At 41.0% G+C, this 121,896-nt stretch overlaps 6 protein-coding genes across 10 annotated transcripts; 4 read left to right on the forward strand and 2 right to left on the reverse strand.

Annotated features, from left to right (window-relative positions):
- The first annotated feature begins 4,366 nt into the window (after positions 1-4,366).
- LOC120725419 (sodium/bile acid cotransporter-like) lies at positions 4,367-5,540 on the forward strand. Its single transcript, XM_040018321.1, has 2 exons — positions 4,367-4,566; positions 4,652-5,540. Exons 1-2 carry the CDS (start codon positions 4,556-4,558, stop codon positions 4,890-4,892), a joined length of 252 nt encoding a protein of 83 aa, XP_039874255.1. The 5' UTR covers positions 4,367-4,555; the 3' UTR covers positions 4,893-5,540.
- Positions 5,541-17,869: 12,329 nt separating this feature from the next.
- Positions 17,870-34,291, forward strand: LOC120725409 (sodium/bile acid cotransporter-like). 2 transcript variants are annotated; one of them, XM_040018307.1, is made up of 8 exons: positions 17,870-18,074; positions 20,303-20,527; positions 27,053-27,139; positions 28,317-28,429; positions 28,902-29,106; positions 31,738-31,916; positions 32,163-32,246; positions 33,792-34,291. In XM_040018307.1, exons 2-7 carry the CDS (start codon positions 20,339-20,341, stop codon positions 32,212-32,214), a joined length of 825 nt encoding a protein of 274 aa, XP_039874241.1. In that variant the 5' UTR covers positions 17,870-18,074; positions 20,303-20,338; the 3' UTR covers positions 32,215-32,246; positions 33,792-34,291. The 2 variants fall into 2 exon arrangements, with proteins under 2 accessions (XP_039874241.1, XP_039874240.1); XM_040018306.1 differs by having other exon boundaries at positions 17,883-18,074; positions 32,047-32,246; positions 33,792-34,286.
- A 23,976-nt stretch (positions 34,292-58,267) lies between these two features.
- srsf5b (serine and arginine rich splicing factor 5b) lies at positions 58,268-64,726 on the reverse strand. Of its 2 annotated transcripts, XM_040018317.1 has the most exons (9): positions 64,590-64,718; positions 64,447-64,511; positions 64,232-64,378; positions 62,525-62,595; positions 62,324-62,440; positions 61,896-61,968; positions 60,514-60,587; positions 60,316-60,423; positions 58,268-59,680 (listed from the first exon to the last, which is right to left on the reverse strand). In XM_040018317.1, the coding sequence occupies exons 3-9, from the start codon at positions 64,355-64,357 to the stop codon at positions 59,365-59,367; spliced, it is 885 nt and encodes a 294-aa protein (XP_039874251.1). In that variant the 5' UTR covers positions 64,358-64,378; positions 64,447-64,511; positions 64,590-64,718; the 3' UTR covers positions 58,268-59,364. The 2 variants fall into 2 exon arrangements, with proteins under 2 accessions (XP_039874251.1, XP_039874250.1); XM_040018316.1 differs by lacking the exon at positions 64,447-64,511 and having other exon boundaries at positions 64,590-64,726.
- Positions 64,727-67,068: 2,342 nt separating this feature from the next.
- susd6 (sushi domain containing 6) lies at positions 67,069-98,395 on the reverse strand. Its single transcript, XM_040018304.1, has 7 exons — positions 98,141-98,395; positions 91,452-91,637; positions 72,117-72,314; positions 71,418-71,612; positions 71,150-71,288; positions 69,933-70,408; positions 67,069-69,469 (listed from the first exon to the last, which is right to left on the reverse strand). Exons 2-7 carry the CDS (start codon positions 91,594-91,596, stop codon positions 69,444-69,446), a joined length of 1,179 nt encoding a protein of 392 aa, XP_039874238.1. The 5' UTR covers positions 91,597-91,637; positions 98,141-98,395; the 3' UTR covers positions 67,069-69,443.
- Positions 97,392-105,441, forward strand: LOC120725406 (acyl-coenzyme A thioesterase 1-like). Of its 3 annotated transcripts, none has more exons than XM_040018302.1 (4): positions 97,392-97,789; positions 102,614-103,129; positions 103,208-103,410; positions 104,255-105,441. In XM_040018302.1, the coding sequence occupies exons 2-4, from the start codon at positions 102,673-102,675 to the stop codon at positions 104,840-104,842; spliced, it is 1,248 nt and encodes a 415-aa protein (XP_039874236.1). In that variant the 5' UTR covers positions 97,392-97,789; positions 102,614-102,672; the 3' UTR covers positions 104,843-105,441. The 3 variants fall into 3 exon arrangements, with proteins under 3 accessions (XP_039874236.1, XP_039874235.1, XP_039874237.1); XM_040018301.1 differs by lacking the exon at positions 97,392-97,789 and adding an exon at positions 101,452-101,558; XM_040018303.1 differs by lacking the exon at positions 97,392-97,789 and adding an exon at positions 101,521-101,580.
- Positions 105,442-105,920: 479 nt separating this feature from the next.
- Positions 105,921-121,683, forward strand: gpr176 (G protein-coupled receptor 176). The gene is made up of 3 exons (XM_040018298.1): positions 105,921-107,450; positions 114,128-114,380; positions 118,453-121,683. The coding sequence occupies exons 1-3, from the start codon at positions 107,219-107,221 to the stop codon at positions 119,690-119,692; spliced, it is 1,725 nt and encodes a 574-aa protein (XP_039874232.1). The 5' UTR covers positions 105,921-107,218; the 3' UTR covers positions 119,693-121,683.
- The last annotated feature ends 213 nt before the right edge of the window (positions 121,684-121,896 follow it).

A 121,896-nucleotide genomic window follows, 5' to 3' on the forward strand; every position in this document is an offset into this window, starting at 1 on the left:
TGCATTTATTTCAGCAATTTATTGGCTTCTTTAGGTTCTATTACTTAAATACAGCTTAACAAACTGCATCTGAAAATTATCTTACCACAGCTCAGAATCTGTATCATAAGGATACCTCAATAAGACAGAGTGTGAACTTCCTGCTAGAGAAGTTTTCTTCACAAAGTTTAAGGACGGACTTAATCTGAGCACAGAATGTAAACAAACAAAGATGCTGGTATTCTGCTTAACTCTTACTCTGCTCTCTGTTCTTCTTCTCCACTTGTGTTTTTTCCCCCTCTTGTTTCTTCTGATTTGAAGGCACCATGAACAACACAGCAAACCTGACCTCTCATCAAGATTTGTGGCGCAATGTGACGATTGGAAACACCACCTGGGTTTACCGACCTTCTGTGAACTCGGCTCTTAATGATGCCATTTCAGCAGTGATTATAATCATAATCATCATCACCATGGTTTCACTTGGATGCACCATGGAGGTGTCTAAGATCAAGGTGACCAAGATCAGCAGTGAATTCAAATGTATATGTGGTTTTTGTATATGCAAAAAAGCATTGTGACAAAGCTTGAAAAAATTACACGTAAGCAGGATTTTCGAGGATGTCCTTATGCCTGACAACACATTCCAGTTCCTGCAAGGAATTGCTGGCCATGTTTAGATAAAAAGGATAAAATAAGTAAATATGGTTAATGTGAAATTCTCACCACATGTCGGCAGCAAACCATGCAATCCATTCATGAGAAATGACACAGGGATAAAAGTTGTAAAGACATAAACATGAAGAAAAGGAGGTGCTAAAAGCTGTGGAAAGTCATGACGCCAGCTGAAATCAGTAAATAGAAAGCAATCCTGCCGCTTAACGCAAACTAATTTCCGCAGTTTCAGTCCCAACTGAGCCTATAAAAAGGTGTCTCATTACCAAGGTGTCACACAAGAAACATCAGATGAAGGGTAAAACCAACAAGATTTCTCAAGATCTTCGCAGCCTTGTTGTTGCAAAACATAGTGATGGCATTAGTTACAGATAAATGTCTAAACTAGCGAAGGTTCCAGTGTTGCACTGTAGGGGCCATAATTTGGAAGTGGAAAGAATATAATTTCACCATAAAATGGACATGACCAGGTGCTACCAGACAGACGAGAGAAAAGAAACATCAGAAGAGTTCAAGTCCAAGAGTCAAGGACAGAAAGACCTGGAATCAGCAGGTACGATTGTTTCAAAGAAAACAATAAGTAATGCATTAAAACGCCATAGTCTGTAAGCATGCTCATGAAGCAAGACTCCATTGCTGAAGAGAAAGCATTTTGAAACATGTTCAATGTTTGCTGAACAAAATTTAGACACATCTGTGAAATACCGGGGGAATATAATTTGGTCAGACCAAAACAGAACTCTTTGGATGCCGTAATGCACACCATGTTTGGAGGTCAAAAGGCACTGCACATTACCCTAAAATCACCATACCGACAGTGAAGTTTGAAGGTGGGAACATCATGGAGTGGGGGTATTTTTCAGCATATGGCATTGGCATGCTTCATATAATTGAAGGAAGGATGAATGGAAAAATGTACCGGGACATTCTTGATGAAAATCTGCTGTCATCTACCAGGATGATGACGATAAAACAAGGGTGGACGTCCCAAACACAGATCCAAGGAAACTCTGTTAGTTATGGATATGCCTGGTTTAAATTTCTTTGTGTGGATTGGATGGGTTGTTAGTGACATCTGCCTTTGAAATGATGTCAGTACCACCTTTAGAAATATATTCACTTAGCAAATTGGTAAAGTGATCAATACTTATTCAATACTGCCTTTGAAATGGCAAGGTGTCACCTGAGTGAGCCGGAATAGGTGGCAAGAGTGAGGCAAGACTATACTTCTCTGCTCCGACTGCTGCCCCATGACCTGAACCTGGATAAGCATCAGGAAATGGAAGGAAGGAAGGAAGGAAGGACTGATTATTTTTACTCAAACTGGAATAAAATCTTCAAATATTTACAGATACAGGATTTCGGAATAATACTTATTGCTATGAATACAGAAAACTGAAAGTTTACCTTTTTGAATTGAAATGAACTTTTTAACGTTTTGAAGTGTGTTTATATATCCAGTGATATTATTTCTGATCAGTTTTCTACCTTCTTCTGTTTCCAGTATCACCTCATGAAACCTAAGGGGGTGGCTATTGCAGTTGTGTCCCAGTATGTGATCATGCCTCTTACAGCCTTTTTCTTGGCTAAGGTTGGTATTACGTTGAATAAGATTAGAAATAATACTTCATATGAAGTTAGTTCCCCACAAAATTTTTGAAGAGATTCATAATAAAAATGAGAAAACTATATAAACTGACTTAACCAGAAAGAAGATTAATATTAAAACAAATCAATTTAAAAAAAAAAAAGAAAAAAAAAAGCATTTTCTTTTTCCATGCTGTCGCCATACTTCACAAGAGCTCTCATTTTGGGTAATAAAGATCTTTATGATATAAAGGGGCCTGATTATTCATGATTTTTTTAATGTGAGGAAAATCATTTTAAATTCAATTCTGAATTTAACAGGGAACCAATGAAGACAAGCTAATATGAGGGAAATCTGATTTCTCTTTCCAGTGTCATTTAGTACTCTCGTTCTTCACCCTATAATACTAGGGGTGCAACGATACACAAAATTCACGGTTCGGTTCGGTTCGATACTTTGGTGTCACGGTTCGATATTTTTTCGATACAAAAAAAATGTTCATGCCTTTTTAATTTGTCATTTATTAAAATTATAAATATATATTTTAACTCAAAAGTACAGTTTTTAAATTTAACCCTAACCCTTGTGCGTGTTTTTTTATTTTGACAGCGAATGCGCACCTGCGGACCACTTATGTGCAGCCCTGGTTATTTAGCTCGTCATATTGCAGCCACAGAAATTATTTTGTCCATGAAACCATAAAGCTGCACTTTCTTTTTGCCTTATAGTCTGATTTGTCATAACTTCTCCGTTTTGTGGTAAGCTTTTCTTTGGCTGTCACTTCTTCACCCTGACCTGTCTTATTTGGCTCAGCAGAACTAAAATATATATGCTGCTGCTTTTACACACGCACTCACATAAGCTCAGCGATTCTCTGCGCGATCAACCTCTCACATGTTTAAGCTTGCTGCGGGAGATTTCACTTGTCATGTTTGCATAGTAAGCTAACGATTAATAAGACGATGTCAGAGGAATTGGTGCGCAAATTATCATCACTCACAGATCAGTGCTGTCGCTCTCTATACACAGTTCGCACGATTGCAAAGTGAAAGCAAAAAAACAAGCGCAAAAAAACAAGCGCAAATTCAAACGCGATTTCAATATGTCACATATTGACAGTGGCTCACTGATGCCAATGACATAATTACCCAGCTACATTTCTGAAAGAATGCAAAAGCATTGACATATATTTTTCCTACAATAGCCCGACGGGCAGGGAAGAGATAGATTTTGGTAGCCCGACTGAAAAAAATCGCTAGCCCCAGGACGTCGGGCTAGCGATATTGCAAGCCCTGTATCTTATTGAGGAATCACTCATCTTTGGAAAAGAGAGTTTATTACAGAGAAATGTCTCTTTCCAAAATAAAAGCTATACTATCCGCTTCTTCTGGGCTATATTCTCAGCAGCATAAGGAGAATCATGTGCTAACAGCTGTCTAAATGACTCGGCTAAAGTTAGTAGCATGCTTGTTGTTTTTGTCTTTGCACTAGGATGATGTCGGCGTAAATGTGCAGTCATATTCGTTGTGTTCCCACTAGTGCTTTCAGGTTAATCTCGTTGAAATGACCTTAACACCACAACACGGCAAATCTCCGTTAACGAGCTACCGCCGATCGCCCCGTGCATGGGGCTAGACGGCCAACACGTTAACGAGCTAACTGCGCTAACACACTAGTTCCCACCCATATAATTGAGCATTGCATGGCACATCCAACATACTGTTTTACTTTAGTCCATGACTCGCTTACCTTCAGGGTCATACGTCACATGAAAACCAAAATAATTCCAAACACCAGATCTGAATGAGGGTGGGGGAGGGTGGGGGAGGTGCCCTGCGCTCTTCCTTCTGACTATGCTGTCTGTGTGGAGCGCTCAGTGGATCTGCGCTCGACAGTGCAGCCTAGGCGGAGTAGTCGAACGCAGATTCACTGAGCGCTCCACACAGACAGCATTGTCAGAAGGAAAGTTGATAAAATAAATTACAAATGTTGTATTGTTCGATACATATGCGTACCGAACCGAAAGCACTGTATCGAACGGTTCAATATCGATACGAATATCGTTGCACCCCTATATAATACATAGTGGCCCAGTATAATTGAATTTGTGTTGCTGTACCAGAATATAACTGACACCAGATCAGCACCTGTATCACTGTTAAACCTTGTTACTGGCACCCTGTAAGAGGTTATTGCGATTTTGTGTTACAGGGGTTCCAGTTGAGTGATATAACAGCTGTGGTTGTTCTGGTCTGTGGCTGCTGTCCTGGAGGAACTAACTCCAACACATTGACTCTGGCACTAAAGGGGGACATGAACCTCAGGTACACATGGGAAGTTATATTCTTGTAATACATTTATATTAAAAATGTAATTTGAGGTGATCATAACCCTTGTCTTTCCCTTCAGCATCGTGATGACTTCCTGCTCCACGTTGTTGGCTATGGGTATGATGCCTCTCCTGCTCTACATCTACTGCCAGGGTTTCCCCAGCGTGCGGAACGCTGTCCCGTATGTTCAAATCATCTTATCGTTGGTCTTGACCCTTGTCCCGTGTGGCATCGGCATCCTCATCAACACCTACAGACCGCAGTATTCAAAGAGGGTCACAAAGGTTTGTGAAGAGAATGAAGGTCAGACAGATCACTAGAACTGATTAACAGTGTTGATTAATCAGTTGGTGCAGGGATGGCAAATAATGACTTTAATAACTGATATTTGTTATATTGTTTAACAAAAGACAACAGACAACAGAAAACCTGTGGATTCTGTCATCTTAAATGTTAGGATTTACTGATTTTTTTTCACTTGACAGACAGAGAAATTGAATAACTCTAGACATCAATCTATGAACTGATACAATTCCCGAGACTTGATAATTTGTAAGGCTTTGGACACTTTGGACACACATCAGATCTCCAAAGAAAAAAGCATGCTGAATATCTATAATAATGTTAAATGGGTAATGTGTTAGGAATGAAGAAATTCCATCTGATGGAAACGAGAATCATTAACCTATAGAGGTGAATTCAAAGACACCCGAAAATCAAAGAAAAAAAAAATATAAAAGGTTAGTGCATTTTGCTGAAATTTCATTGTAGCTTGTAGCTTGTCTAAGGATCTCATCCAGATACCTAATGGTAGTCAGAGTGCTGTTGCCTAGCCTGTAGAGGTCTCTGCATTCCTTTGATAAGCCCCCGCTAACCATCACTGACCCACCTGCTCTCATCTGTGAAAAGCACAGGGTGGACCTGCCAATTCTGGCATTCCATGGCAAATGCCAAATGAGGCTCCACAGCGTCAGGGAATGAGCAGAGGTGTCACGGTCCGCCAGTGGCCCACCGGGCAAATGCCCGGTATGCCCGATGGCGATTTTTTTGTTTTTATGGATTTTTTTTTTTTTTTTTTAGGAAGGGTATATATAATGAAAGGTGTTGGATTGGCCAATTGGCCACCTCTTTTCTGCAAAGTTTTCAGCCTTTTCACCTCTCGTCAGCACAATTCTCAGCAGCTTCTGCTCATTTCAGCAGAATTGTCAGTCACTCCACCTGTTCTTTGTGAGAATGACTTTGACTCAGTGAGATGAGTAGCCGCCTTGAGACCAGGAGGGCCAGGTTCAAATCCTGCTCAGGGCAACTTTTATTTTTCACCACTCTTCAGCAAAAATTTCTACGTCTTTACCCCTTTCAGTAGAATTTTTTGCTTTTCACCACTTTTCAGCAAAAAATTTCTGCTTCTTCACCTGTTTTCAGCAGAATTTTCAGGTTCTTCACCGCCTTACAACTTTTTGCAACTTTTCAACTTTTTCAGCTTTGTTACGGCCCTAGCAGGGCCTCCTCCTGAAGGTGCCTGTGTGGGCGTGTCCCACCACCTCTTCTGCCTGAGGTGCCACCTTTCCCTTTTACACAGCTGACTCACGTCAGTAATCAAGGAGATTTAAGCCCAGGGAAAGGTGAGCTCTGGGCCAGAGTGCCATTTGTGTGGTTAAAGCTAGTGAGCTGTGTTTTTGTGGTTTTCAGCTAGTGAGCTGCACTCTTTTTGACTTACTTTGTGCTTTATTGACTAACATTTGAGTTTTGTTTGTTTTCTTAAATGGTGATAGCGGCTTGTCCATCTCTTTTAGTTGAACTACTTTAATAAAACTCTTTAATTTAACCCTCATGCCTTCTTGTCTCCTTTTTCTGACCTGGACACTTCTTGTTACTTCCCCCTCAACGCCTAGACCCCTCAGGGGAACGTAACAAGCTGTTTTCAGCAGACATCTTCAGCGTTAAGGCATCCACACAGCATTTTCGCAGGAAATGCAAATTGTGTGGATGCCCTCATAGGGCATCCACACTATTCAAATTCAAATTCAAATATTGAGTTCCTGTTTCTCTTTCGGCATCCACACTATTGAGATCCTGTTTCTCTTTATTCTTTATTCTAATTTATTGTGTGGATGCCGAAAGGCATCCACATAGTTTTTAAAGTTTGAATGTTTGAATGTTACCATTCAAACTTTAAAATGTTCTCAAATGATTGGGCTATTCCTGTATGATTCAGCTTTTTCAGATCTTCTACCGTTTTAATCTTATCGCTCTTTAAGTTTTCACTTGCAAAATTGTGATTTTTCACAAAATACATGCGTTGTTATGGTTGCTATGCAATTAACTCAGAATGGACAGTGAAACTTTCACAGCAAAATTGTCAGTCTCTCCACCTCTTCTTTGTGAGAATGACTTTGGCTAAGTGAGATGAATAGCCAGCTTGAGACCAGAAGGGCCAGGTTCGAATCCTGCTCAGGGCAATGTTTTTTTTTCACCACTTTTCAGTAAAAATTTCTCCATCTTTACCCCTTTCTGTAGAATTTTTTGCTCTTCACCACTTTTCAGCAAAAAAATTCTGCTTCTTCACCTGTTTTCAGCAGAACTTTCAGTTTCTTCACCGCCATACAACTTTTTGCAACTTTTCAACTTTTTCAGCTTTTTTCAGCAGACATCTTCAGCGTTAAGGCATCCACACAGCATTTTCGCAGGAAATGCAAATTTTTTCTAGTTGCATATGAGAGCATGAGGGTGGGAATGGATGTTTGTATCTGTGTGTGCCTGTATGTCTGTGTCTATATGTCAGGTTGGGTATCAGAAGCCACCTCTCTGGGGACATCTCAGGCCCTCTAAGGTATGGAGGCCTATCTCCCCCCACCACTTCCCCTGCCAGTGGCAGACGCCCTAAGACATTGGTGCGTTGGTGGTTCTTTGTGTCCGGGGATGGGCGCCCAGGTACACACCGGCTCACTCCTTGGTGGCTGCTTATCGGGGCCTAGAGCCTGGGGCTTGCTTGGGCCACTTTGGGGGTGGGGTGCTCTCGGCCTCTCGGCCTGGGGCTCGGTCACTCTGGCGCAGCTGGCTGCCGGCGGAGCTCACGGGCACGTCACTGCAACCCCCCGGCTTCTGCTCCGCGGCTGCTGAGTGACCCCTCATCTGGGACTCTCCTCAGCTCTTTCTGGGATAGTGCCGCAGCTGCCCCTCTGTTGGTCTTCCTTGGTCTCTTGTGTTCTGGGGGCCTCTGGATGTCTGGACTTTTGATCTCCTCCATACCTGCTTCATGCCCTGGTGGACGGGGCTGTGGCTCCCCACACCCTTTAGCAGATCATTACATGAGGGAACCTTTTAAAAACAAGCGCGTCCATGCTCACAGGTGTACAGGGAGTGCAGAATTATTAGGCAAGTTGTATTTTTGAGGAATAATTTTATTATTGAACAACAACCAAGTTCTCAATGAACCCAAAAAACTCATTAATATTAAAGCTGAATGTTTTTGGAAGTAGTTTTTAGTTTGTTTTTAGTTTTAGCTATTTTAGGGGGATATCTGTGTGTGCAGGTGACTATTACTGTGCATAATCATTAGGCAACTTAACAAAAAACAAATATATACCCATTTCAATTATTTATTTTTACCAGTGAAACCAATATAACATCTCCACATTCACAAATATACATTTCTGACATTCAAAAGAAAAACAAAAACAAATCAGCGACCAATATAGCCACCTTTCTTTGCAATGACACTCAAAAGCCTGCCATCCATGGATTCTGTCAGTGTTTAGATCTGTTCACCATCAACATTGCGTGCAGCAGCAACCACAGCCTCCCAGACACTGTTCAGAGAGGTGTACTGTTTTCCCTCCTTGTAAATCTCACATTTGATGATGGACCACAGGTTCTCAATGGGGTTCAGATCAGGTGAACAAGGAGGCCATGTCATTAGTTTTTCTTCTTTTATACCCTTTCTTGCCAGCCACGCTGTGGAGTACTTGGACGCGTGTGATGGAGCATTGTCCTGCATGAAAATCATGTTTTTCTTGAAGGATGCAGACTTCTTCCTGTACCACTGCTTGAAGAAGGTGTCTTCCAGAAACTGGCAGTAGGACTGGGAGTTGAGCTTGACTCCATCCTCAACCCGAAAAGGCCCCACAAGCTCATCTTTGATGATACCAGCCCAAACCAGTACTCCACCTCCACCTTGCTGGCGTCTGAGTCGGACTGGAGCTCTCTGCCCTTTACCAATCCAGCCACGGGCCCATCCATCTGGCCCATCAAGACTCACTCTCATTTCATCAGTCCATAAAACCTTAGAAAGATCAGTCTTGAGATATTTCTTGGCCCAGTCTTGACGTTTCAGCTTGTGTGTCTTGTTCAGTGGTGGTCGTCTTTCAGCCTTTCTTAGCTTGGCCATGTCTCTGAGTATTGCACACCTTGTGCTTTTGGGCACTCCAGTGATGTTGCAGCTCTGAAATATGGCCAAACTGGTGGCAAGTGGCATCTTGGCAGCTGCACGCTTGACTTTTCTCAGTTCATGGGCAGTTATTTTGCACCTTGGTTTTTCCACACGCTTCTTGCGACCCTGTTGACTATTTTGAATGAAACGCTTGATTGTTCGATGATCACGCTTCAGAAGCTTTGCAATTTTGAGACTGTTGCATCCCTCTGCAAGATATCTCACTATTTTTGACTTTTCTGAGCCTGTCAAGTCCTTCTTTTGACCCATTTTGCCAAAGGAAAGGACGTTGCCTAATAATTATGCACACCTGATATAGGGTGTTGATGTCATTAGACCACACCCCTTGTCATTACAGAGATGCACATCACCTAATATGCTTAATTGGTAGTAGGCTTTCGAGCCTATAGGCAAGGCAAGGCAAGGCAAATTTATTTGTATAGCACAATTCAACAACAAGGTGATTCAAAGTGCTTTACAGAGACATTAGAAACAAAAACAAATAAAAAGCATGATTTAAAATTGATTAAAACAAGCAAACAAACAAACTAACTAAACACACACATTTCACACCTGTTCGCGCGATCTGCACCCTTATCGTAAGGGGAGCTACCAGTCCTTCTGTGGACGAGCTACTTTCTATTTTAAATTCCCTGAATTTAAAATACTCTCTAGACCCAGTCTAGACCCAGTTGGGGAGCTACCCAGAGCTCTAATCCCACACCTGTTCGCGCGATCTGAACCCTTATCGTAAGGGGAGCTACCAGTCCTTCTGTGGATGAGCTACTTTCTATTTTAAATTCCCTGAATTTAAAATACTCTCTAGACCCAGTCTAGACCCAGCTGGGGAGCTACCCAGAGCTCTAAACCCACTTAACAAACAAACAAACATACAAACAAAACAGTATATAAAATCAAAACAGATAAAATCAGAACAGTAGATAAAATCAGTAGTTAATGTAAGTTTTGAAATTTAAGCTTAACAAACAAACAAAACAGTATATAAAATCAAAACAGATAAAATCAGAAATAGATAAGATCAGTAGTTAGTGTAAGTTTTGAAATTTAAGCTTAAAAGTGTGGATTTGGTGCTTTATTCAAATGCAGCTGAGAATAGGTGAGTCTTCAACCTGGATTTAAATAAACTGAGTGTTTCAGCTGATCTGAGGCTTTCTGGGAGTTTGTTCCAGATATAAGGAGCATAAAAGCTGAATGCAGCTTCTCCGTGTCTGGTTCTGACTCTGGGAACTGATAAAAGACCGGATCCAGATGACCTGAGGGATCTGGAAGGTTCATACTGGGTCAGGAGGTCACTGATGTATTTTGGTCCTAAACCATTCAGAGCTTTATAGGCCAGCATCAGAACTTTAAAGTCTATCCTCTGACGGACAGGCAGCCAGTGTAAAGACCTCAGAGCTGGACTGATGTGGTCCACTTTTTTGGTCTTAGTGAGGACTCGAGCAGCAGAGTTCTGAATGAGCTGTAGTTGTCTGACTGATTTTTTAGGTAGACCTGTAAAGATGCTGTTACAGTAATCAAGCCTACTAAAAATGAATGCATGGACTAGTTTTTCCAGGTCCTGTTGAGACATCAGATCTTTTATCCTTGAAATATTCTTGAGGTGATAGTAAGCTGATTTTGTTATTGTCTTAATGTGTTTTTCTAAGTTTAGGTCTGCATCCATCACTACACCCAAATTTCTCGCCTGGTTTGTGGTTTTTAGATGTATAGATTGAAGTTCTCTGGTGACCTGTAATCGTTTTTCTTTGGTGCCAAAGACTATTACTTCAGTTTTGTTTTTGTTTAGTTGGAGAAAATTGTGGCACAACCAGTCATTAATTTCCTCAATGCATTTACCAAGAGCCTGTACAGGGCCTCGGTCTCCTGGTGACATTGTGATATATATTTGTGTGTCATCTGCATAGCTGTGGTAGTTTATTTTGTTGTTCTTTATAATCTGTGCCAGTGGGAGCATGTAAATGTTAAACAGAGGTGGTCCCAAGATGGAACCTTGGGGAACTCCACGTGTGATACTTGTCTGCTCGGATGTGAAGTTACCTATTGATACAAAGTATTTCCTGTTTTCTAAGTATGTTTTGAACCAGTTTAGTACAGTTCCTGAAAGACCTGCCCAGTTCTCCAGTCGTTTGAGTAATATGTTGTGGTCAACTGTATCAAATGCTGCACTGAGATCCAGTAAAACTAGGACTGACATTTTTCCACTGTCTGTGTTCAGACATATGTCATTAAACACTTTTGTCAGAGCGGTTTCAGTGCTGTGGTTCTGTCTAAAACCTGACTGGAAGGCATCGTAGCAGTTATTCTGTTTTAAGAAGTAATTGAGCTGTTGAGAAACTGCTTTTTCAATGATCTTACTTAAAAATGGAAGATTTGAGATCGGCCTGTAGTTTTTCATTTGTGTCTTGTCAAGATTGTCCTTTTTCAGTATAGGTTTGATTACAGCAGTTTTTAGTGGTTCTGGAAACACACCTGACATTAAGGAAAAGTTGACGATCTGTAACAGGTCTGACTCTAAAGTCTTTGAGACCTTTTTGAAAAAACTTGTTGGCAGGACATCTAAACAGCAAGAGGAGGAGTTCAGTTGACCTAAGATGTCCTCCAGGTCTTTGCTGTTAATCGGGTGAAACTGTTTGATGGTGTTTAAACAGTTTTTCGGTGGACACAGTACATATCCTGGATCTGCTGTTGATGTACCAACTGCTTGTCTAATCTTTTGGATTTTGCCTGTGAAGAATTTGGCAAAGTCATTGCAGGCCATGGTTGAATGAAGTTCAGCTGCCACTGGCACAGGAGGGTTTGTTAGCCTGTCAACTGTAGAAAATAAGACCCGAGCATTATGGCTGTTTTTAGTGATGATGTCAGAGAAGTAGGACCTTCTTGCACTCCTCAGTTGTAAATTATAATTGTGAAGTTTCTCTTTATAGATGTCATAATGAACCTGGAGGTTTGTTTTTCTCCATCTGCGCTCAGCTTTCCTACACTCTCTTTTTTCATTTTTCACTAGTATGGAGTTTCTCCATGGAGACTTTTTCCTTCCAGAGATAACCTTCACCTTAATGGGGGCAATAGTATCCATTACATTTAACATTTTTGCATTAAAGCTATTGACGAGCTCATTGACTGAACCTTTGGACAGGTCAGGTGTTAATGGGAAGACCTGGTTAAAGATCTCACTACTGTCTTCAGTTATACACCGTTTTGTGATCACTGCTGTTGATATATTTGTGTGGGCTGAGATTTTACTTTCAAAGAAAACACAGTAATGATCAGATAAGCCCACATCAGATGCAGTAATGTTTGAAATGCTCAGGCTCTTGGAGATCAGTAGGTCGAGAGTGTGTCCTCTATTATGTGTGGCCTCTGTTACATGCTGAGTCAGCCCAAAGTTGCCCAGAGTGTTACTCAGGTCTTTAGTCCCTTTGTCTTGAGGGTTGTCCACATGGATGTTAAAATCCCCAACAATAATTACACAGTTGAAATCAACACAGATCACAGACAGCAGTTCACTGAGGTCATTAAAAAAGTCTGTGCAGTATTTGGGAGGCCTGTAAACATTAAGAAACACAACTTTGGATGGGGCCTTCAGCTGTAAAGCCACATATTCAAAAGACTGAAAACTTCCAGGAGATAGCTGCTTACATTGAAATGATTCATTAAATAAGACAGCAACCCCTCCTCCTCTCCTGCTCACCCTGGCCTCACTGATAAAACTGTAGTTAGGAGGGGTCGTCTCGATGAGAACAGCTCCACTGTTACTTTGGTCCAACCAAGTTTCAGTTAAAAACATAAAATCAAGGCTGTGCTCAGTGATTAAATCATTAATTAAAAATGTTTTCCCAGCTAAAGATCTAACGTTTAATAAAGCCAACTTAAGTGTTTTAGAGGCATTACTTGTCCCCTCGTGTTTGGGAGCAGTCTGTGGCACACAAGGTATGTTTACTATATTTAAAGATCTTTTAGAGTGCAGCTCTCTGTGTTTTGACCAGGCTGCATGTCTCCTTCTGTCACCTAAAAGTACAGAGATTTTAAAACCTTCTAGTAAACAGGGTCCCAGCTTCTCCTGGGAAAAGTCACCACTGCCATAATCCTCGCAGCCCGGACCCTCCACACATCACACATCAGACTGCGGAGACAAAGCATGAAGGTGGTAAGGAGGAACTAAGGGGGGCGAGGCTGGGCAATGTGACTTCGATTGCTCTGTTGAGGGTGGGGCTCGGTGGCGAACCTTTGGCTGCTTTGGTGGGGGGTTTATGGGGGACAAAGAGGGATTGGGCTGGGGGGTAGATCTGAGCCCAGCATTGACCCGCTCCATCATCTCTTCAGTGAATTTCAGGTGTGGGGAGGAGGGAGAAAGGGAGGGGGAGGAGGGTGATGGGGGTGATGGCCTGTCAGGGGTTTGGGGGACTGGGGAAGATCCTGGTCCTGGTCGTTGGTGTTGTTGAGAGAGTTGGAGGCAAATAGGGACCCCTCTTCTTGCCTCTTCTTGCCTCAGATGTCTCTCCTTTCTGAGGCTCTTCCCGGGTGGGGGCAGATGGAGCTCCTCCTCAAGGTTTCTGCTGGGCTTTGTCTGTTCTTGGAGTACTGTTTGTTCCTCTTTATGAGATAACTCCTCGTTTATCTCAGCCTTGGCACCAAGCACAGATGGATGACGTATGGAATAAAACAAGTTGGAGGTGAACAGTTTCACCCCTGACTTGTTAAAATTAAATCCATTTGCTTTAAACAGATGCCTGCGTTCCCAAAAAATATTAAAGTTGTTGATAAAATGCACTGAGTGGTCAGCACATGCTGATATAAGCCATTTATTCAGTGTAAACAGCCTGCTGAATCTCTCGTCTCCTCCTCTGACCGGCGGTACAGGCCCACTGATGAATACAGCTGCATTCAGAGAGTTTACAGTGTTTAAACTCCAAGCTGTAAACACTATACAGCTTGGAGTAAGACAACATGCATGAAGAGGATGCTGTGGACAAAATACTCATTTGCCTAATAATTCTGCACTCCCTGTATACACTCTTTCTCACAGTAATCTCTGTGAGCAACACAAGGTAGTGAATAACACACCCATGGTAAATTCACAGACAAAGAAAATTTTAAACTAAAAAGGTTAAATTTGCAGAGTGCACATAGTCATATGACCCAAGTTTCCTCCTGTGGTCTCCTTCTGGTCCTGCAACAGAGACACACACAGAGATACATCCACGCCTTTGTCAGGTGGGGGTTAACTTCACACAATGGTGTTAAGTCAGTCAGTCTTGTCAGCTTCCCCATTTATTTTAAAATTCTCACTCATTCACTCAGTGATTCTTTCTTTTGCTGATTGTGGAAATTATCGTCGCATTCGTTTCCACGCTCAGCAAAATGATGTCATTTCAAAAAGAAAAACAATTTAGACTGGATTTCCTCGTTGAATCCTTTTGGACAGGAACTTGTTTCCTAATTGTCCCAAATAAGTGACTTTCTCCTGAGCCCATTTTAATTTTGGAGAAGCTCACTTTGCAACAGTATAGCGCTTCTGTTCTAATCGTGCAGATCTGCTCAAACAGAGATCATCAAACAAAACTTTCAGTGCACCATGAAAGTAACAAAATAAAAGGAAAGAAAGAAAATAAAGGAAAGCAAAGGAAAGAAAGCCCTTGTTTAAGTCATGACACGTGTTCTTCATGCCAGGGGGATAAATCGTAACCACCCAATTGGCAGGCTCAACTTAGTAACAAAAGACAAATCAACAGCCAGTTTAATCTCAAACATTCATCCAATCAGCCATACACACAACATACAGCATAACCCTGTTGTCTTAGCACATAATAAGTTTCTTCTCATGTAACTAAATGTGTGCCATGTTAAAACTTCTTCACACATCAGAAACTCACAATCAACTCACTCAGCTCACTCATTTAAGACCCCTCATCAGCATTCTGTTTTCTCCTCTATGATGCAACCATCTGTCCTCCTATAATATTCAGTCCACTAGTCTATGTATCACTTTCATCTTACTAGTGACTTGGACAAGATGACAAACAGAATCTCATGCTTAAGATGCTGTCTGGTCTTCATGAGTATCATTTATTGTGTATGTGCATGTAAGGGTTAGTATAGTTAATGCATTTCCTGTATGTTTTTGTGTTCCTCTCTCATCACACTTTCATTATTCTCATCACTGCTTAAACAACACACATCTCTCTCTCTGTTTTTTTTTTTAACTGTCTTTTTCTCCAAAACAGAAAGTAGCATTACAGCTGTTTCAGACTGAGAAACACCAAACACTCTTCATGCTATCATTCATCCACACATCTATTTTATTTCTTTTTGTCCACTGGGCAGGTGATCTGCAGAATCATGTCTGCCCCAGCTGGATACCTTTTCACACACACCGTGACGTCAGACACACTCACACTCACTTCCGCTTAGCTCACAATTTCACTTCATTCGTCAACGATCCACACACCACGTGCTGCCCAATAAAAACTTTGCAGTGTATTCCATCCTCTTTCAAGGCAGACTTACACAGTTTATTCTCCATTACAAGGCAACAATCAGCCACACTCACGCAGACCATGTCTGGCCCGCACACACACAACATAGGCCTATCGCTTGCGTCTACACGCACAGCTAGCGCTCTCTGTTGAAAACTCTCAAACGCCCCATATGGCGGAGAATTCAACCATCGGACACTCTCTAACGCCCCAAATGGCGTGGATTCCGGACTCGCTTCACGGCGGAGTCACCGAACCTAGGTTGTCTCTACGCCCCACACGGCGGAGAAGCCTGCGTCTCTCTCACGCGGCTAGCGCGCTCCCGTACCTGCGTTCAACGCAGGGTCACGTAGCCGCTCTCTAAGGCCTTCTGTACTTACTGTTCGTGTTATTTTCGTTCATGGGAAGAGTCTCTGGATCCCGTCAATCGTCATCCATCCCAAGGGGAGTTCAGGCACAAACTTCACGGCCTGGTAACAAAGCAAAGTGAAACACCAGGGCTTTACGTCAATCATCCCAGACGTTGTGGTGGCGTCCTCTCCCTCTCCTCGGTGGATGCGATGTGTTAGGTTCTGGCTCCGAAGGACCAAATAAATGTTGGGTCTATGTTTCCACAAGCCCCGCTAATTCTAGAGACTTATTCATCATGAAGAAAACAAGACAGTCGATCGATCAATCACTTGCGCAAGGGAGGCCTGTGTCCACCACGAAAATGACCTCGACGACGACCTCCCTTGCTGCCCTTTTTATTGATACACAGTTCACACAATAAACATCAGAACAAAGCCACGCCCACATGGTTCTAAGACAAGGCATTGTATGTATTTGTGTGAACTTCTGTAAGAGTGTGTGTGTTTTATGTGAGAATGTGTGTGTGTGACCTCCTGACCAAAGGGTCGTAAACGCAGGAAGCTTACATCAAAAGAAGCAGATCTTCCAGATAGGATGTATCTGCAATAAAACATTACAGCCCCCCCATCCAGAACCTCGAGAATCTGGGTGGAAGGACAGTGAAATCCCTTTCATCAGAGTTGGCAAGCATAGAAATGACAACATTTAACAATTCACTCTAACAGATAGGTTGGACCACGAAGGATACACCTGACCCATCCTTCAAATGTCGGGAAAAGGAGGATGCATTTGTCGCTGCATTTGGAGGAGTCTTTGAATTTGGACAGCCTTCGTTGCATCGCTGTGATGTTTGCCTTTAAACGCGGCCTTCAAAGCATGCTGCCCCTGAATTTGGACACAGTCAGAATCAGAAGAAAGTGCGTTGCTAGGACTAATTGGAGGCAAATTTAATTTCAAAAGACTACCTCCCAGCCCATTGTTCCTTCAGTCACTTTCAGTCATTATGCAAATGTACTGTTTATAAGATTGGGGAAACCTGCAGTCAGCTGAGACTGAAGAAGTAGAAACGTTTCTCCCACTGAAAATGCTACATCCAGATGAACAGAATAAACTTTTGGGGATAGGGTGAGAAGTTCAGCCATCAGGGAGGGGCTCAGTGTAGAGCCGCTGCTCCTCTGGATCAAAAGGAACCAGTTGAGGTGGTTTGGGCATCTGCCTCCTGGGCGCGTCCTGGGTGACATGTTCCGGGCATGTCCCACCGGGAGGAGGAACCCGGGGCAGACCCAGGTCACACGGGAGAGATTATGTCTCTCGACTGGCCTAGGAACGCCTTGGTGTTCCACCGTACAAGCTGAAGGAGTTGCCTGGAGAGAGGGAGGTTTGGGCTTCCCTGCGGCTGCTGCCCCCGCAACCCGACCCCAGATAAGTGGAGGATGGATGGATGGGATGGACCAGCAACATACAAGATATTTGTCACAATTTTTTTATAAAAAAAAAAAGAAGAAAAAAAAAGCTGATATATATGTAAATATAACATTTTGCAGAGGAGGTCACAATTTATTAAAAAAAAAACACAGTAAATAGTGGTGACAAAAATTGGACTTGAGGGCTTGATTTACTCCTTGAATCATACATTTAATTTATCTCTGTCTGTAGTCAAAAGTTACAGGAAAACCTTCAATTGCCCGATTTGTTATTGAAAAAGACAAAATTTTTAAAAAAGAATAGACAAGAATAGGAGGTTTGGGGGTAAGCACAGGGATTCGAACACAATCAATGACAGGCCGCTCTGGTCTTTCGGGAGCTTTCAATATATCGTGATTTCCACTCATGACTTCACATATAATATCCAAGCACAGCACACACACAAACCACTCCAGCTGTACAGATACCAAACACAATGTGTAGATTACTTGTGGTCGGAACACCATATATGTTCTGAGATGAATAAATTATTTCTAAATTGATGATGCATTATTTGAAAACTAAAATAAAGTGTCTTGTAGTGCTATAGTATTATAATATTCTATTTTATTTTAGTTTTATTTGGAGGAGGATGGTCTCCTCTGTAGGTGCTGAAGTCAGCTGTGCACTAGATGGCACCTCTGGACAACCAGAGGCCTCCATGTGTCATTTGAATCATATGAAACAAGCGTCAACACAAAAGGAGTTTATTTTATGACAAAGAGACGAGAGCAGAGCAAGGGAAGAATCTGACCTAAAAGGTAAACCAAGCATTGAATACACCTGTAAACATATCTGTCAACTGTTTATTTCTTGAAAATCATCTTGAGGATGTTTCTCATTTTTTCCTTTTTTCTGCTTTCTGCAGAATAGCTATTAGGTTTAGGTGTGCAATTCTCACCTGCAGCAAACTCCAGAAGTCAGTCTTGACTTTTTTATGAAGCATTGGTGGGCTGTAGTTTTGTTTTGTTTTTTTCATGCAGCAGAGTAGAAAACACAAATGTGCAATCTTGTGAAAGCAATTTGTGTGCACACAGCATGTGGATAAAGGAGTGTGAAGTTTGAAACAATTAAATGCTGCGTGTTGTTTCTCAGTAATGCACAGATTAACCAGATTTAAGTAGCTTCCAGTGAGGAATATGCATTGTTTAGTTAATTACTTAGTTAGTTAAACATGTTGTACCCAAGTGTTAAAAGTCAAGAAAAGATTCAGTGTATGTGCACAGTATGTATGTATGTTAGAAATGGAGAAGAAAGTGAACTTTTAAATCGCTTGAATTAAATTCCTGCAGGACATGTTCTGTTTCTAGCTTAAATTAACTCTGCGTCATTCCTAAAATTACTTTTACTGAAACATCAGCTTGTTCCGCATGATCATTTTGACTTCTTTTCTTGAACATTTTCACACAGCCAACCTTACATAATCTATCATGTCTTCACATTGGGAAGCAAAATCTGAGTTTACAGCACCATATATGTCTTGAAAGACGTTCCAAAAGAACTTGGAGGCATTTCAAATTTTGACAGTTTGCAGCACATGTAACTGTGATTTTCAAAGCTGGCAAAGTTCTTGTAGTGCAATTTATTTTAAGTGGTGTCTAAATTCTGGGTAGTCTCAAGGATAGGAGACAAACTATACTGTAAGTAATTTTAAGTATTGCATAATGTCTTGTTAGTTTTGTGGAAAATCCCTCCATCTTACAGTTGTTGTTTCAACTTGTAAATGCGTTATCATTTCCGAGATGTGGGCTGTATAATGGAGCAGAGTAACATTGCTGGTTTCTTACAGGAAAGGAGACCCTCCTTTGTGAACAGTGATTGTAAAATACAAACAAACAAATTAAATTAGACTTGGCTCCATCATTATAAGGTCATAAGCCTGCAAATTTTGTTGGTATTAAGTTTTTCTTAAACTTTGGTAAGGGAAAACAGTCCTCGATCTCATCCACATCAGTGTAGTGAGTATTAAATACAGATGTAAAAAAAATGATGTAAAAGGTCAAATTATGCATTTCATAATATCACCAACACCTTGGAAAATACAACATATTTTCAGAGTAAGATAGGAAAATATTGTTTGTTTTTCTGCAAAATTACCATGAAATTAGAGAATACTTCAAATTACTTATGCACGACTTAAGTTTACTTACAGTATTATTATTTCCTTGTTCATGTAAAAACATAAACCCTTTATTCTGGTCTGCCTACGTTTAAGTATTTAAGTGCAATTACATTATAATTTTAAATGTAACACATTGGAATTTCATTTAATTACAGGAATTTCCCCCTTAGTTGTGAGCCGTATTACAAAGTGCTTTCCTTACAACCTCCAGTTATCAACCTTGTTTATTAACACAGGCTCTCTGCTTCAGTCAACACAGGTCCCGAGGAAAGGGTAGAAGACCAATGCTGAGATATGTTTTAAGTATTCCACAGTGTAGTGTTACAGTTGTTGTTTCATTCCCAAAGTGTCAGCTGTTAAACTTTAAACTCGATCAATTTGAGCACAAAGTTCTTAGAGGGCATTCAGGTGTGACACTCTTACAGAGAGCGCACAGAGATTTTAAAGTGGCTTTATTTCTTTTATTATTGGACAAATTAAAGTGAAATCATTCTCTGTATTGAATAGTCTTTACTACAGTGCTGTAACATATGACAGCTTTGACAGAACATTAAACCAAGCATAACAACCAAAAGTACATATACATGAATTTTCTGCATTTATTTCAGCAATTTATTGGCTTCTTTAGGTTCTATTACTTAAATACAGCTTAACAAACTGCATCTGAAAATTATCTTACCACAGCTCAGAATCTGTATCATAAGGATACCTCAATAAGACAGAGTGTGAACTTCCTGCTAGAGAAGTTTTCTTCACAAAGTTTAAGGACAAAACAGAATGTAAACAAACAAAGATGCTGGTATTCTGTTTAACTCTTACTCTGCTCTCTTTCCTTCTTCATCTCCACTTTTGTTTTTTCACTCACAGCTCAGAACCTCATGTTTGTTCTGATTTGAAGGCACCATGAACAACACAGCAAACCTGGCACCTCATCAAGATTTGTGGCGCAATGTGACGGTTGCAAACACCACCTCATTTTACCGTCCTGCTGTGGACCCAGTGATTGCCAATGTCATTACAGTGATGTTTACAATCATAATCATCATCACCATGGTTTCACTTGGATGCACCATGGAGGTGTCTAAGATCAAGGTGACCAATATCAGCAGTGAATGCGAATGTATATGTGGTTTGTGTATATGCAAAAAAGCATTGTGACAAAGCTTGAAAAAATTACACGTAAGCAGGATTTTCGATGATGTCCTTATGCCTGACAACACATTCCAGTTCCTGCAAGGAATTGCTGAGCATGTTGAAATATAATGGATAAAATACGTAATGAACATTACCATTTTTTCTAAGTAAATATGGTTGATGTGAAATTCTCACCAGATGTTGGTAGCAAACCATTTGATCCATTCATGAGAAATGATGCAGGGAAAAAAGTAGCCAACTGAAATCAGTAAATAGAAAGCAATCCTGCCTCATAATGCAAATCTATTTCACCTGGTTTAGTCCCAAATGATAGCCTATAAAAAGGTGTCGCATTACCACACAAGAAACATCAGATGAAGGGTAAAACCAACAAGATTTCTCAAGACCTTCTCAGCCTTATTGTTGCAAATCATAGTGATGGCATTAGTTACAGATAAATGTCTAAACTAGTGAAGGTTGCAGTGTAGCACTGTTGGGGCCATAATTTGGAAGTGGAAAGAACATAATTTCACCATAAACCGCACGTTTCAAAGAAAACAAGTAAAAACACTCAACTGCCATGGTTTGTATGCACACCATACATACCTCAGCACGCAAGACTCCATTACTGAAGAGAAAGCATGTTAAAGCATGTTTAAAGTTTGCTAAACAGCATTTAGACATGCATGTGAAATATTGGGGGAATGTAGTCTGGTCAGGTGAGACCAAAACCATGTTTGAAGGTCAAAAGGCACTGCACATTACCCCAAAATCAGCATACCGACAGTGAGGTTTGAAGGTGGGAACATCATGGAGTGAGATTGTTTTTCAGTATATGATACTAGCAATCTTTGTATAATTGAAGATGAATGGACAAATGTACCGAGACATTCTTGATAACAATCTGCTGCCATCTACCAGGATGATGAACGATGAAGGGTGGACGTTTCAGCAAGACAGTGATCCTAAACACAGATCGAAGGAAACTGAGTTTCTTTCTCTGAAGTTAGACTGGCCCAACAAGTCACCTGGTTTGAATCCAACTGAAAATCTGTGGTAAGAGCTGAAGCTCAGAGTTCATAGAACCTTCAGGATTTGAAGACCATTTATGTGGAAGAATGGCCAAAATCACACCTGACCAAGCCACACGACTAGTTTCTCCGTACAGAAGCTGTCATCACCAACAAAGACTTCTGTACGAAATATTAATAATTTTTCCCTGTGTCATTTCTCATTACTATACATAACTTAATTAATGGACATCTATGGTTTGATTTCTTTGCATGTGTGGATTGGATGGGTTGTTAGCATCTGATGAGAATTTCATGTCAGTAGCACCTTTAGAAATATATTTACTTAGAAATGCTTATTTTACCTGTTGTAGATAATTTCTCCAGTGATTTCCAGGTGGGCATGCCTAGAAAACCTACAAAGGGAGGCATACTAATCACAAATCCAGTGTCTCAAAATACTAGACCATCACCTAAGAGCAGTCAGCAAATTATTTACAACTTCTGGAACAGTTCTTGATTTATACACTCTGCTTGGGTCTTCCATTAATTAGTGCATCGTGGCACTCCTGAGGTGCTATGATGATTTGATAATGGACCTTAGCTCACCTGTAATTTTGCTTTGTTTTTTTTTTTTTCTCTTCCTCTTGACGATACCCCATAGATTCTATGTAGGATTCACCCAAGAGAGTTGGATGACCAGCCAAGCAAAGTAGCCTAATAAAATGGTCATCATAAAAATTAAATTCAAATTCAAATTCAAATTTTATTTGTCACGTACACAGTCATACACAGTACGATATGTAGTGAAATGCTTGGACAACTGCTCGTGACCTAAAGAAAACAAAAAAGGAAAAGGCTATGAATAAGATAGGAAATAAATATGAAAAATTAAAAAGGGTAAATTTAACTAGGAAGGAATAAAATATAAATTAAGGTTAAAAATGAAATAACTGTACAACACAAATTAGAATGAAGGGTAAATTTAACTGGGAGAATAAGATAAAATATATAAATTAAAGTTGAAAATAAAATAACTGTACAACAAAATACACAATATAGAACTATATAAGAATGTATGAACAAATATAAATAAATATATACACAATAACAGCAGCGTGATTTAAGTAATGAAGTGAAAACAATGTCCAGAATGTCCAGTGTGTGTGTAAGAACTGTATGTGTGGGTCAGTACTGTGTGGTGGTGTGATTGAGAGACCGTATCGCCTGCGGGAAGAAGCTCCTCCTCAGTCTCTCTGTGTTGGTCTTCAGGGAGCGGAATAGCTTTCCTGACCTCAACAGAGAGAACAGTCTATTGTTGGGATGGCTGAGGTCCTTCACGATCTTCCTGGCCTTGGTCCAGCACCACCTGCTGTAGATTGAGTGCAGGTCAGGGAGCTCGGAGCGGATGGTGCGCTCAGCTGACCGCACAACCCTCTGTAGAGCTCGTCTGTCCTGCATGGTGCTGTTCCCGAACCAGGTTAAGATGTTTCCCGTCAGGATGCTCTCTATGGTGCAGGAGTAAAAGTTCCTGAGCACCTTGGAGGGCAGTTGGAAGTCTCTCAAGCGTCTGAGGTGGTAGAGACGCTGACGGGCCTTTTTCACCACGGTGTTGATGTGACAGGACCATGACAGGTCCTGCGTGATGTGAACTCCGAGGTATTTGAAGCTGTCCACTCTCTCCACTGGGCACTCGTTGATGACAGGGGTCTGGTAGTTCCTCTCCTGCTTAGTGCTGAAGTCCACTATCAACTCCTTTGTCTTACTGACGTTTAGAAGGAGGTTGTTCCTCTGGCACCAGTTCTCCAGATTCCTAATCTCCTTCAGGTAGGCCGTCTCGTTGTTATCAGAGATCAGGCCCACCACGACGGTGTCGTCAGCAAACTTGATGATGGTGGTGGAGCTGGTAGTGGCCACACAGTCATATGTGTACAAAGAGTACAGCAGGGGGCTCAGAACACACCCCTGGGGGGCTCCAGTGCTGAGAGTGGTGGAGGCTGAGACATGTCCGCCCATCCTTACTGCCTGTGGTCTGCCAGTTAGGAAGTTGGAGATCCACTGACACATAGATGGGCTGAGTCCCAGATGCTCCAGCTTGGTGGTGAGTGTGGAGGGAATTATGGTGTTAAATGCAGAGCTGTAGTCTATGAAGAGCATTTTAACATAATTTCCCCTTCTAGTGTCCAAGTGAGTGAGTGATGTGTGGAGGAGATGAGAGATGGCATCGTCTGTGGAACGATTTGGACGGTAAGCGAACTGTAGTGGGTCCAGTGTGTCTGGTAGTGAAGAAATGATGAAGTCTCTGACCAGGCGTTCAAAGCACTTCATCACTACTGAGGTGAGGGCTACAGGGCGATAGTCATTGAGAGAAGCAGGGTGGGGTTTCTTCGGGACAGGAACAATGATGGACTCTTTGAAGCATGTGGGGATCACCGACTGAGATAAAGAGATGTTGAATATCTCAGTGAACACAGGAGCTAGCTGGTATGCGCAGTCTCTTAGGATACGACCTGGGATGCCGTCTGGGCCTGCTGCTTTCCTGGTGTTCACTCTCTTGAAGGCTCTCCTTACTTCATGCTCGGAGATGACGAGCACGTTTCCGGTGCTGGCAGTATCTTCCTGTCTGCAGCCGTTAGTGCCGCTAACACTAGCATCGTTGGAGTCCTTAGCTGCAGCCTCGAAGCGAGCATAGAAAGTGTTCAGCTCGTCTGCCAGAGTCACGGCCGCGTTCGTCATACCGGTTGTTGGTGCTTTATAGTCCGTTATTGTCCTTAGTCCCCGCCACAGGCTCCTAGAGTCACTCTGTTGGAGTTGTGACTCTAGTTTCCTCCCGTAGCGCTGCTTCGCCTCTTTCACCACCCTCCGCACGTTATATGACGCGGCTTTGTACGGGTCCATGTCCCCCGTCATGAGTCCCGTGTTGTAGGCAGCGGTGCGGGATCTCAGAGCGTCGCGGATGGTTTTATCCACCCACGGCTTCTGGTTGGGAAACGTTGTGATAGTCTTTGTCTCCACGGTATCATCCGCTAGTTTCCCGATGAATCCCACAACCGCTTCCGTAAACACGTTGACATCATCATCGGAGCTGTTTCTGAACATGCCCCAGTCTGCGTCATCGAGTGCGTCCTGTAACGCGGCCACCGATTGATCCGTCCAGCGCGCGACCTTCCTCTGAACCGGAACTTCCTGTTTCAGCCTTTGTTTGTATTTTGGGATGAGGAAGATGGCGGCGTGATCAGATTTGCCAAAAGGAGGGCGGGATTGTGCCTTGTAGCCGTCCTTGACCGTAGTGTAGCAGTGGTCCAGTGTCCTTTCACCTCTGGTGGGGCAGAAGATGTGTTGATAAAAGTTCGGCGCTGCGCGTTTGAGGTTGGCGCTATTAAAGTCCCCCGTCACAATAAGCGCAGCGTCCCGGTGTTGTGTCTGGTGCTGTGTGAGTGCCTCATGCAGCTCGCATAAGGCGGTGACCGTGTCCGCTTGTGGTGGAATATAAACGGCACTTACAATGACCGATGTAAATTCCCAAGGTAGATAAAAAGGACGACACATGATGGACAGTAGTTCCAGATTTGGTGTGCAGGAGCGTGTGAGAGGAACAACGTTCGCACTGTTGCACCAGTTGTTGTTCACCATTAAACACACGCCGCCTCCCCTTGACTTCCCCGAGTCCTGTGTCCTGTCCATGCGGTGAACCGAGAAGAACTCGGCCGGCTGGATGGCGTGGTCCGGCACCGCTGGGTTCAGCCATGTCTCGGTGAAGCAGAGGAGATTGCAGTCCCGAATGTCTCTCTGGAACTTTACCCTGGCCCTGAGGTCGTCAAGCTTGTTCTCCAGTGACTGGACGTTGGCGAGCAGGATGCTAGGCAGAGGTGTGCGGTGTGCACGAGCTCTCAGCCTGTTCCTGACGCCAGCTCGCTTCCCTCTAGGCCGCCGCCGCTTCCCTTTGTTCTCCCTCAAGATCTCACTCGGCCAGCTCGGATCCGGAGTTAAAAACTTCGAATTGTGAGTACATTGTATACCAATAGAAACAAGAGTGTCACTGTCATACCTAATGTACCCAATGGTGGTGATTTTGCCGATTTAGAAACGCTGAAAACTAACTTAAAAAACAAAGACAAAGAAAAATTATCAGTTTTATTTCTGTGTGCAGGTAATAAGTCCTGTTAGAAAAAGAACTCTACATCTCCATAAAGATTGTCAACAGATGGAAGCTCAAAGTCCTCTAAAGTCTCCTGGTAGTCAGCTGAATTTGGATTTTCAATTCAATTTTATTTTATAGTGCCAAATCACAACAACTGTTGCATCAGGGCACTTTATATTGTAAAGTAAAGACCATAAAGTTATACCGTTTACAATTGATAAAGTCGATTTGATTCTGTTTTTGTTCAGACAAACCCTGTATCAAGTATACCCTTATACGCAATACAGGGGTCCACTCTACCCTACCCAGGACAGGGTTACTGGGGTCGTACCCTGGAGGTAATCCTCTCACAGCTCCGAAGTTATTCCTTTAATTGGTAAGGTGCTGAATACCATCCACACCTGTTTGCCTTTGTTGCTGTCTAGGTGTTCTTCGGTCTTTCTCTTGTAGTCTAACTTGGCCTCACGGATACCTCTCTCCAGGTTGGCACATTCTGTGCTAAGCATAAAAGTGAAGCTGTCAATTTACTAGTTAATCTTTGTTTAACCCTCACCCATGGTCACAAGCTATGGGTAATGACTCAAAAAGAATGAGGTCAAGAATACAAATGGGTGACTGAGTTTTCCTTTGGCGACAGGGTAAGGTGCTCAGCCGATCAAAAGGGACTTGGAGTAGCAGCGCTGGTCCCACACATCGAAAGGAGCTAGCTGTGATGTTTTGGGTATCTGACAAGGATGCCTCATGGATGCTTTCTAGGTGAGGTATTTAGGGCATGTTTGTTTTGGGATGAGGGTCTGTGGCAGACCCAGGACTCAGTGGAGAGATTATATCTCTCAGCTGCCTTTGTAATGGCTCAGTGTCCCCCAAATGAGCTGGAAGAGGTGGCCAGGGTGAGGCTAGACTATGCTTCTTTGCTCCGACTGCTGCCCCATGACCTGAACCTGGATAAGCAGCAGAAAAGAAGTGGATGGTTGGATGGAACAAAGAATTCATGGTTTGAGTAATTTACTCAAACTGGAATAAAATATAGAAATATTTTGAGATACTGGATTTCTGAACATTATCTATTGTAATAAATACAGAATATATGAAAGTTTACCTTTTTCAATTAAAATGCACTTTTTTATAGTAATCTTAGTTTTTAAAAAATATATATATTTCATTTGGCCTTTTTCTGCTTTATTAGATAGACTCAGTGAAGAAAGGACAAGAAAGTGGGGGCAGAGAGAGAAGGGGAAGACATGCCGCCGTGTTCATGTTAATATAAACAAAGTGGCATGATACATTTTTGGTAAATTTATGATCAATTTTGCTAACTTCTTCTGTTTACAGAATTACATCATGAAACCTAAGGGGTTGGCTATTGCAGCTATGGCCCAGTATGGGATCATGCCTCTTACAGCCTTTTGCTTAGTTAAGGTTGGTATTTATGTAAAGTTAAATAAGATTACTAACATGCAGTATAAATGATACACATTTGTCTTTACAAAGTTACAAATTTACAAATACAGACAGTGATTTATGATTTGTGTTCCCCACAAAAATCTTTTTACAGGGATTCATACTAAAAAATGTGAAAATTACACTGAGTTAACCAAAAAGAAGAACCAAAAACAGATTTTTTATGTGAGGAAAATGAGTGGAACAGACTCAGGTGCAGACCAGATGAATTTAGAATAAAAGTCACAAGTTTATTAACAATCACACCAAGTGAAACTATTTACAGTGCATGGGACTGAGATTTCGAGGGATCCAGGGATGGAAGGGAAACGGGTCCAAAAAACACAGGCCGCAAGTCCGCCCCTGACTCTCCAGTTTCACAATCCTCTTCAGGACTCACACTCACTTTCACTCCACAACTCACTGCCAGACTCAGGGGAACAGATCAGGAAACAGGGATGGGTCCAGGGATTTATATACAAGTAAATGTAGTTAGAACAGACTAGAACTTCACATGGGAAACAGAGGATAACGGAGCTGTACTGACAAGTGTTACTCAACTCAGCTCAGGCAAACTGGCAATCAGGCAGATTCATGGCAGGTGGGCACATGAGAGGAGACGGTATGGTTTCCAGGAGGTCCAGAGGGAGGAAAATCCAAGCGAGCCATGACAGTCAGGAAGGCAAGGCAAGTGGTGAGTGTGAACCCCATGGTTTGTAGACTGACTGATGTAGTAGAACCGAACAGGACAAGAGCTGAAGAGTCACACGGCAGGAGATGAATCTGATAGGACTGAGAACAGTAAGGCAACGTTAAACCTGGGACAGACGAGCATGAACTTGATCACAAGGAGTCAGAGTTACCACAACAGTAGCTGGACAAACTGGTGGAGGCCTCATGCTGATTGCCGATGAAACGAGGAGCAGGTGAGGTGCTGGAAACTCCACCCCAGAGGATGGAAATCTGGAACTCTTCTAACAAAGAGGAACACCTCCCAGACACTCCCAAGGCACATGACAAAAGTTGCCCAGTATAATTGAATTTGTGTTGATGTACCAGTATATAATTGACACCAGACATTGTGTTTTAGACTATTAGACATTGTTACTATTATTTACAGCATCCTGCAAGAGGTTATTGGGATTTTGTGTTACAGGGGTTCCAGTTGAGTGATATAACAGGTGTGGTTGTTCTGGTATGTGGCTGCTGTCCTGGAGGAATTTTCTCCAACTCCATGGCTCTGGCTATACAGGGGGACATGAACCTCAGGTACACATGGGAAGTTATGTAGTTGTAATACATTTATAATGACCAAAAAGAAGCTAAAAATGTAATTTGAAGTGATTAATGCTCAGGCAGAAAACTTTACAACAGTTATACCAGTCGATTGTGTTTGCAAACTTTCTCACACTTTGTCTGCCTGTCGAGTTTTCAAATATAACACCAAGACAAGCACAATTCAGATAGTTCAGTTAGATTTTGGCATATCTCTATCTGATGTCCAGCACGTCAGTGGAATATTCCAGGAAGCAGGAATATCTCTAGTAAATTGTTTGAACATCAGGTTGACAGGGACATTTAGCGTTGTGCAGTTATGAGAAGGGTTAATGGGGTCAGTAAAATACGAGGAATATGGAAATCATGAAGTCCGTGAGAATCAGATGTCATTTTTAATTCAGAAAGGCTAGTTTCCATAGCTCAGAGTAAAGCAACGTATTTATCTCACCCTTGTCTTCTCCAGCATTGTGATGACTTCCTGCTCTACAGTGTTGGCTCTGGGTATGATGCCTCTCCTGCTCTACATCTACTGCCAGGGTTTCCCCAGCGTGCAGAACGCTGTCCCTTATGGTGAAATTATGTTATCGTTGGTCTTGATCCTTGTCCCGTGTAGCATCGGCATCGTCATCAAGACCTACAGGCCACAGTACTCGAAGAAGTTCACGAAGGTTTGTGCATACTGACAGGAGACTGAAGGTCAGACAGATCACTAAAACTGATTAACAGTGTTGATTAGTCAGTTGTACAGGAATGGCAAATAAAGACTTCAATGACTCTCATTTTAGATATTTGTTAAACAAAAAAAACAAAAAAACAAAATGGAAAACCTGTAGATTACATCATCCTACAAATTCTAGAATTTGCTGATTTGTTTTCTTAACTTGACACACAGAGAAACTGAATAACTTTGTCTTCAGACAAGTCTAAACATCTTTCTCTAAACTCAAATAATTCCTAATGATGCCTAATGGCAGTCAGAGAGCTGTTGCCTAGCCTGTAGAGTTCTGTGCGTCACTTTGATATGCTTCCGCAGACCATCACTGACCCACCACTATACTAAACAGTATTACAGGCAGCATACTGTTTGCCATGGCTTCTCCAGACCCTCCACAGTGTCAGGGACAGGGTCCACTAGAGGACGACTGGCCCTCAGGCCACCCTTATGAAAGAGACATTTACAGAATTTTTTAGGGCTCTGACAGTGCTCATCCTGTTCCTTTTTGCACAAAGGAGTTACCTGTCCTGTTGATGGGTTAAGAACCTTCTAAGGTCCTGTCCAGCTCTCCTTGACAGGGCCTATTAACTGGCTGCATACCACAGGCCTCCAAACACTTGACCCAGCTGTCTTATCAAGTTATGGGCCACTGTCGAACCTTCCTTTTCTTTCAAAACTTCTTGAAAGAGTAGTTGTAAAACAGCTATTTTCTTATCTGCAGAAAAAAATTGTTTATTTGAAGAGTTCAGTCAGGTTTCAGAGCTCATTACAGTACTGAAAAGCCATTAATGAAGGTAACAAATGACCTTCTTATGGCCTCTGACAGTGGACTCACTTTTGTGCTTGTCCTGCTGGACCTCAGTGCAGGGTTCTGTGCTACGACCAGTTGTGTTTACATTATACAGACAATAACATTAAAGACATAGCATTCATTTTCACTGGACAGATAACACCCAACTTTATCTAGATCTGGATGACCTGTCATTTTCTGCTTCTAAATTCAGATAAAACTGAGTTTATTGTTCTGGGCACTAAAAATCTTAGAAATCAAGTCAAGTCAATTTGCTTTATTGTCATTCCAACCATGTGCAGTGGTACAGTAAAGAGTGAAATGAGACAACGTTTCTCCAAGACCATGGTGTTACATATGACATATAACAGACAATCAACACAGGACTACATAGAACCTGACAGTACCTGACAGTGACTGTACCTGACAGAACAGAACGATACAGACACAACAGTGCAAAAGAAATGTGAAAAAGACTGAGTATTGTGCAAAAAGTAACGTGGTGTATGAAGGTGTGCGTGTGTGTGAGAGAGAGATTCTGCCTATAAGTGCTTGGTAGTGATGTGTATGAAGGTGTGCATGTGTGTGTGTCAGTCCAGTCACTGACTGTTCAGGAGTCTGACAGCTTGGGGGAAGTTACTGTTTCGCAGTCTGGCAGTGAGGGCTTGAATGCTCCGGTAACTCTTGCCAGAAGGCAGCAAGATGAAGAGTGTATGTGAGGGGTGTGTGACGTCCTCCAAAATGCTGGTAGCTTTACAGGTGCAGTGAGTGCGATAAGTGTCCATGATGGCGGGAAGAGAGGCTTCAATGATCTTCTCAGCTGTTATGGTGTCTAACAAGATCAGCTTAATATCACCTCTATCACCTTAATAGAGCACTTCACTCTCAGACTGCAGGCTTATTTGTGGTTCCTAAGGTATTTAAAAGTAAAATGGGAGACAGAGCCTGCAGTTTTCAGGCCTCTCTTCTGTGGAACGAGCATCCAGTTTGGATTCAGGAGATAGACACTATCCCTACTTTTAAGATTAGACTTAAAACTTTCCTTTTTGCTAAAGCATATAGTTAGGGCTGGATCAAGTGACCCTGAATCCTCCCTTAGTTATGCTTCAATAGGTCTAAGCTGCTGAGACTTTCCCTGATGCAATGAGTTTCTTCTTCACTCACCTTTTAAACTCATTATGTGTTTATACACCAGTCTGCATTTAATAATTACTCTCTGGCTCTCTTCCACAGTGTGTCTTTGTCCTGTTTTCCTCCTCTCACACACAGCTGGACACGGCAGATGGCCGTCCCTCTCTGAGCCTGGTTTTGCCAGAGGTTTCTTTCTTTTAAAAGGGCATTTTTACTTCATCTATCACCAAAGCGATTGGTCATAGGGGGTCATATCATTGTTGGGGTTTTCTCTGTATTATTGTAGGGTTTTACCTTACAATATAAAGTGTCTTGAAGCAACTGTTGTTGTGATTTGGAGCTATAAATAAGCTGAGTTAAGTTGAGTTGAATTAAATTTAAATCAATCAGAAATGATGAGGAGGGTAAAATCTAAACGGCCTCCACCTGTGAAACCATTCTGGTTTTGAACATTGTCTTGTTTTTGCATCTCTGGCACACCTATTGTTGATTTCATCAACATCCAAGCCACTAAAACTGATTAACAACCCCCTCTCTACTTAACTGACCAGATCAATATCCCAGAAGTGTAATTTGATTGATCCTATACTCAAATTCTTTTGAGCAACACAAAAGAAGAAGAGAAGTCAAACACTGATTTATGTCCTGTCTTGTTGTTCTTAGGTAGGCATAATTATAATGCTGATTATACTTGTGGGGACCTTGATCTTAATCGCTATTGGAAGCGGACATATCATCCTGACTATGATGTCTCCTTCGCTCTTGGCCATCGCTGGTCTCATGCCTTTGATGGGCTACTGCTTTGGATACGTCTTCTCTTCAATCTTCAGACTCATCCACAGGTAGGTTATTTGTTTAATTCAATCATCAATGGATATATATATATATATATATATATATATATATATATATATATATATATATATATATATATATATATATATATATATATATCCTTCCATATGCCTTTAGGGAGCGGAGGACCGTTTCCATGGAAACAGGCTGTCAGAATGTCCCGCTGTGCACCACCATATTGAAGATAGCTTTCCCTGACGAAGTGGTAGGTCCTCTGTATCTATTCCCAACAGTCTACTTGGTGTCTCAGTTGTTGGAGGCGGCGATGATCATCATGCTGTTTAGGTGCTACCAAAGGTTCAAGAGAAAAGAGAAAGGTAAGAGTGACAGCAGGATTCAGATGTTACATTTTAACACAGGCCTTTTATCACACAAGAAAAAAAAAGTATCTACAGATGTCTGGCTGGTCGTTATTTCACAAAAATTCAACTGTGACTTGATCAAGTGTGGGTGTGGATGTTGTGGACATCTGAAGTGGGCAATGCTAGAACAAAGTTTGGGTTAATTCACTGAACTACATCCAGGTTGCAGCATCTCAGATTGGAGTGTTTGCATTACTCCAGTTGCTATATTTAAAATATTTTAAATTAAACATTTTTTAAATTTTGCGTTTGAAGAAACAGTACTTTTTACACTACACAAAGTATAGAGCAAAAAAATAAATAATACAGATATATACTCCCCAAAGTACTTTATTGTACCTTTATGGGCTTGTAAAAGGGGCAATGCCTTCTAAGGTACTCCTGTTGTACCCTTTCATGTTGTAGGTTATGGAGAACCACTATTGACAATATTATACTCTCATGTACTGGTACCCAAACTGACCTTTTAAAAAGGTGCTACATTAGATATAGTGTAATTTATTCTATATAATTTCATTATTAATAATGTATTTGCTTTGATTGTTAGTCATTTGAGTGGTCTCAATGATCACCGAAAGCATTATGTGCCTCATATCTGCCTCTACAAGAACAAAAGCCCTACTATGTGGCAACAGTGCTAACCACTGCACCACTCTGACCTGAGACGAACACACAATAAATGCACACTTGAGCCTCAGTTACAGGTATGAGGCAGTTAAATGCAAATTTATGGCATTCTGCATTTAAGCATTAGTAATTATTATTAACATCTGGCACTCTCAATAGTTTAAATTCAGTTCAATTTGATTTCAATCCAATTTTATTTATATAGAGCCAAATCATAACAGTAGATCCCTCAAGGCACTTAGTATATTATATATAATATAAATGTATTAAGGTATTATATTCTAGGTTTTTATAATAATACAGAGAAACCCCCAACAATCAAACCACCCTCCTATGAGCAACACTTGGCCACAGTGGGAAGGAAAAACTCTAGTTTAACAGGAGGAAACCTTCAGCAGGCTTAGGGAGCGGCAGCTATCTGCCACGATTGGTTGGGTTGGAGTGGAGGAAAACCTAGTTTACCTAGTTATTCTAGACACAGGAACTTGAACACATAGTACATTGCTAAACACACAGTCTGTGGTTGAAGCAGCAGAAAAAAAGAGGCAGAGAAAATGAACAATTCCACCATCAGGTGTGGATGAGCGAAAACAATACACGAAATTATGACCTGAGTCGTAACAAAAGGCAAGCACCAATTAGCCCACAAAAAGGTTTCTGGCTAAGAGTCTCTGCTGCCTGTTCTTGCTTTCCATTCTACACACAAAAAAATGTCAAAACGGCACCAAAACAAATCAAAGAATAACTTTGTGATTGTGTTTTGTTTAGACAGATGAATAACCAGACCTTAGGATTTCACATTTAACCACAGGTTGAGCAACTTTTGTGCCAAATCTTGGTTTGTGTTAATACATCTGCTTGTCTGACCCACAGAAACTTACCAGGCTGCTGCCACTGGAGAGGATCTGAAAGAGTCTGATGTGTGATGTCAATTACCACTCATATATGTCTCTATTAGCGTGAACGGTTTCACCAAAGGGGCTCCAGATGAAGTAACCAAAAATAGCTTACTTACAGCTTAATGAACAAATAGAAAAATGTGCAACTGTATTTCTTGATTATAAAACAATATCATTATCTGAAACCTGTAAATGTATTAGTAACTTCAGTTATAAAGCACTAATGAAGCCAAAATCCAGTTTTAAATACATTTTTGAAAAATCTGATGAGTCTATCTTTTTCCTACGTCATACAATTACAAGTTTCCACTGAAAATAAATTCATTATGTACATTTATCTTTTTTCAAGCTCTTGTCCACTAAGTACCAATAAGTACCACTGAGGAAATGCCAGGAAACACGTCCACCGTCTCATGGATTACTACATTACAGGCTGCAGTACAGGGAGTGCAGAATTATTAGGCAAGTTCTATTTTTGAGGAATAATTTTATTATTGAACAACAACCATGTTCTCAATGAACCCAAAAAACTCATTAATATCAAAGCTGAATGTTTTTGGAAGTAGTTTTTAGTTTGTTTTTAGTTTTAGCTATTTTAGGGGGATATCTGTGTGTGCAGGTGACTATTACTGTGCATAATTATTAGGCAACTTAACAAAAAACAAATATATACCCATTTCAATTATTTATTTTTACCAGTGAAACCAATATAACATCTCCACATTCACAAATATACATTTCTGACATTCAAAAACAAAACAAAAACAAATCAGCGACCAATATAGCCACCTTTCTTTGCAAGGACACTCAAAAGCCTGCCATCAATGGATTCTGTCAGTGTTTTGATCTGTTCACCATCAACATTGCGTGCAGCAGCAACCACAGCCTCCCAGACACTGTTCAGAGAGGTGTACTGTTTTCCCTCCTTGTAAATCTCACATTTGATGATGGACCACAGGTTCTCAATGGGGTTCAGATCAGGTGAACAAGGAGGCCATGTCATTAGTTTTTCTTCTTTTATACCCTTTCTTGCCAGCCACGCTGTGGAGTACTTGGACGCGTGTGATGGAGCATTGTCCTGCATGAAAATCATGTTTTTCTTGAAGGATGCAGACTTCTTCCTGTACCACTGCTTGAAGAAGGTGTCTTCCAGAAACTGGCAGTAGGACTGGGAGTTGAGCTTGACTCCATCCTCAACCCGAAAAGGCCCCACAAGCTCATCTTTGATGATACCAGCCCAAACCAGTACTCCACCTCCACCTTGCTGGCGTCTGAGTCGGACTGGAGCTCTCTGCCCATTATCAATCCAGCCACGGGCCCATCCATCTGGCCCATCAAGACTCACTCTCATTTCATCAGTCCATAAAACCTTAGAAAAATCAGTCTTGAGATATTTCTTGGCCCAGTCTTGACGTTTCAGCTTGTGTGTCTTGTTCAGTGGTGGTCGTCTTTCAGCCTTTCTTAGCTTGGCCATGTCTCTGAGTATTGCACACCTTGTGCTTTTGGGCACTCCAGTGATGTTGCAGCTCTGAAATATGGCCAAACTGGTGGCAAGTGGCATCTTGGCAGCTGCACGCTTGACTTTTCTCAGTTCATGGGCAGTTATTTTGCGCCTTGGTTTTTCCACACGTTTCTTGCGACCCTGTTGACTATTTTGAATGAAACGCTTGATTGTTCGATGATCACGCTTCAGAAGCTTTGCAATTTTGAGACTGCTGCATCCCTCTGCAAGATATCTCACTATTTTTGACTTTTCTGAGCCTGTCAAGTCCTTCTTTTGACCCATTTTGCCAAAGGAAAGGACGTTGCCTAATAATTATGCACACCTGATATAGGGTGTTGATGTCATTAGACCACACCCCTTCTCATTACAGAGATGCACATCACCTAATATGCTTAATTGGTAGTAGGCTTTCGAGCCTATACAGCTTGGAGTAAGACAACATGCATGAAGAGGTTGATGTGGACAAAATACTCATTTGCCTAATAATTCTGCACTCCCTGTATGTGAGATGAGCAGAGCTCTGAGTTTGTGATATGCACTGCGTGAGCTCCACAGAGCACTGTCCAGTTTTCATTCCTGTTCACCTTGACCACCTTAGACTTTCAGTAGAACTCAAGGTCGTGGTGCCCACAAAACGGTTAGATGTAAACATGATGGTGCTCGACTTCAGAAGGAAGAGCACAGCTACATAGACCATCACTGTCCTGGGATAAGATGATGCCCAGGTACTCCACTAGGTACTCACAGGTACAGGAAGGCAGATCCATCTCCTGCAATTGATTGGGGTGGAGGGGAGGAGGACAAAACAAAAGATCCAGCTGGTCATGGAAAATTACCGCTCCTCTCAGAGCCTGGTTCTGCTAGAGGCTTCTTCCTGTTAAATGAGAGTTTTTTCTTCCTACTTTCACCGAGTAGAGTAGGGTAGATATATGGACAAATTTTGTATTTGATGTCAAGGAAAACTAACATTTTAAATGACAATGGGAAACAGTGGCAACAAAAAAGTTCTGGCTAAGAGTCTCTGCTGCCTGTATTCGTATTCCATTTTCCACAAAAAAGGCAAAACAAATACAAAAACCTCCATCAAAGAGTAACTGTGCAATTGTGTTTTGTTTTTTGCTCAAGACCACTTTTAAAAAAAATCCCAAGAAAGTCTCCATGGAAGCACAAATATAAAGAAACAAGGGGAGGCTCAAGACTTTTGCACTGCACTCTCAGTGCAAAGGGCTGCCTGTGTATGTGCTGCTGGTTTTAAGGGTTTATGAGAAACCATGCTTTGAATGCTCTAGTGAGATGCCACAGCAATCAAAAACAGCACATTTGTCACAGCTGAAACCGCGCAAAGTGGGCCGTCTCAGAACGGAAAACACACGGAGACAAGGGGTGACGTAAAACACAAGAACTTTATTACAACAAGACTATGAATCATGAACTCTGAACGGAATTATCAACAATAATGAGAAACAAGGTCAGAGAAGGTCAGAGGACTATAACTTGGGTATTTTTCAAGATCTAAGGTCACAATGAGAAACTAAGGCTAGAATGGGTCGGAAACATCACCAGACATTAGTGCACTCAAAGTTCAAGGTTTGGTGGAGGGCATGGGCACCAGGAAATGCAACCGGGAGTCTCCGTACACTGCAAGAAAAAAAGAGGAGATTAAGGGACCATGACCCAGAGCCCCGGAGATGGAGAAAGCAGAGTGTAGATTAATTAATCTTACAGTTTTGCAGGTGGTGGACTGGTAAGGTGGGGGAAGGATGAGTTGTCCAGGTGAGCTGATTACAGAGCAGGTGATCCGTAGGGCTCTGTGATGGTGACAGGAGGGCAGGCAGGTAAGCTGAATGAGTGACAGGATAGAGAAACTGAACAGTCACATTTAGACCAGCAGCTGGGTGAGAGTAAGTGTTGTCTAAGACGAAACCTGACAGCCGACTGGAGGTCTGTAGAGACAAACAAAGTCAACAGCTTTCTGACAGAAATCAGCTCTTTAACCAAAACTGTAGCGACTAACACTGACTGTGGTACGCTGAGCACTTGGCGGAGAGTAATGGTGATCGCTGATCCTAAATGCTGACAGCATAATTGCTCCCAGGTGTGGAGAAGCGTCAGAACGGCTTGAGTTGGCGCTATATAAATAAAATTGAACGGAACTGAACGCAACGCAGTGACTCTGCCCAGAAGTGGAGACAGCAAAAAAGAAGAAAACTCCAGCACTCACCCGGACCATGACAACATTATGACCACATGTCTGTAAGAATTTAGAGGAACAGATGTAACATTTAGTTCAGGTGTATGGTGCGTCTAGTACTTCTGGTTGTCCTAACATCTATCTAATCTGTGCAGTTATAACTCAGATCAAGATTTTTTCTTTTCTTCATTTAAGCAATATTAGTCCTTTAAAAGCAGCAGTGGTTCATTATACTTGAATGATTTTTTTCTCTCTCAATAGCGCAGTGTTTTGAATGAATATTAGGCAATGTGAAAAAGTGTAATTCATCTGCATGTTGACATTTTCCTTGGAAATTCAGCAAATAGCTAAAGGATTTTTAAAGAAGGGCACAGGTTTTCACAATGCTGGGTTTTAATTTCAGTATTAGTTCATTATAGTTAAAAATAATAACTTTTAAAAAATCTATATAAATCACTGTTTCTGTCATGGCAGTGGCAGCAGATGTGTGGAGTTATAAGAGAAGGTCCCAAATGCAGGCACAGGCTTTGATGCGAGTGAGCTTTTATTTACAGTACGTGACATTCAAACAAAAACAGGAAATGAGTGGCGTGGAGCTAACAGAACCTTAACTGGGAGAACTAAAACCTAACATGAGCCTGAACTGAAAACAAGAAACCTGAATACCTGGAAGAGGAGACAGAGAGCAGGGGCATGACAGACAGACGAACCGACAACAAGCACAAAGAATAATAATAATAATAATGGATTGCATTTATATAGCACTTTTCAAGGCACCCAAAGCGCTTTACAATTCCACTATTCATTCACTCTCACATTGACACACTGGTGGAGGCAAACCACAGTTGTAGCCACAGCTGCCCTGGGGCAGACTGACAGAAGTGAGGCTGCCATATCGTGCCATCGGCCCCTCTGGCCAACACCAGTAGGCGGTAGGGTAAAGTGTCTTGCCCAAGGACACAACGACCAGGACAGAGCCTGAACTGAAAACAAGAAACCTGAATACCTGGAAGAGGAGACAGAGAGCAGGGGCATGACAGACAGACGAACCGACAACAAGCACAAAGAATAATAATAATAATAATAATGGATTGCATTTATATAGCGCTTTTCAAGGCACCCAAAGCGCTTTACAATTCCACTATTCATTCACTCTCACATTCACACACTGGTGGAGGCAAGCTACAGTTGTAGCCACAGCTGCTCTGGGGCAGACTGACAGAAGCGAGGCTGCCATATCGTGCCATCGGCCCCTCTGGCCAACATCAGTAGGCGGTAGGGTAAAGTGTCTTGCCCAAGGACACAACGACCAGGACAGAGCCTGAACTGAAAACAAGAAACCTGAATACCTGGAAGAGGAGACAGAGAGCAGGGGCATGACAGACAGACTAACCGACAACAAGCACAAAGAATAATAATAATGGATTGGATTTATATAGCGCTTTTCAAGGCACCCAAAGCACTTTACAATTCCACTATTCATTCACTCACTGGTGGAGGCAAGCTACAGTTGTAGCCACAGCTGCCCTGGGGCAGACTGACAGAAGCGAGGCTGCCATATCGCGCCATCGGCCCCTCTGGCCAACATCAGTAGGCTGTAGGGTAACGTGTCTTGCCCAAGGACACAACGACCAGGACAGAGATCGAACCGGCGGCCTTCCGGTTACAGATGCGCTTCCCAACCCCCTGAGCCACGGTCGCACACACGGTAGCTGTGTCCAAATTCATGGGACACATGAGGACCCGGCCTTCGCGGTCTACGTGGGCCGGGTCCTCAGGAGGTAGACCGGAAGTAAACAGCTGGGGAAATTGGACGGTCTAGCCTTCTGATTAGCGTCGTCGCTGTCTCGGTGGAGTTTAATAAACTCGGCCATCTGCTCCTTGCTATCTAAAATATAACAGGACATTGGAGTAAATTCTCAACCATCTCACACTTCTGTTTAATCAGTTTTCTGTTTGACGTTTATTCAGCTGTGTGAAAACAAAGGAGGAACTTGCCCGGGGGATTAATAAAGTTTTATTTAATCTAATCTAATCTAATCTAATCTAATAACTTTAATCTCAGCCAAACTGATTTACTCACGAACAAATAAAACACTGAAAAAAGCCAAACAATAACATTTTTAGGTTGTCTAGGTGACTTATATATTACGTTTAACCTGAGTAGCAAAAGTCCGCGGTGATCTGAAAATGATGTGCCGGGAGTTGTGCCGTTCTCTGCGGCTCTAGTGACCCTCGAGCTCTCGGCTAGCTATCGAGCTGGTGGGTAACAGACGTCTCCGAAAACGTCGAAGCACTTTTGCAAATATGCGATACCTTGATAAACCGAGCAGATGTTTGAAGTTTACACACCCACATTCTCGCCTGAAAATATGTTAAAAGTTTATTTTGTGACCCAGAAAGATTAATAAGAGTAATTTTAAAAACTTAGTAGCGGCCGCCATTGCCGGAAACTGGAGTTTGGCTGGGCCGCGCTATGAATTCTGGGATATGGTAGGCCCACGAAGGACACACCCGACCCGTCCTTCAAATTCGGGGAAAAGGAGGACGCATTTGTCAGCTGCATTCGGAGGAGTCTACGAATTTAGACAGCCTTCGGCGCGTCGCTGTGATGTAATCGGCCTACAAATGCGGCCTCAGGAGGATGCAGCCTATGAATTTTCGACACAGCTATGTACACAGGGAGGGAAAAGAGGAAGTTGCACACAGAAGGGAGACACGGCTTAACCTAATGAACATGACGAGACAGGGAGGACGCAAAAATGAATACACTGACATAAGACACGGACCTTCACAATAAAACAGGAAACAACATAAATATTTAGGCATTAGGATCACTCCAAGCCTCAAGGACATAACCTCAATAAATTATGATCCCCTTGTAGAAGAGGTCACGGAAATGCTAAACCATTGGACAAACCTGCCTGTATCTATGATAGGCCGGATAAATATCCTAAAAATGACAATTTTACCCAAATTTTTATATTACTTCCAAACACTTCCGTTGCCTCTACCAACTTCATTTTTTGACAGTTTAAACAAACTATTTAACCAATTTATTTGGAATAATAAGAAGGCAAGGCTCCGATTACAACTACTTTACTTGCCCTATTAAAGAGGAGGTCTCCAAGTCCCCAACCTCAGATGGTATTATATGGCTGCCCAACTAACATCAGCCACCCATTATTTCTGCCCAACAACACCTCCAGCCTGGGTTGACATCGAGCAAAAATCTGTTCCAGATCTTCCCTTACACACTTTTCTATATTCTTCAGACACTAAGATATTAAAAAAAAATACAAGGAACCCTTTCTTGAAAAATACAATTATAATTTGGCATGCAGCTCATAAATATGTGGGCGATCCTCCATCGCTTTCGCAATTTACCCCTATTTGGGGAAATGAAAAGTTCACGCCTGGTAAAAGTGATGGGGGATTTAAAATATGGAAAAATAAAGGCATTCAAAAAATTAAAGACCTATATGCAGATGGCATGCTGCTCACATTTGATCAGTTGTGTAAAAAATATTTAATACCCCCAAAGCATTTTTTTAAACATTTACAATTGAAAAACTATTTGTCATCAAAACTGCAAAGGATTGCTGAACTTCCACCATTGACAAAAATAGAGGAGGTATGTGTTAAGAATACAAAAGGGAAAGGTTTTCTCTCTATATATTATAATTTACTGATGTTTTCCTCCAAAGACTCAGCAGCAGATAAACTGGATGCTTGGAGAAGGGAGATCCAAGAGGACATAGATGAAAATGACTGGAACCAGGCTTGCTTAAAAGCACAAAAACAAACAATAAACACACGCTTTAAACTACTGCAATATAAATGGCTCATGAGAACCTATATAACACCTGTCAAGCTTCATCATATGTCCAATGATATTCCGGACATCTGTACTAAATGTCTAGTTGAAAAAGGAACTCTTCTTCATTGTCTATGGGAGTGTCCTAAAATCCAGGACTTTTGGAAAGATGTTATCAAATATCTGTCTGAAGTGTTTAAGGTAAAAATCCCTTTAATAGGAAAACTCTGTGTACTTGGAATATATCCAAGGGAATTTAAGCAATCGGGGAAAAAAACTAAATTACTGGACTATGGACTACTTCAAGCCAGAAGAGCCATTGCGCTATGTTGGAAGAGTATGGATGCTCCCTCCATGGGACTCTGGAAGAAGGAAATTGCAATTTCTCTAGGCCTGGAAAGACTGACATATATTGCCAAGGGCAAACAATGGGACTTTGTGAATATGTGGAAGCCATATATGACTATTTTAGGGAGTGGAGGTGAAGGACATTTATGAACAAAAAGGAAAAGAAGAAGGAAAGGAGGGGAGAATCTTGTCTATCCTAACCCATTGTATTTTTGTATTACTGTGAGAACTATGCTCATTTCTACATTTGAATGTGATGTAGGCAGGTTTGATGTATGGATGGATGTGTGAATGTGAGGGTGTTCAACATTTTTTTTTGTATTGTACTATAAAAAATTTCAATAAAAATATATATAAAAAAAAAAAAACAGGAAACAACACACTCGCAAAGAGACAGACTCAGAGACACGGGCTTGATACAGAGACCTGACTGAACTGGAACAGAAGAAATATGGGAATCAAAACCTAGGAACTCGAAATCTTTGCAGAAGACATAACCAAAATAAACTAAAACATACGATAATATTAATTAACACAAAACACTGAGTCAACAGACTCAGGACCATGACAGTTTCACAGGAGATTTTTGTGGCTTTTTGGGTTTGTGCCCCAGTTTATTTTTATTCTGTTTTTGTAGCAGTGACACACACAGAGGTTTCTACTTCAAAACAATTAATGACATTTCAAACAGCATCTTTTTGACTCACAGTAATCATCTCACAGCAGAATGCAGTCTGAGCGGTACGTCAGCTGTAGATCACTTTGAGGGATTTATAGTAAATGCGGGTGGAAACACCAATCACTGCCCCATCTGCAACAAACAGTACCTTCTGCCTTAAACAACAGTAATTCTGATATTTTAAGCACTAAATGATGATTTTTAGTTCATTATTTTTCATCTACAAGCAGAGCCTTAACATTTTCTGTGAGACAATTCACCGACTCCCTTGGCGTGGCATTTTCAGTAGCGAGCATTTCCACCTGCTGCTGGCTGAACTCCAGGGATTCTCGCAAGGATTTAAATTCCCGGTGTAGAATCTCCACCAAGGACAGCCTTGCATCAAAACTGGACAATCGTTGGTCAATTGACTCCAGTATGTCGGCAATATCTTTGCCGGCTAGCGATGTTGTGCCGGGGAATCTGCCGGGCGACATCTTTTCGACCACGGCGTCTCAGATTTGGCTGGGGAATATGCACTCTGGGCCTTCTTCATTACGAGATCCTGGAAGCACTGATCAATGTAATCTTGGAGAGCCTCTAAACTCTCCCCGTTGTTCTCCAGGGTGTTGGAGATGATTTAGACACTGTTATGCCGATGACACCCAGCTCTACCTTTCTTCTAAACCCAATTCACCCCTCCCACCTACCTCCCTCTCAAACTGTCTTATTGAGATTAGGTGTGGCATGGAGACAATCAGCTTGTGGCACTGCTGAGGTATTACTAGGGGCCCCGGTTGAATTGATAATTGTCTTCAGTTCCTCTATTTCTGGGTTTCGGGGTTGCCTGTTTCTCATCTTCCTCATGGATTTTCAGTGGGATTCAAGTCTGGCGAGTTAGATGGCCAGCCAAGCAAAGTAGCCTAATAAAATGATCAGCAGCATAAATGGTAGTAGTTTTTGTTAGCAGATAGAACTATAAAGTTCACACCTCACACCGGACTTCAAACACCTTTGATTCTTCGGCTCTCTACTTTTCCTCATGACTCAAAGACTTTGAATTTCAAATGAAATGCAAAGTTTACTTCAGACCACTGAGCAGCAGACCAGTTCCTTTTCTCCTTAGCCAACATAAAATCTACTAATGCTGTCTCTCATTTAGGAGTGTCTTTCAATTAATCAACTCAAGTCAACTTTCCATTAATATGCTGTAGTTTTTAGCAGTTAGCTTCTGTGGCTTACACTTCTTGCTAGAGGGTTTCGATCATCATCCTTTGAACAGCTGTCAGGTCAGCAGTCTTCCTCATAATTGTATTTGCATGTGGCAAACTAAACTCTGAAGTACACTGTTTATGCTGTTTGAGTCATTTGTATTAAATGTTTTAATAACTGGTGAAACTGGATTTCTCATTTTCATGAGCTATGGTCATAACCTGTGGTCATGAATATAGAACACATGAAAGTTTACTTTTAAAAAAAAAGACCTCCAATTTTCTAAATTTTGGAGGTGCACTAGAGTGTATATATATTTTAATAATTGTGTACTTTCCCCAGTTTCCAGCATTACATGATGAAACCTAAAGGACTGGCTATTGCAGTTGTGGCTCAGTATGTCATCATGCCTCTTACAGCCTTTTTCATAGCTAAGGTTGGTATTTATGCAAAATTTTAAAAAGATTATACAGTAACCAGTTAAATAATGCACTTTTTATTTATGTATTATATTTATTTATGGATTTATGGATATTTTGTTATGATTTGTGCCTCCTACAAAATTTGGACAGAGATGAGCTCAGTTACTTGGTTAATGTAATTTTTTTCCACGCCCATTTATTATACCTCCCGTGAACTCTCATTTATGTCACTGTACTTTATTTCAATACATTAAGTTTCTATAGCTGACACCAGACTGGCATTTGTATTACTATTAGACATTCTTACTGGTATTTGCAGCACCCTGTAAGAGGTTAGTGTGATTTTGTGTCACAGGTGTTCCAGTTCAGTGATATAACAGCTGTGGTTAATCTGGTCTGGGTCTACAGGTGGACATGAACCTCAGGTGCATACACAAAGTTATGCAGTTAATTGGTCAATGTTTAAATAACACACTGATATGTTTTTCTAACATAACTGATTGACTTGATATGTTAGCTTTTCTGTCTAAGCTCACCGGTCTACAAAAATATCCTTTGTTTGCTACTGGGAATTCAGATCAGCTCTGCATCTTTTTTTTCTTCTTTTTTTTTTTACACTGACTCAAGTAAGAACTAAGAGCAGTCAGTCATCATGTTCAGATTAAATTTTCCCTGATATCCATTGACTGTCACTTTTATATCCTGATGTTCATCACTGAAAATGCCCAAATTTGATGGAAAAAAAAGTTGAGATGAGAATGAAAAAAGTTAATCTTTAGTGACATTCTGGCACCCATTAGCAGATATGCTTTCAGCACATTATCCACAAGTTCACTATTGTTATATGCTCTATAAATGCCAAGAAAATTCCTGGCAACTTGCACTAATGCTTTCTGTGCTGCTGACTCAATCAGTTTTCTTTTTGACCTCATTGTCAAGCAATAGTGCATGGATTTCAGGACCGAAAAAACACCTTTCCTACTTTTGGTGACAAAACTTATTTATTAAATGCTGAAATGAATTGCACTTTCTGTCCATTCTTACTATTGTCCGATATTTCCAGTGTCAAGGTTATTACCTGATCAGCCATAGAAATTAAAAAAAGATGCAATACATCTGTGTTGCAACATCAATTAAATGTTCGTCATCGTGGGGGAAATATCTGCCATGTTTTTGTGTACGATGTCAGGAACTTAGCGTTAAAGTGAATGTTCCCAGTTAGAAGTCCTTTTTTCACATGAATACACAATAAGGACGGGAGTATACAATTACTGGGCACTGGATTAGGTACACCTAGTAGTACCAGGTCAGAGTCCTTTGTGTCTTCACGACAACGTTAACCCTTTTTGGCACAGAACCAACAAGGTGCTGGAAACATTTCTTAGAGCTTCTGGTCCATATTGACATAATAGCATCACATAGTTCCCACTGATTTGTCAACTCTAAATCTTCTGCTCCATAAGAGCCCAAAGGTGCTCTATTCAATCGAGATCTGGTGACTGTGGAGGTCATTTGAGTATAACAAGTTCGAGAAACCAGTTTGAAATTATTTAGGCTTTCTAACATGGTGCATTATTTTGCTAGAGGAAACTATCAGAAAATGGGCACACTGCGATCATAAAGGGATGAACAGGGTTCTCAGCTTGGCTGTGACATTTGTGACCTGCTCATATGGTGCTAAAGGGTGTTCTAAGCAAATATCCCTCACACCATTACACCACCAGCCTGAACAACTGATACAAGGCAGGATGAATTGAGTTGAATTGAACTGAGTTGAACTCAGTTTTATTCATATAGCACCAAATTGCAACAGTTGCATCAACAACATGGATCCATGATTTCATGTTGTTTACGCTAAATTCTTACACTACCATCCAAATATGTCTGCAGAAATTGAGACTCATCAAACAGGCAATGTTTTCCTACTTTTCTGCAGCTGTAAGCAATCTGCTTCACGTTTTAACCTCCTAGGACTTGGCGTCCACATATGTGGACATCACATTTTGGGTTGTCTAGACCAAAATACTAAATTTTGCTCTACAAGGGCCTGATATCCACTTACAAGGACATTATACTGCCTCTGTTTTATAGAAATTTAAAACGAATATCCTCATATGTGGCTCTCATTTTTCTTAGAAACAAAAACCAGGTAAAAAAAAATGGAAGAGTTCAGGTCTTAGGAGGTTAATTTGCTGAATGTTCAGAGAGGCTCTTCTGCATACCCTCTTGTAACAAACGATTACTGTTACTGTAGTTACTGTTGCCTTCTTATCAGATCAAAGCAGTCTGGCCATTCTCCTCTGACATCTGTCATCAACAAGGCATTTTCCCCTAAAGAGCTGCCGCTTGCTGGATAGTTTTTTCCTTTTCTCTGTAAGCCCCTCATGCCTAAATGCATTCAGTTGCTTTCCCTCACTCAGTTTCTTTTACTTATTTCACATTTGTATTAATCTAATGTAAAAGAATGTAAAAGTAATGTAAAAGAACCCACCCACCACTTTATTTACACTCTAGCTCTTGTTTTAACATATGGCACAGAAATTGAACATTTAACAGTGTTTCCTGAAAAACCTCTCTTGTGTGATCATTTGCTAATAACATTTAAATTTACAATAATTGATTACATGTTCTAATTCTCAAACATGTAGCTTAAAGCAGATAATTTGTAAGCTGGGGAGAAAATGGCGTGTCACTGTTACACACCGGCCCGAGGCCGGGGTGCAACACAACCAAAAGATAAACCCTACACATAGTAACGACAAAATAAATCACACCGCGGCAGCTTTGACGTGAATTAGTTAATTTATTACTGAACAGGTAGCGAGCTTCAGGGTGGGCGATGCCAAAACAACAAACAAAACACACTAAAAAGAAAAACAAAGCTAACTTACCTCCCCCGATTCCAAAACAAAATACAATTCTCTAACCTGTCTCCCTACCCGAAACAGGAGAAAAGAGGGGAATGAAAGAAAACGGCTTCCCACCCCTACAGCTACCAAGCTCGGGTACACCCTTTTTCAACATTTATATTGCAGCCCCGTGCAGTCATACACCACGACGGTCCCCAGACACACAGCTCACGGGAAACCAGGAAGTCTGCTCGCCGGCCCAGTCCAACCCCTTTTGTAGCTGGCCTCTTTCCTTCCTCCACCAATGGGCGGCCTCCACCTGGAAACAAGCATCACTGAATACAAATACAAACAATAACAACACCATACCGCAAATAATGACCCTGGGTCATAACACCCCCCCACCTAAAATCAAGCATCTCATTAAAGAGATGCGAGATCTAGGCCTCCACCCGGGATAGGGCATCGGCCACAACATTATCGGCCCCTCTGAAATGATGGATGTCAATGTTAAAGTCCTGCAGTAGCAAAGACCAAACGCATGAGACGCTGGTTGCCATTCCTCATGCGAGAAAGGAAAACCAAGGGGTTGTGGTCCGTATACACTGCGGTTGGTATTGTTTTCCTGATTACTGTCTGATTCTAAGATTAGAGTGCGCTGATATCCAGAGGACGGACAGTCCTGTTGTTTCTGACTTGCTGAGGCTCCCCTGCGTGTAGGTCGACCTTGTGTGGTAATGATGTTGTTGACATCAAGAGCAGCCTGTTCTTGAGCTTGCTCTCTCTTTATTCTGACCTTTTTACATTTCTGAATAGCTGGCTGACCATGTACACCAAGCTCTTCAAGCTCCTTCTTCGGAACAGCCACCTGGGAGTGGATGGAGCGGCAGTCCCCCAGCAGTTTCTTGCATTTTCTCCTCACGCCGCAGAGGGCAATGTAACGTTTGAACCTCGCCACCAATTTGTCATCAGACTTTGGTTTTCTGGCGCTCTCATCTTTCTTCACACTCTTCTTCATCTCCTTTTTATCTTTTATTTTATCAGTCTTATTTTCTTTTTCATCTTCCAAAGAAGGTAGTGATGAATCTGAGTCTGGGTCACCGGTTTTCTTTTCCACTTTTGTATCTTCTTTGTCACTGTCAAAAGACCCGTTACTCTTAATTTGGTCACTCTTTTCTGACTTGCAGTCCCCATCTGATTCGTTTTCCGCAACACTCAGTGGTGTTTCCCTTCCTTCATCTTTACTGCTGGTTCTTGTCTCGACGTTCTTTCTCACCACTTTCTTTGGACTGTCACTGCAGTTGCTTTCCTCACTGAGTCCCTCATCAGAAGACTCGGCACTGTCAATTTGACGATTCTCATTTGTCTTTTGTGGTGATTTTTTCACCTCTGGCTCGTCACCATCAGCTTGAGATTTGGCATTTTCATCATCATTGCAGCTTTCTTCACTTTCTGTTTTGTTGTCCTCTTGAGCCTCAGATTCTGATGATGAGCTTGAATGATTATTTTGTGATTTCTTTTCCCTGAATTCATCTTCACTCTCACTCATGACCTCGTCATTTCCATTTTCTCTCTTCCTTTTGTTCTGGAGCTTCTTAGTCTCTGAGTCACCTTCACTTTCTGGAGCACGAGTAACCACACATGCCGGAGAAACTGTGGAGTCACCCAGCTCCGATGGGAATTGGCATAACCGATCCGAAGTAGGACACTCAATAACTTCCGTAATAGCCGGAAACACTTTTCCCCCGGCCAAGTCGTTTCCCAAAATAAGATCAATGCCTTCAATTGGCAACTGATCTCGAACCCCCACCCGCACAGCGCCGGATACGAAGGACGAGGTCAAAGTAACCGTGTGGAGTGGCATGCGTAAAAAAATCATCTTGATACCCCACACCAGCAAATCAGAACCACAGTACGACTGCTGAGAAAAAGGCACGACTCCACGCCGTGCCACCGAATGCTTCGCCCCCGTATCCCTCAAGATGGTGATCGGAACCCGGTCCCCCGCATCACCAGACAACGATAAAAACCCCATCGAAACAAACGGTCGAAACACCACATCTATCCCCCGCGGAACGACGCCAACCGGCAGTAAGCTAGGGCGGGTTACCGCGGAGCAACACTGCACGGCCCCCCCCGTAATGTTCGTCCGCGCCCCCTCCCTCGCCCTCAGCACGGGACAAGAAGCAACGAGGTGACCGAGCTCATGACAAAAAAAACATCGGCGGTCCCCAGCGGCCACCGTAGGGCTACGCCGCGAGAGCGGGGGAGAACGCCCCCCCACCTCCGGCAAAACTCTAGAACCCCGACGTAACGGAGGGGAAAAACCCCTCTTGTGCGTCAAAGCAAACTCATCTGCCAAAACCGCCGCTTTCGCGAGGGACACGACCTTTTGTTCGTTCAAATAAACAACCACCCGCTCTGGCAGACACCCCTTAAAATCCTCCAATAACACTAATTCCCTCAACTGTGCAAACTCCTTAACCTCACTAGCCTGGCACCACCGATCAAAAAGCAAACCTTTCTCGCGCGCAAACTCCACATAAGTCTGATCCCCCCCCCTCTCACACTGCCGAAACTTCTGGCGGTACGCTTCCGGCACCAACTCAAAAGCACGCAATACGGCAGCCTTAACCACACCATAATCTAAGCTCTCAGCTGCCGACAGGCTAGCCCAGACCTCCTGAGCCCTACCCACCAGCCGGCACTGCAACAGCAAAACCCAGACCTCCTCCGGCCACTTTAACGCGGCCGCCACACGCTCAAAAGCAGGAAAAAACGACTCCACCTCCGACTCACAAAAGGGCGGCACCAATTTAATGTGCCTCCCAATATCAAAATCCTGACGGGGAGCCGGGGCGGGACCAGGCGCCGGCGGCGCAGGGAGCGCAGAGGGCGCAGGCGTGGGCGGCGTAGAGTCAAGAACACGCGGCGGAGGCCCGCGCTCCAACTCCAACGCCCTCACCCTCAGATGCATCGCTTCCACCTCCAACCGGTGACTACTCAACTCCACCTCCTTGATGCGGAGCAATAACTGGAGCTCCTCCGCCGACGTCCCCACCACCGCAGCAGGAGGAGCCACAGAGGGAGCGGCCACAGGAGGAACAGGCAACGGAGCCAACGGCTCCACAGCCGCTCCGCCCGTCCCACCAACAAGCGGCTCGCCCGCCAGCAAACCCCGCTCACTCAAAGCCTCCGTGACAAGCCACCGCAAATCATCCTTCTTCACCCCCGCCGGCGCACGCACATCAAAACGGCCCGCAACAAGCAGTAAATCCTCCCTCCGACACCGACTCAACTGTTGCAAAGAAGGCGCCTCAGCAAACCTATCCACATCAAACTCCATCCGCGGCCAACCACACAAACAACCCCCAAAAACACAAAAGAACAACCCCACACACCCACGCAAACCCCGAAAGCCCTCAAACGGACGAGCCCCCATTTATGTTACACACCGGCCCGAGGCCGGGGTGCAACACAACCAAAAGATAAACCCTACACATAGTAACGACAAAATAAATCACACCGCGGCAGCTTTGACGTGAATTAGTTAATTTATTACTGAACAGGTAGCGAGCTTCAGGGTGGGCGATGCCAAAACAACAAACAAAACACACTAAAAAGAAAAACAAAGCTAACTTACCTCCCCCGATTCCAAAACAAAATACAATTCTCTAACCTGTCTCCCTACCCGAAACAGGAGAAAAGAGGGGAATGAAAGAAAACGGCTTCCCACCCCTACAGCTACCAAGCTCGGGTACACCCTTTTTCAACATTTATGTTGCAGCCCCGTGCAGTCACACACCACGACGGTCCCCAGACACACAGCTCACGGGAAACCAGGAAGTCTGCTCGCCGGCCCAGTCCAACCCCTTTTGTAGCTGGCCTCTTTCCTTCCTCCACCAATGGGCGGCCCCCACCTGGAAACAAGCATCACTGAGTACATATACAAACAATAACAACACCATACCGCAAATAATGACCCTGGGTCATAACAGTCACAAATTTAGAAGATCATCATGTAGCCTAAAGAAATAGTTTGGTGATGTTTAAGAAAGCCCTCCGCAAAGCTAGAACATCTTACTACTCATCACTGATTAAAGAAAATAAGAACACAAGAATATTCATTTAAAGTCTTTTTCTCCAATTGATCTTTCTGAGTTAACTTTAGTAATGATTTCCTCCAAACCATCTTTTAGACTCCATTCCCAAAAGACTGCTCAAAGAAGTCCTGCCATCAATTAATGCTTCAATCTTAAATATGATCAACCTATCTCTATTAATCAACTATGCACCACAGGCCTTGAAGCTGGCAGTAGTAGCAGTCTTAGCTAATTATAAGCCAGTCTCCAACCTTCCTTTCATATCAAAAATCCTTGAAAGAGTAGTTGTCAAACAGCTAACAGATCGTCTGCAGAGGAATGGTTTATTTGAAGAGCTTCAGTCAGGTTTCAGAGCTCATCACAGCACAGAAACAGCTTTAGTGAAGGTTACAAATGATCTTCTTATGGCCTCTGACAGTGGACTCATCTCTGTGCTTGTCCTGCTAGACCTCAGTGCAGCGTTCGATACTGTTGACCTTAATATCCTATTAGAGCGATTAGAACATGCTGTAGGTATTACAGGTACTGTGCTGCAGTGGTTTGTATCATATCTATCTAATAGACTCCAATTTGTACATGTAAATGGAGAGTCCTCTTCACACACTCAGGTCAATTATGGAGTTCCACAGGGTTCAGTACTAGGACCAATTCTGTTTACATTATACATGCTTCCCCTAGGCAGTATCATCACAAGACATAGCATACATTTTCACTGCTATGCAGAGGACACCCAACTGTATCTATCCATGAAGCCAGATAACACACACCAATTAGTTAAACTGCAGGAATGTCTTAAAGACATAAAGACCTGGATGGCCGCTAACTTTCTGCTTCTAAATTCAGATAAAACTGACGTCATTGTATTCGGCCCTGAAAATCTTAGAAATATTGTATCTAACCCAGATTCTTACTCTGGATGGCATTACCTTAGCCTCCAGTAACACTGTGAGGAATCTTGGAGCCATTTTTGACCAGGATATGTTCTTCAATGCACATATTAAACAAATACAGGGAGTGCAGAATTATTAGGCAAGTTGTATTTTTGAGGAATAATTTTATTATTGAACAACAACCATGTTCTCAATGAACCCAAAAGACTCATTAATATCAAAGCTGAATGTTTTTGGAAGTAGTTTTTAGTTTGTTTTTAGTTTTAGCTATTTTAGGGGGATATCTGTGTGTGCAGGTGACTATTACTGTGCATAATTATTAGGCAACTTAACAAAAAACAAATATATACCCATTTCAATCCATAAAACCTTAGAAAAATCAGTCTTGAGATATTTCTTGGCCCAGTCTTGACGTTTCAGCTTGTGTGTCTTGTTCAGTGGTGGTCGTCTTTCAGCCTTTCTTAGCTTGGCCATGTCTCTGAGTATTGCACACCTTGTGCTCTTGGGCACTCCAGTGATGTTGCAGCTCTGAAATATGGACAAACTGGTGGCAAGTGGCATCTTGGCAGCTGCACGCTTGACTTTTCTCAGTTCATGGGCAGTTATTTTGCGCCTTGGTTTTTCCACATGTTTCTTGCGACCTTGTTGACTATTTTGAATGAAACGCTTGATTGTTCAATGATCACGCTTCAGAAGCTTTGCAATTTTGAGACTGTCGCATCCCTCTGCAAGATATCTCACTATTTTTGACTTTTCTGAGCCTGTCAAGTCCTTCTTTTGACCCATTTTGCCAAAGGAAAGGACGTTGCCTAATAATTATGCACACCTGATATAGGGTGTTGATGTCATTAGACCACACCCCTTCTCATTACAGAGATGCACACCACCTAATATGCTTAATTGGTAGTAGGCTTTCGAGCCTATACAGCTTGGAGTAAGACAACATGCATGAAGAGGATGATGTGGACAAAATACTCATTTGCCTAATAATTCTGCACTCCCTGTATGTCTCAGAGTGACGCTAAAAAACTAGTTCATGTATTTATTACTTCTAGGCTGGACTACTGTAATTCATTATCATCAGGATCTCCTAAAAACTCCCTGAAAACCCCTCAGTTAATCCAAAATCCTGCAGCAACAGTACTGATAAGGACTAGAAAGAGAGAGCATATTTCTCCTTTCTCTCTTGGATTCCTTCACTGGCTCCCTGTTAAATCCAAAATTGAATTCAAAATCCTGCTTGAATAATCAGGCCCCATGCTATCTTAATGACCTTATAATACTATATCACCCTATTAGAGCACTTCACTACCTTACTTGTTGTTGCTAGAGTATTCAAAAGTAGATTGGGAGGCAGAGCCTTCAGTTTTCAGGCCCATCTTCCACAGAACCAGCTTCCAGTTTGGATTCAGATAGAGTTTGTCTATCTCTGCTTTCAGGCTTAAAACGCCACTGGGGGATTCCCATGATGCACTGAGTATTTCTTCTTCAATCACCTTTCAAACTCATTTTGTGTTAATAGACCTCACTGCACTGAATCATACTTAATCTCTGACTCTCTTCAACAGAATGTGTTATGTCCTATCTACCTTCTCTCACCTCAACCACTCCTGGCAGATGGCCCCGCCCCTCCCTGAGCCTGGTCCTGCTGGAGGATTCTTCCTGTTAAAAGGGAGTTTTTCCTTCCCGCTGTTGCCAAAGTACTTGCTTCTCTGTAAGCGACTTGAGGTAACTGTTGTGATTTAGTGCTGTATAAATAAAATAAAATTGAATTGAATTAATGAGCAGTTGAACAGGTTTACCTAATAAAGTGGCTGGTGAGCAATGTTCCTTCTAATTTTTAGAATTTTGTGTGTCTGAGCAAACACACAAACTCCCTGAGCAGTCCCTTGGACCACTGTGAGCAACATTAGACGTGTGCACTCACTGTGGTCACGCCAGCATCGAATCCATCCAAGTTACATGGTTTATGAAAATAATCAAATTACAGCATTTACAATCTTTTGATTGGTCGACATGGTACATTTTTCCACCAATAGGAAAGGATGGGGGGTTTTTTGGTTTTGTCCTTGCTCACAGGGGGCGAGTGCTTTCGAGCGCTTTCCTTATAAAACGCTGTTTTTACCATTTCTTCCCACAGTAAATATAAATGATAGTATTCAGGAGAAAAAAAACAAACATTGCATTTTTTTTTATCATAACTCTGGTTTTACGTGGCCTATCAACAATATTTAAAAACTGGTATAAAGTCCACACTTTTTCTGTCAATTGTTCCGTCTGTCCTGCTCACATCTCCAATGGTTGCACACGTTGTCATTAACATGGCTTCACTCCACATCATATGGGAACTTGAGGAACCAGGTCAAAACAAATTCAGTAAGTGTTGGGCCAAAAGTGTTTTTTGGAATAACAATGTTCTATATAACCTCTGTACTTCTTACTGTATACTTCTTACTGAATAATTAAAATATAGAACAACATAATTAATTGTTAACGATATAAAACAAGAATAAAAGCTAAACAGTGATTTGTCTTGTTGTTCTCGGGTAGTCATCAATTCAATTCAATTTTATTGATATAGCACCAAATCACAACAACAGTCACCTCACTACAATGGAGATTTTTTTTAGTGGTGATCTTTATCTTAACATGCATTGAAAATGGAGACATCGCCATGGCTGTGCTGTCTCCTTCACTCTTGGCCATTGGCGCTCCCATGCCTTTCATGGGCTTCTCCTTTGGATATCTGTTCTCTGGGATCTCCAGACTCAGCCATGTGTAAGTGGTTTTATTCAGTCACTGATGGATATTGTTAGCGGTCATATGAGCCTTTGTGTATATATATATATATATATATATATAAAAAAAAAACACCCAGCACGCCCCTGCGGGTGGTTTATCCTTCAAGCTCGGGTCCTCTACCAGAGGCCTGGGAGCTTGAGGGTCCTGCGCAGTATCTTAGCTGTTCCCAGGACTGCGCTCTTCTGGACAGAGATCTCCGATGTTATTCCCGGGATCTGCTGGAGCCACTCGCCTAGCTTGGGAGTCACCGCACCTAGTGCTCCGATTACCACGGGGACCACCATTACCTTCACCCTCCACATCCTCTCGAGCTCTTCTCTGAGCCCTTGGTATTTCTCCAGCTTCTCGTGTTCCTTCTTCCTGATATTGCTGTCATTCGGAACCGCTACATCGATCACTACGGCCGTCTTCTTCTGTTTGTCTACCACCACTATGTCCGGTTGGTTAGCCACCACCATTTTGTCTGTCTGTATCTGGAAGTCCCACAGGATCTTAGCTCGGTCATTCTCCACCACCCTTGGGGGCATCTCCCATTTTGACCTCGGGACTTCCAGGTTATACTCGGCACAGATGTTCCTGTACACTATGCCGGCCACTTGGTTATGGCGTTCCATGTATGCCTTGCCTGCTAGCATCTTGCACCCTGCTGTTATGTGCTGGATTGTCTCTGGGGCATCTTTACACAGCCTGCACCTGGGGTCTTGCCTGGTGTGATAGACCCCAGCCTCTATGGATCTTGTACTCAGAGCTTGTTCTTGTGCTGCCATGATTAGTGCCTCTGTGCTGTCTTTCAGTCCAGCTTTGTCCAGCCACTGGTAGGATTTCTGGATATCAGCCACCTCCTCTATCTGCCGGTGGTACATACCGTGCAGGGGCCTGTCCTATATATATATATATATATATATATATATATATTACACATGTGAATTACTCTATCTTCCCTCAGGGAACGGAGGACCGTTTCTATGGAAACAGGCTGCCAGACTATCATGCGGGGCTCCACCATATTGAAGATTGTTTTCCCCCAGGAAGTGATAGGCAGTCTACATGGTGTTTCAGCTGTTGGAGGGAATGGTGCTCACCATGACAACAGATTTCAGAGTTTACATGTTGACAAAGGCCTTTTATGTCTATTAACAGTATAACATTGTATTTTCACAAAGGGGTAATAGTTCAAATGTATTGTTCCATGCAGTGTTGTGTGTAGCAGGCAGGTTAGGACCCAAATGCAGGACTCTCAGGATAGACTGAACTTAACAACAGCTTTAAGGAACTTAAATGGCAGGAACTCGTGGATCCAAACACTGAACAAACACTAAAGGCTGTGTGTCCTGATCAAACAGGACACACAGCACACACAGGTGAAATGACAAGGTGCTTAGAGAGGCTGCAGAGATTGGAGCAGGCCAGGAAAAGGCCAAAACCACTAAACAAGCCTAAAGTATGATAATTACAGTTCATTTGGGCAAGGGAACAACCATCTACTGCAAGAAGACCTAAGCTCAATATCCTCCAAGGTGGCAGATGGGAGTAGACCTGTGAAGGAAGCTGAATATCCCACCTGTTACCCAGGCAACGTTGAGGCCTGACATGGATATCTGATCAGAGCAGGGTAAGGAGGTCATCTGCTCAACTGGGCCTAAAATCTCAAGATACGACCATGAGACATTTCAAGAGCCTAAAATACCAAGTGCAGAGAGAAAGAATGGCAAAAGAGAGTCCCCAGAAAACACTGTATTGTTCACAGGATTGGGGAAGCAGCTGAGTGAGCCTATTGTTGGCCCTGGTATATGGAGGAGGGGGGCTGGGCTAGAAGCCTCGAGGTTGTTTGTAGTGATTTGGCCACCACTGCTGACCTGCCATCAGGAGAGTCAAAATAGTCAGTGAAGGTTGGGTATCATCTGGCAACATCAACTCCAGGCTGAAGACCATAATTGCTCTATAGTACCTACAGTTGTGGCATCCTGGGGTGTGTTAAGGAAGCTTGAACACTACATGAACAAATGCACTGGTTCACACTTCTGAAATGGCACTTGCTGTGGTTCCTACATGCTTCCACTTTGCAACAATGATTGTGGAAACCTCTTCCTTCCTGGGAACACAGCGTGGTGATAAGGATGTTTAAAGGATGTGCACAAAGCTGCATCTGGTCAGTCGGCTGATCAATTTGTTTCACCAACTCACCTACACAAGGCAATTTGTAAAGGGCGTAGCAGCCGTGGCAGTTTGTCTTGAAACAGCAATGGTAATCTCCATATTTTGACTTTCTTCTCAAAATAAATCTTTTAGAATAGAATAGAATAGCCTTTATTGTCATTGTACAGAGTACAACGAAATTGGAGTGCCACTCCCTTGGTCCAAGATTCAATAATAAATATAAATGTAAAATATAAAAAGTACAATAAAACAATCGCAAGTACTCAAACAATAGTAAGTACGATATATACAGGATAGCAGCATTAATATAATGACAGTATGAATAGCAGCATAATATAATGGCAGTGACGGTATGGTATAGCTAAGCAGGTTCAATTGTTTTTGTGCTTATTTACTACGGTGATAGCTCTGGGAAAGAAGCTGTCCCTGAATCTGTTTGTCCTGGTTTTATGTGACCTGTACCGTTGGCCTGACGGTAATAGTTCAAACAGTTGGTTGCTGGGGTGAGAGTAGTCCTTGATGATATTGCCAGCTCTGCTGAGGTACCAAGAGTTTGCAGTGACCTCCAGGCTGGGCAGAGAGCAGCCAGTGATCTTCTGGGCTGTGTTGATGACTCTCTGCAGTACTTTACTGTCCGCAGCTGAGCACCCTGCATACCATGTTGTTATGCCGTACGTTAGGATGCTCTCTATGGTGGCTCTGTAAAATGTCACCAGCAGCCTCTCCTTATATTATTCTCAGAATGAGCACCAATGTTTTTTTTTCTTAACATGGCCTTAAGACTCCGTCATACAGAGAGGACAAAAATTAGGACCAATAAAAACTGTGAAAAATCACAGCTTCATTTTTTGTTGGATTGGAGTTTCTTTGATAAGCGACTAAAAGACTGATCAGCTTTTAAAATAGTTGGCTGTATATCTTTTCAATGCATGCGTTTTAAAATTCAGTGACACTTATCTAAGCCACTGGGTGACTTATGAAGCTACAAACTCATTTACAATTTTTCTGTCAGGCAGCATGAACTCTTGAAAACTGAATTTTCCAGCTTTTCCTGCTTGAACATGTCAAAATGTCTGTAAAAATCTCAAACTACCAATCAGATACTGAGAAAACAGTTTGACGTTTGTTCTTATTTTTCCATTCACACAAACACAAAAAAAGAACAAAGAATAACCGTGTGATCATGTTTTGTCTACGCAGACGAATAACCAGACCTTAACATTTCATGTCTAACTACAAGAAACTTTTGTGCCAGAGCTTGGTTTGTAATGAGCCTGCCTCTAACCCAGAGAATTACCAGCCTGCAGCTACTGGGGAGGAGCTGAAAGAGTCTACTGTATAACATCAATCACTGATGTGAATTCTCAGACAAGTAAATCCTAAAGCTGACTATACAAATGGAAAAATGTGCTACTGTAGAGTTATTATAGCATACTGTAATCTGAAACTTGCAAATGTATTGGTGCTTTATAACTTAAGTTACTAATGACGACGATCCAGTTTTAATGAAAATTCTTTTATTAGTTAAGTCTATTGTCTTTCTACACCATACAAACACCCATTATAATTTTCACTGAAAATAAAATCCTCATGTACAAAAATCTACCCCCCACCCAAACTCTCATAGTACCAACAAGGGCCACGGGAATTACATTTAAAACGAAAGTCTGAAATCTGTACACAAAATCCCAAATAAAAACAAGTACAACACTAATGAAAACTGCATTCTGTAAGCAAAACCACTGAAAGTAAATGTCGACTTGATCCTTGAGTTTTTGCCTCTTAAAATAATAAAGCCACCGCAAAAAAAAAAAGAAAGAAAAAAAAAAAGTGGGATTTATTAAATAAATTTTTCTGTACAGCTGTTTAACTGATGCTGTGCTTAATTATACACAATTGTTCTTGATAGAGAGCTGCCAAAGTTACATTAGAGTATTAAGCACAAATAGGTAAAAAAACAAATAAAACAAAAAAAAACAAAGGTATTATATTCTGATGAAACAAAAGCACATGCAACCATCAGAAGTTATACAGCAGCAGCTGTGGGGTTCAGAAAACATGAGCAATAAGCACAGGAAATATGATCTCAAATTCTGCCACTGACCAGCAAAAGGTATCACAAAAGGATTAAGTGGTGACGTATCAAAAGCATCCTAGAGTTGAACAGAAATTCAAATCCCTGTTCAGAGTTTATTATAGTGGAGAGATTCATTTAACTGATGTAGATGCTGGCTCACACGGGCGTTTTGCAAGAAGAAACAAAGGTGGTGCATGTCCGCACCTGAAATTGAGCCACAGGGTGTTAACAGATACGCGTCCGGGCTTTCTTGACTAGTGAGGAAGAGGACAAACAGCATCACTGTCCACAGAAGTTCTGTTTGAGAATGTTCTGGATTCAGAGAACACCTGTAAATGTGGGAAAATCAAGTAACAGTGACTTGAAATGTCCAGACAGGAAAAAGCAAACCTTGCTCCGGGAAAACTCTTTCAAAAGAGAGTTTACAGGAGCTCCAGTGTGCCAAATCCTCCGAGCTGATTCTACTGATGAAACAAGCCGTGGCTTCTGTTGACTCCCGATAACTTACACCCAGCCTTTAGCGCTGGCTGTCAGTAGAAGGAGAACGAGAGCGGGAGCGTGAACGCGAGCGGGATCGGGAGGCGGAGGCTCTCTGGGCAGGCGCTGGGGAGGGCGGGGTCGCTGATTTGCTCATCTTGGAGGAGCGCTTGGCGGGCTCCTTAGATTTGGAGGTTGGGGAGGATGCGCCGCCGGCAGGCGAGCCGCTGCGGGAGCGGGAACGGTTGTGGGCTTTGGCAGGGCTGCGGGAGCGTCTTGGGGAGCGTGATGCAGAGCGACCACGGGAACGGGACCGCGAACGGGAGGAGCTCTCAGACCGGGAGCGACTTCTCGACCTGAAAGAGGGGAAAAAAAAAAAAAAAAAAAAAAAAAAAAAAAAAAAAAAAAATTACATCAGCTTCATATCAATATTCATAAAAAAAATTTATTATTAGCTTTTATTAAATGAGCATTTTCAGTTTCATGAAAAAAGAAAATTAATCTGTTAATAACAGATAACAGTTAATAATAGTAAGAGTCTATGCGGTGCTCAAAGTGAAACCCAAACTAATTAAATCCGTCTCAAGGGAACCATTTTTACAGATCTATGTTACTGAGAATTGCCTTCATAACACAGTAATCAGAAACTAGTACAGTATTACATTCCACCAGTCTGTACACGGCACAATTTGAAAGCGAGGGTTTAACATTTAGTTCAGGTGCACTGAATGGTTAACCTAATGTCTCCTTAATTACTATCAAAACTCAAACACGTTTGACTTTCAACATAAGCTGTTTTTCTTCATAAAAGCACATGCAGTTCCTTGAAAGCAGCACTGATTTGTTACAACTGGGTGAATTCAGTTTGAAGCACACTTTAAAAAGAAAAGAAATAAAAGAAAAACAGGGAAAAAGTGAGTTCATCAGCCAAAAAAGACATCTTTCATAAATTCTGGCGTTATTTGAAGTGAACCGCTTTCCACAAACACACCTCTTCTTGGCAGCTTCGATGAGCTTGATTTTTCTGCCATTAATTTCCTTTCCAGAGAGTTTGTCAAGTGCATTTTTCAGGTCACTGTGAGAAGCAAACTCAACCACCCTGAAAACAAATAAGACACACTGTTAGTCAAAAACTCACTTTCCTTTTTTTTATTATAAACAGACACTGGGCACCGGTTAATAGTCTCACCCTTCGTTGAGCTTGGGACGATGTGCGTCTGCGAAAGTCACCTCTCCAGCTTGCCTCATGAAATCTTTCAGGTCCTACACATGCAAACTTTGGTCAATTTACGGAGCGCCTCAGAACACAAGCACAGGCTGAGACACAAACAGGACTGAAGAGAGATGGTTAGATTCTCTGAGAGGACTACACAGACTACTGCAGATAAGGAGAATGAGTCCAAGAACCTCACAGTCTGTTCAGCTTGCAAGTGTTTCAACAATATAGAAAATTACAAAAACAATAGAGGAGAGGGGGGAGGGTTTCATAATTGCTAATTAAGGTCTAAGCCAATTGTGATTGGCGGATTACTTGCAGCAGCTTTGAGGTCCTTGGACACACCGCTCGTTAAAACTACAGAGAGATGAACACCATCTGCAAGAACTGCAGAGGCGCAGCCTGGGCAGCATTTGGCACTCAGAGCCCCATTTTCCTTGGGAAGGAGGACACAGGGCTCCGCGCCGGGATCATCCCTGCCTCGGCACCCCACCTCAGTAAAGAGAGTGAACAGGGTGGAAGAGAGGAAACTACTACCTGAGAGCGAAACCCTTTGGGGTGGGCCGCAGGCTCTCCGAGCCCACCATAACCGGGAAAACAGCAGATTATATCCACGGGCACCTGGCAGGAATTCACACTCTCTCGCTCACGACGTGCGGGAACACCAGAGGGGGGAAGGGAGGGGGGGATATCGATCGAAGCCCCTCAAATTAACGAACCATCGATCAATACGCCACCACCATCGACTCTCGCTCTCTCCTCTGCTTTCTCTCTGCCAACCCTCTGTTTCCTCTCTCTCGCCCTCAACCACACATCAGGCGTTGCGAGCGAGCGAAGGGGGCCGCCAGCGCCTCTAGTGTGGAGCGAGCGCTCACATGACCAGCAGGCATCAACTAGGAGTAGGACAGACTGGCTGACACCACAGGCTCAACCCAGACAGAAGGACCCAGAAGGGGTTAACTCCACCATAAGCGAGCTCTTCCATATGACTGGCAAATAAAGGGGTGAAGAATTGGTTAAAATGTGAAAACAGGAACAAATTAAGTGTTTTGTTGCTGCTTCTGCTGCTCTTTGCATCACTAATGAACTGCATGATATGCAGATTAATCAGAGCAATTATTCTGAAAAAGAATAACTTGGGCTGACTGATGTATAACAAGGTAAAACTGTTCGAACTGTTTTGATTTCAGTAACATAGTCTGTTTTTAGCAGCAATTCTAAAACTTTAATGTGTATTTTTGGAGATAGACTGTTGGAGGTGATAACATTTGTGTTCTGTTGCAGCTTTCAAAGGTTTGTCATGTTTTTTTTTGCTTTTGTTCTGGTTTTTAAAAGACGCTTGAGCCAATACTAACCTGCCAGCTGACTCGAGAGGACAAGTTCTCCACAATCAGGCGGTTCTCGGTGCGCATTGGAGGAGGGTTACGACTGGAAATGGAAAGATATAAAAGAAGCAATTGAGCAATAACAGTGTAGGGCTGATACAGACTTTACCCAGAGTCTAAGAGCCCTCATTAGCAAACTGTCATTACAAGGCTAACTCGTGTTAAAGAGCTTTCCAGATCAGCGAAGACAAGACTTGTGCTGCATGTTAATCGTGGCTATGAACATTTCCAGCCTGCAGGCCATTAAACTGCCGCAATAATCTGACGACTGACCTTTCACCAAATAACAGAAGCTGTTTACAGAGCGTGCTTGCTGAGGTTTTGTGTGCATCCATTCTTCTTTCTTTGAATGGAATTAAAGGGAACTTGCATTTCATCTTAAAAAGGGGAGCTGTTACCTCCGGCTGTTCTGGGAGCCGCGGCCGTAGCGATCAGAGAAACGTCCCCCTCCGCCGCCGCCGCCACCGCGTCCGCGGCCACCGCGCAGACGCACGCGAGCATGCTCAATGGTCACCCTGATGTATCAAGCATTAAAAATATATTTTATTATGGCAACAAATGTGAATAAAGGGACTCGTTTCCTAAAGGAAATTCATTACCTTTCATTGCACAGCTCTTTACCATCAAGTTCATAAACAGCATCTTCTGCATCTCTGGGGTCGTCAAACTCCTGCGAACCAAGCACACAACACCTTTTACATCCACAGTTCTTAATGTTTATCCTTTTCATCACCAATAATGTGTCCTGTTTTTAATACTTTACTGAAACATTTAATGACTAATCAAATAGCTTTTAATACCAAAAGAATGGTAATGAATAACATTAAAAAAATACATCACTCTTTTAGAAAAGTGTAAAAATTCATCACACATATGACTCAAAATCGGTCTCTGGTCTGAGCAGTAAAGTGATTCAATTCAACCCTTCCAAGTGTTGCAATGTGGACTTTTCTGTCCTTCTAGAGAGGGAAATATTAATGTTGCATAAGTGGACACAAATCAGAGCAAATGAGACCAAATTGTGTTCAAGGACATGAAAAAAGGGGAAACTATTAGATTAGAAGTTGTGGCTAATGCCAGGATTTTTCAGTAGGTATTACTTTGTCTAATCAAATCTATGGATTTTCCTTCCATATATGCAGATTTCTTTAACGAAAGTGTTTATTATTTCAATAAAAAGAGACCCCACTGATAGATGTAGATTTTGTGATAGATATGTGCCATGTTCGGTTTATTCTAATGTGGATTTTAACTTGTAATGAAATAATCTACAAAATTTTAGAAATCTGCTTAAAACCCCTGAAAATTCATCTTACATTCAAGCACGTGTTGTCAAATCTTAGTTAAAATTTGATTAAAATTTATAACACTACTTCAAGAATGACACCTCCTGGTGGTTCTAGCGTTAAATGTCCATCCTTACATGACTTAGAGTGTGCCCGTCTTCGGATGGCTGCTTGCAACAGGATGATGCTGCATGTCAAAAAGCTCAAACCATCTAAAACAGCTCTTTTAACTTGACAATGAGACCATGACTGTACTCCTCAATCCAGCAGACCTCAATCCAATACAGGACCTTTGGGATGTTCTCATCATCACCCAGCAAATCTGCAGCAACTGTGTGATGCTGTCAATGTCGATATGGAGCAAAATCTCGGAGAAATCTGTTAGCCCAGGCCATTTAATAAGTAGAATAAACTGTTAAAATCATAACGTCATTACAACGTTGGTGATTTTTCATTGGGGGAAGGCCAAATCCTCTTTAGGGGGTGCCATAACATTTTCGATGCAGGAAAAAAACTCTAACAAAATCTTTCCAGATCCAAGTCTCGACACTCGGCAGCCATCTTGTAACGCTCCCAGGTCCTTATTTGGGTAGGTATTTAGAAGCATTATGCAAAATACCTTTATTTCAATGGTCACCTTGAAATATATACAAAACCGCTTAAAGTCGAGCTTTGTTCCACCTCTAAATTTAGGATTTTTTATTATGAAATTTCCAATTTTAAAAAATATACATATATTTTGAATTGCTTTCTTCATGACTCTGTTATGCAGAAAACGCTCCAAGTATATGAACGAGTCTCGACTTGGCCCTGATTTACTGGTGGGTATGTCACTAAACAAGAAGTAGGCCGTAAAAATGAAACCATGAGGATTCCCTGCGGCAGCCTGCTTCAAAACACCACATCAGGTCTGTAAAATAAAGTATGGAGTCTAAATTTAACAGCAGAACCGTGCATGGCGCTCAGAGTACATTTAAATACCTTTCAGCCATCCTGACCTACTTTCGCTCGGTGACTCACCACAAAGCCGAATCCTCTCTTCAGGTCGATATCTCGGATGCGGCCGTATCCTTTGAAAAACCTCTCCACATCCTTCTCTCTGGCCGAGGGGCTCAGCCGGCCGATGAAAATACGACATCCGCTCATGACTTGGTCACGTTTAATTAGCTATAAGCAGAACACTTGCGTTAGTTTTTAAAGATTTACACAGCTTCAGAGGAATACAAATGACCTACTTATGTGCCTCAGCCTGTGGCCCGCTTTCGCAACGATAGCCTGTCAACCGTCGGTCCAAAGATAACTAAATACCCAGATAATATCAAGTAATGACACCCGTCTGTAATGTAGATATAATAAATTCCAGTCGATGTACACGTACCTTTAAGAGGACTGCAGCAGCAGTTGATTTTACTGACTGGCGACAGTGAGCCTCAACTCCAGAATAAAACAAAATGGAACCTCAGCTGTCTCCGGGAGTTTGGGAGGAGGGAGCGGGGTACATCCCGCGTGACCAGTGACGCAGCCTGACACTGCAGAACTCGAAAAAAGCCGAAGTGCTGGGAGAACGTCTACGGAGATGACGTCACAAATCCGACTCATGTAGTTTTGGAGTCTGACCACTAGGTGTCACTCGGCAACTATATAGAAAACATTTAAAACCAATTTTCTCATTTTGAGCATTATGTCTACGGTTTAATTAGGCTGTTTGGTATAACACTAGTAGAGCAGCAGGACAAAGGATCATAACAATAAAGCGCAAGTTGCAATAATTTTTACAGAAATCAAGCAGAAAACAAAACAAAAAAAAACAAACAAACACATAATAAGAAAGCAATACCACACCTTTAAAGGAGGATAGGCTTCTCAGGTTTCAATCAACCACAGCAGACAACAGACATAGATCAAAACAAACCACGATAACCTTTAACCATGAGTACACATATTTCCATCTCCCATCAGTTAAACGTTTAAATTTTATTTCTACCGATTTGGAGGAGATGCAATACCACCCAAAACTGAGCTGCTAGGTAATGCAAAAATATATATGATCAATATGGATAGATCAGAATTATTTAATACTGAATGATTCCTTTAGCTTTAATTATAATTCAGCTGAAAAGCTAAAAGAAGCAGTTCTGCCATAGCCTGTGAATTCAATTTGGACATTAAATGGAGAGGCAAAAGTGAAGTAAAACGATGCTTAAAGCTAAACAAGATTTTCATTAGGGCTGGGCGATATGGCCTAAAATCCATATCATGGTATAATTTGAAGCACGTGCGGTAACGATATATATCGCGATATATTCTTTTGTATTTTCCACACTATTCAATTCAATTCAATTTTATTTATATAGCGCCAAATCACAACAAAAGTCGCCTCAAGGCGCTTCATGCCTTGAGGCGTGAAGTGTGCTTTATTTACACTATAAAGCACACTTAAAATCCTTTAATTTTCTCAAAAATCGATTGTTCCTTATGTATGAATTCTGGTTGTGCTTACTGACCTCGAACCGATTTGAGCGTGCAGAAATCTGTTAAAAAATGTTTTAGTACAACTTTGGTAAGCTGCACTGCTTGATGGATTGTCAGAGCATCACGGCTGCCGTAGTGAGGAGCTTCGCGGAGTAATCTGGGTCCAAAAGTCAAACGAACACAGAGTTAAAACGGTCTAAATTCTTTAATCTTTAATAAAATCATCAGCGTTGCTGCTTTACCAGGTGTAACAATTGAGTTTAACATCCAGGCATCCATGAAAACAGAATTTATTAAATTTAAAGGAGTTACAAGTTAACAGGAAGTTTTTTTGTTAGTTAACAGGAAGTTAGCTCGCTAGTTTCCACTTAAACATGACATACCATGTTCTGACTGAGAGATTTCTGAAACAATTCAAACATACAGCTCTGCTACCACTTCCAACATAAAGACAGAAAACTAAACAGCAGTGGCGTTGCAGTGAAGTTGGACTACCTGGTATATAATGTTGTGCTACGTGATTGCTAGCGACACAGCTATATTAGCATAACATTAGCACAGTGACGCTGGAGGAGGAACGCCAACCTTTTTCCACTCGATAAAAGTTAACGTGAGGGATTCTGGTGGTTAGGGACAAATGCAATCGCATAGCAGGATGCTATACACGGAGCAAACTTCAGCCAGGAGAACAACTGAGATTATTCATCCACAATACATGGTTAGTCATTAATATACTGCAACAACATGGGAATAGCGCAGCTGCCAGAGAATTCAATGTTACGGAAGTGGAGGAAGCGCAGTTTTTGGCTTTCCCCATATTTCAAAAGTGCTTCACCTCTTTGCTATGATTGTTGCCCGTCATAATTTGCAGATGATAATGGTTGTTGTCATGCTTTCGACCAGAACAGGCGCCGCTTGATGACGTCATCAACATACGCTATCGCGATAGAGCGGTATAGTCAAAATCTCTATTGTTGGCCAAATTTATATCGTGTCTGTTGTATATCGTTTATATCGCCCACCCCCAATTTCCATCTTGATTATCTTGTTTTAATAATTGCAGGAAGCTAGACTTGTATTTAAATAAAAATCTGATTCACTGCACAGCCCTGGTAGGCTTAAAAATATCAGATGGTTCTAGGAAGTCTGCTTGTGCATTCATTCAGACTTGAGCTGGCCATCCATGTGCAAAACGAGAATCAGGTCTTCCATTTTCCAGTCCAAAGGAAAATGAATCATGTTCCGAGTAACACAAGCGGATACACATTGCACTGGAAATGTCTTGACATGAGAATGTGATCAATATTTTCCTGGAAGTGCATAAATTCGGCAACACAGAGTAGGTCCAGCACGATGTGGCAATGAATAAGAGACAGGTCACTTTACACATTCAAAAGAAAGCTTTAATTAGAAAGTTATATACACACTGTAAAATTAAATTAAACTTTATACAAATATTAAATTACTATCTTCACACCCACTGCCATGTACAGAGGAAAAACCAAAGCTGAAAGCATTGAAACAAACAAAAATCCAGATGTTTTTCTAACTGGGAAGCAACACTGTACAACAGTGCTTCTGAATGCAAATGAATTCAATTTTTGCCCCTTTACCATAATTTTTTTAATGCCTTGTAACAAAAGAGAAAGCCAAGGGCAAATAAAACATAGGTGCTTAAAGGATCACCATCATCATCATCATCATCATCACAGTAGCTGGAAAAGCTAGGGGAGGACAGAGAAGGATGGACATTCATTTAGTCGTGTCCACAACAAAAGTAAACTCATTGATACATATACAGACAGTTTTATGCATAGAATAGAAAAGAATAGAGTAAGGCCATTGGGAAAACAGAACATGTTGCAGTATTGTGGCGCAACCAATGCAGAGGCTTAAGATTATACATCAAAAAAAGAAAAAAGAAAGAACATTTACAAGTCTAAGGCAACATCTGTTTGCATTAATAATGTAGCCATTGACGTGACAAACGAATGTCAAAATAAAACTGAGAATAGAAATTCAGACAGGTTGCTGTGTTATTGTATTTTTTTCCCAGGCAGTTAAGGTTATAAAGTAGCTCTAAGGATCCATCCCAGTCATGCTGTTGTCAGGGTGACCAGCTCAACCCCCTAAGCTTTTCAAGTGGCAACGAAAACAGAGGATGACTTCTAACAGAATAACAAGATTCTCTCTTAAGCTTGCACTTGGCATTCAAGGGGTGAGTGAGTACATGTGACAGGGTGCTGTATATATTTATATTTATAACAAAACTCTTATTTACTTCACTGCAACCAGTTGCAGTTTGTGTCAATAATGCACAAAAGTGGAGAGTCCTTAGTTCAGTGTGAAGATGAGCATGAGCCAGTTCCTCTGAGGAGGCCTGTGTTTTACAGCCATTCAGCAGAACATAATAACTATTCTAGCTTGAGAGCGAATGAATAATACACACATTGTGTTGTGGACTCAACGCCCGAAGTGAAGCTGGTTTGTTCATGTGACTTATTCAATGCTGGGAGGGATGTTTTCCTATGGTGACTGACGGGGACATTGTGAAGCCAGCCTCGGATCAGAAGGGAGGCAAATCAGGAAATGGCTGTATCAAGGCCTAACCAATAAGAGGACATGTTCTCTGTGGCCTCGCTGGCACATAAACATACACGCACAGACACGCACTCAAAATCAAGCAACTTAAAGCAAACCGAGCCACACGCCACGCAATAAATACGATGGGAAGAAATTAAATTTGACTCATGTGCCCAATCACCTTGTTTAACAACAACAACAATAACAGCTCACTCTTAAGCTCAGATAAAATGTTGCATTTTGTTTTTCTTTCCCTGTACAGCTAAGATGTGTAGCGAAGTTGTGGATCCAAAACACCAATTAATCCCACTCATGTGAGAGAAGGAGCAGCTTCCAGATGCCGGGGTGCAGCGAGCAACAGAACAAAAAAAAAAAGAAGAAGAAGCAGATCTTTTTATAGTTGTGATTTGGTGAAGTGGTTGTCACTCCTACTTATCCACACTTTAGACGCCAACTGGATGCACAGATAAGCAGACAGTCAGAGAGGAGGCTTCATGCTTCATTCAGAATAGGCCGCCGTGCCGTGACAGCAAACAACTGAAAACCACATGCAGCATTCACAAGGAACTCAGGCATCACTCACAACTTTTCAAGTATGGCGGGAAGACTGAGTGCCGACAGCATCAGGAGCGAAAATCACACTTTTTTTTCCTTTTCTTCTTCTTCTTTTTTTTTTTTTGTATCCACAGTTGTGTCAGATGCAGCTGGCATGTCTCGATTGTTGTAGCCTTCTCTGAAGAAGCCTCTTTTAGCAATGTTAATATAGAGAAATACATCTGGGTAGAGGCAAGTGTATGGTAATACATAGCCTATAGTACACAACCTTGACTCAGGTATGTTTTTTACTCATATACACAGGATCTACAGGATTTAACTTAAACTGGCACCACTCTGCTTGTCTGGCTCATCTTTAGTCTGATCCAGCAGGTGGGTCCTGTGATGCTCCGTAATTGCCTTACAGTGCAATATGGGTATTGGTTGTCAGCTTTGCTCTGCATGTCTAGCAATGGCAGAAGAGGCTGTGATAGGGAAAGGGCACAGTTCTAGTCTTTTCTCTGCTGGCTGCAGTGGGGCGGGATCAGGGAAAATGGTTGACAGCCACAGTCAGTTCTGGCCAGCAGCGTGAGAAAGGGAAAGAGGGGCTCTGCTGCTGATGCTGATAGCAGGCCAGCAGGCTTCATGCTTCCTTCAACAGGGGAATATCTGCAGGAGAGGAGAAGAGTCATATGACAAATGACCAATACCTTTAGGGTCATTCTTAGTGCAGTCCTCAACCCATCACACTTAAAATACATTACATCAAAGTTTATATTGAGTTTTATTCATTTGTCATTTTTGGTCTTGTCTACTCTTGTCCTTAATATGCACTTTACATGTTCTATGGAAAATAAAATCCATGTACATATTACACAGGTGTCACACTGGCTACTTTTTAATGCTATCCTCTATAAAAAAACAAACAAACAAAAAAGGAAAGAAAATCAGTTATTTAAATTTACAAACTTAATCCAATGCAGAGTGGTTGAGTTTTTAATCTAAAGTGCTCCTCTGTCTTTATTCAGAATCTTAGCTGTAACTTAGTCTATGGAATATATAGGAACACAGTTAGACCAACGCAGCTACAACGTAAAAATCAGAGAAAAACGAGCAGACTGCATTGTCTTACCATCACAAAAATCATCTGTTGAGGTGACAGAAAGCAGGCTGTGCTGGTCGCTGCTGTCAGAGTCTCTACGGAGAGGTAGGGGACCTGCGCATGCACCCCCAGGGTGCTCTGTAATCCATGATGATGAAGAGGAGGAAGAGGGAGCCTGGTGAACCAACACAGTCTCTGCATGACGGCGGGAGGAGAAGGATGAAGAGGAGGAGGTGGATGGGAGACAGAAGTCTAAGTCTCTGTGGTGACGGGTTCTCCTGGAGCTTTGACCTCCTGTGGCTCCCTGAGGAAGCCCCTCAGAGAGCACAATAGGAACTCTAGACTCTGGGGGGACTGGAGGCGGCGGTGAAGAAGGAGGAGGAAGAGAACCGGAAGGGCCACATGGTCCACTGCTTCCATATACTGCCTCTTCATAGGAGGGCAGGGTCACCTGTACACCCTCCACCATGATGGAGCTAGCTTGGCCCGACACACCCTGCTCCCTCCTGATAAACAGACATGAAGAAAGAATGAAAAGTGCGAACCAGGTGAATCACCAAACCAAGTCCATGTTCAAGCTGAAACCACAGCTGGTTAGTTACGCAGATGGCAGTAACTCATAACATAGGCTATGTTTCATTACTAAGGAATTCAAGAAATGCTAACCTGCGCAACTAGTCAAACATAAACTTTTTATGATTCGAGCCAACCAAAACGTCTGAATGATGGGTGTGTCACAGAAAGATTGTGTTAATTTATGGCACAAAGGTTAAGCTTCCGAAAGTTTCCATGTAAGACTGATATGATATATATATTTTCAACAAACAAAACACAAACAGAGCCACACAGAGGCTGAAAAGTCTTTACCAGGCTGTAAAATGTGACTAAATCTAAAGCCTGATGTCATTTCAAGTAATCACACTTTACTGGCCAATTTTATTGATGTTTTCGGAGGAGCAACTTCCCTGAAACCAGCTTTACAATGGAGTCCATTAAGAAGAGATGAGCAACTATGTTTTGCAACAAGGATATGAATACAATTTATTCAATTGTCTTAGAAAATACCCTCTAAAATGTTACATAAGGTCCTGAAATTTATGAAACCACAACTAAAACTGCCTTCAGTCGATTGAGAAACTACACGACTGTGTAGAAGCGGAGTTTTTGTTATCAGCAACATATCCAACTAATTTTTTATCGTGAAGTATTTGCTGGTGTGAGACTGCAGTAAAGTTTATGTGTCTTACCTGTTGTGATGAATAGACTTGAGCTTTGGTTGTACAAGAACAAACAGCACCACTAAAAGCAGGACGAATGCCACAGAGCCGGCTGTGATTATCACAATAGACAGAGCAGGTGTACCCAGTGGAGAACTCGGTTCCTTCTCTGAGAGGACAAAACAAGACGTAGAGGAAGTGAGAATGTGATCTGCTGATTTTAACATATCTGCAACTGGTTATGCATGCTCATGAACAGAGATATAACAGCTAACAGAGATTAGCTGAGAGAGCAGACCTTCTGTGAGTCGGCAGCTAATCTGCATGGGACGGTCCCACTCGCCATTCCGACAGGTGAGGAACTTGTACTCTCCCTTCAGAGCGTAACCCTCGGCGCAGAAGTACTCGATGACGGTGCCTTCAATCAGAGGGCTGCAGTGAGTCGGATGACAACGGTAGCCCCCGTTTTCTGGTTGGGTAGGGAGTGAACATACTGGAGAGAGACAGGCAATAGAGATTTTATGTTTGTTGTTGAAAATGTGTTCACTGTTATTTACTACATGTGTACTTATTTAATTCCTTTGGCTTGAGTTCTCAGAATTAAGCTAAATTTTCTAAAGAGGTCTGACACTTCAGATCTGGTACAGCCATGTCTCTTATGAGCACGTGATCAATGTTAGAAGTAATAAAAGTCGCCTTATAGGGAAGACATTAAGAGTAAATAAACTATAAAATACAAATATGTATGACAGCAATACAAATATCCATACACATCCTCCCAGCCCTGCCTACACAAGTGCATACGCAATATTAAAAAATAATTTGCGTGTTTTATCAGCATAAAGAAAAGTGCCTTTCTTATGTGCAAAATCAGCTAAAAATGTGGATTTTGACCACAAAATTGACAGTAGGCTACTTGAAGTCGTATTAAAAACACTAAATTGCATTGCTTGTCTGCTTTATCACAGGTATATTTGCATGTTTGAAGCTTATTTACCATTGTTTTTGATGCAGCGTAGCAGTTGTTGGGACCAGGTTCCAGAAGTGGTACACACGATGGATCTGGATCCAGACTCGGCGATGTACCCAGACTCGCAGCCATACACTAACACAGTGCCAGGTGGGAAAGAGCCCCGGTTGGATTCAGTCTGGTTCAGCAGGTATCCGTGCTGCACACCAGGTGGGTGCTGACAACCTGAAGATACAGAAACAAGTCAAAGAAATAATTATTAGTGGGCTGCTTAAGTTGTCAGTGGAGAACCTCTTCTGAGCAAGACGTTAACAGGATCTGAGAACTCTTCCCCTCATTTACTTAGGGAACTGCCAGCTGCAGGCCAGCATCCAATTTGGGATCTTGATCCATATAAAGCGATTATAAATTATGTAACTAAATGAAGCTGAAACTCCTTCTGGAAATGATGTACGTCTTAAGGATCAATTCATGTAGAATTTTCCAATTTATAGGGCTTACAAGAAAACAGGAAGTGTTTGACTGAGAAGTTGCTGGGTTATCTGAAGAATAATTTACCATTATTGTGCCAAATTTATGAATTAAACAGTTTGTGTTCTGTCCGACTCCATCAAAGTTTAACAGGGAACCATTTTCCGTTGACTAAAATTTTAGTGGTAGATTAATGCTGCTGGAATATAGTGCTGTCCTTTCATTACTCTGACATAAACTGCATCTTGGTCTCCCCTGCAGGCGACTGCCACAGGGTCAAACAACTTTACAGAGGGAGCCTCTGTCAAATTGACAGGTTGAGCTTATAATTAAAGCTCTGTGGTATTGTTACTTGAAACTAGGCTGCTTTCACAACAGCAAGAGAGAAGCACTGTATCAACACGACAAGTTAGGTGGAGACAGCCGTGCTGTGCATCTTAGAGAATACCTCAAGAGCCTACAGTGGATTAAAATGTCACAAGGAGCTTCATACAGATCTAAATTCTCTTGATTATTTGCTGTTCATTAAACCATTTTCAGCCCACGCTAACATTAGTTCTATCTGTCTGGCGGAGAGACAGAGTCTTTAGCGAGGCTCATTTACTCCGTGCTAATGACAGACTTGAAGCTCTAAGCCAGCCAATAAACACAAGATGAGTCAGAAGACCTAAAGTTAATCGAGCTTTGATCCACCTTCCTGTGCTCCATATATCACACATACATACTGCAGTGACACGGCAACTGCTCTTTGCGTCTTGTGCGACTGTTTAATCACAGTGTTAGAGTGAATTTGTGCTGCACTCCCACTGCCATGTTAATACATGCAGGCAGCAAGAGCTGGTACTGGCGAGAGCAGAGCTTGTAAATCCAGCCGATCTGACATCAACATTGCAACACCTGTGTAAACTGAGACAGCAGGAGACTGACTTTGCTTTCGGTATGACTGAAAAAAGATATGCGGATCATACACATACATTTTTATTACCACCCATGTGACCCATTTGGGAGGAGGTCGGGTATTTTTCCAATAAACACTTAAACCCCTTTGGGCAATAATGTATAAATTAATTTTGTCATAATAAGTGAAGGATTTTTTTTGTCTTTTAATCCGTACATCATATTTGTCTGATTTATTGATTTGAATTATACACTGTGTTGTGGCTTTTCTTACTAACAAGTAAAATTAAACACTCAACACAAAAACATTAATAATGCCATCAGCGCTAATGACCATATGGCTCATTATTTAATCCCTGGTCTGAGTACTTATAAAATCATATTAGCCAAGGTCTAATGCAGTGCTTTATCACTTGCTTGACATAAACAAACAAACACACCAACACCACAAACAGGCACTTTGTCTTGCCTCTTGTGTGTGTGAGTGGTGTGTGTGTGTGTGTGTGTGTGTGTGTGTGTGTGTGTGTGTGTGTGTGTGTGTGTGTGTGTGTATAGAGATTGAAAGAGAGACTATTTCCACAGCAGTGCCTCGAACATCCTCTAATCTCCGTAGAGAAATGCCGCTCTAAGCTGGCAGCACAAGATTAAATGCAAACACTCTAAATGTGCGAGTGCCTACTCATACACAACAAACATGCACGCACACACACACGCGCGCACACACGCACGCGCACGCACACGCACGCACACACACACACACACACACGCACGCACACACAAAGTCAACACCCAGAAACAAGGCACACCCTGAGCTCGTGGGTGTGTGTGTTTGGGTGTTTTGAGCAGAACAAAACATGCAGTTACCATAACATTATTGTAGGTATATTCTAAAATTATAAATACAGTTTTAGATATAAAATTGAAGATAATGAGGTTGACATTAAACCCTCTTTACTTTCAAATCATCTAATTTTATCAGCAGAAGCTAGCAATTATTTTTCATTATGGCTTAAGCTCAAGATAACATTGTTATTATCTTGAATAACTAACTATTTAGAACATAGCACCCTGAAAAATGCTGATTAAAGTTTCCCAAAAGGACAGATGATATCACCAGATTAGCAGCTGCACCCTGTCAAGTGTCCAAAACCAAAGTCAAAGATGATGTAAGACAAAGAAACACACAAATGTTTCACATTTGGTTTTACTGAAACATCGCATTTGGTTTTAATATAATTGCTCCTACATTCATTTTCTTGATTGCTTATTTTTTTAATCAAATACTAATTATGCTCTAGTTAGCTTCTATAGTACACAGATTTAATACAGAACACACATCTCAAAATGTAATTAGATGATCCATCCTGAATCTCAAGTTCAAAAACATGATTACAGCAGCTACCTAAATTAAAATCTACAATCCAAACAGACACAAACATGTTGGCTTTGATAGGCAGGATCTGTAAAGAGATATTTAAAGGGCTGCCTTAATGTACTGAAAGAGATTACCAGTAATAATCAGACCTTAACAATGAGCTGGAGTTTCCTTACAAGAAATGCCAAGCTTTGTGTGTTAAAGTAGTATCAAGTGTTCACACTCACACACAGTCACGCTTTCTTCTACACATACAAACACTGTCTGCACTTATTTCAGGCTGCCATTTGACACCATGACTCGGTCCCTGAACTGCTTGTGGGTGATTAAAGGACCTCTGAGTAAAGGATGGTAGTAACAGAGGTGGTAAGGTGATGAATTAATGACCCTGGGCTGAAAGGCAGCAGGGAACAAAAAAAAGGCCTGAGGGGGCATTTTGGGGCAACAGCCTTTAGCCACTGTTTTGATCTTTTGTGGTGCACTGCAAGGTAGTCAATAGCAGTGCAGAAGACAGATCAGTGGTAATTGCATTCATCCTTTTGTTCTTTTGAATGTTTTCTTATCTGCAGGACTGCTTCAGATACAAATGCATGAGCATATTAATGTAAGTTGAGTTAATGCTATTCTTAGACAAAGACAGATTTAAAAAAAAGATGCATAATGCCAATACCTTAAACCTATTACAACAAAGGCTTCCTCTGTTCTCTCTCTTTATTCTATAGTAATGAGTTCAGACTGCATACTGTATTTAAATGTGCTGCTTGATAAAAAATTATGAGCCGAAAAACACAGAAGAGATCAGAGAATGAGTTTAATCTGGCTTTATCTCAAATCATGTATAATACTTGTGAGTGAAGAATGAGAGGCTCGCTCTTCTTGTAACTTTAAGCACATACACTTTTGTTTATGTTGTGGGTAAGTCAACAAGGCTCCTGCATGATCATGGTGTTAGCTGACAGGGCAGTAAGAAACTGTTCCAATGACAGGCTTAGATTGTTCAGGTCACACAGTTTACTGAAGTCAGGCCAGTCTGAATGAACCCCGTAGGCAATGAAATGCATGGCAATGTGGGAACTTCTGCTCCATTAAGAAGCCCAGCAAACTAAGTGCTTTCAGTCAAGGCAGGAAAAACCTGAACTGCATATGAGCTCTGTGAGAGTTCCATTATTGGAGTTTTCATTTGCATCTGCTACACCAAGACTAGCATTCACAAAGAAAATCAGTGACAAGCCTTTGCTTGTCACGACAGAAACAGCCCAGAATATTTTTACAAACTGCAGAGGAACACAGTGTGGTTCCCTGTACTATTGTAAGGATGTTTTAAACAGCATCAGATACCTCTATTATCTACCCAGATTGAACAACACAAGTAAGAATTTGTGGAAAAGACTGTAAATGTATCTTTTTTTCAATATGTCAGCTTTGGTCTCAGGAAGGTTCTCGTATAAAGCTTAAAGACAAAACTATTAAAATGGTGCTATGAAATTACTTAGCTGTTCAAGTGATAATAAAAGTAATTCTGTGTTGCATTATAGTGCTAACATGGACTCAGGTATGGGTAAAATACACATGCACACACACACACTTTTTCCCTTACTGGATCCTTTGGGAATAGAGAAACTCAAATTGATGACAGCTTAAAAAGTGAAAATGATGAAAAAGATCTGGAAAATAAAGAAACGTCAAAAGGAAGTGGAGCAGTGAAGAAATTTGACTTAAACCCATACCCTCATGGGACTGTACTTGTCAAAACTAGTTTGAGCCTACCTGAGGGTCAAATATATAATTATATTCAACTGCAAAAAGAGCACAGATGGGGAAAAGAAGTACTTCTGAAAATTACCAAAGAAGATAGAGGTGATGTTTAGAAGCGGTAAAGAAAATAACGAGAAGCAGTAAAATCATAAAATACTGACAGGAATATGCACTCATGAGATAAACAGAACAGGAGGAGAAGGGAGGAAGAGCGAGAGAAGGAAGAGCGCAGAAATACGTCATTACCGTGGAACATGATGGCTCTGAGAAATCACAATCCACAATGAGACATGTTGCAGCAGGTAAGTGTCAACTAACAGTCATAAGTGTGAGGGAGAGGCTCTGCACTACAGCAATGGGGAGATGAGTCTTCAGTTCATACCACACCATGGATCGGGCAAGCAAAAATGGATAGAGGCTGTTAAAGGAAAGAATAAACACTCGTTTGGTGCCCAGAGATGGTGCAGTGGTAAAGATAATGTATAACCTTGCTGTTTCCCCCTTTTCCATCAGCCTCTCAGCCTAAATTGAATACTAGCTTTGAAAGCACACACTAGGAAAAATGATTAAAGCACTAAGCAATGCCAGAGTGGATTTCAGAACACCACGTTTTGTGCTTATGAAGAAGGGAATGAGTCACAGTTAAACACAAGCTGTTCTCTCGCTGGTCTGATGTTAAGAGTTTGCTCAAGAGAGCAGGTTTTTGAGAAATGTCGAAAAAAAACAATGACTAAAGGAGAGTCACAAGTGCCTTGTGAAAGCCAGTGGAAGGAACAAGTGTAAAAAGCACACTTACAGAATTTCAAAAAACAATAATACATTTGTACAAGTACATTTGTGTTTAAGGATGTGGCCAACAGATTATCCCCTACTTGCCGTCATTATCCACTGAAGACCCCAGCAGTATTATGCTCCAACATTTACCATATTGAGTTAAATAAAACAAACATGTGAAAAGGTTAAAATATTAGAATAAATCTAAGAACGCAGTTGTAAGCTGACGAAAGAGCTTAGTTGCTAAAAGGTTGGGGAAACATTTGGGAGGACTGGGCCCACACAGGGCACCCATGAGGCTGATTGCTAATCCCAACATTCAGCGCCTTAAGGCTATGCTCTAGGAGACTAAGACCACGGGGGGCGTTAATATCGCCTGCCTTGCTCTAAAGTGTCGGACGGGCTGTGAATATCTCCCTTTTCCCATCTGTTACTGATGGTAGTCAGTCTGCTAAGAGCTGGAGGGGGTGGGGAATGGATTGAGGAAAACAGAAGTGGGAAAAAGGGTTTGAGCCCTCTTTGCCCCAGCAAATTAAATTTCTAATTATCCTCCATTACAAGCTGGGTGTGCTCTAAAGCAAATCAGATACTGATGACTTCTGTAGCCAACTGTCTGGTTGTTCTATGCAACAATGGGCCATAAAAGAGGGTGTGTTTTCCAGTGTGCATGTTTAAGTGTGTCAGGGAGCGAGGGAATTTGTGTGCATGGATATATGCTATGAGGGGGGGGGGGGGTGCATTGGATTAAGCTCAAAACCGAGGGGATGATGATGCTCTCTTTGGCTGTGTAAATATGTTTTTGTTCATTTTTCGGCCTCCCTCCAAGTCCTCTGTTGTTGTTGTTTTTGACGACGTTGCTGTCATTTTTGGGATGGGTGTTTTTTTGTTTTTCGCCACGTTCCCCTGTCTCTCCTGCTAATCCGTGGGATTTTTAGCCAAGCTGTTGTTATTAGAGTACAGTACAGTACACCAGAGCCTGTGTTGAGGGTAGCATTGGAAAGAATTAGTGGTCTCGCCAACTCATTTCTACCATTGGTAAAATCTGGTATGATTCATTTTAAATATCCAAAAAGAATAAACAATTGACAGTGTGGTCATTGTTAAAGGTCTAACAAAAGTAAAAATATTACTAAAATGATTACTGACAGAAAACTGGTCAGTAAAAGTTTTGACTTTACCAAATTTGGTATTTGTAAAAGATTTTTCCTGGTTTATAATGGACCTCATAAACATGACTGGTCTGCACATAATTACATCAATTGGTCTAGGGTGCCTTACGCAACAGAAGTCTGTGTATTTTCCTGGCATTTTTGGCCATTTGCTAATCAAATGTATTCCATGCTTTAGTAAATTAAACTCCACTTAAAAAGGTCAAAAAATTTTCAGCGTCTTGGTTATTTTCATCTGGTGGGAGGATAACACATCTTTAGTGGTTTCCACATGTTGGGAAAAACCCTAGTATTGTGAAGTCCTGACAGTGAAAGCATTTCATAATTTGGTCATGTAGGCACGAAACTAGAAGTTATTAGATGAGTCATTGCTTCTGCATAATGTGACACAAGATTCTATGTGTAATACTTGTTCTTTCACACACACTCAAGCAAAGCAGAGAGACATCTCACACAGTATACAGTGACACAACGAGTACGCCGACCTAGGTGGGTGATATGTAACATCCGATGCTTGTTATGTGAGCGACAGATAATAGCAGTGTCCTGTTGTACTAAAAACCCTGATACACTGAAACACACAGTCCTACTCAAATCATACTCCACTTAGAATATGTAAAGGCTGGGCTTAAAGAGAAAGAAAGAGCACAAAAAATGAAAAAGAAAAAAATATTGGAAATGAAACTTGAAACTAAAGAAAAAAATATTTAAAAAAAAAAAACAGTGAACTTCTATTACTGTAGCATTGGAATAAATTTCAAACACAGCTTAAATCTGAAAGCATGAAACACATTTTTAAGGCGCTGATGATCAATGTCTTGAGCTTTAACTGGAAGATGGAAGAACTTAAGAAAGGAGAGAGGTGGAGGATGAAGAAAAGGGAGGTGATGTTGCCTTTATACAATAGCCTGAGTACTCACAAATACAAGCAGTCTACTCACTATGTAAGCAGAGGTTGCAGGTATATCACAAGGTGTCTTGCACATACATTTTATCCCTGTGGTGAGAGCTGTCCAAGCTAACATTTGTCCAGAACTAGATCAGAGTTTTCCTCGCCTCAAAGGCTTTGATTGTGTTTATAGTAACGAGCGTTGCTATTGTTAGCTCGAGAAAACTGTGGGTTGCAGCGCTGTCTATTTGTTTCCCTCTGAAGAGACTCCAGCTCCACTATAATCAACGGCAGCATCATCTTCACTACTTCTGTTATCAACCTTATTGTCGATAAAAACTAAAGCTACTTTGGCTGAATCTCATAACACACGCGCACGTCTATTTTTAGCTGGTGGCCAATCCTAAGTTGGATAAGGGGTTGGATGTGTAAATATCAATCAGAATCTGAATTTTTACTCCCTATGTATAAACACAGCTTCCCCCGACCCCCATCCCCTGATCCAGCATCAGTCAGGCTATACTTGTTTTTCTCCAAGGCCAACCACTATTGGTTATCTACACTGCTGCCAAAGCCAACGTTGTCATTTGTAGGGTAAACAGGAAACTTGCCAGAAAACATGAGTCAAACAGCTGCCAGCCTCCAAAGGAGCATTTTGCAGAAAACTTAGCCATCCAGTCGCCACTTATCTTCCTGCAGCTGCACCCCAGAGCAACTAACCCACGCTGCATCGCCTCTAAGCAGGTAGAGGCATCCTCCCCCTCCCCCTCCACACCCATTACCCCCCTGCTGTTGCAATGCATTTAGCAAGCCACGTGTGCTGCCAATACATCCCATTGTTCCTGCTCATTGAGGGATGGGGCACAGTGACAGATTTAAGCAGCGTGCCTCTGAATAGGGCAACAGACAACTTTGCATCTAAAGGGTTAAATATGCATGAGAGGCCAAGGCGACTAAGGGTAAGGGCAAGGGGGAGTACCCCTATTGTGTGACCTCAACATACAGACACACACTCACTCTCAGCCTCCATGTAACAGATGGGAGGATGTTAGAGGAGGCGAATAGTGAGCTCCCCCTTCGCTCTGCTGTTACCCTCATTGCTGAGGACAGCTGGGAGGCAGACATTCCTTCTTCTCAGCTTTCAGAGGAAAACAAAAGAGTGTGTGGGACCCCTCCTACATACACGTGCATGTGTTCAGGCACACACACACACACACACACACACACACACACACACACACACACACACACACACACACCCCCCCCCCCTAACCAAAGCAGTGTCAGTGCAACTGTGGGTTGATCATATTTCAACAGTGTGAGCTTAACAGCCTGAAGAGGTATGAATGCTGAGCCTGGAACATTTGTTGAAGGTGAAAGTCAGGGTGAAATCACCAACCCTGCTCACCAGAGCTGGCATGCTGGTGTTTTAATAGTAGCAGAGCCACTGCTGAGAGCAGTGTACGAGATATAATAGCAAAGAAATGTTATATAAAACTCGTGCTCGTGACATAAGCTCAATCTGCAGCTGGCTGCTCTTTTCTGGCCAACTCATCCTTTCAGTCCTGCGTGAGCTGTTTCATTAACAGGTTCACTGCAAAAGCACAGGACACAAGTTTATTACAGACAACACACTGGCTAGAGCTAGAGATGTCCAACACATGGCCAAAGGGTTCAGTGTATTCCACTGAACAGCTTTGTAATCTGAGACATACTGACAAAACTGCACTTATTTTTATTAAGAGATTTCAGGGTGTTTTGTGAATGAATGGCTCATTAAATCTCAGTGGTTTCACAAGTAACTTATACATCTTTTCAATGAAAGGAAGGGATTTTTTAATGCACTCATTTTACTTGTCTGGCTCCTCTGAGATCAAATTGCACCGTGTTGACCCATGAACTAAAATGAGTTTGACACCTCTGGGCTAGAGGGAAAGCACGAATAAATGGAGCAGTCGTACTGCAGAGCACTGGAAGACTTAGCAAGAACAATAAATGTTTACTTCTGTTATGTCAACATCGGGTAATACAGGATTATGGTATCCTATACCTGTCAAAAAGAGAAAGGCAGGGAATACAGAAACAATGTTACCCACACTCAGACAATGCAGTCACTGTTGCAGCCTCGCTTTTACCACCAACGTAATGAAGTCCAACTGGACGAAGACAGAGCAACTGCTTGAGCAAGTCACCGAGAGGGTGGACAAATGGCATCAAGCATGAGTGTGTGTCACCTCTTAACACTTGCAGCCTGCTCTGCTGATAGAAGTGGTATGCTGTTTGTTGTCCATGTGTGCCTCACATTTTTTGTAACAGTTGGCCCATATACTTAACATACTTAGCTGACAATACACTGTTTCATATTTCTTCAGCATAAAACCTTAAACTGTTACCAAACACTCTTAATAACAAGCTAAGAACGTCAAAGGATGTCTGTGGCAAATCTAAGAAGAAACACTGCAAGTCTGTTTACTCTGCTGTAACGATCAGTTAATTTTCTCATAAGGTTTCCCAGGGAACAATCCAGACAATTTCCGATAGACTATTTACTGTAAAGCCTGATCCATTTATACCCTTTGTTTGTTCTGTGTATAGCAGAGGCAACCTTATCTCCTAATCAGAGATACAACTGTTACAAAGAAACAGCAGCCAGCACTTTAAATTCACATATTAGCAAGCAATGAATTGTGTTCAGTATGTCAGAGGCTAAATATTTCAGAAACTGCATACACATCAGGGGCAATATAAACTTGATAATGACATCTCCACTTACTGTCAGTCCTACTGAATAGAGTAATAAAGCAAAGATGTTCCTGCCTGTATTCAACACAGACAAAAATGATTCACGACCAAAAAATTCCAGGCTCGTATGAAACAGCGATAAATACAAAATGATTCCAGTCTAGTCTTTAGTTTTAAATTGATTTCTTTGGCCAAACCTCCCTGATGGAAAACACTGAATATAAAATGATGTATTTCTAAGAATATAGAAACATAATAGCTTGAAAAAAGGGTAAAAACAAAACAACAGAGTTTCAAGCGAGAAACACAGGTTGATTTTATTATTAGTAAGTGGTCCAGAAAGAGAAGGAGAGATAACTATTGTATCATCATAAGGCAATTACAAAGTACAGTTTATACTGCTGGGTAGACCTAAAACATAGCCATTTATGGACATGAATGGCTATGTTATAAAACTCAAAGCCTGAATGGCCTTGCGGCCAGGAGGGCAACTTTACCCACACTACGTTTTAGCTCTGTGAATGAGAGCACAAAGAGGAAGCACAAAACAATGAACAACAAATAAGTCATTTACTTACACAAACAATAGAATAATTGTTCTTATTTAGGAGTTAGCCAAGCCTCCAGTCATTAAGAGTGTCACAAGTTTCTAGTTATTTTTAAATGTGCCAAATACATTATCAAAACTAAAGTGTGGGACTCCAGCGCAGCGACATAAACAACTAGTAGTAATAACTTCAGCCTACAAATGCAAACCCCAGCTGTTCAATTTAAACATATTTAGCAAATTCATTGCATGAAAACGAGGAGCCAAACAACACATAATTTCTAAATCTAAGTGTGTTGGCTCACACTTTGTCAGACAAAATAAGCACTTTAAAAGACATTTCTTGACTCTGATAGATAGAAGACACCTATACAAATAGATATGCAAATACAAAAATATGATATTCAGGATATACACAAGCCGGCTTCCCGTAAATGCTAACACAATTATCCAAATGGATTCCAGGGTAGCATAAACAAACACTTTCACCATTTGGCTGCTGTTTGTCACAGAGAGCTGTTTACAAATTACGTAATAAGCACAGAGGGCATTAGAGTGGACCTAAGCCAACTGGCCACGAAATATCTCAACACTCCAACTAATGGGCTGTTTAAAGTTTGAGCGATGAGACAAGACAAAAGAAAAGAAGGAAAAAGAAACACGAAATAATGAGAAATAGGCAGGAAATGCTGATTGGTAATTGGGACATTCTCCTGAGACCACAGCCAAGTTTCGTACAATGCATTCAGTGCAAAGTCAGTAGCCGTGTCAAGAGGGTGAGACTAAGGGGATGTGCTTTATGTGAGAACCCATTTCAGGCCTGCAAAACAGTAAACACAAATAATACTGACGCGTTTTCAATACTGAAAGCATGTGCAAAATCAAGCGATGGTATTTCTCTGATTTCTCTGTGCAGGAACATCAGATAAGAGTCTCTTTAACCAACTGCATTTCATTTTCTCTTTAACCAACTGCATTTCAGTTGGTTAAAGAGAAACAGCTGTACAGCACCTCCACCCATGACAACAAGCGGCACGCATGCAGCAGGATAGCACATGTACAGCCCAGCCCTTCCCCTTGGCTCAGTAACAGTAAATCTGTCAGACAAATTTTATCTTGCTTTCCATTTTTTCTGCATGAGAGTGACTGTATTTGAGCAGCCAATATGCACTTTGGAGAAGTTATTTAGTTATTAAACCAGTTGATTTTTTAAAATGAAATCCGTTGATTAAGGAAGAGTTGCAGTAAAGCTGAAGTAACAGTTAGGGTAACAGTTAGGGTTTGTGTGGCGAGGCAGTGCATTATTCTCCCATTTTCACTGCCTCGCCACAGCTCCACATGTTGAGGCTTGAACATACACTGCACATATCTACAATGTACTTCACTTTTGCAGTTTTGGCTGAAACATGATAGGTACCATTAAAAGAGGTACTGCTGAGGTAAAAGGACAAAAAACATTTCTGTATAGCCAAGTATCTTTCTATGTTTTGGAGTTGTAGCCGCTGTTCTGCTTCATGGTAAAAGCTTTCAAATGGCGATGTGTTGGAAGGCCTCATTGACACGCAACAACAGGAAGTGCAGCTTTATTTGCCAACAGCGTCAGAGATCAACTGAGCTACAAAGCAAGATAACAATGTTTTTCCAATTATATTATGGGGACTGGTCAAATCAGCAGAAAGCTGATCATTGGCCCCTATCACTAAAACCAAATTCCTGAACTTTTCTCGACGTTAACTCAGTGTCAGATTGTGCACACTGTAAAGTCATTGCATATATTGAAGGCAAGCTAGAGTTTCCGTTCCTCCATTAAGCTAGGATCTTGATGAGATAAAGGTCATTATCAAACATGTAGTGCAAGGCTCCATGCAGATGTGTAAAGACTCCACTTCAGTGTACCGGTTTGTACTGTCTGCTGCTGTCCAAGTCAACAACAGAACAGATAAGTTGTCTTAGTCCAGTGAAAGCTAATCTGGTCAGCTTCGTTCCCTAAACCATGTAGAGTATTTGTAGTAGTGATAACACTTTTGCAGCAATGCTTGATCCTGCCGACATTTTCATGAGATTAAGTGTGAGTTCCATTTTACCCTTCCATACTGCTACACAGAAAACCATTCACGATGCACGATGCACCCACGTCATGTGCGCTCATGACGATTGCTCACAGTTTGAAACAGCTTGGATGTCTCAACCATTGGCAGATTCAGCATATGTGTGTGGGATGCTCGGAGCCTTATGTGTAAGCTGATGAACTTGTTTGAACAGGATGTTGCTGTTGACTAACGGTGTGATACAAAAAAAAGGAGGGAAAAAAACCCCAGCCCACACCATTTCAGTGGGTCTGAAAAACACACATCAAAGTTAAGGCGAGACAGGAGGGAAAAAAGACAAGGCAGAAAAAAAAGGAGACTGAACTTCGATAGAAAAAAAAAGAGTCAACGACAGAAAGAGATTAACATAAAGGTTTGACAGCTTGACAATGCAAAGCCCAAAAAAACCCAAACAAACAAACAAAAAAAAACATGAAACAGAAAACAGAAATTCACAAAGGTAGGCAAAAACATTGGGAGTTAATGCACGTTAAGAAAAATTGAGTGAATAAATGACAAAAAGAAAAAAGCAGAAGCAAAAGCAACACAAGACAGGAGACTGGGGGATATATTTAGCAGCTCATTAGTCAGAGATGTCCTCTACTCAGCAGGCTGGTCCCTCAGATGAGGCCCTTTGGAAATCATTATGACTGCCTGCTGCTTCAGACAACCACACACATCTCACTGGAAAACAATTTACAAACCGCCTCTCCTCTCCACAGCCTTAATGTTGCTTCAAAATGATTCTCAGTTTTTGAAAAGAGGCCCAAAACCAAAGCTTTAAACAACAAAGCGGCATGTTTTAATCATGATAACTGCATAGATTTTAACACAACACACACTACATCAGCCTGAGGTGTAACCAGTAAGAATGAGGTTACGTTATAAAAGCAGCTTTGTGTACATTTTGTACATTATCATTTTGTACATTACTGGTGGTGCGCTTGTACCACTACTTCCTTGTTTGACATTCATTAACCTTTATGATGAAACATCTGTCAATGGCAAAGGACTAGTCAAGCATCTTAAGGACAGGACAATATACATGTTAACCAAAAACTGCACCAAAATCAGTGGGAAGAAATTTTAAAATACAGATAAACACTAAAGAAAAAAAATGTAAATCATACATTGTGACAAGCTTAGTGGCAAAAAGCTGGGAGGCAGCACTGTGTAGCTAACAATAACCCTGGCCATCTGGGATGTGTACCAGTAATGGAACTGTCTGGTCAACACTTTAAAGTGAATGAGATAGTCTTGCATCGCCTGTCCACACTGCAGCATCTGTTTTCATGAAGTATTTCTTTGTCTGGTGAGGCATTTAAAGTTTCCCCTTAGGGCTTGATTGGTTGGTAGAGCTGTTAAATGACACAAGATGAGAGCAGAGATTGATGGCTCAAGTGATAAACACACAGGTAATGAAAGAGAAAGGCTGCTGCATTCGACCAGACTGCTGCTAATGGGTTCCAGTCTCACCTGGCTAATGGCTGGCTTTACACATAGAGGAAGAGAGAGAAGGAGAGAGAGAGAAGAAGAGAGACATCATATAAAAAAAAGGCTCTAGTGTGTTCTACACACAGTCACATACACACACAGACTTGAGTTAGCAGTCCTAATTGCTGAGTGGTGATCTAGCGGAGGTGCAGCTTGCTGTGATTTGGGCTATAGAGGGCTAAAAGCCTTCTTTGTTCTCACATTTCAGTAAGGAGCCAGTAGCCAGTGTGTTGGATTACTCCTGCCTGCCTGCAACCGCCTTGCTAACAGGACTTTAGGGGGCTTTTCTGAAGAGTTAATTGCATAGGAACAATTGTTCCCCCTCCCTTGGGCTGCACTGTTTGTAAACCCAGCCTATCTAGCAAACTTTCTGTGATGGTTGGAAACCAATAGTGTGGAAGGAGACTCACACACTGTGGTCTTTTTGTTACACACACACACACACACACACACACACACACACACACACACACACACACACACACACACACACCATTTTGTTGCTACATAAAGCAACAAGTTTCAAAGACTTATCCTGTTTGAAGATGCAAGAAGTAGGGCATGGCCCATTCAGATATTTTCCTCTGTGGTCAGAGCAATGACGCTATGTTAGCCACTAGAGTCTACTCCATTATTATAGAGAGAGGAGAGTTGTCAAGTCTTGTTCTTTAAGACTTAAAACTGAGCCTTCAAGAAAAAAAGTTCCTTGGGTTGGACTGATTTATGACATGCCAAGAAAAATGGATTTATGAGCACAATAGCTCTTGATGAGGCAGAGAAAAATGTATTTACTCCATGAATGCACAACAATCAACTGTTAAAAACACAAATTACAAAGGAAATTAGAAATTCAGCCCTTCTTCCCTCCACCACTTTCTTTATCCTATACTTTTTTTCCCCCAGAGCCCTGGAGAGCCGTTTCCTTTTCTCACACATGAACATACATTAACGTCACCACCACACAGAGCACACAGCGGGCTTGTTTCTGGTCCTTGCTAGTGCTTTCATGTACAGCTTTAACTCAACTTCAGAGGATAATTTTTTTTTTTTTTTTGGGGGGGGGGGGGGATATTTATCTATTTAACTGGGAAAGTTATAGCCTTTCTGGCTCCTGATACACAACACATTTAGAGCAGAAAACATGCAGTATGCAGTTATGTGAATAGACCCTCTGAGCTTCCATCTTTGCTCTTTCACTTCTGACTCACTGTCTGGGCCCACTTCCTCTAAAACAAACCACAAAGGCTTACTGTTAGGAATTGACACCATATTAGGAACTGAGCTCTGTGGAGCTAGCATAGTGGGATGTCAGATAGACTCAGAAAAGACATGAAACAAGCAGCGTTTGCACTGTGCCCTGAAAATCCTCCAGACTGATGCTATTTATCCTTTGCATACACAAAACCCAAGGTGCTGCTTCGTAGCCATGTTTGTTTACTGGCACCCTGCTTCAATGAATAGGATGTTTTGTTTAGTACGGTATGTTGCTACTTTGGGAAGAATGTCGAGAATCATAAACGCAAATGTAATCATGTGAAGCAATCACAAACACAAATCCCAGAGAGCCATTTACATTAACCCAGAAGATAACCTCCTGGTAATCTTGTTTACAATGAACAGCTGAACGACAGATATAAAAGACGTGACAAAAGACAAGACATAGCCAGTTTTAAAAATACCTAGACTCTGAAGGCTTTGCAACTACTTTCTAACAGGCTGTATTAGCAGTTACAAGAAATTGTTCTCCTGACCTTTTCCAGAAAGAACATGAGGCCGAAAATACAGGCGCTTAAAGCTTTTCCCGGACGTGTTAAAGGAACCAAAGACAGGCAAAGCACATTCAAACGGTTAATGTCTATCATTTTCTCTCTCCATCAGCTAAAGGTCAAATTTCCTAAAAGAGTTATATCCATAAAACCTACACAGAATTGAAGTAGAAATCTGATGCTGCTCTCTGCTGTAGTGTAAACTTCTATTTAAATGGACTATAGTATATTTTCTAGTATCCATTTCTATTCATCATCAACACTGCTGTTTGCTGGAGTCTGGAATAGGCCTGTTGGCTGTGATGAAATTTTAGATTCATTAAATTTCCACAGCAATCTCCATCCCTGGAACACGTCAAGGGATTACCTGTGTGAATTATGTATATCGAGCAGGAGAGCGAAAGGAAACGGCCAGTAGCTAATGATGACGTTAACGCTTTAACATGAGTGTTTTGCTTTTATGGTAATTTGTCTCTAATTATAGATTTAACACCATACTTCTGCTGTAAATGCTGCAACTCGTGTCTTGCTCTAATGGCACTTATGTTTACAGCCAACCCTCCGTACTACCATTATTTCCAATGACTTTTCTTGGCTGAATTCTCTTTCTCTTTTTTTAATCCTGACATAGTTTACCAGAGTCTCATCAATAAATATCAGGTTCATCTTGCTTTGTGCGATCTGGGCTCAATTAAGAAGAATGAAATGAGCTTCAAGTTCTGTTTACTAAGGAGCTAAGCCTCTAAATGTTTCATTGCTCATTACAAGTTCCTTGTGATTGTGATCAAATATTTAAATTTATAATACGGTGCTTGAATTGAAAATATACCCCAGAAACCTCAAAGGAAATCTGAAATATTGTACTGAAACCCCCCCCCAAAACTTGTGCATAAGCCAATCTTCATTTGGACTTAATTAATGCCAAAGAGGAAAATATTAAGTGTTATAGGACACTTGAAAGTTTGAACTGTGAGTCAGCTTAAACACTGCCTTATGTACTGTGAGGAAGTGGTCAGAAGTTAAAAAAAAAAAAAAAACCTCACAGAGCTACAACAGTTAAAAATAACCTTTGGATTTTTATCAGTTAACATGCAGCAGCGTTTGAAATGTTCCATTGCATTCCTGAACAGCTAGTTGCAGCATGACAAACAATTTTTTGCATAAAAGTGGAAGTTTAAAAAAAAGAAAGAAAAAAAGTATATACAAAATCACTATAAAACTTCAACACTTAGTTTGATTTATACAGATTCCTTCAAGCAACTTGCTAAAAAGACAGCAAGACTAGAATGCTACAGAGCTTAAAAGTCTAGTGCTGAAGCAAGGGTGTGCAACATTTGTTTTCCAGAAGCAAATGAAGGGCCATGGAATGGACAGACGACACACATATTTCAGAATTATGGTAAAACTCCATGAAATGTAGTGCACACAGCAGACTATTTTACAGTAGGCTGTTTGTTGGCCTACAAAAGCATGTCTCTCTTTACAAAAGAAAAAAAACAAAAAACAAGAGCTTTCTCTTTAAAAATGTTGACTGTTTTGTACAATTTACATAATACTACTAGTCCTCTTCATCCCATGTGAGACATACGGGTGCACAATTGATTATATTTATGTTTGAGCTGACTGATATTGTCATGCAAAGATTACTTACATAAAACAATCCTCTGAAATGCTGTATAAACAACTAAATGAGCCTACATCCTTTCAACTGTATAATATGCATCACTGCAGAGGTCAAACACAGACTCAAATCAGACTGTTTTACACTCATCAAAAAGTAATATTTGTCTCCTAATTCAAACATTTATATGCTTGCAGTAAGAGGATAGAAGACTTAGGTTAATATTTACCATATATTTAAAAAAGGGATTGTTTTGTACACATATACCAATATTGAATCATTTGACATGGCCATGGCAAGCATTAGTGGCACACCCTTTGTTGGAACCAAGTTAAACAGCAGTACAGACTCATGACAGTCATTCACCTTGAGATTCATTAACACAATGTTGTCTTTTAATTCATTTCTAAGCATTGTTTTGCTTTCTTTCCTGTATGTTGGAGGGATCAAGACACTTCATATTATGCTCAAATATATGTTGCGAGTATAGAGAACTAGCTGTGACTTCCCAGAAGCTGACTGACAGTCTTAAAGGCGCAAGTTCCTTTTTCTGTGTCAAAAAGAATGAAGTGGCTCGAATATCTGTGTTCAGCCCTACAGGAGGCAAAACAGCAAACAGAAATACTTGATTACATACACACACGCGTGTGCACACACACACACAATCTTCTACAGCACCCTGAGCACGTGGGCTAAGGATTTGAGGACACACTTTTGTTGGTATTGGTAGACAGTCTATGCGTGCGAGTGTGCTGGACGCAGAACGTGAGCATGATACCAGCCCCCCTGGGCTCAACATGAGTCATGTGTGTTACATAAGGCATACCGAGAGATAATACAGTTGCCATTAGCAATCCCCTCCTCCCTTGCTCAACGGCACATCTCCCTCGTTTTATACTCCTACTGTTGCTGTTTCTGACTCTCATAAACACACTATTTATTTAAGGAATTAAAGAAGAAAATCAATTAATGCATATAAACATCTGAGAGCCTTAAACCACTCCTTACACAGACACACACACAGACACACACGCTCACACAGTATGCTTGCACTCTGTGGCAAGGACATCTGGCACATTTCACAAGCTGGCTATGTGTGGAAAGTGCATGTGAGTGTGGTTGTGTTTTGTGTGTATGTAGGGGGGAGGGGACTGGAAGATTGGAAGAGAAAAGAAAGCTGGCACAAGTGGAGGGGTTCAGCAAGTCCACAGCATCGACATTACACTTCTTTAGAGGAAACAAAGGACATCAGCTTTATAGTTCCTGTATTATGTTACTGTTTACCACGTGCAAGACCAAATTTCCCTCCATTAGACAACAATGAATTCAGTTTTAAAACCTGACACTTCCCAAATAATGTAGGACCTCAGGGTAAAACGCCAAACCTGATCTGAGGGTTGTTGTGGGGCAATAACAAAAGTTGTCTAGCCGTGCCAAAAGCTCTCGGAGGGTTCTAAATGTCATGGTTGATTAAAACCTTATGACAGAAATGTGACCGCATCTCTCTGTTTCACTCGATAGGGGAGGAAAACTGTTGTGACTCATTAGGACAGTGAATGGATTCACAGAGCGTGTGGGACTGAGCTCTTAGCTGCCGCTCTGAACCTGACCAACCCAAGGGTAAAGGAAGACGATTTAATCTAACTGACCTGTGGGAGGAGGGGAAAATAACCTCAATCAATTCACAAGAGACAGGCAAAGATAACAGTTTATTTGATGTGTATCGTGTGAGAGAAAAGGCAGAGAATTCAAAAAGCCATGAGCATGTGACTTACCTGATGCGTGACCATGAGGGAGCAGGATGAAGAGGAGGATAAGCACGGAGGCAGCCAGCCTGTGAGCTGGAGAGGAGGAGGAGGTAGAGGATGAAGAAGAGGAGGACAGGGCTCTCGTCTGAAACGCTACCATTCCATCGCACATCTTTTCCTCCGACAACCAGGGAGAGTCCTCTATGGCTTAACCTGTGCAGGCCACACAGACAGGAAGGGACAGAGAGGTATGAGGAGGGGGGAGGAAGAGCGCGGATTACTATCAACATTCAGCGAGGATTACGTAACCACAAGCAACACAGAGAGACAGGAGGGAATTAAGAGATAGCCACAGTACACGGGCTGGAAGACAGAGTCACAAAGTGAAGCCCTGACCTGCATCTTATTAAACAGCAGCTGAATTCCTAATATTAATAACTGCATGAATGACTCTACGTCCATTTCCTCCTCATTTGTTTGATCTATTATTAGGATCCTCCAGCATTAGCCAGTGTTCCTCTTATCTCCACTCGATCCCTAATCTTGGCTCTGCCACAGCATCTAACCAAATAAACCAGACGTTAAAGTCCGTTGTAGATGATGTAACGAGATCACTCCTGCTGGTGAGTTAGCAACACTGGCGGCTGGGCATGGTGAAGACAGAGGCTAAAAATGTGTGTGAGAGAGAAAATTTGGGCGTGATTACAACTGCAACTTTTGCAAAGACCCAGATGACTGGAAAAAAGGAGTTTGTCTAAGAAAACCATCATCATGAAAGAAGTTTAATTTCCAGAAGACTCACACTCTACTGTGCTGTTAAAGCAGTCAGCATCAGCAAAAATTCAGACATTTGTAAGGATATTATTTATATTTCATAATATTATTTATACATCTAAATAAACAGTATTCTTAAAGATTTTTTCATGCTATGTGTGCACTTCAACTGTGATTCTATTCCATACTGTTGGTTGTTTACTACAATGGAGTGTGATGGAAAATGTATGCAAAGATAATGGCAATAGGTGATGCATTCAGAAATGATTCCCATATTTTGTTTACCATATACTGTAAATTGGCAATGATATCAGTCTGTTCAGATTCCTTTTCCCTATACTACTTGGAGACGGGAAATAATACTTACGGATTATTTTTCGTTTATAAAAAAGTTTAATCAAAATCAGTGCTGTAAATTTCTTTTTTTAAAGGTAAGATGCAAATGCAAAAATCAGACACCTAGTTCTCTGGGCAGACAGCAAACAAAAGCATGAAGGACATCAAGAGTTACTGTGAGACATCTTTAAACAGTAATATGCAAATAGAGAGCAACAACCTCATCCTCTCTCCACCAATATCTCTCCATGATACCAACTTAAATAACTTCATAAAAGCATTTGTTGGTTGATTGAGGTGATACGATGCGACACACCATTACGTAAATGAGATGCAGGTGCACATAGAGCTGTTTATGTTGCATCAGAGGGATAAGGATGAAGTAGAAGTGGCTCTGTTCTTTGGGAAACTAGATGGCCTGCAGGCAGAATATTCTCAAGAGGAGGCAGAGGCCCATTACATTTCCACAAGGCTGCGAAGCTAATGCCTACAGTAATGGCATGGCTGCACTTAGAGAGCCGCAAATTTAATTGCTGATCTGCTGGATGGCCACTGGCACTGACACAGCAGATGATCTGGACTGTGTAGAGGAAAGTAACTGTACGCACATATACACTATATACTGGAATCCTATTACGTTTTTCAGGTACAGGATGCAGATATGACAGTTTAATTAAAATATAGCTGCTTCCTCATTGCTTCACTAAGAAGTCAATGAGAGTCATGTGTTTTTTAGTGTGCTTTCTGCATCAAGGTGATTAGATAGGTTCTAATTAACTTCAACATTGTATTTCTAATCGCCTGTGTTTTAGCATTTGAGTGCTCTGGACAGGGCTATATTCCAAATTTCCAACACAAACAAGGGAAAGCAGCCCACCCACTGCCTGCCATCTTTCTGATGCCCCTAAGAGTGGGATGAAGAGTCATACCTGACTGTGGCGCAAGCTAGTGGGAAACAGTGACGTAAGTCAATTTTGGCAGGACAGTCTGGGCACTGCATTGAGCCAAAGGGCAGCTAGTCAAAAGCACATGCAATGGATCTGTGCCAGCCATTTGATCCATAGATGCTTTCTCATTTGTCCATGCTGGCTGCTATTGTCGGGTTATATAGAGGCCCTTCATTATCTTTTTGACAGATGAATGTCAATTTTAGAAGTATCAAGGACAAACTGCACAAAGGAAAGACAAAAAACTGCAATTGTTGAGGTTTAAATAACTGCTTAGGGCTGCATTTAAAATGCAGGACTGACCTCCTGAAAAAGCTGAGGGCATAGTATTGACCAGCCAGAATGTCTACAAAGTGAAAACTAAAGCAGAATTAGCTTAATTGCTTTCACACAAGAGAGTCTGAAAAAGGAGAAAGTCATTAAGTCTGTTCTAGGGTATCCTAAAAAGCACAGCTTCCAATTAGCTATAACAAGACATTTTCACAACATGAAAGGAATTTTTGCACATCTTCTAATGCACTGACTTTATGTTCACATATTTAATTGATTAATAACAGAGCAGGCAGGTTGACAGCTAAAAGCACAGGAATACTTTAAGTCTGGATGTCAACCTGCCTTGCAAATGTGTGGGTTTCCTGTCAAATGCAGCAAAAGATGTTAAGCTTGAAACATCACATTAAAGAATGTGCTTCTATTTTCAACCTCAAGTTTCCTGAAACACCTTTTTTTTAATCAACCTGCACACAAAAACACTTCCTGCCAGAAGCTGCACAGTACTAACAAAGCAATTGAGACCGAAACTAAAGTACAGTGTCTTTAAAGATAGCAAATATTAGAAATCAAACCAATATAAATGGTTGACTTCTAAATGAATTATTAGAGTATAACTACTTTACATTATACTATTATACTAAATATCACTATCAAATTATATATACCAACAAAAAGGCAACTAAAAGGAAAAAACTGTGTGAGTTTCAGAAAACATACCAACCCCCCATAAAAATGAGATACAGTAAACAATACTGTAACAGCATTCTGAGGCAGGAGGACAGGAAGTGGCAAGAACAGCCAACCAACAAAACTGGTACGGGCAGTTCTAGCTTTCCATTAAGTTAATAGACAAGGAAGTCTATTGACCAAAATTTTCAATCTGCACCACAAAGTCTGATTAAGAAGACTAAGGATGCAACGATCCAATATTGTAATCAGATATTGACTTGTAAAGCTGGATCGCATATCAGTGACAACTTCCCAGTCTCTGCACCAATCTATTCAAATCTTTTAACTGTTGTTCTATGTTTATGTCGCCATGCGACAGCAGCAGAGCTGAAACGAGCTAACAGCAAAAGAGCAAGCGATTTGGATGTATTTCATGCCTGCTAAACTGACAGCTTTTCTTTATACGTTTTTCATTACGTGCAAACTGTGGTCAAGTGAAAAGCTCAGACAACGAAAAGTTTTTTGTCTTCTCTCCCTTTTAGTTTTGCTCTCGTCATCTGTGCTGGGAGAGACATTATATAAAGTAGAAACTAGAAGGATGTTGTTTCGGTAAGCTTTTATTACACTTACAGTAACACACTGTGAACTAGATTAATATTTCACTTCAGCTATCTCTTGTCAGTTCCGCATTGTGTGTGTACAAAGAGGCAAAAAAAAAAAAAAGACGAAAAAAAAAACCCTAAATAAACTAGAAACTACCATGACTTTCTCTTTAATTGAGTGGAAATGAGATGTTGGCAAAAAAGATATATAAAATTGTAACTTCAGTTGTGTTTGGTCTGTTCTTTTATGCATTACTTTACTAAAAAAATACCAATTAGGTAAGTTTATATTCTTCAACAAATTCATCCATCAAGTTTTATTTTACAACATTAGAAAATAAAATCTTTGTGTAAAGCCCAATAAAAGGATGATTCCCAGTCTCTTTTTCAGTGTGAGGAAAAAAAGTGTGGTAATTTAACACTGGACCTGGATAAGTACTCTGTCTTAGCAGATACCCAAAACCAAGGAATGGCTATCAAATGGAAAAAACTGGATCATGACATCCCTCAAGTTTAAAACTGCACTTCATAAGTCATTTGGCCATTTCTTGGTCGTTTATCTCATTCCATGTGTTACATCTGTAGGCCATACTTAGGTCTAGCACATTAAAGAAGTTGAGGTTTTAAAAACATAAACACATTTTCAGAGTGTGTAGTCTTGAACTTTGGGGGAAAAAACTATGTAACTCTCCACTTGAGACACCAATGAGCCAACCAGGCAGTCAGCAGACTGCTACTGCAGTTTTTCAGCTGCCCGAGGCTCCTGGAATGCAAAGGGAGCCAAGGAGAGAGCAGCAGCACAGGCATGTGTCCGGGAACAGAGAAGACTCAGTGAGCCAAAGAAACAGCCCAGAGGAGATTTCCATCCGATAGCCCTCCGTGCTACTGCTGCTGCTGGTAGAGCCTACGTGGGCCTATGAAGGGAGCCCAGAAACGGGGCTCTGCATGGCAGAAGAGAAAGGACCCTTTGTTATTAAGTACGATAGTGTTAAACCCCACAGTGCCTCAGCATCCCTCTGTACTGCCGCAAGGAAAGAGAGAGAGAGAGACAGAGAAAGATGAAGGAGAGAAAGAAGAAGAAAAAAGGGAAAAGGGGGGAAATATGATAGTGGTGAAAGATGAGGAAAGGATTTAAGGCAAAAGCAGTACTCTCATTTATACTCACAATGTGTTTTCTCTAGGTATGTTGTCAAAACAGAAAACGCCCCCAAACTCAGGGCCCGGAGTTATAAAAATTTCACTGCAGTTACATAATGTCCTTTAAACTAAGAACCATTAAAGCTTCACATTGTATATCCATTATTCTGCGGATGCTAGGGCTTGTACAATGCATGAAAACAAAACTAGTCAGTCTAAACAATGGGGGAAATAAATAAATAAATTAAGAACATGAGTGAGTTCAGCAAAGAAAAACAGCCTTTCATCTCACGCCTTAATTCTGTTGAAAAAAACCTATCCAACAAAAATAAGCTCTAGGAATTAGACGCAAACATTTGGGTATCGCTGAACAACAACTAGCAGCATTGACAGCATTATGAAATATTGGGAAATTTTGGGGCAATAAGCCCATCATATTAGTTAATGCATTGAAGTCTTTTCACATAAAACATGAGCTGACAGCAGATGGAAGCTGTAAGCTGGATTTCTAAAGAGCAAACCGAGCGAGGGATGGGCACAAACAACTTACTGTTGAACCTTGACCTGCTCAATAAAGTAGCCAGTAGGCAGGAAAGTGCTATTCACAGCATGTTGTACACATGTTAGAGTAAATCATTTAACTAGCATGATAAAAATGTTTTGCACATAACTGAAACATATTAATAAAAAACAAAATCTTTTGAAAAAGACAAAAACTTTGGTGCATGTTTAAAAAGTCTGGGATGTCTACATGATATGAAATACTGTATTTATATTAAAACAAAAATAGAAAAGTAAAAATGATTACAAAATATGATAACTGGGCTGAAAATCGGAGCTTAAATAAAGGGCTACTGTATGGTATATGTTATGAAACGACCAAAACAATAAGAAGGTGGCGCACAGAGATCGGATCAAAACATTTCTCAGCCTTGTATTATCAAGAGACCACAATAGGAAATTGAACCTGAATACTTCCCAGACTCTGATCTTCGGTATAAACACAACAGTTCACATCTGAACTTCCCTGCTCTCCGCTTTGGGTCAAGTGTCACATCTTACCCTTTCCCTAGTAACAGGAAACGACTCAAAAAAAAAGTTTTACTGGAACAAAAGCGTGGGGTGGGAAACTGCACTGCTGGGAATGAGAGACCCCCCCAGCGCAAACACACACACACACACACACACACACACACAGAGAGAGAGACAAATAATAGCTCAAAGATGCATCTCTGCAACTGTATCAAATGTGGTCAGCTGGCTCTTTTTAGCAGTCCTACGGCAGTCACACGCTTCAACACGTGCAACTGTACAGTGAGGTATTTAAACAAAGAGTGTGGTGGGCTGCCAATGCCACGGGAACAAAAAAAAAAAAAAAAGCTGAATAAAAAGAGAAAACAACACGATTCAAACAAGCAATACACCTGGATGTACCCGGTTCTTCACCGACTCAGCCTCTTATGTATGCACCATAAACAACACAATACAAGCAGACTTCTTGCTTCCTCGTTCCTTTTTTTGTTCACATGACCAGCTGTAACGTTGTTACAGTGGGCAACTGTTAGACGGGACTCACCAGCTACCACAGACAATTTGCTCTTTGTTTCACTGTATCTGACAAGTCAAGGTGAGATATTTCCACAGATTCAAACTTATATCCAAGAGACCGTCAGAGAAAAAAAATATGACATTTAGCCAAACAGTAACTACGTTTATCATACGCTAGCTTAGTTTAATAATCGACCTCGTTTGTTAAACAAAAATAAAAGGAAAAAAATCAAACTAATTACTTACACTAACGAGTTAGTAAGCGTGACCCTAAGATTGGTTACGCTTTTCCTGGTTATTATTATAATTATTATGTAATGACCAAATACTGACGGGCAGAGAGAGACAGAAAGAAAGACAGAGACAGAAGAGCAAGAGCTCTCGTGTGGCCTGTGTGTGCTTAGCTGGCGAAAATACGTTCAAGACTCACCAACGTAAAGGTTACCAGCGGCGGCGAGCCCTCCTCTCTTACATTCACATTCGAGGCATTAAAGACTGTATAAATGGAGACGCTCGGACCTGAGTATAGAAATATAAAAATACGACGTCCTCGGCGTCAAGTTCCGTCAGTGCCGCTCCGCTCGTCCCCTGTCCTCGACTCAGCCAGCTCTTTATTTTAGGTGAGCGGAAACACTCGCTGTGAGAACTCTACGGGGCTGACTCGCTCTCGCGCGGTGTCCATGGCTACCTCTGTAAAAAAGGGCGGATCCATGGGTTGTCAAGTCACTGGGCTGGATTTCAAAGTAAAAGCGCAGAGTTTTGGTGAGGGGAAACAAAAGAATCACTAAAAAAAGAATCAAACAAAAGGACAATAAAAATGCAAATGCTTAACTGTATGCTACAGTTGCATGTAGTTTTTATAAAGTCGTATGAGTATGCTCGCCAACAGATTTGGGTTAATAAATATCTGATATCCCGAGATATCAGCTTCAAGAGATAAAAAGCCAAATATTATCAGAGAATTAGTAATAATCGAAAATAATATTCACCTGTTTATCAGTTATGCTTTATGAGATGACAGTAAAATACTGTAAAAATGACTGTAAAGATTTTTCATTTTGTTAACATTCTACAATATATCTAGTATATAATATCTAATTTTATAACATGCTATTTGTCAATTAACATTTAACGTTATGACATGAATTAGGGAAGAATGGAATAATGTGATGTTCCTGTGTTTCCACAGAATCTAAAATGCTAAGAATAGAAAAGAATAGTCCAGAGGGGTTGTGGACATGTTAATATATTCTTTATTTGTGTGCGCCTTGCATTTTTCATGTTTGAATTATTATACTTTTTTCATGCATAGGTGTTTTTTAATTTATTTGTTAATTTAAAGGTTTGCTCTTTCTGATGATCTCTTTAACAGAATGCTAGTGCCTGTCTGTCTCCCCTTTACTGGGGTTAATATACTCTATATACATCAACCATGCTTTAAAAACAAATACATTCTGGACATTACCATTATATCACAGGTAAAGTGTGAGATTATGTAAATGTATTAGTATTTGAATTATCTCCCAGGGTTTATATCTAATGAATAATTTTCCCGATGATTTCTGCAGAGGCAACCAACAATGCCTTGGTTGGTGCCTCTGTGAGTGTGTCATTAGATCTTTTGATGTGATTTTTTTTTATTGGTTTTGATGCTACAGCGAAAGAACATCCCAGTGTGTATTAACTCAGATGGCTGGTTCTTAAACTGAGGAGGCAATGCATAAATAGACACATGATCTAAATGTCTGCCTTTATGCAATATGCCTGTAGAAGAAGGCAGGAAACGAGTGGGAAAATTTTTGCTTTCATTCGCTTAGAGGAGAAATGTGAGATCTTTGAGATTTCTCATTATAGCTAAATGCAGTTTACACATCACTGTAACGTCACTCAGCTCTGCAGATCATGAAGTTTTACTGCAAATATGGATGAAAGAGGATAGTCACTCCTTTTAAACCCCTTATGTTACTACAGCTTACCATAAGAAAGTTGATCAATTGCTTGCAAACATCACTGCCTATAGATCAAAAAGCATTTAACCAATTCTGTCATCCACTTTTAAAGAATGTCTGTCCTAAAGAGAAAAAAAAATGAAATACCGATAAAGAAGTCATGGAAACCAAATAAGGTCTCACTGAGTGATTTTAAATTGGATGATATTAACCAGAATTATCTTTAATGTGAGTTTAATTTCATCCCTATCATACAGTAATCTCTCTTATCCTCTTAAATCCATTCGAGTCACGTGAATAATTTCCTTTTAAATCCCTCAGAGTCCAATAAGAGATCACTAATTTTGACGACTGTTTAATGTTTTGCCAACGTGTTGTGTCTGCATAGCTTTTAAAACACATTTTTAAAATTTACCCTTTCCAGTTTTGCTTAAATTTGGATGCCGTCCTAATCCCTACTCACACCTTTGTCATGTTTTAATTTCCCCTCTTTCCATAAAAGTTTCCTTTCTCTTCTCCTCTCCCCGAGAAGAAATCTCCCTGATAACAGAGGCCCAAGTAAAGGTCAGCCAGTTATAGGATTATGCTAAGACTCTAGTTTGACACCTAGACATGCCACTGAGTCTTGTAAAGAAACTCATACCCAGGAGAGAAACAAGAAGCAGGACACCCACTGTCCAACCGCTTTGTTCATAAAAATTAAAATGTATGCAATAAGGTGGTTTAACAACTAATATCTCTCGCTCTACATTGAAATACATTAGATAAGTAAATGAGATATGACTTATCATGTTCTGTTCTGGATTTGTGTTCACACAGATAAGACTGGGGCATGCTCTGGATGCAAATGTCTATTCTGTGTTAAGATATATGTATATATAAAAAGTGCTAGTCTTGTACAGAAGACCGCAGGCTATATGTAAAGTAGCCTGTATTATCTTTGAGTGAGACTGTGCATTAGAAGTCTGTACTAGTGCTGACATCTAGTGGCTCCATCGACTACTTACCTACATGTATAGGTATTTTACTTCATGATATTTGCTGAAAAAAAAGAAAGATCTCCGTATAAATTACTTTATCATTAGAAATGTGTTAATTTACACTCATTTACATTCTAGTGTCGTGATAAAAATGGATGATTACTGGTATTTAGTTATATAAATGAGTTGCCCCATAATCTGTCAAGGACATCTCAGACATATTTCTCATGAATGATTTTAAATTGTAAGTATGTATCCTTTATTTATCCATATAAAAACAGGAACTGACATTAAAACTGTATGTGAATGTGAACGTCTATGTGAATGAATGTGCAGCAGAAATTGCGACAAATTTAACATAAATTTTCTGTAAGGATATTTTAAGTAGCCAAAAATGATTGAACTGATTATACTGAAGAAAACAGGTAGGTACAATAACGTAGACTCATGAACACACTTGCAAAACAGGCAATTTTGTTATTTTTATATAAACCCTTTGTAATTCCAGTTGACTACAGGTTACCAACATAAGCAAATACATTAGGCATAAAATCGTATAGAAACATTAGAAATCACGCTATAGCAGACGATCGCTTTTTGACAGATCACCTGGTTCAAAATATTATGGACGGTTACATTGCGGATGGTGGGGGTGGTGGTGATAACAATTCTTCTCAAACTGTCATGAAATAAAAATGTCTCTCACTTTTGACATTTTGAAAGGCATATTTAGAAAACCAGGGTAAAAAAGAGTGTTACACTAACGCAATACAAACACGACAAAGCTACAGGTGATCTTAAATCGTACCCCCGACGCCCCCGTTTTTATAAGTGCCTGCTTCCGCTTGCTTTCTACTTGGACAGTGCTACTTCCGTTGTTAGCGTCGATTTTGTACATTAAAGCTTCAAGGTTGGACAGGTACGGTCAGACTGGAGAGGGGGTGTGTTAATTCTGATATTGATATAAACATTTTGACCTGGTTTTAGCCTGTTGGTTGCCCACAACTATAGCTAGCCCAAACAATGAAAGCAACTCAAGTTAGCTTGTTTGTGTTTTCTACCCTTGTTGTTTTGTCAACCGGAGAAAACGAAAGAATTTCTTGACCTTTCACCCAGTTAAACATTACTGTGTGACGCCGTGTGGCTGCTCAATCTCAGCGTGACACCAGCCTTTCCCATCAACCGATGACCATCAAACCATTTCTTACTTAAACACTTTAGCTAGAAAGTGTGACAGACCATAGTGTCCCCTGATAACTGTGCCAATGTGACTCTTCACTCTCTTATTGTGCGTAAAAGGTTAATTTTAATAACAACGTGTACATTATAGTGCTCATTTGGTTACTTTCACTTAAATTTATCCATTTTATTCTTAAATTTCATTTGTGGTCTTGTGTCAATGCCGTCATTCTAATGTACAAGGCTCACCAACAAGGCTGGAGAGAACGCATCCTACAATACCCCACGTATTCTCCAAATTCTATACCGGGTATATTGCTATTATTTATATATATATATATATATATATATATATATATATATATATATATATATATATAAAAGCAAGTGTACAGATAATCATAAGTTTAGTAGTTATATCTACATTTGTTGTTTTTCCAATTTAACTTCACAGCTTCAGTCCTTGTTTGGTTGTTGTAGTCAATCTCCAAAATAAATTATCTAAACTGGAGCAATGGCTATGTTCAAGGCCTCTTGCTGAATACAGACTGTCTTTTATCTTCCACCTAGGCACCATGCATAGGCTGCTTAAATGCAAAATGAGATTTGTGATATATCTCATGAGCCCAGTTAGGTTTCGTATTGTGGTATAAATAGTTTTTCTTAAAATTTATCTCTTTTTTTTTGTTGTTGTTGTTTTGTGAATATTTCTATTGTAAATGATGATGTTAACCCATAAAAGTGATTTCTAGGTGAAAGCAATTACATTGACTTAATTCTCAATTGCCTTGACAGGTGCAGTGACACGATTCCGGGCTACAGTGAAACAACCGTTCCCATCTTAAACAGCTGAAATGGCGCAATCACAGATCCGCTTGAAAATTCTCCCCAGTGTTCGCAGCTTCTTTGACAAGATGGTGCGGGTAAAAGTAGAGGGACTCACTCCTCACAAACCAGTGGAGCTGAGGTCCAGACTGGTTGATGACAAAGGTGTCACTTTCAAAGCCTCTGCCCTGTACAAAGCAGATGAAAGTGGTCAGGTGGATGTCTTCCGCACACCCTCTCTGGGTGGTAGTTACACCGGCGTGGAGCCCATGGGTTTGTTTTGGGCCCTGGCACCAGACGCACCACACACTAAACTCATGAAGAAGGATGTGCTAAGCCCAACACACGTGGCCCTGGAGGCTCTTAATGGAGAGACTGGCGAGGTTTTAGCATCTGATTCTAATGAGAGAGGATACATGATTGAGGGGATGAAGAGAATACCTTTACAAGAGGGCAGAATACGAGGTGTCCTCTTCATACCACCAGGTTAGTAGGATTTTAACGAATTATTCACAAAATTAGGTATCAAGTCAACATTAACTGTCTAACTGTCCGCCCCTTTAGGAAATGGCCCATTCCCAGGAATTGTAGATTTGTACACTTTTGGTGGAGGTCTCACTGAACCCAGATCCAGCCTCTTGGCAAGTAAAGGCTTTGTTGTTCTGGCACTGGCTTATTTTCGTTACCAGGATCTCCCAAAAAACCCTAAAAACCTGGATTTGGAATATTTCGAGGAGGCGGTCACATATCTGAGGAAGCGGCCAGAGGTTAGTATTGAAGAGCAAACAGCAAAGGACATATTTATTAGAAGTAATTCAATGTTATGCATCTTATGTATGTGAAGGTTGTGAAAATATTGCTCAAACATCTGCATTTGAAGTCGATTTGAGATAGAGGCCTATATTTGTGTCTAGTGTGTCAATGTTGCCACCTGCTGGCTCTTCTTCTGATATCATCATCATGGATTAATGATGAAACCTCTATATTTCTTAAGTCTTAAAATATTACAAGCTTTTTGTCATTTTTTCTTTAGTTGAAATAGTTAATTGGCCATAAGTAATTTTGATTTTGGAGGCAAGGTGTAATGATCTGTGGTAGTAATAGTTCCATAACATTACAAAATGTTTAGGGGTTCAAAACTAATTGAGTAGAAACACACAAAGACAAGCAAAATTTAGTTTTATATTTTAAAGAAAGTATTTGTCAGACATGGAAACAACAGCAAACACTTTGTTAGTCCTAGTGAGCATACAACACCCTGTTCTCATATTTCTTGAACTAAAATTAGTCGATTGACTTGTGCAGCTAAGGATAATCTCCCTCTTTGGTCACATTGGATATATATAACAAGGTTGTTATCCTCTACTGCACAATTAAATGTCTCTCAGTCATTGCAGAACTCCCAGCATCTTGAACGGATAACAATATGAGCTGCTCCCTTTTCTCCTCTTTTCGCATATCTTTCTTTTTTGAAGTAAACCCATTCTAACTGAAGCTGAGCCTAAAGAACAAAGAAATGCTAGTGTCCATCAATTTGTGATCTGCACTGTATTAGCAGATGTGTACCTGTTACTTTAAAAATTTTAACTAACATAAAACCTCTTGATTCAGGTGAAAGGTCCTGGGATTGGCGTCATATCAATCTCTCATAGTGGTGCCTTGGCTTTGAGCATGTCATCTTTTCTCTCTGGGATCTCAGCGACTGTCTGTATTAATGCCTGTAATGCAAACACTGTGCTTCCTTTACACTACAAAGACATTGTATTCCCGCCACTGCCCCCTGTCATGGAGAATGTGAAATTCACAGAGTCTGGGCTTGTAGATATACGTGACGCCTTACCAGACCCCACCAAGGGCAAGAACAGGGCGTCTTTGATTCCAATTGAACGAGCCACCTGCCATTTCCTGTTTGCTGCTTCTGAAGATGACCACAACTGGAACAGCACGTTTTTTGCCAGTCAGGCTGCTGAAATTTTGAAAAAGCATGGCAAAAAATCCTACGAGGTTGTTACTTATCCAAAAGCTGGTCACTTTCTGGATGTGCCGTACATGCCTTATTGTTCATCTGGCTTTCATCCAGCTGTAGGGAGTGTTGTGGTGTTTGGTGGGGAGCCAAAAGCCCACTCTGAGGCTCAGCTGGACCTGTGGGAAAGAGTCCAGGAGTTCTTCAAGACCCACTTGGGCAACAAGAGCACTTGATACTGTATTAATCCATCGAGCATCTCTGAATGGTTGTTCTTAGAAATGGTTACCAGTGCCTGTATTTTCTAATTAGTAAAATTGTGAGAACTCCATTAACCGTCTAGTGTTCTGCATCGGAAACACTCCAACAACCGTTTGGTTTCAGATGAGTTTTTTTTTCAGTAGGACACGGGCTTGTAGCAAAAAATCGTCTATAGTAAAAAGAATCTGAGATTTTGACTTGTCATGGGAAGGAAATGTAAATAGACTGCACATAAAGAGCGCTACAGAGTTTTGTTGGGGTAGGGTGTTGAATTTAGTGTCATCCCCACTTCTTGATGCAGACTCAAGGTCTGAGTAGTGGTCTACGTCGTAAGCCACAGCCATCAGCTCAAACTTGATTGTTTTGTTGAAGTATCTCACAAAAGTAGAAGACACTTGGACTTTTCCTGCAGTTACTTGACAAAATGTCTACCTATAAAATAACCTACATATGATAACTTCTCCACTGACATGATGTTGGTACAGAACCAGTTCTGCTTTTGTGCTATTTGTAACTTATTTAGTGTTTAATGTTGTACAGCAAAAAAAAAAAAAAAAAAAAAAAGGGGGGGGGGGGGGTAAATATGTGGTGCTGGTGCCAGATTTTTGGGCATCTGAACTGGTGAAAATGCATGGAGCAGTTTGTAACTTCAGCTTGAGTGGAAAACTAACAAAACGGTAGCATGTTATGGAATCACCTACTGAAAACCAATAGTTAAGCTTCTTTAATCTTGTTTTATCTTTCTGGCACTTATCTAGCAGTATTTGATATTTAAATTGTATAGGGACTGGAATAATTCTGTATTTTAAGAAAGCTGAAAAAAGTGATCTTTGTAAAAAATATTTGATGTTTGCCCAAAAAATGAAAGAAATTTGTTGTCATGTACAATATAACCTATAATAAAGCAAAAGCAAATATGTAAATACTATTATAAATCCTGCTGTGCTGGTTTTATTTCCATGCCTGTTTCAAGAATGTGAATATACTGTGATGATCTGAGCAAGGATCTGAGAGTACACTGCACCAGAGAAGGGAGTCTTATTCGAAAGCTGGGAAAAACATACAGACATATGTCCCTCACTGATATTTTGATCACATGAAAATGTGGATTTTCTGTGTAATAGGATGTCATCTTATTTAACAAACAGGAAAACATGGAGTGTATTTACATGGCACCAATTCTACATTTAAACATTTTTTTCATGGTATTTTCCAAAAGAAAGTCCATTATTAATTAAAATGCTAAGTGATCCATGAAATGTCCTCTGGTACGGGGTTATTTTTGGTATTTTCAGCAACCATGAGAGGAATGTCGCAAGCTCCCATGAGAGTACAGACTGACCAAGACAACAGGGTCAGTGTGAAAAGAGAGTGAAGTTAAACCTACCCTTGTTTTTGAATTTTAATCCTTAATCCCCCCTTTTGACCAATATAAAGGTTTATAAAGTGCTTAGAAACACGACTTTTAAGGTGAAGTAATGTAATGAAGTATTTCCTTAAAGTATTTTTTTTTTTTTTTTGTGATTTAACAGCCTATTAGGAATGTAGCCATCTGTTACCTTTATTTCTCGGTATCAGCCAGGCTCCTCTTCCTCCATGCTGCTTGTCATTCATAAGATTAAGTGGAGTTTCTCGGTGCTACATGAAGAGGAGGGCTCTCCTCTTCAGTCTTGCACCTCACGTTGTTAAATATTCAGTTGCAGGCTCCCCGCACCATCCAGTCTACCAATAAACGGCCTCTGACAGTGCGATTGGCAGCGGCAGCAGGAGTAACAGTCTGTCAGCCACACATATTTTTATTTATTTTTTTTTTTCTGGACGGCGAGGGGTGATGGTGCTGTGTTCTCGGTGCTGCAGGCGTCGTTCCCGGAATGGACACTTCGCAAACCGGTGTGGTTTTAGGTGCACTGGGTGTCAGATAGTCCAGCATCCATCCAGCCACACTGCGCACGGATTTCAGTGACCGATTTCTGCCGTGCATCCGCATTACTGGGGAAATATGGGGCATACAGCGTAGGCTTTCCATCTCCCCGTGCTTTGATACAGACTGGGATTATTTTAACATGTATTTTCCTCCCTAATTTATCAGACATAATTACTGACAAAAGACCATCTCATTGCTGGCAGAGGAACGCATTTCCTGCCGGTGTCCGCGTTAAATCTTCATGGAGATCTCCCGTGCAACATAAGATGTGATATGTCGATTATCCCCCTTTTTACTATAAAAAAAGCAGGTCAGAAATGCCCCTTTACTCTTGGCTGTTGACTCTTTGTGAGCTTTCTTGAAAAACAAACAAACAAACAAACATCAACAACAGAAAGGCATATTTAGGATCTCGGCGTGAATCGACATGGATAGTGCAGGGAGCCGGGCAGCGATGGTGGGGGACGGTGCAGTCAATTTCACAGCAGCCCACCTCTGGCTGGATCTACTGAACGCCTCGAGCCCATCGACCCGGTGGGACAGCAGCCCGCCTGCCGAGGGCACCGGGCTGGACGAGCGGCAGCGACTCGTGCGAGAGCAAGCCTACCGGGACTTCACCACCACCGTTCAGGTTTTCATCCTCCTAGGTTCGCTGATCGGTAAGTCCAGTACTCCCACACATTCAATGCAAACTCAGTAGGAAATCATAAACATATTAAAAACCCAGCCTCGTTTATGTATCTACTTATTCATTTCTGCTAAATTTAGATTAAACAGCTGCACAGTTTTTGAACTACAGGGCACTGCTTTTCAAATACAATTGAAAACAGTGAGACTCTAAGATTTGTGTTAGGGGATCTTCCTGTGCGGACAACCTGTGTCCCAGTAGAATGTATTTGAAATATCTGAGACTTTTTCCAGCGTTTATCAGTCAGCCAATCAATCATCTTCTGGTCAGTATAGTAAACTAGTATCTTCTACTAAAAGAAAAGTCAAACGACGACTAAAAAGTAAAGGATAAGAAAAGCATGACAGAAATGAGTGCGTAGGCCAGTTTATTAGAAACAAACAAAACTGCTACAAGTGTACATTATTATTATTTTTAATCTAATATCCCGTTAAAACCACCAGCAGCTGGCAAATGTAAACAACCCACAGCCCATGTCACCTGCTTACCTTGCCTCACAGCCCACCACACTTAAAATGCCAAAAATGCCAAGATGTGTTATCAGTTTGTATAAGTTTGATCAAGGTGCCAAAACCATTCAAATAACACTAAACCAGTCACACACATAACTCCTGATTTTCTGGTTTGACGTGGATGCATTCCATTTAAAATGAGCAGAAATACTTTGGCAAAATTTGCTGTATATTTAAGTCAGCAAAGAAGATTTTTATTGTTTTTTTCCACCAGAAAACTGATAAATAGTAGCAGTAACTTACATGTTTTAAACTTCCTTAGAGTTGAATATGTGTTGACTAGACATCAGTGATGATGATGGTGGTATAAGTGTGGAAGGAGCTGTGTAGAATGATCTACTGCTCTTGCACACTCCTGGCTTTGACATCCCGTCTCCATCATATAGATCGCCAGAAGCATAATTAACCCGCTTCTAATGATTGCTACAAATAAATGTGTTATTTGTCACAAATGTTTTTGTGTTGCCCTCTCTGCCCTGCTACGGAAACACACACAGCCTTAGTGTTGTATGGAAACATATGGGCTCAGTGAGAAGCAGGAGCACAGCTCACCATGATGAAATATTGTGCAACTGATACAAAACGGACAAAAAAAACACGTCCAAATGACTTGCTTTGATCCAGTGCCACCTCCTGCTGCTCAGTGCAATGCGCAGAGTCAGAGAAGCGTGCCCTGACTAGCTGTAAAAATTGCCCTCTGCCAGCATGGCTCAAAATGCCTTTTTGTTTCTCTCTGCATGCTCTACGTGTCGCAGGGAATACATACACCAATGAACCAAACCCACTTCCAGGAAGGTGAATAGCATAAATTCTCTAACGTCAATACAACAGGGCACCTTTGTGTGGTCACCAAGATTCTTGGAGACATATTAATGACAGCTATAAGACAATGAGTGATAAAATACAAACAGACTGTGTGTGCCATAACAGTAATGGGTTCCCCTTTGCTAATGAAATAATCACAATAATCACAGTAATAATTATTACTAGAAAAAATAAAGATAATTAGCATCAGATATCTGAATCAATTTCAGGACCAATCAGAAACTGAACACTTCATCAGTGGGCACCTTTAAATACATGCATTATATTACCTGCAGCATAAAATGATGAGTGTTAAAATGATGACGGTTCCACGGGGCTGTCTTTTGAAGTTGAGTCCCCTAAAAAAGTGTCTGTGGTCAATTCTCAAGCTACTTTTAATGATTTCAAAAAAAGGCTTTGATTGTATGATAAAAGCCTAGCTGCATCATATTTATATTCAGACATCACTTATTATCATAGATGAGCAGGATATGCTGGTTCCATTATGTAGGCACTTTGTTGTCTCTATGGGGGTTTTAGTGCCCAAAAGAAAACCTGCATCACTGGTTGAAAGGGAAAAAAAAACCATGCAATTTTTATGGGGAGATGTCTGTTTTGGAGGCATCTGTGTCATTAACAACTTGTGCACATCAATACAAATCGTTGAAGGATTCATGTTTATTACCTGAGGCATTTGACATGGAAAAGATAAAAGTAACTGCCTTCTGTATCTGCTTATGACTTCTTCTCTTATGGCACAGAGAGATGTGCGAAGGTGAAGGAAATTAAATGTTGCACAAACTGCAAATTTGTTGAAAAGCCTCAATGTGGTAACATCCAGAGCTCATTAAATTCTCAGTGATGCAGATTGTTTTCACTTAGTTTGTGCACTTTGTATCGGTATTAACTCGCTGAATCATCCACCTTCTGATCTGAAATACTCAAACTCGAGAAGAATGACATTTTTTTTTTAATTTAAAAGATTTTGTTTAATACACATTGTAGATGTGCGCAACAAAACAACACTAATAAGACTAATAAATTATAACTGTAGGATCTCCTTTGAAGCTTTGAACGACATTCAGCTCTAATGCATGAATGTGGAGCATTTGAACCCACGGATATGGATATGTAAGAAGGGTTATTCTATCACAAATTAGGCCAACGAACAGTCTCTCTAGTGGAAAAAAACCCCTGCTATCTAAATTTGAAGGTTTGTTTTCCAGCACAAGTAATTAACGATAGAAATTCCTCTGCTTCTTTTAAGGTTCCCTCCCCTTCATCTTTTGCTTTATGTTTTGAAATGTAGGGATCCTTGGCTTAACATCAAGTTGGTTTGCTGATTAACGGGTCTGAAAAGCCACACTGTGCTGTAAAATGCTGTTTTGGGAGTTGACTGACATATAGCCATATAGTGGTTTCAGCAAAAGTACTTTGCTGAGTACTTTGGCAGGTGTTAAATATCCCATTTAATTCCTCAATGTTCCCACCTGGATACACGTGTGTCCAGATAGGAAGTGTGTAGCTTGCCAGAGAATCATGGGCACTTGTTGATGGGTGTGGTGAAAGGCGTTAGAAGTTGGGGAGTTATTTTTACACCACTTAACCACTGCATTTGTAACGCTCTACATTATCATCTTTAAGTTGTGTAGAAACACAATCTTCTCAAATGTGACTGTAGTCTCATTCTGATTTTGTCACGTTTCAGAAATGTTTCTGTAACACTTGTTCTGTTTTCAGATTTGGATCAGGAGGGCATTTCTGTCTCATGCCTTTAAGGATAACCGCTTAAACCCTGGTAGGAGGGGAAAGTGCTAAATTCCAAACATGCCTAATACCTCCAAAGTTGACCAGTTAGGAAATCTTGTTTGTTTACACCATAAATAAAGAGGAAACTAGCTTGACGCAGTCATTTCATTGCAGAAACAGACCTAGATAGGCCCCATTAGAAAGCTGTAACTCTTCCTAAAATATAAACTAAACTGAACTAAAGAGAGAGGCATCAGCAGGAAATGCCCCCCCCCTCCTAAATGCACAGATGTGCGAGCCATTCCAGTTTTCTCATCTAACTCTCCTAGAAAGGGAGAATACATTCCTCAAAACTTAGATTTTTTTTAATGTCTAACATAATTATGCAGTTTCACTGATAAGGCAAAGATTTGAGTTTTACTGCAAATCTCATTAATGTGTCACAGTGTGCATGGCACTGGCTGACTTTGCCAACAGTTGTATTAAGGTCTGTGGGGAATTATGTGGCTGACTAGCTCTGCAGTTACTGCACCTAAATGAGCCTGTCACTAAAACTAGGTTAATTATAAATCACCAGGATGTAAGTAAAAAACTGTTAAGTGTACTTAGTATGTCGAACAGCACATGTTTAGACATCAATAGGAAAATGATCCAGCTCAATTTGAAGCAGACCACGTTGCTGCTACCACTAGTTAGGGTGCCATTTGTTAATCGGCAAAATAATCATCCGTACTGTTTGCGCTCTCTCGCTATTGGCTGCTCTGACTATGGTTACCAAGGTGTTCCTCAAATGCCCAGCGAGCATTCTGGGCTCAAAAGTACAAGGTGATGTTGTTTTTCCAGACAATACAAGTCCTGAAAAAACAAAAAATAAAACGATTTTTGTTTTTTGTCACAGCAGTTTTTTATCTTTGGCAGCTACCAGTTTCTATGAGTATTTAGCAGAGATTAAATTTGGTTTTTATTTTCTGTCTGAAATCTATAAGATAAAAATCAACTCTTGTATTTTGATTATTGAAATCTGCTTTGAACATTACATGGTAGCATGACTCTGGAAATGATCTGGACAAAAATATCTTAAGTAATAGTTTTATCGCCTTATAAATGTAGTATCACACTTTCTTTCTTTTTTTTTTTTTTTTTGAAAGACTGGGTATTAATTGCCTCACATTAGAGACCAAAGGCAGCAAGATAAAATGTCAACATACTGTATGAACAGACATTTGTAATAAACATTCTTTTTATGTAGTTTGCATTTGAAATAATGAATATTTGTGCTGATTTAATTATTCCACATTAGTCAGCCTAGCAGAATGTACTTTTACCAGGGTTTCCCCGAAATACCACGCCTATGTGCTATTCTGTATCACAGCATGTTAATCGAGTTCTGCATAGTTAAAGCACACCATGTCCTGCTGAAAACAGCTTCTTCCGCCTCCATTTGAAACCTCCTGAGGTACATAACAACAGAAATCAGGGATAAGTGGTTGTTATATACAACCTTGCTTTCATAGAAAAGGTCTTTTTTCTCTCTTTCATTTAGTTTGATAAACTATGGTTACTTTTCTATTCCCCCATCCACCTGACGATGAATGCGTTTTTCTTCTGACAAACTGAGACCTTTTTTTTTTAAGCACAGGTCTCAGGAAAAACGTGAAACGGTTTCCTTCACTGCAGAACATCTTGCTCTCAGCCAGAGTGCAGCTAACACTCTGTGGGTAATTACTTTTGAAGGAGCTGAAATCACACAGGGTCCCGTGTGACCTGACATGAGTTAATGCAGTGCAAGAAGGAAAAAGTTCACCTTTTGAAACTTAATTACCAATCGTTATCACTTTGTCACTCCAAATTATGCAGAGAGAAATAGAAACATAAAAATGTTGTAGTTTCTTCCTTGCAACCATCAATTGTGGTCTCGCTTGGTTCAGGTGGAACTGATCCTGCAGACCTGCAAAAATAATCAGTATGATCAATAATTATGATAGAAATCAACCAATATTTAAAACCATTTCAATCCTTGTTTGCCTTATAAAACATTATTAGATGGTATTTAGTGAAGTACAGTGGAAGACTTTTCTATGAAAACACAACCTGATTTAACCAGTGCCACCTGGCAGTTTGTTGCCTTATGTCATGTGATTGGCAGAAGAGTCTTGAAAAGGAAGTGTGTGTGTGAGGTGGGGTCAGTTCTCATCTGTGTGAATTCCAGGAGGCGATGGTCTTAATCTGGTGTGAGTGGGTATGATTTGTGTGAGGTCACAAGGTTTTATGGTCGAATTTGTCTACAATGACTGTCTCCTGTTGTCCTTTTTGATTTAGTTGCAGTTGCAGTTTCTTTTTAGTAAGTTCCAGCTTGCAGGCTATTAGATGTAAATGATTGGGAGGATGTCTTATGAGGGTGGACCAACTGTTTTTTTTTGTTGTTTTTTTGTTTATCCCTCTTTGAACCTGCTACAAGTGACATACAGCACGAATTTGTTATTGCTGATATAGATTTATTTCATTTCATCTATTTTTTATTTTATGCTTTAGCGGCACCTGCATCACTAATTTTGTCCTGTTCTCTGCCATCAAGTCTTTACAAGAAGGTGCTGTCCTTTAAACAATTTTCATACTTTTTTCAAGAAATCCCCCAAAAATAAAAAGAAAAGAAAAGAAAGAGCAAGCCTTTTTGCAGTAAAATGGGGGGTAAAAAGGGGTGTCCAGATGCAAATAATAACATTCAAATTGAACTTTCCCCCCCATTTTCTTTTTGGACAAGTCCATAAAGAGTTTGATTTTGATTTGAAGCAGTATTCTTGGTAGCGGATGCCTCGTCCTGCTGTGAGGCAGCTTCCAATCTAATGTGTAAAGACTTCCAGTTCACAGATGAGTTCATTGATGGCAAGTGTAAAACGAGCAGATTGAAAGTGACACATTTTCTTTCCTTTCGTACATCTGTCAGTTGGCTTAAATCTCAGTCCGAGAAGTACTTGCATTCCTTACATTGTTCAGTCGCAGTGTTTGTCTTGGATGGACGTCAGGAATAAGCAGCTGAGAAATCATTAATCTGTGCTATAGCAGATCAGTAAGATAAGTAAGCCTTCCTTCCTGTCAATGGGCAATTTAGTCTTCAAGCTAACCAGGTCTTTTCTTTGAGATCTATGGTGTGCCTGGTAAAAACTCATACCAGCACAACAAAAGGAAAGGGCTGCTTGTACCAGCGTTCAGGTTTCCAACCTTTATTTAAACTGAGTTAGACTTATGACAACACAGGCTGTAGAATTCAAGTTTTTGTATGTGAACTGATAATATGACCATAATTCTACACTTTAACTCAAGATCAGAAAACCAAGTTGTGACCATATTTCACATTTGGTTGGATGCAGGATTGGTGACACCAAACCTTGGAGCTAACCTTTAAATGAATAAAATCTTCATTACATTTATTACAATGAGTGCGTATAAACAAAACTTGATTGGTTGGCAGAGATGCAGACTTATAGGAGTCGATAATTGTAGTTTCTACTGAGGGGTGCAGGTTAGTAGGCAAACTTAATCTCATTTATTCTAAATCTTTAAACATCTTTCTTTCTCTCGACAGGTAATGCCACCGTGTTATGGTGCACCTGCTGCACAAACGTCTTTAAAACAGTGACCAATCGATTCATCAAGAACCTGGCATGGTCTGGTATCTGTGCCGGCCTGGTGTGCATCCCCTTTGATGTGGCACTCGGAGCCAATCCTCGGTGCTGCTTGTGGCTTCACACGCTGGTGCTCTGCAAAGCTCTCAAGTTCCTCCACAAACTCTTCTGCTCTGTCACCATTCTCAGCTTCAGCGCCATCGCATTGGACAGGTAAACGCAAAAACATGATACTTTTCAGTGTATACACAGAATTAAAGTAGATAGGGGGAGCATCATTTGTTTTCAGTCATCAAGTGTGGATTGTGCTTGAAATTACAAAACCCAAAGAGCCCTCTATCCTTTCAGTAAAATGAGTGATGTGTTTATTTTTTCTCACTTCAGGTTTGTAGCCAGAATCACTGTGTTTAAATGATGCTTTTGAAAGACACTAACATGCACCTCCTACTCACCTCTCTGTATCTGGATGGACCGCTTGGGGCAAAAAAGTGGGTCCTTTATATCAGCTCTCTGATCAGTTTGTCAATATGTTGCTTAGCATAGTCAACTCGGCTAATTCTCTTTCTTTAAACACCTGGAAATCCAACTCTGAAAGATTTTTTTAAAGCAGAAAAACATCTCTACACCTTCTTTTAACACCCTGTTAAGAGGAGGTGCAGGGTTGTGATTGGTGGAGCGTGTGTCCCAGGCCTCCCAGTACCACTTTGAATTTGTTGAATTTGTAAGTTTGCTCACTTACAACTAAACGAATAGTCTCTCATTTTATGGTAGTTTCTTTTTAATGGAGAAAAGAAAAACTACCAACCAAAAATCCAGAAAAAAACATTACACAAAGATTACAAATTGATTTTCATGTCACTGAGTGAAATAAGTATTTCATCCTCTAGCAAAACGCGCCTTAGTACTTGGTGGAGAAACACTTTTTGCCAAGCACAGTGGTAAGACACTTCTGGTAGTTGGTCACCAGGTTGACCCTCATCTCAGAGGGGATTTTGGCCCACTCCTCTTTACAGAAACTCTCCAACTCCTTTAGGCTTCTTGGCTGTCGCTTGACAACTCAAAGCTTCAGCGCTCTCCACAGATTTTTCTACAGGACTGAAGTCTGGAAACTGGTTAGGACTCTCTATGACCTTAATGTGCTTCTTCTTTAGCCACTCCTTTGTTAACCTGGGGTTAATGTTTGTAATTATCACGCTAGAAGACCCATTCACAGCTCATCTTCAGTGTTCTGGCTGAGGGAAGAAAATTCTCATTCAAAATGACTGTACATAGCCCTGTCCATTGGCTCCTCGATGCAGTGAAGTCATCTTGTACCCTTAGCACCTCCGTTCTTCACTGTGGGGATGATAGGGTGGTTTGGGGCATCCTCAGCATTTCTCCGCATCCCAACACGGCGGCTCGAGCTGATGCCAAAGAGCTCGATTTTGGTTTCACCTGACCCCAGGACTTTCTTCCAAGCCTTCTCTGAATCCTTTACATTACAGCACAGTGTGTTACCAATGATGTTCTTGGTCCAAAATGCCTTGAGATCATTAACATGCTCGTCCTGTGTAGCTCACCCCATGAGGCATGATCTGGCTCCAGATAGGGGATGATTGATGGTCATTATATTTCTTCTAGTTCCAAATAATCACACCAACAGTTCTCACCTTCTCATAAAGCTTCTTGCTGTTGGTCTCATAGCCCATTCCAGTCTTGTGCAGGACTGCAATTGTGTCCCTGATGTCCTTTGACAGCTCGTTAGTGTTTCCCGTGGTGGTAGAGAGGTTGGAATAGAAGAAATTGATTCTCTGGACAGGTGTGGTTTGTACACATAAATTGAGATCAGGAGTATTTGTCATTGTTTGAATGATTGAACACAATCTGTCTGCCACATTAGCACACAGACTCTGACTTGCTCGTAGGGGATGAAGTACTTATTTCACTCACTGATATGCAAATCAATTTTGAACCTTTATGTAATTTACTTTTCTGCATTTTTGTAAATGAGCAAACCTATAAAATCAGCAGGTGATAATTTTAATTATTTCCCCACTTTATCTCAGCTGAAGTATTTGAAGCATATTGTTTAACTAGTTTAATTTTATTTTCTTATGCTATACCCTTTAATTAACCTTTTGCTTTCATTAATTATTGCAAGTGGGTGCTGGTTATGTGTATAATATTTCCTAAAACTGTGACTATTTCCTGTTGTGCACTTTGTCCATAGTTGACCTTTCTCACAGATTGTTCCCAGCTGAGTCTCTCAACATTGTACAGAACTCATGTGTAAAAATGACTGTAGTTAGTCAGTGGCTCTAATGTTTGTATTTTCTCCACACCAGTGTTGTTTTTGCTTAAAAAAAAGTTCAGTAAGAAAATAGAAAATTGGCATAGAAAACAGTGGGCAGCCCAAGTACAGATGCACAGACTTATACGAAATATAAAAAATATACTTATACAAGTATTGAGAAAACCTAAAAGAGTTCCTTTTTCAGAATCGTATACATGACTTATTATTATATGATATTTATTGAATCATGTTTTTATCTCTTTGCATGTTGCAGCTTAAGATAACACAGCTTCTGTATGTAATGCAGAAAAAAATAGCAAATATCATAAATAGACATGTTCAAAATGGAGCATAAAAGTGCACAGAAGCCACATTTTTATTAATTTATAATATTAAAATATACCATGGATAATATGGATGACTGCAGTAGTACGTGAATATCCTCTACCGACTTTATAGTGATTGCAGGGAGACTTTGTATTGTTGCAACCTCTTCCCAGCCCTCGTTTCACTGCTATAGAGATTATGTTGCCTCCATAGCAACTGGTACAGTCAGAATGATATCAAACCAATGAATTATTTATTCTCCAGGAGGGTAATCGAGGCTGTAGATATTCTGTACACAGGTTGGGACTGCAGTGTACATACACACGAACACACACAATCATACTGCAGCACAGACAAGATAGTCAAGGGACATCGTAGTAATGACTTTTTCATTTCGTTTATTCTCCTTATGAGTAAGGGAAAACAAAAGGATGTGAGGCAATCTGCATGCTATTATCTGCACTGCAGTTATCAAGAGATCACCCATATAATTATAACCTCTGCAGAAGTTAATATACCATGGATAAATGAAAATTCTTTGAACTAAAAAGGGCTAAATGTTCATGATTGAATGTATCCAAAGTGGCCACTAAAAATGGCCCAATTGGCTTTATTTCTAGATAACTGAGCTTTGTCCATTTCCTGTGGAATTTCCTGTTTTTCCTGTTTATAAAAATACCTCAAAATGGCTGTGACAAATAATAAGCCTATGTAATACAATAAATATGTGAAGAGGCTGCAGGATAAATTTAGTAACTGCATAAAAAAACTCCCAGAAAACTGCACCTCTCACCTTTTTGTCTATTTGGAGCTTGTATAATGGATTCAATAATTTTATACCAGCACTACCTTTCTGCTAAAACCCCTTCAAGCTCATACGTCAGTATTTTTAACGTTTATTTTAAAATAATTTTCACATAAATCACCATAAGATGGATTTCTGTGAGCATTTTCAGTACGCCTGGACTCAGGTGACACTCTGGCTTAGGAAAAAGCTTTTTTTCACAGTGTGAACATCACCAAAACTATGCCTCTTTTGATTTGCTACAAGCTTTAGGATGTAAAAAATTCTCCACAGGGGAAAGCGCCCAATTTGAATGTTATCAGACCATTTAATAACCATTATCAGCTGTTATCAGCCCTGTACCTATTGCTAATAGATGCTCTCCTCTACAATCAGGCTGAGAAGGCAGTTAGCTACTGTATTACAGATTACATAGGAGAGCTAAGTAACAAGTATAGCTTAGTAACAAGTGCTTAGAGTTGTGAGTGGTTTATTTATTTTGTTGAGCCAGAAGTCACAACTTTTTGGACGAGAGATTGCTAAATTAGCAGCTAACGCTAGTTGGCTTTGTCAGCAAGCTAGCTCCAAATAACTCAAAAGAAATTGCTTGCAAGAAATGTTCTAACACGAGGAACCTCAAACATGTGAGGCACTTGTGTAAAGTGGAATAAAGCCTTCCTCACAGCCTCATATGTGGATTCTTGCTTCTATTTTAGCCCGAAAACAGATTACTCATTACTTCTTCCATTCAGCAAGGCAAGAAAGCCTTCTCTGAATAAGCCTCTAGAAGGTGAAGTAGGAAACGCATAATGGACATTGAGTGGGTTTAGAACATTGGAAATGGATAAAAATATCAAATACATGTTGTTAAGCATTGAATTACTTTGTCTTTCTGTCTGTAGATACTACTCAGTGTTGTACCCACTGGAGAGGAAAATCTCAGACGCAAGATCTCGAGATCTGGTCATCTATATCTGGGTCCATGCAACTGTGGTCAGCCTCCCCGTGTTTGCTGTGACCAATGTGACTGATGTGTACGTGACCTCATCCTGCTCAAATGACCCCGCCCGCTCGCTGAGTCACATGGTGTATGTGTTGATCTACAACATCACCACAGTGATCCTCCCCCTGGCTCTGGTCTTCCTTCTCATGCTTCTGATCCGCAGAGCACTAAGTGCCAGCCAGAAGAAGAAGGTGATCATCGCAGCTCTGCGAACTCCCCAGAACAGCATCTCTATCCCATACGTGTCCCAGAGGGAAGCCGAACTTCATGTAACTCTTCTGGCTGTGGTACTGGCTTTCTCAGCTTGCAGCGCGCCCTATGGGGCCTTAGTATTTTACCGCACTATTTTGGCAGATGCTAAAGAGCTGCCTGTCTCACTGTATCTCACAGCCCTCTGGCTTCCTAAGGTATCCTTGCTCACCAACCCACTTTTGTTTCTGACTGTTAACCGCTCAGCGCGTCACAGCTGTCTGGACCTGCTGGCCAGGATTCACAGACGTTACAGCCGCCGTAACGTGGTTAGCACTGGAGGTCTGGCTTCTTTAGGAGCAGATGGCATGATTGGGGAGCCAGTAGGACTGGAGACTGCTGGTCGATCTGGAAGCCAGCTTCTAGAGATGTTTAACATTGGCCAACAGCAGATCTTCAGACCGTCTGAAGAAGAAGAGGAGGAGGATGGGGAGAATGATGTGGAGATCCCATCTCAAGGATCAGGAGAAGGCTCAGGGCCCAAAGATGACCAGAAAGGTGGGTCAAGAATGGGAAGCCTCAGAGGTGAAGTGATTAACAAAAAGGACTCTCTGCAGGGCACAGGAGGAGGGCTGGTTATCACCAAGGAGGTCCCTCCTTCAGTTATAGCCCCCCGGGCCTCTCCAGTCCATACATGCGCTTATGCCTCTTCATCACAAGTAGCACCTGCTACACCTACAGAAGCAGAGGACTCCCCACAGTTTGGTTTTGGACCTTTTGAGCTGCCACCTCAGTGGTTACCTGAGACCAGGAATAGCAAGAAAAGGCTACTGCCACCGCTGGGTAACACGCCTGAGGAGCTGATCCAGACCAAAATGCCAAAGCAGAAGCCAGAACGCAGGATCAGCAGGAACAACAAGGTCAGCACAATTCCCACCGTGGATCCATGAACTGTACCGTTGGCCTCTGATCTGCAACACTGGAAAAATCAGAACTCCTTTGGGAGAAGACAATGATGTCTGCATGGTTTCTTCTGGTTCCTTCTTCTGATTTGCAGTTGTAGCTCTTGTAGAAGTTCAGGTTCGACATTTTACTGCATAAAAGCAGGTTCCCTGAAGCACTGTATTTCCATTTGTGAATCAATTTGATATCAATATAATATTTCTAGTCTGACAAATATGTCCATTCCATCCAATTTCACAGCTCTTCGAGAGGTCCAGTTTTATAATTAAGGATTTCCTCAATGACACCATAATGAAGGAAAATAGATACCTTCATAAATCTTTCTTTTTATTGGAGGTGACATCAGTAGTCAAACAACACTGTACAAATCCAATTATCTTGAGGGATGCACTGATAATGGATAATATATTTCCACAGCAAATAATCAAGCAAGCATTATGGACCTGCTAACAAAACAGTTTTTAAAAATAGTTCTAATCTGATTGCACTCTGTATATGAACAGATCTCAGTGTTGGTCCTTTCACTTAACCCATTGTGGGACTTTTCTTTTCTATGTTTGATTTACAGAAATGTTTTGGGTATTGTCTGCTGCCTTTGTTTTTTTTGTCAAATTCCACTTTCTGAACATTTCTTGTAATGTCTTAGATGTTGTCGTGATTTTCACTTTCGATGTGGATGGTTTTCATAAGATTAAAACACTGATGTAGAGTATGCAAATACATGTTTACAATGTGAAACAATCCGAGTTCAACTGTGTGTTCAGTCTTGGTTTCTGGAAGTGCATCACATATACTGAAATTTGCAGGTTCATGCACACTGGGGATCTTTTAGCGACATTACATCAATCTTAATGATTTCTCACAGATTTCCTGAAAGTCAGTTGTTCAATTAAAATGTTGTATAATAAGTAAGAGCAGAGATACCAAGTGCACATTTTATATCATCTGACGCTCTGTAAAACATGTTTCCTTTTAAATATCTCTGACTGACACTTCTGGCTCTGTCTCCTTTGTGATGCAGAATTCATCAGTAAAAGCTTTGACCTGCACCTTTGGCTGAGGTAAACAGAGCTGGGCTACACTTCAAATATTTGTCAAGCCGTAACTCCCTTCGGGGCTACCCACAATTCCTTGTTATGTCCACAGAGGAGCTGAATCTATGCTGCATCCTACCCATGCTGTTATCAGGCGAATCGTTCACTCATGCTTGACTTGAAATAATATCCACCGGTGCTACTTAAAAGCAAGAGAGAGATGAGTAATAGCTTTATTCAAATACACTGGATGCAGCAGTGACTTTTTGAGCGGTCAGGCTGTGTGTGGTAGTTGCTGTAATAGATATAGTGGATAAACCGAGCAGAAAATGTTATTCAGTGTTGCCAAAAGGAGAAGATTATTGATTGTTTCCTAGAATATTGACTTGTATTTCCCACCCAAATTGATTCAAGGCTTATTCAAAGACCCTAACCTGATTCTCTTGCAATGATCAAGGGTTTGACAAAAGAAATATTGTAACTGTAAAAAGAGAAGTCACACTAAGGTTTAAAGTCTGCTTCCTAAACGAATACAGTAGTTCTTGACCTTGGGAAGGTCTTACCATCAGGTTGGTTAAGACGCCATTCTGAAGCTTTTGATCAGTGCCAGTAATGAATTTTTAGTTTAAGCTCTTAGGCTAACATGGCCCTGAAAAAGAAAGACAAAAAGAAAAATAGAGTTATGTAAATTCATGTCAAATATTGAATTATGAATCAAAACCCACAGAAAACCTCTTACAGAGTTAAATCAGTGTTAGTTTCCCTGTGCCTTGAGGCAAGTCCATGTGTGCACTGCATTTTGTAACTTGTAGAGTACACTGCGTAAGTCTTGAGTCAGCCCCTCCCTTTTTTATATTTTGCTAAGAAAATGGGAAATGGGTGCAGTGATTTATTGAAACATTTGCAAACATGAATGGAAATATGGTATGTAAGGCAAAAACAGAGTTTGCACAAATCTAACAAGCTTGAAAATCAATATTTTACAGCACCACCTTTTATTCTTCAACACCACTGACTGAAATGCAGCCCCAAACCATGACAGCACCTCCATCATTTATTACAGATGGCTGTAGACACTCAGTGTTGTACCTCTTGACCTCCTGTGTACAATGATTTGTACCGAAAAATTTAAATCCACCACTTCATAAGATCTGTTG

The sequence above is a fragment of the Simochromis diagramma genome, unplaced genomic scaffold (assembly GCF_900408965.1).
Source record: "Simochromis diagramma unplaced genomic scaffold, fSimDia1.1 OVJJ01000802.1, whole genome shotgun sequence".
NCBI classification, from domain to species: domain Eukaryota; kingdom Metazoa; phylum Chordata; class Actinopteri; order Cichliformes; family Cichlidae; genus Simochromis; species Simochromis diagramma.

What these genes read in the sequence shown, in the direction of transcription:
- LOC120725406 (XM_040018302.1), top strand. Translation starts at nt 102,673, where the DNA reads ATGGCGCAATCACAGATCCGCTTGAAAATTCTCCCCAGTGTTCGCAGC. An exon ending in TGTCCTCTTCATACCACCAG is followed by an intron (nt 103,130 to 103,207) that starts GTTAGTAGGATT and finishes CCGCCCCTTTAG; the next exon opens with GAAATGGCCCATTCCCAGGA. An exon ending in ATCTGAGGAAGCGGCCAGAG is followed by an intron (nt 103,411 to 104,254) that starts GTTAGTATTGAA and finishes CTCTTGATTCAG; the next exon opens with GTGAAAGGTCCTGGGATTGG.
- susd6 (XM_040018304.1), bottom strand. Translation starts at nt 91,596, where the DNA reads ATGTGCGATGGAATGGTAGCGTTTCAGACGAGAGCCCTGTCCTCCTCT. An exon ending in CCCTCATGGTCACGCATCAG is followed by an intron (nt 72,315 to 91,451) that starts GTAAGTCACATG and finishes CTGTATCTTCAG; the next exon opens with GTTGTCAGCACCCACCTGGT. An exon ending in TAGCTGCCGACTCACAGAAG is followed by an intron (nt 71,289 to 71,417) that starts GTCTGCTCTCTC and finishes TTGTCCTCTCAG; the next exon opens with AGAAGGAACCGAGTTCTCCA.
- gpr176 (XM_040018298.1), top strand. Translation starts at nt 107,219, where the DNA reads ATGGATAGTGCAGGGAGCCGGGCAGCGATGGTGGGGGACGGTGCAGTC. An exon ending in CCTCCTAGGTTCGCTGATCG is followed by an intron (nt 107,451 to 114,127) that starts GTAAGTCCAGTA and finishes TTCTCTCGACAG; the next exon opens with GTAATGCCACCGTGTTATGG. An exon ending in AGCGCCATCGCATTGGACAG is followed by an intron (nt 114,381 to 118,452) that starts GTAAACGCAAAA and finishes TTCTGTCTGTAG; the next exon opens with ATACTACTCAGTGTTGTACC.
- srsf5b (XM_040018316.1), bottom strand. Translation starts at nt 64,357, where the DNA reads ATGAGCGGATGTCGTATTTTCATCGGCCGGCTGAGCCCCTCGGCCAGA. An exon ending in CCTCTCGAGTCAGCTGGCAG is followed by an intron (nt 60,588 to 61,895) that starts GTTAGTATTGGC and finishes TTGCATGTGTAG; the next exon opens with GACCTGAAAGATTTCATGAG. An exon ending in ATCGAAGCTGCCAAGAAGAG is followed by an intron (nt 59,681 to 60,315) that starts GTGTGTTTGTGG and finishes CCCCTCTTTCAG; the next exon opens with GTCGAGAAGTCGCTCCCGGT.
- LOC120725409 (XM_040018306.1), top strand. Translation starts at nt 20,339, where the DNA reads ATGAACAACACAGCAAACCTGGCACCTCATCAAGATTTGTGGCGCAAT. An exon ending in ATCTTCAGACTCATCCACAG is followed by an intron (nt 31,917 to 32,046) that starts GTAGGTTATTTG and finishes ATATGCCTTTAG; the next exon opens with GGAGCGGAGGACCGTTTCCA. An exon ending in GTTCAAGAGAAAAGAGAAAG is followed by an intron (nt 32,247 to 33,791) that starts GTAAGAGTGACA and finishes TCTGACCCACAG; the next exon opens with AAACTTACCAGGCTGCTGCC.